The sequence below is a fragment of the Mustela erminea genome, chromosome 15 (genome assembly GCF_009829155.1).
Source record: "Mustela erminea isolate mMusErm1 chromosome 15, mMusErm1.Pri, whole genome shotgun sequence".
In the NCBI taxonomy this organism is placed as follows: domain Eukaryota; kingdom Metazoa; phylum Chordata; class Mammalia; order Carnivora; family Mustelidae; genus Mustela; species Mustela erminea.
The window spans coordinates 385,418-487,456 of NC_045628.1; the positions used below are offsets into that span (position 1 = coordinate 385,418).

Below are 102,039 nucleotides of genomic sequence, written 5' to 3' on the forward strand. Positions count from 1 at the left end.
CCAGTGGGTCCACTGGCAAATTGTGCCGAATGTTTAAGGAAGAAATGATACCGATACTTTGCAATCCCAGAAACTAGGAGCAGAGTACATTCGGACTCATTCAAATATCAGGCAAACTTTACCCTGATATAAACTAAGAAAAGGAAAAGTACACACCACCATCTCTCAGGAACATAGGTGCAAAAATCCGCAAGAAAATAGTAGCGAATTGAATTCAACAATGCGCACACGGACCGCACACCAGGACCGAGTGGGATTTACCTGCGTGTGCTGAGCAGGAAAAAAATCGTACGATCGTAACCACAGTGACATAAGGCATTTCACAAAAATCCAACTCTCATTTATGAGAAAAAGCCTCAGCAAACCAGGAATAGAAGAGAAATTTTTTTTAAAAAGATTTTATTTATTTATTTGACAGAAACACAGCGAGAGAGGGAACACAAGCAGGGGGAGTTGGCGAGGGAGAAGCAGGCTTCCCGACGAGCAGGGAGCCCGATGCGGGGCATGATCCCGGGGCCCTGGGATCACCACCTGAGCCAGAGGCGGGCGCTTAACGACTGAGCCACCCAGGCGTCCCCAGAGGAGAACTTTTCAACTTGATGAAGGCGGCCTGCAGAACCGTTAGCTAACATCACGCTTCATGCTGGGAAACCAGAGCTTCAGTCCTAAGGTCAGGAACAAGGCAAGGAGGTCCCCATCTCCACTCCTAGTTAACGTGGCACCGGAGGTCCGAGGGGTTGCAATTAAGACAAGGAAAGTAAGTAAAAATTATACAAACTGGGAAGGAAGAAGTGAGACTATCTCTGTTTGCAGATGACGTGATTGGGCAGATGGAAAATCCGAAAACTACTGACAGTGGCTCCGGGTCCTGGATCTGGTGCGAGAGGTCCCCACAGCTGCGGAACGCGAGCTGGGTGAGCCCAGAGGGACCCTGACCCAGGTCCTCGGCTCCCGCAGGATCCTCACTGAGCAGACGGACGACACAGAGAACCCGCAGGGATTTCAGGCTGAGGGCAGGGTCTGCCTGGTCCCAGGGCACGGGGGCGGGGGGTGGTTGTGCAGCCCCCAGTCTCAGGGGTCCGGCGAGCCGGTGGTCCCGGCTCGAGGGCTGAGTGCGGAACAAGGCTGGGCAGCCCCCAGTTCTCCGGGGACCGTGCTGCCCACCCTCAGGGAGAGGCGATATAGCCTCCTTGGGACCCCCGGACCCCGGATTCTGCCTCCCACCCCAGCCTGGAGCCCCAGCAGACAGGCCCTGAGAACCTGGGAACGGAGGCAAGGCTGCTCCCGGCTGGCGCTGCCCTGAGCAGACAGACCACGGACACCGGAAACAGCCCGGCGCCCCGACGGCTGTGTTCTCGCACAGACCCGCGGGGTTACCGTCGTGCACTTTCTGTGCCTGCGTCGAAGGTCCACCTGGGCTCTGTCTGGAAAGGGGCACGGAGAGGCGGAGAGAGAGTGCACAGGTGATGGCCTCTGCGTGGCTTATGTGGTCAGCAGAGCCACACCCCCGAGACCTCCACGCCCTTCCCCACCGCGACGCCCTCCCGCAAGACCGATGCTAAGATGGGCGACACTCCTGGGTGTCTGAGCGGGTCCTTAAGAGGAAGGGAGGGAGGCAGGAGGGTCAGAGAGGCTGCTGGTTGGAGTGAGGGAAGGGGCTGCGGACTGAGGGACACAGGGGCCCCCAGGCTGGAAAAGGCAGGGAACGGGTCTCCGCAGAGCCCCCGAAGGAGGCAGCCGCCCGACACCTTCTCTCAGCCCTCTGGCCTCCAGAGCCACGAGATGACGCGTTTGTGCTGTTCACGCCTTCAGGAGCGCTGGCTGGATGTCCGCCGTGCGCCGAGCCAGTGCCAGAGACGTGAGCCACACCGGGGAGGTCCCTGCACCTGGTCACAGGCAGACGCCTTTCAGTGGGTGCAGGACAGCCTGTCCTGGACTCAATTCCAAGCTGTGTGGTCTTGGGGTTCTGTGGGGGGCTGGGTAGAGGGCCAGAGGCAGGAACACGCAGACCTTGGGAAGAAACCTTCCAGGTAGCGACACCCGGCGGCCCCACGGGCGTCTCCAGACTCTGCACCGTGCACGGGGCTGCCTTGCTCCTCTGCGCACAGACCCCCGGGGTGGGGGGAAGACTTTCCCTTCCTCCTGTTCCTCCTTTCTTTGTCCGATGCCGCCTCATCCGGAGGGCCGGCCGGCCGGCTCTGGTGGCCCCTCCTGTCCTTCTGCCCATGTCCACGGATACCCATCCCGCGGCGCCGGGGAGCCCTCTCCCGCCGCTGCCTCGCTGTGCCCAGGCCTCTGTGGGCAGGACAGGAGGGCCCAGGGAGGGGCCCAGGGATGGGCCGTCCTCTGCCTTGGGGAGCACAGCTCTGAGGGCCTCTTCCCCAGGCGGACGGCCAAGGTCTGTGACGGTAGAGGAAGATGAAGTCGGCAGGCGCCCCCACCTGCCACGAGCTCCCACGGGTGCCACTGGTCCTGAGCGGAGAACAGCTCGACCTCTGACCCTCCGACAGCTCCTGTTGAGGACCCCGGGCAGAGAGACACAGGGGGCGCGGTGGACGCTCGCAGCGGTGGACGCTCGCAGCGGTGGACGCTCGCACAGGAGCCCCACCGCGGTCTGCTCTGGCCTGTGCGACAGGCAGAAGCACATCCCCGTGGTAAAACCCGGATCCCAGTGACGCTCAAAATAACCACCCAAGTCCCCTTGGCAGACGCTAAGACACTCAGCAGCCCCTCTGAAAGCTGGTACAGCATGAGAGCACGGGGATGGAGGGAGCCTGACCCCACGCTTCCCGACGGGCTGACGGGCTGACGGGCTGCCCTCCGGGGCCACACATGGAGGAAGGGCCTCTGTGCTCAGAGAAGTGGTCGGTAATGATGAGACCCGGAGGAAGGCAATTCGGGACGTCCCGTGCAGCCCCTCCAGCGAGATCGGGGGCGCCCCAGGCCAGCCGCTGCAGAGGCCGGAGCCCCAGGTCTGGGAGGGTGGAGGTGGGGGAGTGCCGCGCAGGGGGAGGGCGAGGAGAGGCCTGCAGCCTGGGCCCAGCGGGGAGGGGGTGGGGGTGCCAAGCCGGGGGAGGGCCTGCTCCCACCCGACCCCACCCACCGCAGACAAAGAAATCACAAAGAATGGGCGGGGAAGGGAGCCCCAGCCGAGATCAACCAGACTGGGAGGCCGTGGAATCCCAGCCACTTACAGCGGAGCGTGACCTCGAGGGGGCACTGACCGTTCCTCCAGGCACAAATACGGAGCTGTGCTGCTTTTCTTTTATGAAGACTTTCTGAAGTGTTCGGGATAAAACAATATCATGTCTGGGACTGCCTTAAAATACGCAGTGAGGACATGGGTGGGGTGTAGACAAACCGGGCCGGTGCGGGCTGGCATCACCGCCAGGGTCCCGGGACGACAGGACTCGCTCTACCTCGCTGCTCCCTGCGGACTTGAAGGCTCCCTGAGAACCTCACAGACGCGGGGACCCCGGGCGCTCCGTGAGTTCCCTGCGGAGGTCTCTCGGGGGCCACGGCTGAGCCGGGCGTCCGGGGCTCAGCCTCCATCCCCAGGAAGGGCAGGGAGGTCACAGAAGGGACTGCCACGGTCTAGACCACAGGCCTTCGGGGGACGCAAGCGTTCGACGGTGTCCATTGCTCTGTGTGACTCTCCTCCCTGCTGTGCTAGAGGCCGATCACTCTTCAGGCTGCCATCCGGGGGGCCAGCTCCAGAGGGAACGCAGGAGGACACCATGCACTTCAAACGACCTTGAGGGAAAGGCTGGAGAGAATCGCAGGTTCCAGAACGACACAGGACCCGGCGCCTGCCAGCTGGCGGAGTCCTCCCCCGAGCAGAGAGGGTCCTCTTCCGCAGACCCCCGGGGAAGGAGCCCCCACCATGTTTGCGAACACACCTGCCTGTTTGACAGGGGAAGCGACTTGTTATCGTGGGACCCGCTGCTGAGATCAGATAAGTGAGGCTGGACAGAAGCGTTTCCTTGGCCGGCAATCCCCTGTGAGGCTTGGCCTGGGCGACCTGGGGACTCCAGGACTATCAGCAGACAGGAGACTCAGGGCAGCACCTGCAGGCCTTAGAACAGGGGTGTGGCCTTTGTCCCGGGCGCCCTGCGAGTGTCAGCCAGGCAGTGGGACCCCATTCACTGCCTTCTGCTGCATTTGGACCGATCTCAGGACCAGGCCAGGGAAGCCTCAGACACAGTCTCACCCAGGATGTGGCCCAGAGTTCGCAGCCTGGGTGGGCAGGCCTGACCTCAAGTGACCCCACAGCAGCTTCCCTGGCAAGGCCTCTGCACTGTGCACCTGGGCAGAGGCCACAAGCCTAAGGGAGAGGCCTAGGGGCTGCCCGGAGGTCCCCATGGCCCAGAGGAAAGACCCTGTGCCTTGCCGTCAAAGATGCCCCACCTCCCCCACCGCTGGGTGGGCTTAGGGCCAAGTCTAGAGAGGTCAGAACCCCGGGAACCAGCCCTCTGCCCCTCCTCCCTGCGGCTGCTCAGGGCCCGGGACCCAGGGTGAGTCAAGAGCCCCCACGTCCCCACCCCAGACCTGCTCTGACGACAGAGTTCTGAGCACCTGGGAGGGAGGGAGGAAGGTCCGCAGGGGAGGCCACAGCCGTGCGCGGTCAGCCTGGAGCACGCGGTCCGCTCCATCCTGGTCAGATAAATACAGGAGCAAAGTGTCCTTAGGACTGTCCATCACGACTCCTTACGGAGCGCTGAGAAAACATCCGCCATCCTTAGCAGACAGCATTATCACCACCATCGCTACGATGGTGGTGACTTTTCACTGCAGGGGGGTCCACCGGACACCCCCCACCCTGGGGTCCCGACACCCAGCCCTGACCAGTGCCGGCCAGGCCATGCTGGGACCTGAGACCAAAGGAAAAGCGTGCACCCGTATGGACACCGTGATGCACGTTTTCGGTCATTTTTCTGGGACACTGAAGTATTTGAGAAGATACTGAATGACTTAAAAGGAGATTAAGTTTAAATGTTTTACTTATACCAAAAAGAAAATTTTTTATCGTTTAACTTTATCAGATTTAATGGAGTGGAAATCCATAATATTTTCAAAATGAGCCTCTGGAAAGAAATTGAAAACAAGACATGAAAACGAGCACACGGGGGCGTGGAACACGGGAAGGCGCGTGGGCGGGCGTGGGAAGTCGCGGCCGCGCGTCTCTCTCAGGACCCCCGACCGCACCTCCACAGCCTTGACCCACCCGCAGGAGGGCAGCGCCGCGCCCGGACGAGGGAGGCTGGCGTTCGCTCCTGGGCTCCGGCCTCTGCTGTCCTCACACGCACCGAGCGGCTCAAAGGTCACAGACGGGCCTGGCACTGGGGCCCGAAGTCCCTGACGTCGTTAGCTGACTCGGCGGTGCGGCCCCCAGGGCCCCCCAACTCTGTCCTCTGGCCACTCAGGGCTTGGCAGCTCTGCCCGACTCTGACTCACCGGCCGTGTCCCCTTCAGCTGTGACAGGGTCAGGGGTCACAGGGACGGCTCTCACGGTAAATTCTAAGAACCAGACCAGACTCTTTGGTCGCATCTGGCGCTGTTTCCCAGACACCGCCGTCTGCGTGTCTGTTCTCGGCTGCCAAAGGGAAACGCCAAGAACCCCTGTCTCCTTCTGTTAAGCCTCCAATAAACAGACCCTCTGTGGAAGTGAGGGCTCCCTGGGCCTCCCCAGCTCACATTCGGATGAGCCGGACCGACTTCCGGATGCCCACATTAATGAGTTAATAGATCTTTGACACTGTTCATTCCACATTTGTGGGATCATCAGGTTTGGACACTTGGAAGGCGATATTTTGGCCCCAAGATGCTGGCAGGTCAGTGTGCACGACCTTTCAGAGCCCGGACGGCCCCGTGGAGAGGGGTGCAGGTCACCGAGCAGCCCGGAACGTCCCTGCTACGTGGCCGGCCTCAGAGACGAGCGGGGACAGCCGGGTCCACGTCGACGCCTCCTACGGCTGCTCCGCGTGTTTGGTGCTCTCTAAAGTGATACTTTGAGATCTTTTCAAGCCCGATGTCAGAGGAGTTTTTAAATTAAAGCTCATCAGGCTCTGGAGTGTCAGCCCCTGTGTGGACCCGTACCTCGGTTCGCCCGGTCTCTGCTGAAGCGAAGTAACCAGCTTCTGTCCCAAGGGTCCTCAAATCTGAGGTTACGGCACTGCTCTGACCCTCCCGGGCAGCGTGCTCTCCACTGTGTGCTGGTCTGAAGCCAGGGGGGCACGGCTGCTGCCCCTGCAGAGCTGTGCCAGTCTCTTCCCCCTGGAGGGACGGGCCGGGGAGACGGGCAGAGGGAGGCCCAAGCTGATTTCAGTCCCCCGGACACCGGCACCTCCTTCCCAGACGGGCCTGACCCCTTCCCGCCACAGGCCCGCCTACTTGGTTCCCCTCCCTCATCAAAGAAAGCAAGCTCTGGGGGTGCCTGGGGGGCTCTGTCGGGGATCGTCTGCCTTCAGCTCAGGTCATGATCTCAGGGTCCTGGGATCGAGTCCCGTGTCAGCTCCCTGCTCCGTGGGGAGCCTGCTTCCTCCTCTCTCTGCCCCTCTCCCCAGTTTATGCTCGCGAGCTCTCTCTCTCTCCGCCAAATACATAAGTAAAATCTTTTTGAAAAAGACAACAATGAAGAAGAAGGCTTTTGAGAGTATCGGGGACTTGGTAAGTCTCTGGTGGTCGCGCTCTCTCTCATTTCTACTGGGGAAACTGGGAGAGAGAGCGCTTCGCGGCCCCTGACTCTCCCAGGGTAAGCAGCCAGCCCCCTCCCCCAAGCCCCCTCCCCAGAGATGCTGGAGGCTGATAGCGCCCCAGCCACCCAGGCCACCTCCCGCCCTGGGCTTGGCCTCCGAACTCCCTGCGGTGCTTTCTGCAGAAAAGTCGGAAATCAGCCCGATGCTGTGACAGTCAATGAACGGTCCGTGTCGTTAGAGGCTCTCTGCGTACCGTACCGGCAGGACTTCCTAGAGGACTAAAGTAGGTCACGTGACTCTCAAAGCTCCTGATGGCCAAACATGGGAAAGGAGTCAGTGATTCTCCCGGCAAAGAAAACGCTCCTGATCACCTTTGCAATTAGGCCTTTTTAGCCTGAGACGCCCACCACGTCACCAGTGCCGCACACGGGACGGGCACGCAGCTTCCCTTCCAGGGACCTCAGGAGGGACCGCCCAGGGCAGACGCGCCGTGGGGCCCCCGCAGCGCTCAGGGGACGGGGCCTCCTCACGGCTGTGCCTTGCCCACGTCCCTCTGCATGCCACAGCCCGTGCTCAGCCTCGGAGGGCTGGCGGACGCTCGCACGCCAGGCTTGGGATGGCCGTGACATGTGCGCGCAGCGCAGCAGGTGCAGCCTGTGAGCAGGCCCCGGGGACCATGGTCCCCACGCTCGGGGCTCACGTGTGCGTCCCGAGACTCCGGCTCTTACTGCTCTGCCCTGGCCCTGCATTCTGAGGCCACAGTCCGGACTCCCTGCCACAAACACCTGCTCAGGGCCAACTGCCAGGAGGGTCTTTCCCTGCAATACAGCGTCTCTCTCAGGCCTGCGAGCCCAAGTCCCCACAGGAGTCCAGGCATGTCCTGCCCTGGCCCGTCTGGGTGGACTGCACAAGCCCTCACAGCCCCCTCGGGCTGGTTCCAGCACTCTCCACAGGCTGTCCCACCTGGGCGGGGAGGTGGTCTGTCTCCTTCCTCGTGGCGCCTCGAAGAAACGTGAACGGTAAATTCCTGCGGGGACGACACCTGTGTTTTGCACATGGAGAGCTCTGCCACAGTGGGGCTGGGGCTGGAAGGATCTTCCGTCCAAACCAAAACAGTCCCCACAGTGCTTCCGGTCCCCACGGTGGGCTGGGGGGCCCCACATGCCCCCCAAAAGGCCCAAACACCCCCACTGGGAACATGACCCCTCGGCGTTCCGTCCCTGCTTCTCCTCGTCGGAGCTCAGCTGCAAACACAGGTGGGCCGGCTTGTGAGTGTCAGGCGGGGTGTGTCGTGTCCTGCCTCTGTCCTCCGAGTATCGAATCACAGCCACAGGGAAGTGACGCCCCTGGGGTCCCTCTGGGTGTCTCCACAAGGCCTCTGTCCGCACACATGCCCTTCCTCTCTCCCCGATCGTGCCCCGACCCCCAGAGGAAAACTATGTGGAATGGGAAGGGGGACCTGGGGAGGCAGGGCGGGCAGTCGGAGGGGTGGGGAAGAGGGGGCTTCAGGGGTTGGGGGCTGCAGGTCCTGCAAACCTCGGCTTAAGACAAATCCAGCGTGTGTGTGTGTGTGTGTGTGTGTGTGTTCCGGTCTGCCCAGCCTGGGAGATCCGGGTCGCAGGCCACGCGCCCAAACACTAACGGAGCACGGGCTCAGAGTCCATCCCCGGGGGCTGCAGACTTGGGTAAGCAGTGATCCGACTTTCGTCTGGGGCATCCCGAGGTCATCATCCCCAGGATCCACAGGAGCGTCTGGTCCTCAGGGTGTTATCAGGAAGCCCCCGTGTGCTGTCTACACCCAGCAGGACGGCGCGTGGCCTCTTCGGGGGACAAGCACTGTCCTCTTCCCAGCACCCGGGCCAGGAGGACTCGGGCAAAGCCGTCCTGAGCCCACCCATGAGCACAGACTCCAAGTCCTCTGGGTCACCCGGGCGTGTGGCTGGCAGCGCTCTGGGCTTCCTGCCCTGACCCCTGATTCTCCGATGTTCCTCGGCTCCCACATCCCAGCCGTGACCCGGCCAGGACGCATCTCCGGTCTCGGGACGGCCCTGGCGTGCGGCTGGCCCGGGAGAAGCAAGGCAGGCAGGTAGCCAGTGCGCCCCCATCTGTGGGTGGGGAGGCCCCGGGGGGCCCCACAGAGTTCTCTTGGCCTCAGAGCCCTTCCTGCTGCATTGTACCTGCCAGCACGTCCTTGCTGGAGCGGACACATCCGGGGGGGAGATGCAGGCCCGTCCGCGCCCGAGTGCGGCACGGAGAGAGGTATGGACTCCCGCTGCGCACAGGGAAAAGGCAGGTGGGGGGGACGCACTCCTGACAGACGTCGGCCCGTCCCTCGCGAGAAGACCCCGCACGGCGGGTGAGCAGAGGCCGTCACGGACACGCGCGGAAACTAAGGTAGAAATTAAACAGAACGGGGCCCACAGGGACACGGGGAAGTGGCCCTGCCCCCTGCGCCCACAGCCCCTTCACCTCTAAGACAAGGCTGGGATTCCAAGCCAGGGTCCCCAATGCCACGGTCCGAGCGCGGCCCCACAGGGTCGTCCTCCTCTGCAGGGAGGAATCTGGTCCCAGCGTCTCAGGACACGGCACACCCCTCAGCCACAGTTCCCAGTAATGGGGGCCTCCATGGCCCTGTGTGGACGGGCCGCTGGGGCCTCCTCCAGAAGCCGGGGGCCAGACTGCTCGCCCCCACCCACACCCGGCCTGGTGCCGGGCCATCCGCTGGGGTGGGCCCTCCCAGGGGCTAGAGGGTGCGGAGCGTATCCTGCCCACCCCCAGCTTGAGGAGCACGACACTCAGAGCCCCTGCAGACACCCCGTGCGGCCCCCAGGCTCCCCACCGAGATCCCTGCACCCACACTGCAGAGAACAGGGGTGGGGCGGGGAGAGGGCTGTTGCCCCCAGGGCCCCGCCCTGTGCTGCAGGACCGGTCCGGCCCCCGGGGGCTCCGCCGCAGACTCCCGACTCCCGCTTCTAGCCTCCGCGGTGATCTCGGTGATCTCGGGGTGGTGAATCCGGCCCTGGGTGGGCCTGGGCACGGAGCCGGGAGCCTGCCTGGGATTCCCTCCCTCCCTCCCTGCCCCACCCCTGCCCGCCTCTTCTCAAAACAAAACAAAACAAAACAAAAAGTCTTTCTTCGGAGCCAGAGACTGAGGTTTACTCTGGAAACCGGGCATTGGATTATCTTCCCCATTATTTGCCTTATGATCGCTGTGGCCAGAATCCCTAAAACTCTCCCTTTCAACCAGCCTGCACAGCAGGTCAGTGCGACAATAACGGTCAGAACAGTGGTCACCGGAACGGGTGGTGTGGTGAGTGCGGAACCCAGGCCCTCTGCCACGGGCTCCGTCTGCACTCACTGTTGCCGTTCCCAGCACAGCACTGTTGGCCCCTTTCACAGCCCGAGACACCGAGCTGGGGAGAGGCGGGTCCCACAGACACAGGACCTGGTCCCACCTGCCCACCGGCACACAGGCCTTTGACGAGGCAGAAGGAGTCTGGCCGTGCATCACGGGACCATGAGGTAAAACAACACACACGGCAGAAGGCTGTCCCGGTCACTGCACAAAGAGTAGGGTCGCTGGAGGTCAAGAAGTCAGTGTGCCCCAGAGCTCCGGGTTGCTAATGACACAGGGAAGTGTGGTGTGTGGCCCCGGGGCCCCGGGTCTCTCATCCGTCCGCTGGGGAGAATCCCACATCCTCCTGCCTCCTGTCCACGGAGCCACGGCCAACAGCAGGATCTGTCGGTCTTGGGGATGTGGAGACGGGACTGCATGTAAGCCGCCACTTCTCTGCTGGGGGCCCAACCACTCCCGGGGCTGAGGGGCCCTGCCACGCTGTAGCCCAGCATCTGCTAAGTTACTTGCTAACGGGGCGCCTGGGTGGCTCAGTTGGTTGGGCAACTGCCTTCGGCTCAGGTCACGGTCCCGGAGTCCCAGGATCAAGTCGGAGTCCCCGCATCGGGCTCCCAGCTCCGTGAGGAGTCTGCTTCTCCCTCTGACCTTCTCGCCTCTCGTGCTCTCTCCCACTGTCTCTCTCTCAAATAAATAAATTAAATCTTTAAAAAAAAAAGTTACTTGCTAACGTAGTTGTTGCAGATGCTAACTGGGTATAAAAAGATGAACGTTTTCGACGGGGCTTTGCAAATGTGTATCTTTGTCACGATAAAAACACGGGAAGCACATGCATAGTGTGTGGGGCAGGGCAGAAGCCGGGCGAGGAAGTTGTATAAACTGTCATGCTGTCGGACGGTCTCTGCCGGAAAGAGCAACAGAAACCCCACAAAATGCCCACATTTCCGGTCATTACACCAACTTCTGCACTTCTCAAAAAATATTTATATCAGCAGCGGGGAGAAATTCTTCTGAAAAAATTATCGTTCTGGAAGCTCTAAAAACACCAGCTTTCCTATTACAATGCACTGACACACACCTCCAACACCAAACGCTCGTCTTCTAGATGAGGGGCGCCACTGCATGCTGCCTGCCTCGCACTTTCCCTTTCCGGAGCTCCGTCCCGCCCTGAAGGACGGTCCCAGCCGGAGGTGTGTGCTCACGGGGCCAGGCTGGGAGTGGGGACTCCGCCGCCATCGCAGCCCGAGGCCTGCCCGAGGAGCCGCTGGGCACGAGGACGTTGCCAGCCTTGGCGGCTGCACCGTCCCTGCTGCTCACACGGGCAACGTGACCCGCAGGATGGCGAGAGGCTGGGGCCTGGTGTAGCCAGAACCCTGAGGTCAGTGCAGGCCGGGATGGCCAGTGACCCAAACAGCACGTCCCCACCCGCAGCACACCTGTGCCGGGTCTGTGTAAGGCGGCACACGTCCCTGCGAGGCACAGTCTCTGCGCAGCTCTGGGCCGTGACAAGAGAAGGCAGTGCGTCGGGGTGACGGAGGCAAGACAGGCAGGCTCTGCGATGCTTTCTCCCAGGGTCTGCAGGTCCCGGAGGTGACCCCACCCGACTGTCTTGGGCACAGCAGCCCTGTCTGCCCGGCAGCACCCGCGCCCTCGCCCTGGTCCTCAGCCTCCACGAGGCTCCCCTGTCCCGGCTGCTCATGTGGCAGTTCTGTGACGGCCTGAAGGCAGGAGCTTCTTGGGACAGGTTAGTGGGAGCCCTCCAGCTCCCTGCTCCTTTGTCAGACAGGCCAGCAGAGACATCGCCGCTGGGCTCTTCTCTCCTAAGACCACAGGGAGTCCGGAGTGGGAGCTGCGCGGCCACAAGCTAGGCCAGGGAGCTGTCGTGGGAAGGACCAGGACTCAGGAAGCTATTTCGTGAATAAGGAAATCTTTTTCAGTCATCTGTCCACACAGTATGGGGCTCAAACTCATGACCCTGAGATCAAGAGTCATGTGCTCTACCAGGCGTGCCCCAGGTAAGGAAATTTGGGGTGAAGAAGAGAAGTGGCTTGTCCAAGATCTCTCTTCATGGAAGAGGTCAGTGTATCTGTTGGGCCCAAGGTCCCTCTCCCTTCCGCACGCACCTCCTCCCGGCCCGGCCAGCTGCACACGCACCAGCACCAGGCCTGGGTCTCAGGCGAGCCCGACGCTGTATGTTTCCGACGAAGGAGCTGACCGGGCTGGAACAGGCAACCTTACCTGGACACACGCTGTTTCTGTGGCATTCCATAAAACAACTTCTGTGGGAACACTTGGCACAAAACCCCTTGTAAGTCACAGGCTGCAAAGGGACCCCAAGGAGGCAGTAACCATGCTGGGATGCCCCGGGCTGACGCGGTCTGGGACCTAGGACTTTTGATTTTAAAACTGGGAACATCCCTGAAAAACTGGAACCAGTTGGTCCCCCTCAAGGAAGAGCCCAGACGACTTATCCACGAAAGGACTTTCACCTTAATGAGGGCTGCTCACCTTCATCCGCCTCGGGAAGGAGTGTTCTCCAAACGTCTGACCACAGTCCACAGTAATAAGTACACTTTACATGGTGATGCGGTCCACACTCACAAAACCAGCTGTGGCAGAGATCAAGAGCTCACAGCCGGTGAAACTCGGAGAGCCTCTGTGCTCTTCTGGCTCATTAAAAACCACTGGTTAACAAGACACTAAGTTCTGTTAAGTTAAAAACCCACCAGGGGTGCCACTAGGGGTGGCTGAGTCCGCCGGGGCATCCAACTCTATTTCCGCTTGGGTTGTGGTCTCAGGGTCATGGGATCGAGTCCCGCGCTGGGCTCGACGCTCCGTGGACGGTCTGCTGGGGGCCTCTCTCCCTCCCTCTCCGCCTCCCCCCGACCCTCGCAGGCTCCATAAATAAATAAATAAATAGCATCTGTGAAAACAAAAGACCACTAAACCAGTGGCTTGCAAAACATGATTTTTTTTTAAACCCTTCATTAAAATATGCCTGGGGACTTCTGTCCTGGACAAGATAGCGTCAGAGAGACTCGAGTGCGCCCTGCCCGCGACAGCTGGGAATCAGACAAGGAGGAGGGACAGGAAGGAAGTGAGGTCGCCCTGGGATCGCCGAGGTCACGCGGGACAGACAGGGGAGACGGCTGGGTGCGGCAAGACCACCTTGTGGGCCCCCCGGAGAAGGAGCCGGCCGAGCCCCGGCCTGCGCAGACCCGGCCCCCAGGTCCTCCGGGGGTCCTCACAAGGAGACGACGGAGGGCCAGACTCAGCTACAGCTACGAGGGCCAGTAGCTGAGGTGTATTACGAGCATTTTTAACTTATGGTATCTCTAGTGTATGCTGGGTTTATCGGGGCAAAACCCCACTGTAAACTGAAGAAGATTTGTATTAGGAAAGAGATAGGGTTTCAAATCGATGACCTCAGCTTCCATCTTAAGAAACTCGATAAAGAAAAGAAAATGAAATGCGGTGTAAACAGAAGAAAAAATATAAAAATGAGATTGGATAATGATAAAATAGAAAACAGAAAAATAATAGAGAAATAACATTAAACCAAAAGCTGGTTATTTGAGATCAATACACCTGTCGAATCTCTAGCCAGAATGATGCAGACAAAAAGAGAGAAGACACAGATTATCATTACTGAGAACGAGAGAGACGTCATCACGGCAGCTCTACGAATACACCGACTATCACCAGTAACTTGATGCCGGTGCAGTCAACAACCTGGGCGAGCAGCAAGTGTCCGCACAAACCCCATCGTGAAGAAACAGGTAACCCAAACACCCGTTAGTCTGCGAGAGAAGCTTAATTTGTACCTTCCCACAAAGAAAGTTCCAGGTCTGCATGGCATTCCGGATGAATTTCGTCCGTCATTTAAGGAATAAATAACACAATTCCACAAAACTCTTCCCCTTAAACGGAGGAGGAGGAAGCACTTAACTTGTCCTGTTGGGCCAGAACTTCTCGGGTGTCAAACCAGATAAAGACCGCCCAGGAAAAGAAAATATGCTCATAGACGCTCCTCTATTAGCAAAACAATACACCATGACACTTAACATTCGAAAATCAATCAAGGTGACTCACATATTAATGAGTGGAAAAAGAAAAAAAATATGATCGTTTCAACAGATGCAGAAAAACCATTTGCCAGAACCCAATATCTATTTCTAATGAAAAAAACTCAGAAAATTACAGATAGACCCTCATCTCAATGAAAAGCATCTATAAAAAGCTATAGCGAACGTCACACTCAACGGTCAAAGACTGAATTGTTTGCATCAGGGTCCTCTGCCACCATTTCTAGTCAACACCGCGGAGGTCGCTAGACAGTCAGTAAGACAAGAAAAGACGAAAGCGGTGCCCGGATTGGAAGTCGACTTGCTATATTTACAGACAACGTGATCGTCTATGTGAAAAATTCTAGTGAATCTACCAAAAAACACTGAAACTAGTAGTTTAATTAAGCAAAGTTGTGGGACAAAAGATACGTATTGAAAAAGCAAATATTTAAACAATCAGAAATGGAAACTGTAAAAGTCCATTTATAATAGGATGTAAAATATGAAATATGTCGGAGTGAATTCAAAGTGGATCACAGTTCTAAATGTAAAATATAAATCTATAAAACTTCTGGAAGAAAATATTTGTGACCTGGGGTTAAGCAAATATAATTTGAAGAGCAGACTCATTAAAAATAATAAAAATTATAATAAACTTTACTTCAAAATTAAGAAGAGAACGCGCAGAGCTTGATTGTTTAATAGAATGAAAAACCAAGTCACAGTCTGGAACAAATACTTGCAACCCACAACCTGACCCAGGACTTATGTCTAGAAGATTTAAAGAACTCTTAAAACTCAGAAAATAAGTCAATAATTGGAAAAGCAAAGAGCCCAAGTAAAAGACAAAAGATCATGAAATAAAAATGGACATTTCACCAAAAATATTTGGATGGCAGTAAGTACGTTAAAATTTGGTCATAATTAGTTATTAGAAAAATGCAAATTCACGTCACAAGGGAATCCCACAGCAGACCGGCTAGGACGGCTAAAATAAAAAAGACCAACCGTGGCAAGTGCGGCTGAGATGTCCTGAAACCCCAGAGACTCTGGTGGAAACACAAAATGGTAATTCGCTTTGAAAAAGTTTGTCAGTTTCTTAAAAAGTCAAGTACCTACGGTACAGTCCGATGTTCCGTGCTCGGTATTTCCGCCAGAGAAATTAGAGCTTATGCGCCCATGACAGCTTACACACGCACGCTCGCAGCCGCTCTGTCGGTAACAACTGGAAAAGAGCCGGAGGCCAGCAGTGCGCGGGCGCTTACCCACCCGACCCACGGAACACTACCGACCAAGGAAGGAAAGAGAGTGTGCACCTGATGCGGCCTGCTGCAGGGGAGTCTGCGAGTGAGTACGCCCCGTGCAAGACAAAAAAGCACGTTCTGTCCAATTCCTGTTGAGCGAGAGTCCAGAGACGGCGAGGTGCTCTGTAGCGCCAGGAAGTGGGTCGGTGATTGTGCCCGAACAGGGTGAGGTAGGGCCGCGACGCTTGGCTCGGAGGAACTGGGAAAGGTTCTGAGGTGACGGCTCTGTTCTCACCTCGATCGTGGGGGTGTTTTACAGGTGTGCGTGTTCACCACAGATGTCAAAACTTACTATGCAGCTTAGTATACTTCTGTACGCCTCAGTAAGGCTGATTGAGAAGCCACGAAAACCCAGTCTGATTGGTTTGGTCATCGGCCAGCTCGCTGCCTTTTAAGACAAAATGGCAGGGACTCAACTCGATTCATTGATGGATATGTAAGTGAATGGTCTTAGTGCCCTGAAGTCATCGCCACCCACAGATGTGATGGTGGAAAGGGGAGGGAGGAACTTTTATTTCCCAAAAATACGTCGTTTCCTAAACCCCCACTTTGACCCCACTCAATCCCTGCCTAGAGGACCACTGGCTTTCCATCTCTGACCACAGACCGGCCGATGGTCCATATGGAAGGTCTGTTGCCAGGTGTGTCACCTGCCCCTTGGGGAGGCCAGCTGGCCACAGCATCTTTGTTATTTCAGGCTATGTGACAGAGTGCCTGACAGCTCTTTCCAGTTTTGGAAGTCATTATCCAAGTTGATTCTTACCTATTTTCTATTTCTGCCTTAGAGCGAATTTTCTACATTAGTAACAGGGTTAGCTTGGGTCAGACACTCTTCCCTTGTTCCCTGCATTTGCTTTCTGCTGTGACCAAAATGGGTGACTGTGAAGGCATTTTATTAAACCCAGTCTCTGCCTAACGGGAGGTGTCAGCGTTGGAGATACCAACTTGGTACAAGGGGTGAACAGGAAGGGGCAGGAGGGGCTTGAGGTCCAGGCCAACAGGTAAAGGCCCCTTCCCATAGATACCACGCTAATGCGTGGTCACCTGAAGCCGTGAGTCCACACCCAGTGTCCCTCCCAGAAGGACACAGAGAGGCCATGACACTCCCTCTCATTGGGATCTGACTCAGAATTGCAAGAACTCTACAAACTCTCTTCACCAAACACACACCAGTAAGAAGTAATCTATTCATGGGCCGGAGGCCTGGAACTCTGGGAAGTAACAGATGTGCGATTAACTAACCAAAGATCTGCGGAAATACGCACTGGAGAATGTACGGCCTCACCCTGATTCCCGAAACCAGCGCTTCTCAAGAACAAGAGGCCGGAAAACTAACGCACTGTTCTTTCTCGGCCGAGGCTCCGCAAACCCTTTCATCAGCCGCGGGCGAGGAGGGAGAGCTTTGTAGCTGGGATCACAGGCGCCCACGACCTACCTATTAAATTGTTAATGCGCTTTGGAGAGCCTCTCATCAAAGTTCGCCTCCCGGAATTTAACATACTAATGCTCATTAACCCCACCTCCAGACCTTGACCTCAAAGCCTCCAGAGCGATGACCTTTCGTTCCCCCATTACAGAAGGTGAGGAGAAACTGAGGTCTGGACTCTCAGTGTTGAGCCCTCGAGTACAATGACCCGCATGGGGGGGTGGGCAGGTGCGCTGCGGGGCCCTGGGAGGGCGGTGTCCAGGCCTCTGCTCCCGCGCGCTGGGTCCCCGACCCCGTGTGCGCGCGTGTGTCGCCCTTGACGCGGCGGAGTCCGGGCACCGCGCTGCTCTCGGCTGAGCTGCGTACTGGGAAGCCGCGAGGTTTTCGGTGTCGTCGCTATGGGAAACAGATCCCAAAGGGGCTCCTTCCGTCTCACGCCCGACCTCGCGGGGATTCGGCGTGACCTCAGCTTCTCTCTTCTTCGGAGGTTTTCAGTCTCGAGACCCCAGAAACGATGCGGGGCATTCGCGCTGCGCCGGCGAGGGCTGGGGGCGAGGGCGGCCGGTCCCCCCCGCACTTCGCTCTTACTTCGCCCCGTGCGCCCCCGCCCCGAGCCAATGACCTGCGCCGCGATCTGGGGGCAGCTCTGTCCCCGGGACGCCCCGCTCGAAGCAGCCCCGTCCGGGGGCTCCCGGGGTCTCCGCCGCGAAAACCCGCTCCCGCGCCCGGCGCGGGTGGAAACCGGCGCGCCCCGCCCCCGCGCGGCCCCGAGGCCGGTCCTGCCCGCGCGCCCCGCCCCAGCCCCGGCCGCGAGCGCAGAGGTGCCGCCGCCGCCGCCGCCGCGATGTGACCTTCAGAGCCGCCCGCACGGGATGACCGGAGCCTCCGCCCCGCGGCGCCCGCGGCTCGCCACGGCCTCCCGGGTGCTCTGAGCGCGCGCTCCCGGCCCGGCCCTCGTCCCCCGCGGCCCTCGCCCCGCGCTCGCCCCGGCCCGGCCCGGCCCAGCCATGCCGCCGCCGCCCGGGCCCGCCGCCGCCCTGGGCACCGCGCTGCTGCTGCTCCTGCTGGCCTCCGAGTCCGCGCACAGTGAGTTCCCAGCGGGGCCGCGGCGCCGGCCGGCCCGGGAGTCCCCTTCCCTGCCCGCCAAGGACCCGCCGCCCCCCGGGCCCGGGCAGCGCGGGTGCCCGCTCCCCGCGCCCTCCGGCCCCCCGCGTCCCGGCCCCGCGCCCCCCGCACCCCGGGCCCGCGCGCTGCAGCTGCATCCCCGGGGCAGGCGGCCGGGAGGGAGGCCGGCGCGTGCGGGCGGGCTTGACCGCGTGTCCCCCGTTCCGTCCCCCGCTCTCTCCCGGCGCCGTCCTCCCGCCCGCGTCCCGGCAGCCGTGATGCTGCGGGCGCGCGAGGCGGCGCAGTTCCTGCGGCCCCGGCAGCGACGCGCCTACCAGGTCTTCGAGGAGGCCAAGCAGGGCCACCTGGAGAGGGAGTGCGTCGAGGAGCTGTGCAGCCAGGAGGAGGCCCGCGAGGTGTTCGAGAACGACCCCGAGACGGTGAGTGCGCGGGCGCCTGGGGGTCGGTTCGGTTTGGGCCCCGCCGCGCCGCCCCGGGGAACGCAGGGACCGTGCGCGCAGCCGGGGAGCCTCGGGGCCGCTCCCCACGCAGGCTTCGCTTCCCCGACTGCGCGGGGAGCCGTTTAGGTCGGGGTGGGGGGACCGCGCCGCAGGAAAGGCTCCCTCCCAGGAGCCTTCAGGAATGGTGGGCGCGCAGGGTCAGAGGCAGAGGGGTCCCCCAGCCCCACCCTCCAGCCTCCTCCTCGGCTTCTGAGCCTCAGGCCTCCTGGTGACTCCGGCGCTCCCACAGCTGTTGGCGGGTGTGTAAGTGGGTCCTCAGTTATCTCCCCCAGCAGGCCTCTGGAGGCAGCCACTTTATTTATTCAAAGATTTTCTTATTTGAGCGAGAAAGAGAGAAAAAGAATGTCAAGCAGACTCCGGCTGTGCCCGGGGCCCTGCTGGGGCTTGATCTCAGGACCCTGAAGTCACCACCCTAACAGAAACAAGAGGCCGATCACAGCTGCTCTGCCCCAGCACCCCTGAAGGCAGCCCTTTGAGGGAAAGAGAGGCACACAGCCCCTCTGGGTTTTAAGACGTGAAACAGCTGCGATGTTTAAAAACCCAAACCCTAACCCTATTCCTACTCCTGCGCCCCAGCTGGACTGGAAGTGAGGTGTGGGCTGCCCACAGTCCCCAGCCGCCTGGGGCGGGGGACGGAGTGTGTGTTTGAAAGGGGAACTGAGAGATACGGAATCTGGAACTGCTTGCTACAGCAGGTCCCAAAATACCCCGACAGGAATAGGACCAGAACATATGTGGGAGGGCTGGGCAGGAGGGCTGGGGTCAGGGGGCCCGGGCAGGGCGACCCGCGTGGGACACCTCTCAGCGAGGTGCTCTCTCGAAGCAGCCGGTGACTCCAGGAGCTGGACTGTGCTGGCTCAGGACACATTTCTATTAATAATGTCCTTGGGGACTGTGGGGCGGCAAGCAGCCGGCTACTGGGAACCGCCCGAGTGTGGACTGGGCATCGGCTTAGGAGTCTGCCGTCTTGCCGGAGGGGACCCACGGGACCCTGCGTGCGTATCTGTTCCGGGGCAAATGCCTTTGGAAGCTGGGAGTGTGGAAACTGATGCATCTTGTACCGTGATGTCAGGGTGATGGCGAGATTTGGTTCTCCCGGAATGGTTCTTCTAAGGAATTCTGGGATTGAAGGAAACCTTGCGATACATGGACGGCGTGTGTGGCCTGTACAGGTTTCTAGTTTCACTTGTATTTCTCATCCACTGGCATGACAACCCCTTTGCAGCCCCTTCTGAAGACAGCCTTCCCAGGATGGCCAGCCACCGACGGGTCTCCTTGGGCCAGTCCTTTCCGTGGGGCCGCTCTGGGAAGGCTGCTTTCCTCAGGGCCACTGCCCGCGCACAGCAGCGCAGTTTCACTGTGGCTGTAAGGAACAGGGTTGCTGATCTTCTCTGGCCTGTCTTCCGGTTTCTGGACTGATGAATCCTGGTGGCCCCATGAGTCATTCCCGGCAGAGGCTTGCTGAGGGCCCGGAGGCAGGGCCGTGAGGCTGGCCACCAGGCGGCTGCAGAATTGTGTGACAGGTGCTGGGGTCCCCAGACCATGGGATAGGGCGTCCAGGTGACAGGAGTTCGGGGAGACAGGGCTACCCCACCCCCAACCAGTCCCTGCCCAGTCAGGTTGCACTCGCCAAGGCCCTGGCCTGGCTTTTCCTTGTTGCCTGGACACACTGTGCTTCAACCATAGTGTCCTCCTCCCCAGAGCTTTCATCTCCTCCCTGGTTTTAATGGCTTTTATGTTTTAATTATAACTTTATTTACAAATGTCTGCTACAAAGGCAAGAAAAGGAAAGCCTGCTTAAGATCCCCTGATTTTAATGCAAAGCAGTGCCCTCTGGGTGCGTTCCTGCCCAGGAGGTCCTGGCCACCCCTGCCTGTATCCCTAGTGGGGATTTGTCACTCGCTCCTAGCAGAGCCGCCCCTCCTTACCAGCCCCAGCGGCAGGAGCCCGTCCTTCCCTTCAGTTACCCGCTTCCCAGGTTCGACCCCTCCGTGTCTTCTGTCGAGGTCAGCTGGGTTGCAGACCCCTCATTTTAACCTCGTGTGGATGTTTGCTCTGTGGTCTGGACTTGGCCTTTGGCATGTGGAAGGCAGGAGCAGCCAGGCTAGGGACGGCGGTCACCCTCCCCACCATCGGGGGGACTCTGGAAGCGGCCTGTCTCCCGTGGCTCGGCGGGAGCCCCACACGACCTCCAGCCTGGCTCCAGCTCTGGCTCCAGCTCTGGCTTCGGTGGAGTTTCCAAGGCTGCTCTTTCCTGCTGATTTCTTGCTGACGCAGAAGGCAGTGCTGCCCTCCTGGCCCATTCCTGGGTTCTGGGGGCTCCCTGCCGAGCGAGCCCGTGGGAGAGCTGGGCCTGCCCCCAGGCTGGATGGGCAGGAGCACCGGGAGCCGCCCCCCGCCCCCCCCCCCCGAGTCCTTTCTGGTGTTCAGAGGCTTCTGCGGGAGCTGGGATTGCGGGCCTAGCGTTCCTGCTTGGTCTGGCTTTTTCCAGAACGGGCTCTCTTCTCTTGGGGAGGGGACGTGACCTTCACAGCAGGTAGCTACCGGCACAGCCGCTCCTTCCTGGTTCCAGGGGTCATCACACACCTATGCCGGAAAGGAAGGGGACCTGGGGGTCCTTCCTGACTCCCCAGCATCCTGGCCACCCACCTGCTTCCCTCTTGGGGGCAGACGGCCTTCCCCCGACACTCCCCTGGGCCAGGCTCCCCATTGTTGCCACCACAAAGCCTCCTCTGCAGGGCTCGGGCGGTTTGATTCTCTCCTTATCTGCTTCCTCTCACGCGGTTACTCCCCCTGCCTGGCATTTCCCTCTCCTTGGCTTGTCTTCGGTGCGGCGTCCCACACGGTCCCCGGCTGTCTGTGCTGCGATTCTCCTAAGCTCCCGGAGGCCAGCCCAGTGGAGTCACCTTCCACTTAAATCCTTTAAGGCAGGCGGGTTCCAGACGCCGGATGCCATCTCGGTAATCAGGCTTTGCTTCCGGAAAGGGTTCTGGACAAAAGACGTAGCCCGCCCGGCCCGGCCTGGCCTGCTGCGCAGAGCCGCGTCTCCGCTTCCCAGCGCCGGGGTGTCTGGCCCTCACGGCCAGCTGCAGCCTGCGGTGCAGGGAAGGTTCCAGGCACGGTTCTTCACAAAGCACCTGACTCACTGGGGCTGCAGACAGCACTCACAGCTCTCAGGGCACAGGACAGAGGCACACTTGGAGGGCCTCACGGTGTAGGTGTGCGACCCCTGGGCTGTGCTTGTGCTCACAGGGGCCCACCCTGCCCAGTCTCCCTCCATCTCTGTCCTCAGGTATGGGGCGACCCAGTGGTGGCAGGGGGGCCTTTCGGGGTCCAGTCAGCTTCGGAGTGCTGCACACCGGCCTCCAACACACCTGTCTTCCTGAAACCCCCTCTTCCCTGGGACAGGTTGGGGACAGGCATCCCTGTGGAGATGAAAGCCTCTCCTGCAGGTCGTCTCTTGTTAGGGTGGCCCCAAGGGGTCTCAGGAGGGCCCCGGCAAGAGGGCGGAGAGGACGGACGGAGACCTGGTTACCCCCAGTGACTTGCCTCTGGGATGCAGGTGCCTTGGCTGGGGAGGTGACACCCTGGCTGTGACTTCCAGGAGAGCCTCTAGCTGCCTCCTTGCACCCCACGCCCCCCCCCCAACTGCCCTGAGTGCAGCCACACACACTCTTCCTGTGCGACCTTGGGGTACGGGCATACCCCACCCTGCACAGGCGCAGCCCCTCTCCTTCCTCGGGTTCTCAGGGAAGCAGCTCCTGCCCCGCTGATCCCTGTGGACGGAGGCCCCCCTCCTGGACCCTCTGCTTCGTGGGCTTTCGCTCCCGGAAGACCACGCCCATCCCAGGGGCCGGTTTTGCTTTGCCTGAGTGGGCTCCCGATTGGCTCCGAGGCCTGTCGCCGGGCTGGTGAGAGCGGGACCGGCCCCAGCAGGCCTCCTGCCCCACTTTGTTGCCCCCACACTTGTTCTCTCCCAGGAGTCTGTAGGGACCCTGGGGTCTTCACCCTGCAGGGCCTGTGGATGGCACGTCACCCTTGCCAGCAGGCCCGGCATCTGCAGGAGGGCAATTACAGACGGTCTTGGAAAACACCGAGCGTCTGCCCTTGTTATTTAGGAACAAAACAGCCTTTGAAGAATCGGAGGCTTACGGCCCGTTTCTTGAGATCGTGGGTAGCTGGGGCCAGGCCATTCCGAACGCTCCCCGGCCGTCCCTTTGCTGTGGCACCGCGGGCAGGCGCCCCCTCTCTGCTCGTCCCTGGGGCTGGAGGTGGGACGCTGTTTCTGTGCGCAGCAGGCACCGGGCTCAGGTGTGCTGTAGGACATCCGCAGCGCTTGGGGCCTCCACAGCGTGCATCCGGGAGCCCCCTGCAAACCTGGGGCGTGTGCATCTAAGTTTCGACCCCTACAGGGTGCAGCTTGTTACAAGTTTTAGGACTTTTCGGGAGCAGTTGGAAGCGGAGGAATCTGGGAACCACATCAGGCTTCAAGCGACCCACCAAGTGCAAGCGCGTGGTCCGGATGAGGCTGATGTGCTCGTGGCTTTCCAGACTCGGTCTCGCGGACTCCCGGTGTTCGTGCCCGTGCTAATGACACACGTCTGTCCACCTGTGTCCCCCCAAACCTACCATCTAGACCCGGTTGGTGAGGGCCCCTTCTCGGGACACTGAGCTCCATGGGGAAATCACGCAGCTGAACTCAGGCAGCCCCTGGGGACGGGCCCACGGGGGTCGCCGCTGCAGCTGGGTGCGTCCACATGGGGGCCGCTGAGGCTGGGCGGGCGCGTCCCTCCGTCGCGGTGGGCGTGGCTGGCGGCTGCAGGTGTGGCCCCTCGGCAGCCGTCGGATTTGGACGTGCGTCTCTGGGGCGCGATGCTTCCGGCCGAGAGGGAGGAACCCGTTAGGACGTTGCTGTTGGCGGTTGTCAGGGGCCAGGGTGTGAGTTTGTGTCCCGCCCCCCATGCCATCATGTGGCGGACCCCAGGACTGTCTTGGGTCTGCGCCGCGTGCCCACACAGTCGCGTTCCCCAGATGCTGGCCTTGGGGACGGAGCCTCTGTGCAGGCTGAGGGGCCAGAGCTCGCCCGCCCAGATAGGGACTCTCCCGGAGAGCCATTGTAGGAACAGTGAGACCTTGGCCGTGAGTTCCTCCAGTCAGGGCAGGAGCTGGAAGCAAAAGCCTCTGGACGAGCAGCTCAAGTTGTCAGTGGGTTTGACAAGAAAGACATCGTGTTCACCAACGGGCAGCACTAAGGCCAAAGGTTATTCAGGGTTTTTTGACTCTTTCTCATGGAAAATGCCTTCTATTTGTGTCATGTAAATAAGCAGAGTTACTGTGACACACAAGTCCCAGCCGGCTTTGTTAAATAGTTTGAAATTTGGGGAAGCGAAATTTCAGGCTGTTACTTATTAAAGGACGTGACACAGTCTTAATTTACTGAGAAACAGTGGCCCGTGTCAGGCCACAGCGTGTAATTGCAGTGACACACGCAGAAGACCTCGGTGTGTGTGATGCACGGCTGAGGGGACGCGTCTCAGCCAGGCTGGCCGTGAGCGTCCCGTGAGTCCCCAGATGTGTCAGGGGAGGACTCTCGGACAGCGGCGTCCACGGGGAGACATACCCTCAATGCTAGATGCTGCCTGGGTTCCCCTGGTTCACTGCGTCCCTGCAAGGACCTCACTGGCCTCTGAGGAGCTCAGAGGGTTAAAGGAGGTTTGGACAGGAAGGTCCTTACGAGCTGTCCCTTCCTGGTCCCGTTTCTAACCTGCACCGGGGTGGCCGTGCTCTGTCCACACGCTGAGGCCAGGTCATGCTTCTGTCTTGATAATGCGCATGTGGGCCGACGAGGCTGCTGTGGTTCCCGACCATTTTTGGAAGGCAGATCTGCTTGCACAGTCCAGCTGGGGGGAGACGACCACAGACCCTACCCAGCCTTGGAGGAGGCCCAGGGGAAGAAGTGTGCAGGGTGACCCCTGGAGGGGATCCCGGAGCGATGGGCTGGGCGAGCGAGCTGGCCTAGGTCACCGGTGCCGCTTCGGCTGGAATTGCGGAAGGGACCGTCTGAGGTGGAGATGGAGGCGGGTGGCAGGTTGGCCGCACACAGGCGACTGCCCTGTGGGGAGGGTGGGCAGCTCCCTGCTGCTCTTGACTTTGGCCCCATGGGGGGCCCTGGGGGCGCAGACCGCAGGGCAGACTGGGGACACAGCAGTCGTGCAGGGCAGAGGCTGACGGGATTTTCTATCCACAAACGGGAATTCTCAAGGATTTCACCAGCCACCTGCTGGCCCTCTCCTGTGGTCCCTTTCTTAGTGAAGGGGCGATCTGGTGACAGCATAATTAGGGAGCAGAGACGGGGAGGTCCCATCACAGAAACACTGTGGTTTCAGCTCACAGCAGACGGAAGTGGGCAGAGGCTGTCCATGGGCACAAGCTCCTGTGTTGGTGAGCCCCCAGGGACCAGGAGCAGGGGAGAGGGGCGTCTGCCAGGAAGGCTGGGTTCGTTGGAGCGTTTGGCTCTGTGCACACGGGGATGAGCTCTGGCAGGTGGCTTTTGGCCAAAACCAACGCGCTGAGCCTCCTGGAACCAGCCCTCTCCCCGGATGGGGTGTGAGCTCCCCACACGGCTGCTCCGCCCAGGGGCCGTCCGGCCAGGAGTGGGGACAGCTCAGCTGTTGAGTCTCACAGGCACGTTGGCTCGTCTCCCCCTGGGAGGGTGCCTTTGGAGGGACCGGCGGAAGGAAAGCTAGGCAAATGGCTGTTAATCTAAGGCTCTGAGTATAAAAAACATACTGGCAGTTCAGAAGCCGGAGGAATGATGGTACGGCTACTTCCAAGTGTGGACAGAGACAAGCTAAGAGCATTGATTAAGATGTTTCCCCCAGTGTGCTTATTGATGTTATCAATAAAATTAAGAATTCGGTGCTTTGTTCAAGTCAGGGAAAAGTGTAGGACTCTGGTTGCCTGTTCATTCATCCTCCCCCCCACCCGTCCGTCCGCCCACCATCCATCTGTCCGTCCGTCCACCGATCCATCCATCCATTGACCCACTTACCCACCCATCCATCTGTCCATCCGTCCATCCGTCCGTCCGTCCATCCGTCCGTCCGTCCGTCCGTCCGTCCGTTCACTCACCCTTCCATTCGTGTATCATTCCATTCGTGAATGATACACGACCGAGCCACTGTTGGGCAGTGGCTCCTGAGGGCCTTCAGCACCAGGCCAGGCACTGGGCACACACATGTCCTTCCCCTCTGCAGCTTCAGCTTAGAGTTCAGCGGCCTACAGTTTTGCTCACTCCCTTCTTCTATCTTTAGTTGCTTAAAGCAGAAGCAAACCCATGAGAAAAATGATTGCCAGATGACAAAGGCCCCATTTCCAAGCCCGGTGGTCCTGGCTACTCCCTGCTCCTGGCCCCACCCCAGCCCACACGCAGCCCCACACCAGGCCTTGCTCCTCGTGTGGTCAGAAAGAAAGAGGGTAAGTTTGTAGGCCACTGATCCCTGGTTTCGAATCTGGCTCTCTGAACTGTGGCCGGGCCCTGTGGCTCCCTGTGGGGGACGCTCCTGAGAGCCAGCCCAGCTCCTGAACCTCAGGCTGTGGCTTCTGGGGCTGGTTTGTGGTGCAGGTGGGACCCGCTGCGCATTCTGTGTTTGGGACGTGGAGATTTCCTCCTCTCTGGTGAGAACGTCAAAGGACAGCTGGAAATGTCTCTTTCTCCAGGGGGAGTGCACGGGGGTTTTAGGTCGTCCGTCCTGTCCCCAGACGGGCAGTCGGATCAGCATTCTCCCCACCCCAAGTAAATCAAGCACACAAAGTAGGATAAACTCACCAGGTTACGGCCCGTGGTCTCAGAACCCGCGTTCCCGCGGATGTGGTTGCCTGCAGGGGATGCGCACGGTGTTCCGGTCAGTGATGCTTTTCACCATAGACCTCGTTATCAAAACATACAACATGTAACTAGTAGCAGTCATGGTTTGGAAACTATGATAGAGCTTTCTGGAAAACTGTGATAATGCCACCATTTACGAAGACTTGGGGTACTCTGTCCATGGTTCTGTGTTGTTTCCAGTCTGATTCTTGGTCTCCTGAGTGGGTGTGTCATGCTTCCACCCTAAATCTTTCCTTCAGAACCAGAGCCTTTCCCTTTGTGACAGAGTCTGTGGCCTGAGTTATCCCTCAAGACCCAGAAGATGTCACGGCTCGCGTGACCTCAGCTCTTGGGTCTTTGTCAGAGTACCCCTCCTCGCCTGGCCTTCCTGTCTGGGAGCTGCCAGTCCATAACTAAAAGCAGCACAAAGAAGTGAGGCCAGGAGGTCGGGGCCTCCAAACACTGGTGTTTGGGGACGTCCCTGCCTGGCCAGTCCTGGCCTCCATCACAACTGCCTGAACGGCCCCTTCACTGTCACACAGGCTGAAAAACAAACTTGCTCTGACCATTACTTCTCTCTTAAAGCAGTTATGTGTCTGTTTAAACCACATCTTTACTAAAACTTGACTTTTTGAAAACAGTGTGCCTGGCACCTTGGCCCAGGCTGCGGTAACTGGTGGGGGAGGGGACACGTGGGGTTGAGCTGGGCCAGCGCGTGGGCAGCCCCGGGATCCCCTCTGCCTGTCACTGCAAACACAAGCCAGCTCTCGTCAGCATGGTTTCGGGGGACCGTGTGCTGTCCAGAGCTCGTCCTGGCTTCCTGACCTCGGGCACAGGCCACAGCATGTCGTGAACGGCCGTCTCCTCCCGCTAGCAGGGCTCATTTAACCGACCTCACCGTGGTGGCACAGGTTGGACAGATCGGCGGACACTCACGTGCAGCCGACCGAGCAGCTGGTGGGGGCTGCTCCCGCGTCACTCGGTTCCATGGGGGGGGGGGGGTCGTCTAGGGCCAAGCCGCTCCACAACGGGCCCTGCATGGGAGACCACAGTGGACGGGTGGGGGCTGCCTTGAGTGGCCCGTGGCCTGGCATCTGTGGCTGGGGCCATGGGCCCTGGCCCGGACTGGCCAGCGAGGGCCAGGTGGTCCCAGCGCTGGACAGCCAGCTTGCGCCCGCAGACAGGACTCCGTTTACACCCTCCGTGCCTCATCCAGCGCCCATTTCTTTTACAAATAGAGCGGATGCAAATCAGAGCCGTGCAGCGACTGTCCCATCGAGGTCTGCTCAGCTCTGGGAGGGGCCTGGGTCAGGGAGGGTCTGGATGACGGTACCTGGGACGCGCCTTGTCCTGTGAGACGCGTTACACGGCTCCACCGAGGTCCCGTAAATGACGTCACTGTGCTGCTTCCAGAAGGTCCGATCACGTCTGCGGTCATATGCAGAATGTCCTGTAGAGGCCGCGTGAGCAGCCTGGGCCCTGCCACTTGGCCTCCTCACGCTGTGGTCTTCTGGCAGAGAGTGGCTTTCTGGGTGGTTCTCACCGGCTGTTACGGGGCCAGCTGTGGGGATTTCCCACCTTCCTCAGATACCTGCCTCTGCAGGCGTCTGTTCCCACCTGCTGGGGAGGAAGGCGAGGTCCCTGGCCAGCTGCGCGGTGGCTGTTTGGGGAGTCTCGTACTGTGCCAGTAAACTGTTGCCCCTTCTTCTTCTTCTGCAGGACTATTTTTATCCAAGATACTTAGGTAAGTTGAGTCCCTGCCTCTACGGTCGTCGTAAGGGAATAGAGGGGGACACGCGTCCTGCGTCGGCTCCCGGAGCTCACCTACTGGACCTGTGTGTGCCTCTCACGCCCCAGGGTCCGTGTTAGCCTCCGTCCAGCGCCATTGTTGGCAAACGGCTTCTCTGCTCGGACTCCAGGCTTCACTTCCTGTTTGGGACTGGGATTGACTTAGTGGGTCTGTGACATTTTGGTCTCCGGGTCTTGGCACTCCCAGAATGACTGAAGATCCCAGAGAACTTCTGTCCGTGGGGGCTGCACGCGTTGGTACCGGCCATGTCGCCAGTCAGAACTGAGAACAGTAAACAACGTTGTTGTTTCATTGGAACAAGAGGAGTGTATGAACGGACACCCCCGGCCACCGAGTAGGGACGTCCCCGTGCGGGTGGCCCCTGTGCACTTGCGGGGAGAAGGTGAAGGGACAAATGGCAATCGGAAAGAGGCCCTGACCTTCATTTTAAGAAATCTTGGGATGCATATCGCTTGTAACAAGATACATCTAATCCAGGGTCGCCCTTTTTAATTTTGTGAAGTGCATTTTGGTAAATTTTCCATTGGCCTTATATCCTCTTAGGGTTCCTTCTCGGGGTTGGTATCTGGCAAGAAGCCAGGTAGACCTGTAATTGGCCCTAAAAAGCCAGGAACCTGCTGGCTCCCGGGTTCCCTGTCGGCCTCAGAGGCCTGGCTCCCGGGTACTGGGGTTTGCTTCTAGAGGCGAAGGGTGACCAGCTACCCCAGGGCCCCCTCCAGGCGGCCCCGGCCCTTGTCCGCCTGGGCGTGATGTAGTCCCGGGGACCCTGCTGAAGGCGGGACGTGGCTCAACACTGTTGTGCTCAGGTTCGAGTTTCCAGGCACCTTCCCCTGCTCCCGTGTGTACGCAGCTCGTCAGGTGCGTGGGGCTTCGGGGCGACGCTCCCGAAGCAGAATGACTTTCGGATCAAGGGCAGTGTTTCCAAATGGGGGTCCACTTGAAACTGAAGTTTAACCCTCTGGCTGTGGTCAGGAAACTCCCTGAATGTGAGCAGTGATCCTTCGGGGCCGTAGCCGAAGGCGTCTGTGAAGAGGCGCACCTGGGCACACAGAGTACCGCCCTTCCGGGGAAGACATTTTTTGGCTTGCCAGTGTACAAGGGATCTGGACTGTGTTGTTGCTTCAGCCCCAGGAAGCGTGAATATTACCCTTTTCCAGAGGGTCTCCGACCCGACGTGCGAGTTCTAAGGTCTGTCCTGTCTCTGACGACAAGAATAACGGGCTTCCTCTCTCTTGCAGACTGCATTAGTAAATACGGATCTCCGTACACAAAGAGCCCCGACTTCGTTTCGTGCGTTCAAAGTAAGTGTGTCCTTCCTGTCCCCCAAAGCCCTGTGGGTCGGGGTAACCTCAGGCTCTGCTGTGGGGTCTTGGGTGTGGCTGTCCCCCCAAGGGGGTGGAACACTGGCCTGAGCGCTGCTCCCTTTCCACTGGACTTTCTCCCTTAAGCAAGTGAGGTTTGGTTTTTTAAATAGGCAGAAACGCAAGCCCTGTGACGGCTAACGCTTTCAGGGCTGTGGGGCCAAGCACACCTCTGGGTCTGCCTCCTAGTCCAGCAGCCGGGCTCCCGGAATAGTCCTAGACCTGTCACCTCACACGCACAGTCTCTTGGTTTTGCACAAACACCAGCTAACCGCAGATGAGCTCCGACCCCACTCTGCCGCCCCCCGAGCAGGACGTCCCCCCCTCGGTGCGTTCAGAGCGCCTGCCGGTTCCCGGCGCATCCGCAGGAGCCGGCGTGCGCCTTCCAGGCTCCTCCTGGTTTCTTATTTTCACAAACAAATCTCACGCGGTGGAGGGTGTCTGCGGGACGGGCCCTGGCCTGCACCGTCCCTCACGTCCATGCAGACCGGTCACGGCTGGGTGACCAGCCTCGCCCCCATGTCTGCCGGGCCTGCGTGTGTTTCTGCGTTTTGGTCTCCTTCAGTGTCAACGGTGAGGCGTGAAGCTGGCCTTTCTGCTTGTTCTTCTCACTGGCGAGTGAGGCGGACAGTCACATGCTTAGAACCTTGTGTTCTTTCCCCGCAAGGGACCCGTGTCTGGCTCCGCCGGTTTCTCTCGGTTTGCAGGAGTTCTGGATTCGCCGTCTGTCCTAAAAGTAGCGCGGCCCTCCCTCGGCTCCTCACGCATCTTTCGTGCTGCTGGTAGCGTCACGTCACGTGTCCCGCAGGAGAGCGGACTCTCTGACTGTGGGCCTGGCTGGGGTCTGAGCGCCGAGCTGCCCGCGGCCCCGAGCCAGGTGTCCGCGTGCTCCGCCCCTGTCGCAGGCAGGCTCCGAGCACACGGTCCCGCCGCGGGGTGGGCCCTTCCTGCATTTCACGTGGGACCTGCCCCCTCTGGGGTTGCCCAGAAGTCAGGAGCACCCGGTGCTGCTCATGGGGCCCGGCTGGCCTGGCTGGACGCGCCCCTGCGTCCGGACACCCACCCATCCACCCGCCGGTCACAGGCCCGAGTCCCGGCCCGGACGAGCAGAGGAAATGATCGATTTAACGCAGGAAGAGGAGGGGAAAGTGGTGCCGCCATTCAGGCCCCTGCTCCGCTCTGACCCAGGGCAGCCCCACACAGGTACAGAGCAGACCGGCCTCTCTGATTTGGGTTAGAAGCACCTCTTGACTCAGGGTGGCCAGAACCCTGCCCGTGCTTCGTGGGCAAACCGGAGCAGGCCCCTCCCTCGGCCTCCCTGGGGTCGGCTTGTGACCTTGTTCTCTCCAAGGGCCTGGTGACCTCACTGGGGCCTGAGGCAGACATTAGGGGGTGGGGTCGTAGCAGTTTAGGTTCGTATCATTTCGGTTTTTTGTTTTTAGCAATTTTTTAAAGGATGTCAGTTTGCTAAACCGGTTTCTTCTTTTACACCATGTGGCCTCGTCGCTTAGACTGTTCTAGCTGCTGGGTTTGAGTTGTGCTTTCCAAAGGTCATACAAAGCTACGTGGTGCTTCACGCCTCCGGACAGCGCCTGCTCCGGACAGCAGCCCCTGTTGTAACGGCGCTCCCGCAGAACCATCGAGGTCTGGCTCCGAGGGAGGCTGCAGCGGTCCTGGCCCACATTGTGCCACGAGACAGATCGTGTGGCCTTAGAGGGGTTCCGATGGTGTGACCAGCGAGGACTGGCTCTGAATGAGTTCAAGCTGTCTGCTTGGGGGGCGGGCACGTGCTCCCGCACCGCTGTCTGTGCCGGTCAGTTCTCCGGAGCCTGAGGCACCCCCCCCATGCAGCGCCACCCTCACGGGGGCCCAGGGCCTGAGGCCCGTGGCTCAGGAAGGATGCACACCCTGCCCACCCCCTGCCCCCGGAGCCAGACCCCCGGCCTCGGTGCACGCAGGACAGCGCTGGCAACGTCACGCTGTTTTCATCACTTCTGTCCTGAAAACCCTCTGATTTGGGGGCCACAAGACAGCGCGGCGCACCTGAGTGCTTGACTGTCGGTTACCGTCCGATCGACGCCACGGCCTCTCGGTGCTCACCCCGCTGGGCTCCAGGCCCGGGGCTCTCTTCCCATTACCATCTCACCTTTGCTGGCAGACATCAGGGCGCTGGCCCCGTCCCCGTGGCCCCCTGGGCGCCACCTGGAGCCTGTCATCCAGGTTAGAACGGGTTGTCACCCTCGGACTTTGAGGCTGGGGATCAGCAGCCGCTGAGAGAGGCTCCCTGTGGGGTCTACGGGCCCGCGACGGGCAGCACGGCCGCCTCAGGATGAGGGGAGCCCCGTGTCCTCCGGGCAGGGAGCGGGTGCCCTCGGCTACAGAGGTCTGTTCTCATCCGTACCCGCCGAGGGTGTCAGCTCTTTCTGTCGGAGTTTGCGGGACCCCTGCCGAGGGCCAGATACCCCGATGCAGCTCGTCCCCTCCTCCGGTGCCAGAGGTGAAGCCTGGGCAGGACACGGGGTCCAGCCACAGTGGATTATTCTGGGCTGGGTGTTCTGCGGGAGCCCATGGGAGTGCCGCCCGCGGGAGCTGGTCGCGGCCCCTGAACGCGGGGATCTGAGGTTTTACTGAGAGGGTTGGGCGTTCGAGGCAGATTCTAGAGTTAACCAGCCCTTATGCCGAATGCACGGTTTTGCGCTTCTGAAACAACCAGCTTTTGAACCAAATACGGCCAGTGGAGACGCAGGCCCTTCCCTGGGGGCCCCCTGGGCTCCTGCTGGGAGTCGGCGGCCGCCCCCGCCCCCACACTACCCCTCCTGCCCTCAGGGCCCCTCATCTGTGGTGTCGACCTGACCCTCCCTGGCCCTTCTGCGCCCCTGAGTGCACTGTGGGCAGCCAGTCCGGCGGCATGGGAGACCACAGGGCTGACCCGCTGGCCCCCGGCAGCTGGGGGACGCGTGGTTCCCAGACCCGGTTTCCTCATTCCTGCGCCCAGTTCCTCCACGCTTACGGGCAGAAGGCATTTCCCTCGCCCTGCCAAAGCAACCATGTGGGTGTCACACAGCCCTCGGGGACACTGTGTGTGCTCAGCCCCAGCCGCAGGAGAAGCCGTGGACGGACATGGTCTGGTTCTTCGAACGCAGGCCGTCATGCAGGTCCCTGACATCGGGACCCTCAGTGACAGGTCCCAGAGCCCCGTGGGGCCAAGGGTCATAGCCCGGCGGAATGGAGACCACAGGAGCCCCGGGGGGCGGCAGGGCCAGTGAGGCGGAGACCCGGCTCAGCTGGGGATGTGCGGCCACGGGCCGGGAGCAAGCCCTGGGGCCGCAGTGTGGAGCCCAAACTGGCATTAGCCTGGCAACGTCGGTCATTTTAAGAGAGAAGAGATGAGTCGGTGGCGTGTGCCTGCCTGGCCAGCGGGATGGACACAGGCCTGAGCGCTGGGCTCTCGGTGGCCCTGTAGGTTCGGGCAGAGAGAAAAGCCGGCTGCTGTCACGTCCTGGGTCACCTGGGAACCCGACGGGCGAGTCACTTCATAAATACAACGGGAGCGATTGTGCCAGACGAGGGGCCCAAGGAGAAGGGGACACGGGGTGAGACTGTCCTGTGGCTGGTCCAGGCCAGGTCATGGGTGGCAGGCCAGGCATCACCTGCCCTCCGCAGGTGGGCCCTCGCCGAGTCTGGGGACGGACCTCAGCCAGGCAGCCTGGGAGCCCACAATCCACCACGCTGCTGGGAAACGTCCTCGTCGCCCTCGGGTGACAATGACCCAGAGCAGCCGGATCGGCCACGATTGTCACTGCCACTGAAGAGCACCTGCCTCGGGGATTGCGAGGCGGCCCTGGGCCCTCAGGTGCCGCCTTACCCTTCGTGCTGGCCCTCGACTCGGACCCCAGCCACAGCCCCTTGCCGCCCAGGGTCTGGACAGGCATGTGTATGCTGGTGCCCAGGACAGAACCGGAGCCTGCGGAGCCCCCAGGAGCTGTTCACGGTCCGCACGGGCCTTGCAGAGAGGCTGCCACAGCTTGTCAAGCAACAGAGGCACGAGCACATCCACACGAGGGCTGGAGGGACAGCTGGCCGGCTGATCGGAGCCGCGGTTCTGCCACGTGACGGGCACGGTGGACGAGGCAGAGGACCGTCTGCTGGTGTCAGGCATCCGCTCCTCTCTGAGGTTCCCCGGAGCCCTGGGGGGTGAGCCCCAGAGAGCCAGGGCCGGCCCTCTCCCGACGACCTGCGGCTCCAGTGCCCACCCTGCCAGCCCGCCTGGGTTCTCTGCCCGAGCGGCTCCAGGACAGAGGCGTCCCTTCCTGCCCAGTCCACCCAGCACAGCTGTAGCCTGAGAGGGTTCTCGGAGCTCTGCTCTCCTGCCGGCACCCTGGAGCTCGCTGCTGCCCGTGGTCAGGCTCTGCAGTCAGGGACCGTCCCTAGGATCAGGAGCCTCGGCGGCCCACGAGCAGCTCTTCCCGCACCCAGCCCCCGGGAAGGCTCCCTGGGACGGTGTCCACCATCGTCCCTAAATTGCCTGGTGATCAACACTCTGGGCCGGGTAGACAGCCCCCCCGCCCCCGCCGAGCAAGGAGGTCCCAGCCAGCGGGCAGGTGCCCCTCCCTGGAAGGGCCAGGGCAGCCCCCCACGCAGTGATGCTGTGGCGATGTCTCTGCAGCAGGGAGGGTATTGGCGAAGGTCGGTGGTAGGGTTTGAGGGGACAGGGCGCCCAGCCCCGAGGCTGGGGGCGTGTACCTCATGCAACCCCTCGGGCCAGCCAGGGGTCTGGGTCCACTCCCTGAGCGGCCAGGCCCCTCCCTCCTCAGCTGCCTCAGACCCGGTGGGCAGGAGGCCACTCCGTCCGAGCCGGCCGGGGTTTCCCGGCCCGAGAGGAGGGTCTGGCCAGACTGTTCATAATGGCCCTCCCACCTGGAGCTGCCGTCTGCGCTGCTGGCCTGGGCCGGGCCCCTCGTGCGCACCCCGAACTGCTCCCTCGCAGCTGACCCTCTTCCCTTTTTTCGGCACAGACCTGCCTGACCAGTGCTCCCCGAACCCCTGCGACAAGGAGGGGACCCAGGTCTGCCAGGACCTCATGGGCAACTTCTACTGCCAGTGCCGGGCTGGCTGGGGCGGGCGGCTCTGTGACAGAGGTGAGGGGGCCCTGCTGCTGCGGGATGTGGGCAGGGGGTGCTCCTGGGGCAGTGGTTATGGCCCATCCCTCTTCCAGCCCACCCCACCCCGGGGGATACAGGGACTGTCCGGCGACCTGACCGCTCAGGTGGGGGGGGGGGAGGGGCAGGCAGGCCCCTGGGCCCCTCCAGGCCCTGCGCCTGAGCACGGGGTGCTGGCCGTTTGGGGGAGCCCTCGGGTGCCAGTGGCCTGGCTCCTGCAGGACTGGAAGGAAGGAGCCAGTGTAGGGCCACCCCTGGGGCTCGGCCTGTGGGGACGGCAGAGTTTCAGGGCCAGCCTCCGTGTCTGCAGTGGGGGGGCGGGGGGGGGTCAGGAAAAATGCCCCAGGCCCCAGTTACCTCGGGCGGCCCCTTCTCCGTGGTGCCAAGCCACTCCGGGGCAGGGGGGCTGCGCATGTGGGGCTTGGCCTGGCTGCGCCTGCCCAGGTCTGCCCCCGTCAGCCCTCAGCCTCTCCCGGGTGCGCTGGCAGCCACGGAGCTGGCACCACGGACCGTCACCGCCCGCAGTGCCTTGAGGTCTGCCCTTCTCCCCCATGCGCTTGCGGGGGGTCCTGTGTCGGCTCCAGGCACTCCCCAAGGTCTCTGTATCCTGTGCCCAGATGTCAACGAGTGCAGCCAGCAGAACGGGGGCTGCGGCCAGATCTGCTCCAACAAGCCGGGCAGCTTCTACTGCGCCTGCTACAGCGGCTACGCGCTCGCCCCCGACGGCAGGACCTGCCACGGTAAGGCCCTTCCTGCTCCGCACTCTCCCCTCTGCTCCTCCCCCTGTGTTTGTGCAGCTGTCAGAGTAGGCCCGATGGCCAGATTGCTGAGGTCGGCAGTCGGCTGTTCCTCTGCAGAGGCTCTGGGGGGGGTGGGAAGAGGGCGGAGGGACGCCGAGCCAAGCACATGTCCGGGCATGTCAGCGGCCGCGGGGAGCTGCCCCAGCCCCCGGCCCAGGATGATTCACCGGGATCTGTGGACCGGCCAGCCCCGCTGAGGGGACCTCCCCCGCCGCCCCGGGGGGGGGGGGGGGCGGGCAGCTCCACAAGTCTGTGTGACCACAGCCCGGGACGGGGCTTGGACAGTGGGGCTGGGCCAGAAGCAGACGAGGCCTCTGACGCCCACCCCGCACACTTCCCCGGGGCCCCACGCCCTGACCTCCCCAGAAAGTCTGCAGGCTGTGGCCAGCCCGGCTGCAGAGGACGAGCTGCCCACCTGCCGGGGGATGGGACAGAGGTGCTGAGCAGTTGAGGTTGCCTGTGGGGGCCTGGCCTGAGACGCCCTGACGGGGGAGAAGCAGGCAAGGACAGGCGGCCTGCCCCGGTGACGCCGCGGGCCCTCTCGCGGGGCCCGGATCTGGGGAGACGCGGGTTCTCGGGTCCTGGCCATGCTGTCCCTCGGCCATCGCGAGTGCCACGGGGCTTCGATGAGCTGCGGGCGGCCTGCTGTCATGGCTGTGCCCCGAAGGCTGTGCTTTGCACCAAAAAAAAAAAAAAAGCTTTGCCCCAATGAGGCATCCTTTGTGTGGGGCGGTGTCCCCACGGTGTGGCCAGTGCTGTCCTGGGCCCCCCAGCACCCCACTGCTGAGGGAGAAGCAGCCTCGGGAGCAAGGGCGCACAGTGGCCGGAGCCCCAGGTGAACCTCTGAGTTGGACAGAACAAGGGGTCCCTTTCCCAGACCCTGCACAGCCACGGCCCGAGGAAAGGACGTGTTGAGAGCAGCCGAGGGGACCCCACGTCGGGTGCGAGCGCTGAGCAGAGCGCGTAGCCGCACCAGGACCGCCCCCCCGCCCCCCATTCTCTTAGCCCTTGGCGTGGGTGCCTGTGGCTGCTGGGAAAGGCCTCGGGGCCACGCAGGAAGGTCTGCTTAGCCTCCCTGCGAGCCGAGTGACGGGAGCCCACCTCCCGCCCACTCACCGAGTCGTGGGGTGTGAGACAGCCAGAGGGCTCCCTGCGTCCGGCTGCCCTTGCCCTCAGCACCGTGTGCCGGACGACGGGGCAGGGCTATGCACCCACGGCTTCGGGGAGCCATGGGCCGCTGCTCCCGTAGCATGGCTGACACCCCGTGAGCACGATGGGTGGTGCCCCACGTGCGCTGCCGGGAGTCGGGCTGTTCCTGCCTGTACCAGCGCACACACACCCTCTCTCTTAACTGTCCGCTCTTTCTCTGGGGACCCCTGACCCAGCCGAGGGAGGCTGTGGGGCACGAGGTCTGTCACTATGGTACGGAAGAGACCGGCCTTTCTGTTCGTTGAGATGCTGGGAAGGAGGGAGTGGGGTCGTGCCGCACCCCTGCACCCCAGCATCTGGGCCTCCGTCATCTCTGCGTGGCTGCAGGGGGAGCTCCACACCACGTGGCAGAAAGGTGGGCCCGGTGGGCCCTCTCCTAGGAGGAGAGCCGATGAGGGCCCCAGGGTGGGTGGGGGACAGGGCCTCGTGGCCACAGTGTACCCAGTAGGATTGGGTGTGGACTCCCTGGGCCCCGTGGCCGGCACCACAGCCCGCTGCAGCGTGGGCCGTCCCGTCTCCGTGCTCTGTGACGAGCAGCCGGACAGCTGCGTTTCCAGTTGGCGAGGTGCTGGCTGGGGTCACAGACCCTCGGACGGCGCTTGGCTATACGGAACCCCAGCCCCACCCCCGTGGCTCTACGGCCGTGGCTGGTGTGAGAGAAGGCAAGGTGGCCTGGGGCCGCGTGTGAGGGGGGTCCGGAGCCCAGTGCACCGTTGCCTGTGGGGGCCTGGCCTGAGACGCCCTGACGGGGGAGAAGCAGGCAAGGACAGGCGGCCTGCCCCGGTGACGCCGCGGGCCCTCTCGCGGGGCCCGGATCTGGGGAGACGCGGGTTCTCGGGTCCTGGCCATGCTGTCCCTCGGCCATCGCGAGTGCCACGGGGCTTCGATGAGCTGCGGGCGGCCTGCTGTCATGGCTGTGCCCCGAAGGCTGTGCTGAGACAGCTTTGCACCAAAAAAAAAAAAAAAGCTTTGCCCCAATGAGGCATCCTTTGTGTGGGGCGGTGTCCCCACGGTGTGGCCAGTGCTGTCCTGGGCCCCCCAGCACCCCACTGCCAAGGGGAGTAAAGTTCCTGAGCTCCTGGACTTGGGGCAGGCTCACGGGCTGGACTGTGGGGTCGGAAGCACTCACGCAGAGGCCGACGGATCCGTGAACCCCGTGGCATTCACACTGCCTCTGGAGGACGCGTGTGGTACCCTGGCTTTTTCCCACGGTCATGAGGGGCGCCTTATGGTTTCCGTGTTCGAGGGCCTGTGTGCTGCCGTCATCACAAGTTGGGGGCAGTTGTGAGGCCCCGTGAGGAACCCCTGATGTTGGACATCATCAATGCACGTGCCAGACGCCCCTTCTGTCCCTTGAGGAGACGGGGTCGTAACCGCAGAGGTTGGGCTGCCCGCTTGCCGAGGGGAGAGGGTGCTTGGCACCTCAGGAAGAGCCTCGACAGTGAACCCCTGTGGCGTCTGATTGTCGTCGGGGAGACCCGGTGTGAGTGCGGTGCAAGCGGAGCCCGGGCAGCCGTCGGCACGGGGCATCTCCGTCTGGAAGGCTCCCAGGGCTCCTCCTCCACCTTCCTGTGCACCCGTGCTCACCCTTGGACACACACGGCTCTGTCCAGGGCTCAGAGATCACCCTTGTCACCTGGGACCCCGGTCAGAAATGCGCCTGCCCCCACGCCTGAACCTGGGGCTGAGGAGCAAGGCGGGGGGGGGGGGGGGGGGGGGACAGCAGCCCGGGAGCCACGCTCAGCGCCGCCCAGAGCAGTGGCTCGGGCTGCTGCTGCTCCGTGACCGACCATGGGCTGGCGACCAGCGACGCGGCCCTAGTCAAGGGCTTTGCTCTTTCTCACAGACGTGGATGAGTGTGCGGAGGGGGGCGCCTGCGGGGAGGCCCACTGCAAGAACCTGCCGGGCTCCTACTCCTGCGTGTGCGACGAGGGTTACGTGTTCAGCTCCTCGGACAAGGCCTGCCGAGGTACCCGCCCCCGCTGCCCACTGTCCCCAGCACGTGCACCGTGAGCAGCACCCACAGCTGCGCACACGGCACGCGTGGGTAACAAGCACACACCCTTGTGAACGCACGTGTTCGTGTGAACGTCCGTGCATGTGCCACACACGTGGGTGACGCACGTGCACACAGCCGTGGGCACATTCAGGAGCGCGTGTCCGTTCGTGTGTGTGCGTACCGCGCTCGCGCATGCCAGGTGTCTCTTCACGCAGCAGGGCCACTTCCCCCAACTGCCGAGGACACAGCAGAGGTTTGGGGGGCCCTCCATGCCACAGGCACAGGGACCTCTAGCCCATCTTCAGGTCAACCTGCTGTGCGTGGGGGCAGGTGACGAGCACGCCCTGTGTCGGGGGGGCACAGAGGGCGGGTTTTCTTCTCAGCCTTCCTGCCCCGCACTTCTCTGGGAAGCCGGGTGGCCCCCGCCTGCACACCCTCCATGCCCTCCTCCGTACCCCCGGGGGGTGTCTCTTGGGCCCCCGAAGCAGCCCCAGGGACACCTGCCAATGGCCGCAGACCCTTCAGACCCTCATAGACGGGCTTTGTGCCCTGACCTAGTGGCTACTCCCACCACCTCCTCTAACCCAAGAAGGAGTTGAGGGAGAGACCGCTGACCGGCCCTGCAGGGAGCACGGAGCGTGGGGTGCGGCCTGGGCTGGGTGCCTCCTGGTCACATGCTCTGGAGCTCGTTCTCACGGTGAGCGACTGTGCTCGGAGAGATGCTGAACTTTGCCGTCTCCCCCGTGGCGACAGATGTGGACGAGTGTGCCGAGGGCCGCTGTGAGCAGGCCTGCGTCAACTCCCCGGGGGGCTACACCTGCCACTGTGACGGACGCGGAGGCCTCAAGCTGTCCCCGGACATGAACACCTGTGAGGTGTGACCACAGAGCAGCGGTCCCTCTCGGGGCTGCGAGAGGGCCCAGTGTCCCCGGGGCTGGTGGGAATGCAGGACAGGAGGCGTGTGTCCCCTGCGCGACATCTCGAGGGCAGCTCCGCACCCACGGCGGAGCGGGTGGCCTGCGCCCGCAGAACGTGCTGCCCTCCCTGTCGGCTGGCTTAGGCTCCGGGACACGTGTGGGGTCCAAGCCTCCCGACTGGCTGGCCCGACCCCGGCTTGGCACACTACTGTGGTCTCCGAGCTGTAACAGCCTAGGGTTTCGGTCAGAGCCTGGCAGGCGAGCGGGGAGGGAGGCTCCCCGTGTCCTGACGCAGTGTGCCGAGGGGGCTACACCCAGGTGTGCCCTGCCTGACAGCCCTCGCTCCCTTTCCACAGGACATTTTGCCCTGCGTGCCTTTCAATGTGGCCAAAAGCGTGAAGTCTTTGTACCTGGGCCGCATGTTCAGTGGGACGCCCGTGATCAGGCTGCGCTTCAAAAGGCTACAGCCCACCAGGTAAGGGCCGGGAGCGAAGGCGGGTGCACAGGGGCCCAAGGGCCAGCCTGAAGCTCCCCGGGATTGCAGATTCCCGGCCCTGCACCGGGTAGCCCCCCACCGGCCCGGCGGCCAGCCCCGTCCCTGCCCAGCGACGGCAGCCGGGCTCTGGCTCTGGGCCTCCGCAGGTTGCTGCCTCCGGCATCCAGGACAGAGTCCCAGGCTGTCCGTGCACCTGCTGCCCTGGGTACTCTGGGGCGGGAGGCCACGAGCCACCTGCCCGTGTGTCACCTGTTTGTTTCTCGTGCTGGCACTTAGGCTGGTCGCCGAATTCGACTTCAGGACCTTTGACCCTGAAGGCGTCCTTTTCTTCGCTGGAGGCCGTCAGGACAGCGCCTGGATCGTGCTGGGCCTGCGGGCCGGCCGGCTGGAGCTGCAGCTCCGCTACCATGGTGTCGGCCGCGTCACCAGCAGTGGGCCTGTCATCAACCACGGCATGTGGCAGACGGTGAGCGTGGCCCCCACTGACCCCCAGGCCGGCAGGGTTGGCGTCTCCTGGGCGGGGGGGCCTGGCATTTCCCCGTGCGTTTGCACACGCAGCTGTGAGTGGCCACCACACGAGGCCCTGCTCTGGGACATTCACAGTCGATGGGGCAAGGGCTGCGGTCTGTCCCGAAACGGTTGTTGGTCACAGCTGCCTGGAGCTGTGGGGGCTGCTGGTCACCCTGGAGCACATAGGATGGCCTGCCGCAGAAACTGTCCAGTTCAGAATGTCCATGATGGGGCTGGGGCCCCTGGGCTGAGGTCTGGGCCAGGCTCCCGTCTCCGTGTGTCCGCACCATCCCGGGACCCGGCTCCTGGGGCTGGCGCCGTTCCCACAGACGTGTTCCCATGCGGGCGTCTCCTTTGGGAGAACTCCCTAGTCACCCAGAGCCTGACCTGTCGGTTCTGATGAGACCTGTACCCCAGTGCCCAGAACACGGCAGCTTGGGGCACACAGGAACCTTCCAGAAGCTCAGGGGCTCCTGGTAGGAAGTGGGCTTTCAGAAGTAAGCAGTTGAGAGAAAAGCATTCTTTTTCCTTCTGGAAGTTCAGAGAAGATGGGAAACTCGGAATGAAAACAGCATGGACGTTTGCTAATCTCCCTCCTGTGAACTCAGGCCCGCTGCTTTCCTCAGCCCCTAAAGCACGAATATTCCCAGAGTGGCCGTGCTCACGGTCCGGGGCAGGCGCTCTGCACCCGCAGCAGGAGCGGTCCCGGGCGGGGCGGGGGGCAGTGTCCAGGTGAGGAACCCTGGGACCCGGGACCTGCGTCCGCACAGCTGCCCACCCAAGGCATGAACTGGCGGCCCAAGGCAGGGTCAGCCCAGAGGCAGCCCCTCTGTCCTCCCCTCCTGACCCCTCCTTCTCTTGCTCCTGTCCACACTCTGACCCGAGCACCTCCATGTTTCCCACGTGAACCGGAAGGGAAACCGATGGCCTTCCGGAGGGCTAGCAGGACGCACAGAGGGCAGAGAGATGGGTTTTTTAATTCTCCTGCGTGGAGAGGAGGGAAGAGCGCAGAGCTCCGGAGTCCGTGCGTGCAGCGTCCCGTCTGTGCCAGGCACCTGGTGACCGCGCGCCCTCCTGCCTTGGCAGGGGCGCGGCTGTGCTTGGGGAAGTGGGGCACGCAGTGGGAGGTGGTGACGTCCGTGGGATTCCCGGCCCCTGGACGCAGCTCCTGGCGGCTCAGAGAAGCTCCAGGATGGGGCCAGAGTCGTGGCCCCAAGTGGCCCCATTTGGAGGAGGCAGAATGAAGGGAGAAGCCCGTGCGGGGGGGACCGTCAGGGCCTGGAGGGAGGTTGTGTCACAGCGGGGACCGCGAGGTGTGTAGGGCACGAACGCTCCCCGCGCTCGGGGGTGGCTTGGCCCGCGGGGGCGACGGGGTCCTTTCGGAAAGGCCTCCCCCTCACGGCACTGGTCGCCTCCAGATCTCTGTAGAGGAGCTGGACCGGAATCTGGTCGTCAAGGTGAACAAAGATGCGGTCATGAAGATCGCGGTGGCCGGGGATCTGTTTCAGCTGGACAGGGGGCTGTACCACTTGAACCTGACCGTGGGAGGCATTCCCTTCAAGGAGAGAGACCTGGTACAGCCTGTGAGTACCTTCGGAGCCCGGGCTCCTGCAGGGGACAGGCCTGGCCGCCAGCCGCCGTGCTGAGCACTCGCCGCGGGTCGGTGGCCGTTTCCCCAACACACCATCTCCCTGGGAGGCTCGCTTGAGTTTTCATCGGAAGCGATAACAAAAGTGCCTGTTTTGCAGTGGAGATAAAACACAATGAAATTATTCTTTAACAAAAGGAACAGTCGAGTTTTTTGGACCATTCCCAAGAACATTTGGGTGGTTAACCCTGCCGGGAATGCCACAGGGGAGAAAGACTAACGGGGAGGTCAGTACTCGCCGTCCCTCGAAGCCCTGCGTGGCCTCGGCCCTGCCCTCCGTCATCCGCGTGTGATGGCCAGGCCGAGCCCTGCACCTGCGGGGACTCCCACACGAGTGGGAGAAGAGGGTCCTGGGCTTGTGGAGGTCCCGGTGGGAGGTGTTGGCCCGGTCCTCCTGCAGGGGTGGAGGATGGTGTCTTGCAGATGACCTGAGGCATCAGACTCCATGGGTCCCACAGGGGCTGTTCACACCTCCCCATTTTATAAATCCAGGCAGGGGAGACCTGGTTTGCTGCAGAGCAGGGCATGGTGCTGGGGTCTGCCGCCCGCCCCCAGACTCACATTTCGGGGGGTCCCAGGCACCATGTGCGCCTTTGTCCATGTCCTTCCGGTGTACGGTCCACTTTCCGCTCTGGGCGTGAGTGGGCAGACCCAGTGTGGCCACTGGGGACCCTGTGAGCATGCGTTCTGTCCCTGAGGAGCCCTTTCGGGAAACAGCCTCCACGACTTGACCCTTTCCCAGGAGATTTCCACCACCTGAGCCACACGTCCCTTCCTCTGACCAGCGTGGCAGCAGCCACGGAGCCTCCCGCCGTGCTGTGTGGGAGCCCATGACGTGGCCGTGTGGTCTCCAGAAGCCACTGGGATTTCTCTGTCTTCCCAGATAAACCCCCGTCTGGACGGCTGCGTGAGGAGCTGGAACTGGCTCAACGGTGAAGACACCACCATCCAGGAGACGGTGAAGGCCAGCCCCAAGATGCAGTGCTTCTCTGCCACCACGCGAGGGTCCTTCTACCCTGGGACCGGGTTTGCCTTCTACAGCCTGGACTTCGGTGAGTCTCAGCCCCGGCGTGGGCACGGCCGTGGCCGCACTTGTGGACAGAGCAGGAAGCCGCTTCCTCGGACGGCGGTGTCCGGGATAAGCCGAGGACCCCACAGCCCTGGGGCCGCCTCGCGGGGTGAGCCAGCAAGGAAATGTCCACCGTGTCTGCGCCGGGACGGCGGGGGAGGGGGGAGCAGGAGCTACGGGGAGGGTTTGCGGGGACACCTGCGGGTCGTCCTCGGACAGGACGAGCGGTCGGCGGAGCAGCCGCGGAGAACCAGCGCGACGCTGCTTTCCCGGAGCCTGGCGAGGTGTGGAGCGGGGCGGCGTCCAGAGAGGGCGGGTGGCCGGCTCCAGGGCTGCAGAGCTCACGGTTGGCGGGAAGAGAAGACCCAGAGGAGCAGGACGGGGTGTGGCCGGCCGCATTGCCGGGGCGCGGGGCTCTCCACAGAGCTGGGTCCGGCCACAGCAGGGCTGACGGCCGCGCAGGAGGAAGAAGCCAGGCCTGTGGGACCAGCCCTTCCCGAAGCTCCCGTGACGTCCACGCGCGGCAGATGTCCGACCCTCAGCGTAGCGAGGGGAGTCACAGGGTACAGGGGCGGCCTCCCGACCCTGAAGCACAGGGCCCGCCTTCCCTTCACACAGAGTGCACGTCTCTTTCTTATCAAATTCACTTCACAGTAAAAACAAAGAGCCCTGATACGCTGGTCAAGCAGCGGTCACTGAGACACCCTTCACGTGACACGCGTTCACGTCCGAAACTGCCGGGTTGTGGGAGCACCGCTCTGGGACGCCGGTGTGAGCGGCGCGGGTCATGGTGATGGCTCAGTGGTTCTGGTGTTCGACTCTGGGCTCCGCCGGTTTCCCTCATCCTCCCTTGCCCCGGAGCCCTTACTGGCCACTCTGCCTGCAGTCCAGGGCGGGCCGGTACCTGGCCCAGCCAAGCGCCCAGGCACACGGCCTGGCAGGGTCTCGGAGGGCTGTGCGGGCCCAGGCGCCTGCCTGTGTGCTGGCTTCCGGGGGCCTCCCTGCCCCCTCCTCTGGCCAGCACCCTGCTGCAGGTAGGCCCGGGGGGGCTGCCGCGGCCCCCCCGGACCGTCTCTGGCTCGGTCTGTCTCCAGGTGACGCTCGCAGCCCCTCTCTTCCAGATGGCGGGCTGGTTAAGCACCCACACTCCCTCTCCTTGGGCTCGTCGGCCGTGAGGGCTGGGGCCACACCCCCTGCCACGGGCCCCACAGCCACGTATCCTCCAGCCCATATGGGCCCCCCACGCGGAGGACACGGGGCCCGCTCCTCCTCCCTTGTGCGGCGGCTGTCCTCTCAAGCCCTGGGATCACCGTCCCTTCTATCTTTGCTTTAACTGTCAAAGCGTTCCTGTGCCACGAGAGGGATTTCTCGGAGGAGCACCACCGGTGTGACACACGTGTTACTTCTTCAGTCTTCACGGTTACACAGGAAAGTCCAAACGTCATCATGATGTTTCCTATAAAGTCTCGTCGTAAAAAATACTTCCTGACCTTTCCTTCCAACAGCATCCACACTTCCTGTGTGGGGACACAGGCCTGGGCAGAAGCCACGGTGGCCCTGTCTCCTCCTGCACCCTCCACGGTCCGCGAACGTGTCTGTGGGCTGCCTCGGTCATGAAGCCCACTGGGTGTTTAGAAGTCGCTGCGTTTCTCACAGAGCTCCGACGACACCGTTCCCTAAGAGGAGCGTCTTCGGGACGTCCCCGAGTCAGCCCCCAGCAGCATCTGGAGCTGGGAGACCCGTCCCTGCTGACGGGTCACCCAGCACAGCCGGGGCCGAAGGTCCTGTCACAGGAAAACTCAGGAGACACGGAGGCCGCGCTGGCCGCGGTTTTTTTGCTTTTATTTTTGGCTTTTGGGCTGCTTTTTCCAGTTTCAACGTGCATTCGAGTCCTTGGACAGCTATTGGAAATGGACTGTAGGAGACCCTCTTAGGTCCGGGGGCCCCCACAGATGATTCCAATGCTGACGGTCCACTGGAAACCATCAGGAACCCAGGCCGTGGCTCACCTCGGCGCTGACCCCCCTGCCGCGAGGGCGTCTGAGCTCCCGTGGATGCGGCTCCTGCTCTGGCATCACCGGCCCGGTGGGCTTCTTCACCAGGACTCGACGGTCTTTGAGACAGAAGCCCCTGGGCTGTGGGGCAGAGGGAGTCCTCGGGCATCACCGTCAGCAGACGATTCACGTGTCCAGAAGAAATGGGTGTTGTAGCAACCCCCAGAGAACCGCCATCCAGCCGTTCCCACACAGTGTGCTTTCTGGACCTGCCGTGCAGGAGCTGCAGGGGAAGCCTGCGTGTCTGTCCCTCGGACGTCCACGTCACATGCGTAGACGAGGCGCCTAAGCACGAAGCCGCTCAGTGGGGCATGGAGCCGAGCGGTCAGAGAAGGGCGTGTTCTGAGGGCTTCCAACCACGTGTGACTTGGTCGAGCTGTCCGAAGGGCGCCGGGGAAACGTGGCGGGGCAGGGGGCCGGGCGCTCCAGCGTGTCCTGCGGGAGAGGAAGAGGGGTTGCCAGGGAAGGGTGCCCGCGGCCCACGGGACACGCCTGCCTTCATCCCGGCAGGCCTGTGTGGCCCGGCGGCCGTGCCAGGAGCTCGTGGCAGGGCTGCCGTCCCCGGGGCCCGCATGTTCCCCCACGATCCGCTCCCTGGGGACAGGCCCCTGGCACTCCGACGTGGTCCTCCCAGGGGCTGTCTCCCCACTCACCATGGCCAGCCCCGCCTCCTGACGTGCGGCCCTCACTGCAGCTCGGACCCCCGCGGACGCCGGCACGGACACAACCTGGCAGATAGAGGTCAAGGCTCGGATCCGCCCTGCCACGGACACAGGTGTGCTGCTCGCGCTGGTGGGCGGTGACCACGTGGTGGCCCTGTCCGTGGCCCTGGTTGACTACCACTCCACCAAGAAGCTCAAAAAGCAGGTAGCCGTCCCGGGCGGGTCCCCGCTCCTACCTCGGGAAGCTCTGTCCCCTCGTGGCGCGGCCCTCACGGGTCCCACAGCCACATGGCTGAGGACACCATTGGCCCGAGGTCACCTGACAGCCTGGGGCAGAGCTGTGTGGATGGTGCCCTGGGAGCCGTTCCAAGGAGGGGTCCCACTGGACAGTTTAGAACCACGTGTGTCAGACTGTCTCCCCAGCAAACGCTCCGGTTTCTCCTGCGCCCAGATGTGCCCGCCTGGCCCGCGCCCCTGGGAGATTCAGGCTGAGCCCTGAGGCAGGGGCCCGCAGACCCCCGGCCCCGCACAGCCAGCCAAGCCAACACCCGCTGTGTGGAACCCACAGTTTGCTCAGGGACAGCCAAGGGGCAGAGGAAGGAGCTTGTACGCACCAGCCTCTGTCCGAAGTGGGCAGGCCTGCTGGCCAGGAGTGTGTGTGGACAGCGGCCGGCCTGCCCCCGCTGGTGCTGCGCGAGGCTCCCCAGACTGGTCTGGTCCCCAAGACCGCAGCAGACGCCCCTCCACGGAGCACCGGTCCACACACGATGTGCACCTGTGGTCAAACGGAGCTCCCGAAGGGCGCTGCCGACCCTCCCAGGGCACGGAGAGTGAACGGCGCTGGGCCAGCTGCCCTGCTGTGTCCGTCTCCTGCTGTCTGGCTGTGTGTCTGTCCCCTGCTGTGTGTCCGTCCCCTGCTGTGTGTCCGTCCCCTGCTATCGGGCTGTGTGTCTGTCCCCTGCTGTGTGTCTGTCCCCTGCTGTGTGTCCGTCCCCTGCTGTGTGTCCGTCCCCTGCTGTCGGGCTGCGTGTCCGTCCTGTGTTTCTGGCCCCCGTTATCAGAGGTGAGTTCTGTATGGCATGAACACCCAGTGCGTGTGGCCGTCTGTCTCCTGGGATGTTGGCCTTTCTGGCCCCGCACTGCCAGCCCCTCTGTTCTGGCTTGGTAGCATTTTGACGTGCAGTGGCCGCGTCCCGTGTTCCGGATCACAGATGAGTGGGCGGCACGGCCCCTGAGACGGCCGCAGAGCCAGTGCCCCGGCGCCTGGGATGACACTGCCGTCCCCGCTGTTCGCTGTCTACCTTGCACACGTGGAAACTGAGCCCCACCCCCATGCACACGGGACGCAGAGACCCGGCCCTAGGAGGCCCTGTCCCCACGGAGGGCTCAGGGGGCAGGGGGACGGGGCAGGAGGCCCTCGTGCTCAGGTGCGCGTCTCCCCGCAGCTGGTCATCCTGGCCGTGGAGAGCGTCACCCTGGCCCTGATGGAGATCAAGGTCTGTGACGGCCAGGAGCACCGTGTGGCCGTCTCCGTGCGCAAGCATGAGGCCACCCTGGAGGTCGATGGCACCAAGGGCCGGAGCGAAGTGAGTGCGGCGCGCCTGCAGGAGCTCCTGGCCACGCTCGCGACGCACCTGCAGGGCTCGGTGCTCACCTTCGTGGGCGGACTGCCAGGTAGGGCTCCCGCGCCTGTGCCCTCGGGGTGGGATGTCCGCAGCTCTGACCGTGCGGGTGCTCGCCCCCTCACGGAGCCTGGGCGGTCCCTGTAGGCTGGACTTCCGGCTGGCCTGGTGCCACCTTAGTGCCCGCCGTGCCCGCCTAGCAGTTCCAGGCTTGAGGCTGAGACCACGCCTGCCACGGACAGGCCTCGGCCCGAAGCTGCTGTCCCTGCGCCCTCCAAGAGCTCCCCCGAGCGTGCCTCAGGCAGAGGCTCCGCTGAGCCGGTGGGGCAGGGCTGGCCACCAGGGGCCGTGCCAGGGTCTGGGTGCCCTGGTCTCGATGTTCAGCCTGTGAGGCCAGAGTCCCTCCAGCCTCCGTGCTGCCCAGGAAGGGGCAGCGGACAGCTGCCTCCTACAGACTGGGGACTCGTGTCTGACTGCGGGAGGGGAGCTGGCCAGTGGCCATGAGTGATCAGGGCAGAGCGGCTGAAAGGGGTCCGGGGCAGCTGCCGTTGTGAGCCCTCCCGACCCCACGGCCCCCAGGGCTCAGTGCAGGTCTGGCCTTGCCACCCGGACGCCTGCCTTGGCCAGCAGACACACACTCCGTTTAGTTTTCACAGACAAACCTTTGAGGAGGGGGGTCTGGGGTGTGGGGAGCCCTGCAGCGTGAGTGACTCCTCTGGGCCAAGAAGGAGATCAGGGCGATTTAACTGATCTAACGATCCAAGTGCACTTCCTGGGGGCAGGCAGGTGTCCCTGCAGCGGAACTGCTGCTGGTCTGGGCACACAGGGACCCGTGCCCCTGAGGAGAAAGGCCGGGCACCGGGGGGGCCCTCGGGTGCCCAGGAGCACAGTGCCGGGGCACGCGAGCAGCCTGTGAACCGTGGTGTTCTCTCCCCACTGGCCCAGATGTGCCCGTGACCGCAGCACCAGTCACGGCCTTTTACCGTGGCTGCATGACGCTGGAGGTCAACCGGAAGGTGCTGGACCTGGACGAGGCCGCCTACAAGCACAGCGACATCACGTCCCACTCCTGCCCCCCCGTCGAGCAGGCCACCCCCTAGGCCGGCAGGAGGAGGGACGGCCGGTCCCCCCACCCCCAGCGAGAGCAGCTGTGGACATTGTGCCCCCCGCGGGCCGAGGTTCCTCCGAGACTGTTCTGTGCCTGTAACATACGTGTACATAGCTGAGGAGCTGATGTCGGCCGCATGAAGCCACGGCCCCGGCCCCAGTGGAGACCGGGGCTGCACACGCCGGAGCGGACCCAGGAAAATAATTCTCTTATTTTATTACCAAAGCTGCTTTCTGGCCTAAAAGTATGGAAAAATAAAATATTTAGAGAACCCTTCTTAACTGTGCTGCGGGCTCTGCTCCTTGCTCGTTCGTGCCCGGCGGCGGGGCGGCCCCTCCAGCCCCTCCCCTGCAACCCTTCCCAGCTCCGGCTCTGGGCGCTGCTGCCCTGCTCTCTGTGCCGTGGACACAACTCTGATGGAGGCGAGGGCCCTGCCGCCCCTCCTGACACAGGGCCGGTTCGCACCTGTCTCCCTACACAAACCCATCCCCTCTGTCTCCCGTCCACTCTCCTCGGAGCGGCTCTTCCGGCTGGAGCGGCAGGACTCTGGTTACGCGGGTACACGTGCCGCTTTGCGAGGTGGGGGGTGCAGACGCCGCTCTGACCCCAAGAGGACACAAAAGGAAAACGCTCTGGGGCCCCAGGGCCAGCAGCACACACAGGCTGCAGAGGCCCGGGGGCGGGTTGGCGGGGAGGCCAGTGTTGAGGTCGGAGCTCCGGCAGGGCAGGTCTGTCTGCCTGATGTGACGGTCACGGAACAGCCGGCTGTCAGGGTCGGGGCGGCGATGGTCACAGGATGGCCGGCGGTCACCGTCACGGTCATGTGCAATGCACCAGGCAAGTTTCTGGTACCCGCTGGAGACCGCGCTTGATGGCCGGAAAGCTCCTCCAAGACTGAGCTGTTCTTAGATCCCAAACCTCGAATGTCCTGAGGCCGTGGGGTAGGTCTGGGTTGCGGCAAAGCATCCCACAGCCCTGTCCTTTCTCAGTGCACAGTGAGCTGTGAAGGCAGCACCAGCCAGGCACGGGGCAGCGTGGGTCTTGGTGCCTGGCAGCAGACTGTGAGCCCAGAAGCCTCGAACTGACCCGCAGGTGAGCAGAAGGACGGTCAGAGCCCGAGGAGCCCACCCACAGCTACGGGGCGAGAGGCAGAGTGAGCCGGGCAGCACAGAGAAGGGGAGGTCCCCTTCAGGTTTCTAGACAGCAGCCTGTGGCTTCAAGGACGTGGGCCCCCGGTGTGCCCCGGTGGGAGCAGATGGGTATCCCTCCTCAGCCACGGCTGGCCCGTCCTTGAAGGGGTCTCTAGGATTCTGGAGGGGCCGCCCATCACAGGCCCCCACCAGGAGGGACCCCTCCCCGGCCTGCTCACCATGGGGATGACGTCTGCAGGGGGCAGATGCCGGGGCATGGACACAGGAAGGCCCACAGGCTCTCGTGGGCCTGGCCGTTGAGGCCGACCAGAGGTCCCTGGCACATTCACCAGGCCCTCAGCACTCCCTGGCCTGCCCACAGATGCTACCACCGCCTGCCCGGCTGTGTCCTGTCCACCATCTTCCGAGATGTGTGGAGGTTCTATTGACTTGGGCCTTGAGAAAACTAGTCTAAGAGGTTCTTCAGGTGGTTTTCCAGGCTGGTGCATGAGAAGCAGGGCACGCAGGGACGCCATGTGTCCCGAGAGCACGTGCTGGGCTGTCCCTGGGCAGCTCTGACCGACTACATCTTCATGAGCCGTCCATCTCCAGCCAAGGTCCCAGGGGAAGGGCCTTCTCCTACAACACCGTGGGCGTCCCCACTCTCAGTCTGCAGCCAGGTGGATGCAAGTATCTGCTTGTAGCATAAGGGGACCCCCAAACCCGGGCACCCTCTGCTGGCTCCCAGGCAGCTGGGACTTGGGGCTGCAGGACACAGCCTCATTGTCCATCGGGGCAGTGAAACCTCAGTTCCTGGGGCCTTTCATGTTGACCAGGAGGACCACAGCCTGGACTCTGTCTGCCCAATAAACAGGAAGCCTCACCCCAACCCAGACCACCTCCAGCACTCCTGAGCACAGCTCTGAGAAATGTGGGAGGTGAGGCCAGCCTGTAGCCCCTGGGAGAACGGCAGGCCCCCCCCTCCGCAGCTGGCCTCAGGAACATCAGGAACCCAAAGCAGCTTTAGGGCCTGATCCGTTTCTCAACGTGTCGCTGCACCATTCCCCGTGGTGTTATCTGCTTTCCCTCTCTGTGGAGGCAGCTCTGGAATGTTCCTGTGTAATGTTCCCCTGGCCAGCCCCAGTCTCTCGAGAAGGCCGGGACAGCCGGAGCAGAGAGCACACACACAGCTACGGGACCCCACGGGCACACACAGCCCTGGCTTAGGGGCCTTCTGACGATCCCACGCCATCCTCTGTGCAGGGAGCTGGGCACAAATCTGTTTCCTGCTGTGGTTTCCTTTTATTTCCACTGGGCACCAGGGTACCACCAACTACGGCCAAGAAAAAGCTCAAACTCTGTAAGGGCTGAATACAGCTGGACAGTCCCCACTGGTGCCAGGCAGGGCGGCACCCTCACCACTGTCCAGCCGGGGGTGCTGGCAGCAGAGGAGTCAGAGACAGGCGAAGCCCCATCATCTGACTGTGCGCTCCGCTGGAGGCCCTGGACGAGACTGATTCAGTCTGGTGGAGGAGGACAGTGGTGACAGACAGGAGACTTTGTGCTATGGGGACGGCACGGGGAACAGAACACGCCGTGTACCGAGTTATGGTCTAATTTGCTTTTGGCTTTTCAAGAGAAGAGCTGCAATAATTTTGTTTGTTTGCTGTTTTGGGGTTTTCTTTTTAGGATGCTGTTGGTCGTGAGTGTGTGTTTTATGAAGAGGGTTCTTCCGGGTCATTGGGAAGAACCCTGCCATCCAGGAACTACTGTGCCCACAGTTCCCACTGTGCCCATGCCCCAGCCTCCACAGCACTCATGGCAGTCAAAAATGTCTCCAGACATTGCCAAATGTCCCCCAGGTGCAAAACCAGCCCTGTTGAATGCCCCTGCATTAAAGAGAAAGGAAATCTGACCTCACCACCCATGACACAAGGTAGAATATATCATTAAATCTAAAAATAATCTATAAAGTCCCAGACAAGCATGTGAGACTACGCCCCAAGGGCCTGTGGCTCCACCCCCCTTGTTAGCAAAGCTCACTGGCACACAGCCACACCCATTGACGTGCGATCGTCGACAGCTGGACGTCGACAGCTGGACCGGTCCACGTGTCGGAGCTGAGTCGTCACACACATTAACACACATTAACTGACGCTGTAAGCCAACAATATTTACCTTCTGACCCTTTATGTACAGACTCTGCTATCCCCTGTGACAGAAGAAAGTATTAGCATGACCTAAGGTAGAGAACTATTTCTTAAAAGAACCCAAAATGCTCTAACAGTAAAGGAAAGATTTAAATACTGAGCGACGTTAAAGTCAAGAACAGAGCTAAAAGACTGACACTCTCTGACTCCAAGTCCTACTGCAAAGTTGCCACGGTCAGTCCAGGCTGGTGTTGTTGGATGAGCAGATCCATGGCACAAGCAGCCCCGAACCAGATCCACACAAATGCGGTCACCGGTGTTGGACAAAGGAGCAGAGGCAGCACAACGGAGCGGAGACTGTCTCTTCAGCAAATGGTGCTGAAGCAAGTAGACATCCACATGCTGAGAAATGACTCCAGCCACACACTTCACCCCTTCACAAATAACCGCAAACAGGTCACGTATCTACAGGGAAAGGGGGAAACTACCAAATTCTGAGACTGTGGGTGGTGGTGACATGGCAGACATGGTACCAGAGGCATCATTCGTGAGGGACGGGATGGACAAGCTGGACTTCAGCAAGCCTAAACCTCTGCTGCCCAGAAGACAACGTTGAAAGAAGATGGGGAGAAAGTATTTGCAAAAACACATCTGACAAGGGACTGGTACCCAAAATATACGAAGAGCTCTTGAAACTCAACAAGAAAACAAGCAACCCAAATAAAAATGGGCAAAAGACCTGAACAGACAACGTTCCCAAAGCAGGGGCCCAGCTGGCTAGTAAGCACCTGAGCGGGGTTCCTCAGCACTGTCCCCACAGAATGACAAACAAACGTGACAATGAGACACGGCTGCCCTCCTACCAGGGCGGCCATGGTCTGGGTCACGCCCAGCCCAAGTGCTGGCCCTCTGGCGGCCAGGCCCTCACGCTACGGGCAGTGCAGGACAGCGTGGCCGCCTGGAAGGCTGTCTGCCAAACCCACGCCTGCCGTCCGACCCAGCAACCACGCTCTCCGGTACTGACCCGAAGGAGGTGAGAACACGTCCGCACAAACCCTGCGCTGGGCAGGGCAGGGAGGGCGCCTCGTCCCGGCCGCGCTTGTCTTTGCCTCTCTGCCAGTCGCACCGCCTTGTGCCGCGCTCTACGCGTTCTTTCTGCGTGTGTATGTATTCGTCTTCATCGTTAAATCACCTTCGGACACGAAGAATGGAAAGACGCGCATCTCTAACTGTTGCCACCCACGAAGCCACGAGCTGCGTAAGGGCTGTTGCCACACACGAAGCCACAAGCTGCATAAGGGCCTTGCCTCCTGGACATTTTCTTCTTCCTGTAGGTCAGACGACGTTTCCCCGAAGGTTCCGAGGGCTTCTCTGCTCAGCGAGGGGTCGGGCTTCGTGGCAATGATGACTGTCTTCTTGTCCACTGGACACGTGCTCTACTCCTGGTCCGGCTTCACACACGCTGATACGGCCTCCTGCCCTCTTTTCACTGAGGTACAAGTCACAAACCATAACATTCACCCTTTAACAACGTACAGTTCAGTGGGTTTTATACATAATGACGCTGTGCAGCCACATCTACTGTCCCGTGCTGGAACATTTCCCGCCCCCCAACAGGGAGCCCCGCACCCGTGAGCAGCCCCCGGTCCGGGTCCCCTGAGTGCCAACCCCAGTCAGTGGTCGGGAAGAGGGGGGTAGCTCAGCCAAGGACGGGGGCTGAGGGAGAGGCCCCACCGAGACCCACTCATCATGGTGCCCATCAGGGTTGCCAGGCCAGGACCCTCGACGCACCGACACTCAGGCACAGACTGGCCAGTGACTATCACTGTGACGGCAAAGGCTTTGGCAGAGACTTTTTTCCCTCAGGGAATGGTACCTACAACACACTGCGGGCCTGGCGTGAACAGGCACCACATGCCAGGGGTGGGGGAGCCGTCCTGGGGACTGCAAGGGGCCGGAGCCGTCACCAGGAGGGAGTTGAATTGTTGGCATTCTTTGTGGCTGGGACAGGGGATAAGGACATTCTTGTGGCCAAGAGCAGAATTGTTGGCCTGGGAGTCTAATATCTTTATCAGTTCTGGGCTCTCAGGGCAGATAGAAGTGCCTTTGGGTGACGTTGGTGTCAACAATCTTGGGAAACACGGACACTGCTATGTGCCTCTGACCCTGGGGTGGGTGCCGAGGTCAAAGCTGTCCCCGTGTCTTGGCATCTGGCTGCCTTCGGCGATCGGTGGCGCGGTTCCCAGCACCGGCTGCACTGCTGTCAGCAGCTCTCCATCAGGCTGGGCCCTGTGAGGGACAGCCCCAAGCCTGGGAGGAAGCAGGTTGCTCCCTGCGGGCTGGCGGGGGTCTGGGGCACAGCCTGGAGGCCCCAGAGCTGGCCCCTCTTCCCCGTCCAGACCCCATGGGACAGCGAGCTCAGCAGCCCCTCAGCTTGGCAGGACCACCGGCCTCAGCCACGCTGTGCTGATTCCTTAGCTTCAGGCCCCTGAGGGGGTTGTGGGGTCCCCGAAGCGGGAGCCGCACACGGAGGTGCCCCAGGCCCCTCACCGCAGCGTGGCCTCCTCAGAGGCCTCCATGTCCCCTGTTCGCAGCCCTGTACGATAGGAGGGATTTCCTCCGGACAAACATGCCATTGCTTCCCGGCTGCAAACCTGGAGTCTGTGGAGAGGAAGCCACGCGCGGGCCCGGGCTGGGCGGCCGGACTGTCTGGGCTCAGAGTGTGAATTCAGCTCGACGCCCCTGCCGGGATGGAAGGCATCTGCTAGACCAGTGGCTTTCTCGTCTGTGACAAAGGGCCTTCCTGGGGTCGGTTAGCTGGACCCGCGGCCTCCTGTGTCCTGTATTCCAGCGACGGCCCCCACAGGGGAACGCGCTCACCCTCTGCAGAGAGAGCGTTCGTGGTGCCCAGAAAACTGAGGCCTTCCAGCGCCCGAGAGCGGGGCCTGTTGGACCTGCGTCCGCGCCAGCAGAGGGAGCAGGAGGCTGAGTCTGCTTGCCTGCCTTCTTATCTTCGCCTCCCCGCCCCCCACCCCCACCCCACCTTATCTCTACCCCCAACCATGATCCGGGACTAGTTTAGGACTCTGGCCTGTCACTCAACCAGGACTGATCACTGCCCAGGTGGGTGCCCACCCGGGGCTCCAGGTGTGCCTGGGTCAGTGGCGGTGGGTCTGCGGGAGGCCGAGCTGCCTCCCAGGCTCTAGCTGAATCCTCAGAAGCCACCCACTTGCAGCAGAGAGACGGGGTCTAGCGATCTGCCCTGCGGCGGAGGGGGGGGGCCTATGGAGCTCCCTGCGGAACAGACCGGGCCGCCTCTAGAACCATCCGTGAGAGACGACCACCGGCAGCCCTGGATAGGAAGCCCGCAGCCTCAGGTAGCAAGTGTTTTTGCAGGTGTGACGGCAGGTTAGGAAGGGGGCAGACCTCGGGGATCGCACGCACCTCGCGAGCAGCGTCTGATGTCAGAGCCAAAGCGTCGCTTCATCCCCAGCAAGTAGCCGCCGAGAGAGGGCACTGAGCAGGGCTGCGCGTCCTGGGGTCACGGGTGTACGTACATACACATACAGCACCTCTCCTTAAAACATGACCCTTGCAGGGGGCACACGGGGCCATAGTCCCCTTGCAGAATAGTAAGAACAGGCTCACGCGGGAGATGGCGAGAGAGTGACTTTTGTTCAGGAAGTGACGGCAGACCGAGGGGCTCCGGCCAAGAGCGCTGGATCTGTTCGGTGTCTGGCGTCCGCTTTGGGCGAGGCAGCCGAGCAGAGGTGCTGCCTGGGGCCTTGGGCGCCTGGGGCTCTGTCCCGCCACTGGTCTTGGCCTCTCTGCCCACATATGTGCCCAGGAGGGAAAGAAGGCGCAGACCTCAGAACATTCCCCTGACGTCTCTGGGATTTTGGCCACAGAAGCAGGGTTTGCAGAGGCTGCTTTGTTTTTTAAGAAACCGAAACTAAGTTAATTTTCCATCTACCCCCATGTGTCAGGGAGCGCAGGCGGAGGCTTCACCCCCGGGAGGAAGCGGACTGGCACTCGGAGAGGCGGGGCATTGGGAGGCTGCGCGTCCTCGGACACAGGGGCGTCCCTGGGAGTCGAGGCGGGGAAGCGGCCGCAGAGCTGCAAGGGACAGAGTGTGTTCTGGGTCAGCGGAGGGTCCAGCCCTGCACAGTCCACGCGAGCACGACAGCACCCCAGGGAGAGCCCTCCTGGGGCCCGGGCTCCCCTGCACCGGGGCCACCCACCTGACCCAGACTCCTCGATCAGACCACACCAGCGTGGCCGGAGCGGGGCCCGCTTGGTCTGCGGGGGCCTCCCCTGCACACCTGTGGCACGCGTGGCGCCTGCCGAGACTCCCACCCTCGGAAACCCAGCTTCTCACCGTGTGCCTGCTGTGCGCGAGTCCGGCCCCAAAGTGCAGACATGTCCAAGGAAGAGGCCACCCAGAGCATCGGGGGTGGGGGACCTCTGGGTTCCCCCAGCATTTCATAGTTTCAGGGAAAATTAAGACATCAGCATTTTCAATACAGCTCAGTGGTTAGTCTCATGTGTCCACTCGGACAGGCCTTGGTGTCCAGAGGCTCTAACACCAGCCTGCGTGTGGATATGAAGGTGTTTTCTAGATGCGACTGACACACACACCAGCCCCGTCCCTGAAGGGCTTGCGAGGAAAAGACCGAGTGCCCAGGGCAGGGGGCTCAGCCTCGAGACCGACTGGGCCCTCAAGAGCCGTTCTTCCCGGGTCCGCAGCCTCACCTGTGCTGCCTGGAGGCTCCGGGATCCATCCGTCCTCCTGTCTCTCCGTCTCTCTGCCTCTATCTCTGTCTCTCTCTCCATATCTCTCCTCTGTCTCTCTGTCTCTGTCTCTCTCTGTGTCTCTCTGTCTCCGTCTCTCTCTGTGTCTCCGTGTCTGTGTCTCGGTCTCTGCATCGTGGCACGCGTGCACACGTCCCGTGGGATCTGTTACCCTGGGAGACACTGACACACGCAGACTCGAGTAAAAGTGATTCTGAGAAGGAAAATGCTGGTTTTGGCGCAGATTTTAAATCAACCAATTTCCAGTCTTTCTCCACCTGCCAACAACCTCTTAAACTCCTTCCCCACACGTTCGAACGGTTAAAAACGCCTCCTTTAACGCGGTATCTAAGCGCGTGACGGTCCCGCCGGGAGGTGCGCTGTGTTTGGGGGCTCCGGGCTCCTGCCGGTGCCGCGGTCCCTTCGCTCTGCCCCCGCCAGGCGTCCGGGGCCCTGAGAGGCTGGCACGACCCTCCTGGGCGCCGGGTACCCTCCCCACCGAGCAGGCCGGGGGGCCTCAGCGCTCTCAAAGGGGAACTTCCTCACAAGCTGCGGCCGAACCCGAGGGCCCGGCCGCGGGGAGCCACCAGCACGGGCTTCGGAGTCCGATGGCCGGAGCCCTGCCCACCCGTTTCTCCCTTCTGACCTTGGGGGACAAACCAGACTTCCAGAGAACATTGTCTCCGGTCCGTGGGGAGCTCCCGTCGCCGCGCGTGTCCGCCGGCTCTCCCCCCAAAGTCAGAGGCCGAGAGGCCACGGAGTGGACCCCCATGAGCTGCAGGTTAAACCACCACAGGCCATGAGGAAAACTGCCGTGAATCAGGAGGGAAACCTCTGGTGACCAGGCTGTCCCCGGCACAGCGCTGCTCCCACAGGTGGCCCCACAGGGAAAGGACACGAGACACCGCTCGCTCTTGGGCTGCAGCCGGACTTCTGCTTCCATCCGTTCGCGCCTGTCAGGACGCCGAGCCCCTCCTGCGTGTCCTGACCGAGCGGCCACTGGGAGCAGGGAAGCTGGGTCCCCTTTAAGATCTGTCTTTCAGCGAACGGCTCAAACAGCCCCCGCCTGCGATCCGCTCTCCGCTCTCCGGGGGTAATTTGCTGCCAGTGGCAGCACTTCAAACCACCCCCTTCCCGCTCTGTTGGTCAGGGAAGCACAGCCCCAGTTCCAAGTCTCTCGCAGGAGACGCAGGGCTCCCCCCCAGTCATCGCGATCCGACGGTCCGTGCGTCGCTGATGCTGCTCCTGCACACGCCGGTCAGAGCGGCCGAGGAGGCCCAGGGAGGAAAGCCCAGGCCCGCCCTGGGGGCCTAAGAGGGGGCATCTGTGTTCAGACAAGCCAGAGGCCGCAGCGGTGGCCGTGGACGGAATGGGGTGGACACGCGGGTCACCACCTTGCCGGGCCCTACGGGGATCGCATCTCCCGAGGAGACGCACTGTGACCCCGGACATCCGCCCAGGGCCCCGGGCTCAGGACCCAGACTCCGAAGAGCCCCCAGCAACGCCCACCTCCGAGGACCGGCGGGTGCCCAGGACGAGTCAGGGACGGCCCTTGGGGCGCACCCGTCCGCGTGGCCAAGCTTGTGCGAGGCGTCAGATGGGAGCAGGCGCCCTGACGGGATGCGGGGCCCAGCCCTGGGGGGCATGCCTCCCCCGACCCAGAGCGGATGAGTGAGTGACCACCGGGCCCATCTGGGCCGTCAGCTCCACGTGCCTGCACCAGGGTCTGTCCCGAAGGCGGCCCACGAGCTACGGAGGCAGGCTCCCTGTAGCGGTGGGTGTCGGTCTGGGCCGGCCAACTGAAGGGTTGAGAAGCACAGCACGGCCCTTAGGACGCAGGCCACGGGCAAGGGATGTCGCCCTCCCCGTGGCGGGGACTGAGAGGGACGCCTGGAGGCGGACGTGGTGCCGCTCTAGGGAAGGCGAGGCTGCGGGGCTGGTGGGGAGGCTGTGCCCAGGGACGTGGGATGCGCCCGCCCTTGGGGCTGAGCGGTGCGGGGGATCGCCCCTCCCCTGTCACGGAGGTGGACAAGACACTCTCGAGCCAGGCCTCCCCCGCTTGGGGACTGGCTGCTCGAAGGAGCCTCACACCCATGGACCCCACGGGACCAGGAGCCGGTGCCCACGCAGGGGCCTGGTCCACGCTTCCCGGGAAGGGGGAGACCTCCCTTGGCACAGCCCCACGGAGACGTGGGGTCGACGTCTGTGGCGGGTCCCCTCCGGGAACTGGAGGCCCGCCCACCCCAGGGAGCTCCGCCGCTAGCCTCACTTTCCAGGCGAGAGGAGGCGGCACCGGGCCAGGACGCCTGAGCACACTCCGCGCACACCCAGCTGCCCTCCCCTGGCCGACTGCGGGCGACAGCCTTCCCCGGCATGCCGCGCCCCGTGTCCTGGGCTCCCCAGTGCCTCCCGCACCTGCTCCCAGCCCCTCGTGCTGCTGTACTGGGGAGGCCCCTCTGCACCTCACGGACACGCCCGGGCACCAGCCAGGGTGGTGTGTGGCTCCCCCAGGCCCTAGACGGAGCTGTGCTGACACGGAGAAGCTGAAGCCAGGACTGGGGGCCGGCGCCACTCCAGGAGCGAGGTCTCAGCCCCACCAGACAACCCAAAGGGTCCCCAGGCCCATGTGTCCTACTGCGCGGGCCCTATGAGGTGGCCGCTGCCGTGGGCAGGGCATGACTGAGGGCAAGCTCTGCGGTTTCCCCGGAAGAGCAGCTCACAGGCCCCAGGCTCCCGGCCGGGCCTCCGAGGCGAACTTCCGAGGGACCCAGACCCGGGTCAGAAAAGGCTCCCGGTCTGGACAACAGCACACACCAGGGCCACAGGCAGCAAAGGCCTGGTATGTGGAGAGGTCTGGAGATGTCTGCCACGTGTCCCTCCGTCGTCCCCAAGCCCCTCGCTCTGCTACCCTGTAACCAGACTGGGGGAGGGGAGGCCGTGGGGCCCCTCTTCCCCCCCTGAGCTCCCATTCGTGTCCCATCTGACCAGGGCTGTTGGGGGCGACTGCCGCCCATGATGGGAGCGCCCCGGCTTCCCCTGGGCGACGCTGGGCCTACCTGGAGAGGCAGAGGGTAGGTCGAGCAGGTGGGGAGGGCCACAGGTGCCGGGCAGAAGCCCGCGTAGGCCAGGATCTGCTGGGCAGGGTCATAGAGGGTCTGAGGTGGAGCAGACGGGCCGTAAGCCAGCTGGGACAGGGGGACCTGCCAGAACAGACATGTGTCAGCCCGGCCACCCTGGGCTCCGAGCCAACGGCCTGCAGAGCCCTGTCCTCTGCTACGCTCCTCTGACGCCTGCAAGGGAGAAGTCACTCTCGAGCCAGAACTAAACCCCTCAGAGCAGGGCTTATTGTTGCTTTTTATTTTCTGTTTGTCTCAGGGACCTGCTGACACGCCAGGCTGGGCCATGTGTCAGTTAGTGTCCCACTCTGGAGGTCAACTCAGGTCATGATCTCGGGGTGGTGGGATGAGCCCCGCGTCAGGCTCCGCACTCAGTGAGGAGTCTGCTGGGGATTCTCTCCCTCTGCCCCTCCCCATGTGCACACTCTCGCCCCCACAAAAATAATAAATCTTAAAACCCCTGCGGCAGAGACCACAGCCCCCGGTTGCAGGGATTTCTGGAAAAGGGCAAAGAACACCAAAGCCCTTCCAGGACCTGCTCCTGTGAGCTCGCCAGGTGACTCCACCTCTCCAAAGGAAAACAGGACTTGGGCCACCCATCTGTCACCCCGCGAGGGGCCGCGGGATGGAGCCCTCCCCAGAGGGGGGTTCCAGACTAGAGGGCCCTCCCTCTCTACGAGGACAGACCTGGATTCCCCCAAGGACACCACAGGGCAGGCCCTGCCATGTCGGGGAGGGGCCTCGGCGGCAGAGAGGGAGGGTCTGAAGACGCGTGGCTGCCCCCTGAAGGGAAGGGGAGACGGATCCTGAGCAGTGGGGAGTGGGGCAGCAGCAGAGGGGGAGGCAACGCGGGAAGCCACGAGCACACTCACGTCTGCCTGCACGGGCATGTCCTCGGAAGAAGGACCCACCTGTCACCTCCTGGCCCCCTGCCCCGGGCGGCCTCTGGGCACTCCGAGGGGCAACCAAGGGTGCTGGGAGAGAGGACGGGGAGCTGCAGGGGAGGCCACGGTCACGGCCCACAGCTCCCCGGCCACGGTCACGGCCATACCCGCTGAGCATCTCCTGCGGGTGCGGGGCTGAGCTCCCCGCCATCCTGGGGGACTGGAGCCAGGTTCACGCAGGCACCTCAAGACGTGAGACCTGGTGTGGGGGGGAGCCACCCGGCCGGAGGGAACAGCTACATCCCGCGGCCTGGGGGCCTTACCGCAGGGCCCGACTCTGTGCTTGCACCATTTTGGGGTTTGGAGGGACGAGCAGGCTTGGGGTCTCCCACGAAGGAGCGAAACATGTCGCCTTGGGCAGCTCCGCTCTGCTGGGGACCCCAGGAGCCCCATCTGGCTCAGGCCTCTCTCCCTGCAACTGCCCATCGGCGTCGGGTCACCGGGGCCCAGCCGCCAGCGTGAGGACTCGCGGGCCGCATTTCTCCACCTATCTTCCTCATGTGGAGTGGTTTAGATGAGGCTTCCCTGCCCCGGGGACCCTCCCGCAGCCCCGAGTCTCACCCCTGCCTCCCTGCGCCCGGGCCGAGCGTCTGGCGGTCTAAGGAAGTGGCTTTATTCCTAAAGATGATCTTTAAATTAAAAAATCCATTAAGTGTACAAGGTACTCAGTAGGTGTGAACGGTTAGGAATCACTTTCCTTCTCTCTTAAAAGACCCGAGACTTTGGGTCTGAGAGAGAAAACCGTCCGGCGTGAGGCTGCGACCGGCCCTGTGGCCTTCACCGATGTTCCCTCCGGGAGAACAGTCCGGCAATTTCACCGAGGACTCGGCCCCTGAAAATGGCCATGACCGAATCCCCAGAGCCCTTGGGAGGCGCCGGCTGTGGACGCTCGCGTGGGGGGCCTGTGGGGGCTGGAGTGTGTGCTCACACTTGCCTCCCCAACTTAAGTGGGGGCCGGGAGCTCTCTGGAGTCCGCGACCGGCTTCAGGAAGGGGTTGCGCGGCTGCTCTCGGGGGTAAGGCAGGGCGAGGGCCAGCTGCTGCCCCGCGCAGAGAAAAGCAGGGCAGGGTGCTGCCCGAGGGGAGGCTCGGCGGGGCGGCTCGGTCGGGGCCGGCCGGGGTGCCCAGTCCTAAAGCCCCATCCACCTGGGCAAGTACGGACCCAAGCCCTGGGTACGAGGCAGGAGGCTCGGGGCTCCCTGTGCAGGGGTGCGGGATGAACTGACCAGGGCAGGTCCGGTGGCCCCTCCCTCTCGCGCGGTTTGGGGTAGCCCACACCTCAGAGGACCCACTTCTCTGAACGGCTGGAAGGCTTGCCCTGGGGCTAACACCAGCTTCTGTTTTCCCATGTGGAGGTGGAGACAAGGAGGCGCACTCAGCCCAGCTCAGCGGACACGGCCTCCAGCCCCAAGCTGTCCAGAGCGCCAGCGCTGGGGCCCGACTCACCATGTCCTTGAAGGCCCCCAGGACAGCTGCCGTGAGGACACCCAGGAGCGCACCCAGCACGTTCAGCACCGCGGAGGCCCAGAGCAGCCGGTACAGGTGCAGCGCGTCCTGGCAGGAGCGCACGCCCACGAACTCGTAGTAGATGGGAGGGTGCTCTGTGCTGCCCAAAGAGAAGGAAGTGTCACCCACCCCGGCATGGGGGGGACAGGCCAGCTGGGCGGGGCACAGTGTGCCACGGCGTGAGCTCCGAATCCGGCAAGCTGAGCTCTCGGCCATGAAGACCCCGCAGGCCGGGCTGTGGTGGGGGGACCACATCCCAGGAACCAACCCAGATGCTCCCTGGGGCTGTGGGGGCAAGGCTGTCCCCCAGAGCGTCCAGAAATCCCTCCGGGGAAAGGTCCCAGGCCTCTGAGCAGGAAGGAGCAGCCAAGCCCACTCCCCAAATGCAGACCCAGGCAGAAGGGTGATGACCGGGTCTCCTCAGGGCACCAGGTCTCATGGCTGAGCCATGAACACAGGAGGGCCGTTTGTCCGGGCCCTCCCAGCACCGGCCTGCGGGGCTCCGTGCATGGGGTCATGTGGGGAGGCCGGCGACCGTGCCCCACGCCGGTGCACCTTCTCCCGATGGAGCTTGGAAAAGGGATGAGACTCTCATTTGGGGGAAGAGGCTTCCTGCTTAAAGCCGTGGGGTTTTCAACCATTCTGGGGAGGGGTCCCCAAGAAGCAATCCCTGAGGTCCCCACTGGTTGGAATGTAGGTCTGCCAGCTGTGAACCCTAATTGGTGCCCAGGGCCCGTCCCGGGGAGGCCCCCACAGTGCGGGGAGGCCGCCGGCAGCCCGGCAGGCTCTCGCAGCCCCTGTCAGAGCAGCGTGCCCTCCGCTGCGCATAGAGGACGGGCAGCATCTAGAGCCGGCCAGAGGGCCGTGTTCTTGCCAGCCAGCCCAGCCCAAGGGAAGGGAGCCTTGGCCGCAGCTACCAGGCCAGGCCCCAGCCAACTCGGGAGGGATCCCCGAGAAACTCCGGGGCCCTGGCTCCCACAGAGCCACGACCCTGGGACAGGAGGCCACGGTCCTCCCTGCACCCCTACACAACCTTGCGAGCCTCCGCTTCTCATCTGTGAGATGGAATCAACTCCCCTTCCTCTCCGAGGAGGTGGTGGACTGCAGGGCCGGGGCCGGGGCGGGGGCAGGGGGATGGGGGCTGGGGGCTGGGGGCAGGGACCCCGCCCCTCACCTCTGGCACCTATAGAGCTCGCAGCAGTAGCACGAGCTGCTCTTCACCTTCAGGGGGCACGCGCCGCTCGAGGAGTGACAGGTGACCTACAGGTGGAGAGAGACCTTGTCAGGCCCCACCTTCCCCCACCCTAGAGTGGGTAGGGCTGCCGCCCTGGGAGCCAGGCCACGGCGCCCAGGTCAGCCAGGCAGCCGCACTTCCTGAGCCTTGTCTCCGGACCTCCCCTCCCCGCACCCATTCCAGGCGTGGTGGTTTGGGGGGGCGGCCGACCCCTCATGTTGGGAGAGTTCGAGGAGCCTGCTCGGCCAAGCTGGGCAGTCCAGGCAGCCATCGTTTGGTGGACAGTGATCGGGGTCAGACGGGGTCGTGAGCACAGAGAGCAGAGCCGCACCCAACCCGCTGGTGGGCAGTGGGACCGCCGTGTCACCGCCGTGTCACCGGGGGCAGCCGGCAGCCACAGGGCCACAGGCGCAATGTGTCCCACAGGTCAGGAAGCACGTGAGAGGCAAACCCTTCTGATTCTGATTCTGATGGGGGCACAGAGAGCCTGTGGGGTCCACCAGGCCGGCACGCCCTACGTACCTCCGTCTGGTGGGCGTCGGGCACATACCCCACCTCGCTGGCAAAGAACTGGCATCTTCCCGCGGTGAGGGGCCTGGGCTCCTAGGGACCAAGACACATGCGTGGAATACAGTCGCGTCCCCCCGTCAGGAGGGGCCGGGGTGACGTCAGACCCATCTGTCCCGGTTTCGGAGCCTCAAGGAGGGGCACCAAAGCCTGCTGCAGTCGGCCGGGAGGGGGACATGGGGCAGGACACACTGGGGCTCCTCCCAGAGCAGCCGGGCCAGCGTGCAGGGGGTGGGAAGCAGCAGGACGCCAGGGAGCACCTGCCTGCAGGCTGCCGTGCCCTCCCCGCCCCCCATAACAAAACAGGTGTCCACGGGGAAGGACAAGGGCTCATTTACTCATGGGCCGGCCAACCCTCCCCCACCATGCCCGCCCGGCCGCCCACCAACCACCCAACAGACGCCCGCCGCCTCCGGCCCTGTTCCGCGCTCCCTCCACTAGTCTGTGCCCGGCCTCCACGGAGAATCAGAGCATCGCAGTGCCAGCAAGGAAGGCGCCCGGGTTAGACACGGTGCCTGCCCCCGGGGACACAGCAGGGCCAAGGGTCGGGCCGTCACTTTGATTATCCATGGCTCCCATTTCCCAGCGCGATGCGATCCTGGCCGGGCCCTAAGCAGAGCACAGGAAACCACCTGTGACCGCACCTGCCAGACCAGCTCCGGGCAGAGCTGAGCCACCTTCCTGTGGGACACGGCCCGCAGCCCGTGAGGACGGACGGAGGACGGCCAACAGGGCTGTGCGGGGCCGGGCGCCGGGAGGCTGGTGCTGCCGCCGTGTGCAGGTTCCCTGAGGCCCCGTGGTGACCGCCCTGAGCCCTCGCCGCCCGCCTGCCGATTCCGCTCCGCCTCTCCCTCCGGGGATCCAGTCAGTGTCCACCTGGTCACGGGCGGAACCCACGCTGCTGACATCAAGTTTCTCGTCCCGCTGCGCTGGTGCCCTTCCTCACACCCATAACCACGTGGAGACACCTCTTCTGACTGGGCGTCGCGCCCCCCTGTCCTGGGCGGAGGCTAGCCCCGTGGGAGCGCCCACCGCCTCGTCTGGGACGTCTCGCCACTGCGTCTTCATTGGCCTGATGGCCGCCGTAACACGTGCCACGGGGGAGCCTGAACCACGGACACCCGTCACCACAGCCCAAGCAGCGGCCTGAGACAGGGTGCCGACCTCGTCCTGCCCTTCTGTCCACGGCAGACCGCGGGCTCTGGCTCCCTCTGTCCGGACATAATCCGACCACAGCGGCCTCCGTCCTCGTCACCCGTCTGACCCTGACCACGTCCCAGGGGCCGGCCCGCCTCTTGGTGCCACGGCAGGGCAGAGTGGCCACCACACACGCGTTCTGGGGACACAGACATTCTGCCCGCTGGGCGCCGTCTGCCATGACAGACGAAGAATTGGTGTCAGACTTGAACTTTTCAGTAAATCCTCTCCTGACACAGAAGCGCTGGTGACTTGGTTTCATTTTCTGTCTGACCCTCAGTGTCCAGTCAGGATGAACTACTTCTTAATAGTCTGAATTACATAGAACAGGCATCAGTCGCACCCACAACCTGGGTTTCCGATGACCCTGGAGATGGCGTCTCTCAGGGGCAGCTGTGAATGGGGAGCTGTGGCCCCCAGGAGGGAGAGGGACCATGCCACCCACCGTCTGTGCAGCGTGGTCAGTCCCAACCACAAAGCAGCTCTATTAGCCACAAGTCCACCCCGACCCCATTGCTCCCGTGTCTCTCGTGATAAACCAGAACCACGAATCCCACAGCCCAGAGGATCCGCCTGAAGGCCCCGCAGGGTAGAAATCAGGCTTTCTGACCATCTCCTGCCGGGAACGACCTTCTGAGTCCCAGGAGCTGGTGCTCTGTGTCGCCAGCCGCCCAGCCAGCCGGGAAGCAGGGAGCCTGCAGTGACCACGGGGGACCGTCCCGCCTCCCCTGCAAAGACAAACCCCGGCCACAGATCCCCTCGTCTGAGCAAGGAAACAGGCGTGGAGGGAGGCCTCACCTCCCCTTGAGGCTCCTGCAGCGTGGGATGGAGGGGACCCCCCCTTCAGAACAAGTGGCTTTGAAGGAAATTTCTCTCCGATGTGCTGAGCAACACCCACTGACAGGGCAAACCGCGAAGCCAGGGGTTCCGAGGCTGCCCGCCCGACCCAAGCCCTTCGGCGTCTGCTCAGAAGCCAGAGCGAGCGCAGCCGGCGGCCGGGAGAGGGGAGCCGGAGCCGAGGCCAGGAGCCGCAGACACAGGACTGAAGGCTCGAGGCCGGGCTGGCCGGGGAAGGGAGCCAGTGCCTGGTGGGCCCTGGCACAGCCCTCGAGGTCCTGCCACGCTGCCCCCGTCCCGAGGGATTTTTCGGGCCCAGAGGGGCCAGGGCGCAGGAAGGGGCGTCCAGCCTGCAGGCCCGGTGGTCCAGAGGCCAGGATGAGACCTGCCTGAGCCCCGCCGGCCGGGATGCAGCTGGGCCTCGGCTCCGTGTCTGGCTCCACACCCTGCATCCTGGGGCCTGTGCTCCCGCAGCCTGGGGTCCCACATTTTGTCCCCCGGTTGTTGACATCTTAAAATCATGACTTTGGGAAGTGCTAACAGCCGGTGACAAGTTTGTGGTCAGTTGATTCTTTGGTCAGTTGATTCTATCGTCTGTTGGACAGTCACCCTGGCCCCCGAGTGAACACGTGCAAACCCCGCGGCTTCGGACCCACGTCTGCGACCCCTGCCCCTGCCATGCACATGCCCCGCATGGGGCAGATGGGCCTGCCCCGAGGACACTGGCCACCTGCAGCCAGAGGACAGCCAAAACCAAGCCAAGGACGGAAGGAGAGTTCAAGGACGTGCACGCAGGCCGGCGCGGCAGGACCCCTCGGTGTCTGGGGGGACCTGAGCTCCGGAGGCAGCAGAACCCAGGGGCTGGGCCCACAGCGCTGCCAGCACTCACTGCGAACCCCTGATCAGGGAGAGTGAAGCCATGCGCTTGATCCTAGCATTTTAAACCTTTTATTCAGAAATAATTGCAAACTTACGGAAAAGTGGAAAGAACAGGCAAACTCGACAGCCTCAGATTAACACCAGGTGTCGGCCCTTTTTAAAGACCTAAGAAGCATTCAAGTTTATGCAGGACGTGTTGGAGCCTTAGGGACGCGCTGATGGCTTTGCCTTCTCAGGGCAGAAATGGGCACCAGGCTCCTGCTCCCCCACTGGTTCCACCCCTGGCGGCTGGGCCTCCGGCTGGGAACCCAGAGCCTCTGTGCCTCTCTTGGAACGCCCTTCGGGACGAACAAGGGGAGGTGTGTCGCCCACGCCCGACCCCGTCCACGCGCCCACGCCCGACCCCGTCCACGCTCCCACGCCCGACCCCGTCCACGCTCCCCCAGCCCCTACCTGTCCCCTGTCACCAGCCAGGCAGGATCTGGGGCCCAGTGAAGAGACCCTGTCTTCAAACACCATGTCACTACGTCTCGGGAGACCCTGCTGTTGCTGGCTCTGTCGGGCCCGGGAAGCCCTCTGACCAGACTCCCTACGGTCGCCAAAAGTCCACATCCCATTTCAACGTCAAGAACAGGATCTGCCCAGGGCAGGGTGGGTTTCCCTGACTTGACAGACCCTAAAAGGCCTGCGTGAGTCCAGGCCACCCCACCCCAGGGAAGGAGCGTCGCCCACTGCAAGCAGGAAACCGGCCCAAGCGCGCACTCTGCGCCTGGGTTCCTCTGACCGAAAAGCCCGCACCGCTCCCTTCGAACTTCCCCGGACTCCCAGACTCCCCGGCCGTGGGCCCTCGCATGGGCTCCAGGCAACTGTCTGCGGCTTGCCTACTGGCCGCCCAGAGGTGCGCGGCTCCGACCCAAGACCTTCCCCTTCCCGAGTCCAGGCCGCCTCTTCCGACGGCGCTGTGCCGAGGCAGGAAGGCTGAAGCCCCGCAGGTCCTTGGCGCCGGAAAACGGTCCCAGGGATCGGACGCCCTCGGGTGTCCTGTCAACTAAGGACGCGCTGGAGTCGAAGAAAGTCCCCAGCACTCGACCTCCGGTGGGGACGTGCCACCTGTCCCCCGCGTCAGCGCCTGAAGAGCGTCTTCCTCGGGACGGGGGCGAGTCCTGCGAGGTGGGTGGGTTCAGGAGAACCAGCAGGTCCCCCCGCGGGAGCACGGCCCCGACGACTCACTCCTAAACTTCTGCTTTCTTCACCTTTATTGGTAAGCCCTGCCTCAGCGCCTCCGTGCCGTGTACAGACGCGCTCGGCGCCTCCGTGTAGGTCGGTGACGCCGACAACACTTGCGCGTCGTCCCTCGGGCCGGTGACTCAAGTCACTGCTCGGACGTCTCACCGCCGTCACCTCCTTTCGCCCGTGGGACTCTGGGCGTGTCCCCACCGGGGCTGACTGCGGGTCTCCTTCTGCCGGCAGCTTGGGTCACAGGGCGAGGTGACGGCCTCCAGGGATTGCCTGTCCTTCCCGGCACGGCGGGAGCCCCCCGTATGCAGACCTTCCCGGCACGGCGGGAGCCCCCAAACCACAGGGGGAATCATCCTGTTTTCTTCTCAAAGTATGCCAGGTGTGCATCTTTAGAGGAAAAGGGCACTTAGAACCTTCCGCATATAGGCTCTGAGGCCTCGAGCATGGTGGTGTTCGGCTCAGTGGGCAGAGAGGCCCCGCAGAGCCACGAAGGCCTGCGGACCAGATTGCTGGGCTCTGGTGGGAAGGGTGGCCTCTGCCACCCCAGGCTCTGCTCAAAGCCCCCTCAGAAGAGCCGGCCTGCCCTCTCCCCACAAGGGACACTGTTCTCTGCCCTCGGGGCCTGAGGGGAACAGACGCCCCTCCCCGCGCCCCTGGCGCACAAGGGAAAACCACCGCTCACCCTCTTTGCAACAGGATGATGTTCTGAAGAAGGCTCGTTAGTCTGGGAGACGCTTCCCTGGAAGAGAGGGACCCGCTGGCCCCAGTGTGCGGCCAGGCCAGTGCCGCTCCCCACTCTGCCCCCGGCGGACGCCCCGCGTGAGGCGTGCAGGCTCCTCGACATTCCTAAACTCTCTGACCAGCTCGTCCCTGAGCGGGCAGGAGCCTGAGGGACTTAACTTCTGAGAAGCTGTTTTCTGTGCGCTGGGAGCTGCCTCCACTCGGTTTGGGGCGGGGGAGGGAAGAGTCAGCTGACCTTGACGGCTGTGCTCAGGACCTCACTGACCGGCGGGTCGCGCTCCACCTCTGCTCGAGAGGAATGGGCCTGTGCGGCAGACACGCGGCCCAGAGTTGCCCGGTGCTGCTCCCACCGGCCAGCCCCTCCAGCCCCGCACCCAGCTTTAGGTGGGGCCTCGAGGGGTCACACATGCGTCCCGTCCACTGACCTCCGGGTCAGTCTGCTGACGCTGCCCCCCACGCACACCCGTCCTCACAGTGGCATCCTGGGGGCGCACGGCTGGGGGGCTCCTCCGGAGAAGGACTCGGAATAAGCACCCCAGCGGCATGTTCTGAGCCCCGACTCGCAGGCCCTTCCCCCACCTCGGTGCCCGGCCCGGGGAGACCCGGCTGGGAGCTCCGCCAAGTGCTGCTGGCCGCTGACAGAAGCCACAGACTTGGGGTGGGAATCAGATCCGGATTACGCGAGGAAAGTGCCCCACAACCATGGCAGCAACCCCGGCCGGGCCTCGCAGCTCAAGTGATCTCCCCAGGAACAGACACTGAGAAGCAGAAGTCTGGGGCAGAGTAGACAGAAACACCTAAAGCTGTCAGCACCCAGCAAGCGGGAACACGGAGGGACAACTCTGGGGCTGCGGCCGGGTTCTGGCCTCACCCCTGCCAGACACCGGCAGCACCCCCCCCCCTGGCCCGGGGCCGCGGGTGAGCCCTGCAGGCACCCAGCCTCGTCTGCAGGCCTGGGCTCTCCTGGGAGGCCCCTCCCCCGCCCACACCCGTTGGCAGAGGCACAAGCCCCAGGGCGCCGAAGCGGAGGACGGGCGCCTCCCCCACCCCCCAGGGGCCTTGCTCGGCCAGAGGACCCCAGGCAGCACCCCACTCTCCATCAATGCGGCCTGCTGCCACGAGATCGCCTAAGCTGGGGGTTAGTGGGCGCCACACATGGGGTCCTCACACTCTGGCGGCTGGAAGTCCAAGGTCAGGGGCCACCCGATCTGGGTTCAGGGACAGCAGGGCTCACCCTCGAGGAGGAGGAAGTCCCTTCACGGGGGCCCCACCCCGTGACCTCCCAAAGGCTGTGCCCCACTGTCGCCTGGGGGCCAGGTTTCCACATGAGGATTTGTGGGGACAGAGCCCTCCATGGGGGCACAGTCCCAGCGCCGCAGCCGAGTGGAGTCCTCACTGGTGAGCTCGGAGCCGGGGGAGCAGGCACGCGATGTCTGTCTGCTCCCCGCCCAGTGCTCCTCAGGCTGTAGGCGTCTGTCACAGGGTCTCAGGGAGCGGCCGGTAGTTTGTTGTTCTTTAGCAGGACACGACACTGGGAGATCGACACGGCTCGCCTGGTGGACTGTAGGGGCCAAGCCACACCAGCCCCACCGGCTCCCGTGTCCAGCAGCCAAGGTCAAAGCAGCCACACATGACCGGCCTCTTGTTTCAGAAGAAATGTGGGCTGAGGACAGGTCGGTTTGAAGCAAGAGCCGTTTCCGGACATTACAGCAAAGCTCTCGTAAACCGGCAGGCAGGTCTCGGAAGGATCCTACCTACCCTGACAGCAGCTGTCCCGTGGGCCTTCGCCAGGTCCCCCTGCCGACTCTAGTGGCTCTAACACTGTCACACTCATCGTCCTCGTGGCTCTGACTTCTCTTTCCCTTGGAACCTGATCGTCACCAACAGAGTGAGCCGGGCTCCGAGCCACGGCCACGTGAGAGCCACAGCTCCACGGCAAGCACCCGGGCTTCTGTGCCTTAAGGGACACTGACGGACACTTCAGCTTGGGCCTCCCACTGTGACAGGAAGCGGAGGGAACGGGTCTCACAGCCACCGCACCAGCGACAAAATGCTCCACGATCGCTGGAGACACGAATGAGACCTACGTGCTCGGCAGAGGCGTCAGAGCTGTGAGCTGCAGACGGGGACCCCAGCGGAGATGCCGAGGCCTGTCAGTGAGCGTGTGTGCACGCGTGTGCGCCAGGGTGTCCGTACGCACGCGTGTGTCAGTGTGGACACACGCACGTGAGCATGTGTGCCTGAGTGTGTGCCTGAATGTACACTTGCCCAGTAGCACGTGAGTGTGCCGGTGTATACGTATGCGTGCGTGGTGTGAGCGTGCACGGCACACAGATGAGTGTGTGCCTGTGTCTGTGTGCGCACGTGTGCGTGCGTGTGAGTGTGCGTACGAGCCCGTGTGCGTGGGAAACACACAAGGGCGTGATGCACTGTGTGTGCCCGTGAGTCGTGTGCATGTGTGTGCGCACCATGTGCTCCCTCCCGGGCACGTGCACACGCGTGCTGGGTCCGCTTTGCAGGGAACGAGGAAATGCCGGTGCAGGAGACCCGGCATCGGCAGGCCGTGGAGGGAGGCGCCACAAGGCCCGCGGCCGGGGCTGCGATTCTGCGGGTGTGTCTGAGCCCCGACAGCCACGGAGAGCAAAAGGAGGGAGACTCACTATGTGCCGGGCCGCGAACACGCCGTCCACGAGGGCACAGCAGAAGGCCGCCACCACGCCGAAGCTGACAAACACGATGGCCGCGACCAGCTGGGGCAGAGGGCAGAGAAGCGAGTTGGCGTCACACGGCCCCGACAGCCACGCTGCCCGCACACGGTCCAACGCCCCTGCCACCGCCTCCGGCCTCTCCCCGCCTGCACCGCCCCGACTCGGCCGCCCCGGGGGCTCGGGGCCTCTCTCCCCTACACACACCCCTGCCCCAACTCGGCGGCCCCGGGGGCTCGGGGCCTCTCTCCCCCACACACACCCCTGCCCCGACTCGGCCGCCCCGGGGCTCGGGGCCTCTCTCCCCTACACACCCCTGCCCTGACTCGGCCGACCCGGGGCTCGGGGCCTCTCTCCCCTACACACCCCTGCCCTGACTCGGCCGACCCGGGGCTCGGGGCCTCTCTCCCCCACACACCCCTGCCCCGACTCAGCCAACTCGAGGGGCTCGGGGCCTCTCTCCAACACACACCCCTGCCCCAACTCTGCTGACCCAGGGGGCTCGGGGCCTCTCTCCCATACACACCCCTGCCCTGACTCGGCCGACCCGGGGCTTGTGGCCTCTCTCCCCCACACACCCCTGCCCCGACTCAGCCAACATGAGGGGCTCGGGGCCTCTCTCCCCCACACACCCCTGCCCCAACTCTGCCGACCCAGGGGGCTCAGGACCTCTCTCCCCCACACACCCCTGCCCCGACTCAGCCGACCCAGGGGGCTCAGGACCTCTCTCCCCCACACACCCCTGCCCCGACTCGGCTGACCCAGGGGGCTGCATTCTTTCCAGTTCTTCCACATTGTAGACAGGGACCTTCTAGCCCCGGGTCCTCTGCACACACCCCATGAATACGCAGATTATTAAATGGTCTGCAATTTCGTGCAATTACAAACTCTGTGACAAAGACCCTGAGTACGTTCTGCGTCCAAAGCTGGTTTTCCGTGAGGGACTCTCCACAGGACGGACCCTGAGCCCACAAGACCCCACCCGTTCAGGGAGGACGCACCGGTCTCTTGCACCTCGGCGTCAGAGAAGGGGCGCTTGTCCATGAAAGAGGCTTTGCCAGTGTTTACTCCCACCGTCTAGCACGGGTGTCCCCAAACCCGAAAGATGCTTCCTCTTAGTACCCGTTCAGATGCTGCCGTCTGAGGGGCGAACAGGTCGCCAGTATTTCCACTTGCATTTCCATGCTGCTAAGAACCTTTTCTTGCATTTGTTGGACATTTCTTTAAACTTTTAGAATGTTTTGTGGAATAATTTTAAATGGACTGAAGCAAGGAACACAAACGGTGTGAAGAGCCCCCGGTCGCGCCTGCAGCTCCCCAGGACTCACGTCACCGGCACCGCAGCCCAGCCCTGGCCGGTCACCTCTCCCCGAGCACGGCTCCTGCACCAGCCAGCGGGTGTGTGCGTGGACTGGCTCCGGGGCTCCGCCTCAAGGGAGCGGGAACAGCAGAGCTGGGATTGGCGTTGGCGGGACCAGGCCGCAGCGTTGGGGGGACCAGGCTGCAGTGTTGGCGAGCGGCTCTCTGGCTCTCAGCCCGGACGTGGGCTTGGGGCTTCTTCCCCAGGTTGTCCGTGCATTTGCCCCCCTGTGGCGCGAATGGCTTCAGGCAGGAGTCAGGCCACCGGCCGTTGCTGCATGGGGTCCGCGGCCTCTTCACCCTCATCAGCCTGAATTATTTATTTGTCCAACAAAGCCCAGGCAGCTGGTATGAAATGCCACCTGCCTGACACTCCAGGGCACAGAGCGGGGGCGGGAAGGCCACTCAGGGGCCGGGGCGAGGGCCAGCTCTGTGGCTCACCCTGGATCCCAGCCCCGCCAGCACCCAGGGGAAGTGGTTCCCTGACTTCACGAGGGCCGGTGAGCTGGTGACTGTCTGGTCCTCAGTTTCCCCATCTGGAGACAGAGGTGCTGGCCCCGACTCACTCTTGCCTGAACAGACCCTTCCGGAGCGTGTCCTTGGACTCTGTCAAAGACGTGACGAAGCCGAGGTTGCCGGCTCATCCCCACAGTCCGACGTTGCTGACGGTCCGTGACGAACTCATTGAAGGCCGGGCCCGTGGCGGGGGGCCGTGGGGGGGCGCGGGGAGGGGGCTCGCAGAAAGCGCGGCCCACTGTTCCTCCAAACAACAAAGAACTGTGACACCGTGGCCCGGGGCGGCGCCTAAACCAGCTCTCCTGCAAACAGCTTCGTCACGACGACCAGGCCATCTGCGCGCACGAGGGCCGCCCAGCCCAGCGGGGGCCCATGAGGACCGTGGCACCGGGCAGGGCTGCGCCGTCGCCCCGCTGACCCTGCAAGGTGGCCAGAGGCAAGAGTGCCTCCTTCGCCCCGGTGGGACCGGGAAGCCCCATGGCTTCATCCTCGGGAAACTCCTGCGCACAGTGGTCAGGACGGGAAGGTCCCTGCACGTCGTCTGCAGAAGTTTCCTGGCACCAGACTTCTCTGCGTTCATACTGCTGTTGGAAAAGTGCATTAAAACATCTAAAAAGATACAGCCGGCAGTTTCCAAGTTTCCTGGAAGGGAGGCCAGGCACCTCGTTTCCCAAAATACATAAATGAATGAACAAGAAGCACCTACTTTGACAGCTGGCCCTCGAGCTTCCTGCTTTGCCTGCCCGGCTGGTCCCTGAGCAACGTGGCCTGGCCTTGCCCAGCTCGGGCCTTCAGGAAGGACAGGCTTATCCGCTCCTACTGGCCCGAAACCCGAGGCGGCCCAGCCCCGTTCAGCATCGGGCCCCATCCCTGGCTCCTGCTCCGGGGGCAGCCTTGCGGCTCTCAGGGACAGACCCTTTCAGAAAGGGCCCACCATGTCCCTTGGGGCTGGTCCCCGACCAGGGGCCTGAGCATGAACAGTGTCACCTTCGAGCTCACAGGCCGTGAGCGCGTGTGTCCATCACGTCCTGACAGCTATGACCTTATGGTCATCTGCAGGGTAGGCCAACCTGCCTGCAATTTCAGGAGCTTGGGACGCAGCCCTGTGCCCTCCACTGGGTCTCCCAAGCCCTGTGGTCTCAGGAAGGGGGGCAGATGCCCTGACACAAACCCAAAGCCCACTCCCCAGTGAGAACGCCTCCAAGCACCCCTGAGCACATGGCCCATGATGCTCTAGACTGCAGGGCACCCTGGACTACACAGGCCACACAGCCATGGCATCAACTCTCTTTCCGTGGCACCCTCCCCGCTTCTGCGTCTGTATCCCTCAGCCCCAACCATCCCCCCAGGCCACTCTGGGGTCCTCAAGGAGCTGGACTGTACCCAGTGACAACACTCCTAGAGTCCGGTGGGGCCTGGGGACAACCTGGCTGCTGGGTTCTCGTCGGAAGTGGGTACCCCCACCTCGTGCTCCCACACTGGGCTCGGGTGCCGGCTAGTACATCCACCAAGCACTGGCCACTTGTCTGAGAAGCTTCCAGAAGCAGCTCCGCGCCTGACCGCTGGCAGCCGCTATGTCTCACCGCAGGCGTCACCAACTGCCCAGCGAGTTCCTCTTGCACGGACTCGGCAGCCCCCGGAGGAGGCCACACTCCACGTCCTGCCATGGGACCGGCTCTGACCCCACGGTGGCCCAGTGACCTCCCACGACATCTCTGCCCAGTTCCATTGAGAACATGCAAGACGCCCTTGGCCGCTGCCTGGCTGCCCTTGGCCGTCCACCAGCAGACACGTCTGGTCAGCTCTCCCACAAACTGCCCCGTCCCTTGAAGGCTCTCATCAGCGTCGACCGGCCCAGCCTCTCTGCCCACCGCCCTCACAAGGTCACTGCCCCAGCCAGCATCGCGCTCCACACCACATGGGGCCACGGCACAAGCACTCGGCACGGGGGCCCTGAGCCCACAAGGACAGAGGTAAACCCTCAGCACAGGGCCATGAGCCCGCGAGGACAGGGGAGACCGGCCTCCGCGCCCCGGTCCCCCCACCTGGAGAAGAGGAAGGGCACCTCTGGGCTTGCAGAGTTACACGGCAATAGGGAAGCCAGATGAAAAACCGGACACCAGTGGATAAAGTCGTGTTGATAATGCGGGAGAAAGAGAAAAAAGTGGGTGAGAGCTTGTCAACCTGTCGTGGACAGACCTCTCGACGGGGCACGAGACACACCCAGGGACTACTCAGGGCTGCCGTGGGGTCAGGTCTTGCTGGGCCAGCGGCGCACTCAGGAGGGTCTGTGAAGGCTGGCCTTGGGGCCTAAGAGCCCCCTGTTTGCAGGGGTGGAAGGGGGCAGGTGGGGAGGGGACGGCGGACTCCCGGGGACGATGACCCCAGCACGTGAAGACCAGGCTGGGAACTTGTGCGGAGCAAGGGCTGGTCTGTGGGTGACACCTGTAGGGGACACAGGCCTGGCAGAGTGGTCAGGCCACGGGGCTCAGGGAGACATCCGTGCCGACAGAAGGGGGTTAATCAGAAGGGGCAGATGGCCCCCGGTGCAGGTGCAGGGGCTCCCTCCGCCGCCCAGGGGCACTAGGTGGACGAGGCTGGCGAGGACGTGGTCTGCCACGGAGGACGTCACCAGGCCCTCACCAGGGAGCCCGCGGGCCGTCCTAACACCCCAAAGCAGGGGCCAGGATTCCTGGGCCGTCCCTCCCCAGGGGTCCCTTGTCCCCGTGCGTCCCTCGTAGCCTCTGTACTATCTACCCCCGCTGCCGCGACCCTGGGGCCCTGAGCCTCGCCCTGGTGCGCGTCGCCACACAGACCCCCGCCTCCCCCGTGCCCCCCAGGCTGCAGGCCATCCACACCCCGCCGTCCACGTCTTCCTGTTTCCAACCACAAGGACGGGGCTGGAAATCAACCACAGGTGGAAAAACGGAAAATCCGCACATGCGTGGAAACCAAACATCACAACCTTACACAACCGTGGGCCAAAGAAGACGTCGGCAGGGAGGCCAGACCCAGGTTGAGGTGAACGGATTGAAATCGAGAGCTCGGGGAGCAGCCGCAGGTCGGCGGGACTCTGGGCTGCAAACACACGGACGGAGCAGGCGGCTCTGGTCAGGCCCCGGACGCCAGCTCCCAGCCAGCCGCGGGAAGGGCAGAGGTCAGCGCGGAGAGGAAGCCCAGGGAGGGAAAGCCACGACAACCAGCGTTCCCGGAAGTCGGCTCTTTGAACACATCAACAAAGCTGCCACGTCCGTAGCTGAACTCAGAGGACAGGAACCAAAAACCAGATGACTAAAATCAGAAGTGAACTTGGGAACATTGTTATCAACTTTACGGAAATTACAGGGATTATAAGAAGAGCCGGAGAACTACTGTGCCAACAACTGTGGCCACGGAGACGATCCGATTCCTGGAAGCAGAAATCACCCGCACGGGGTGAGAGGAAACCGCGGATCTCACACCAAGTGAGACAGAGTCGGCCACGGGAACCACAGGGGAGATGCCAGCGGGTCTGCAGACGGGGCCGAGGTAAGACCGATGGGACCCGCGCCGGGGGCAGAGCCCAGGCACACGCCGCCCCAGGGGCCTAGTCCACACGGCGAGCTCACCTTCCGGCTCCAGCCCACTTGGTACTTCCAACCCCCAGTCCCAGCCTCGGGACCAGCCCTTCTGAGCCTCCTCAGCCTCCACCGCGACTCCCAGCGCGGCCCCCAGCGGGCACCCTATCTGCCATGGGGACCGGAGCCCGTCCCGGTGCCCAGCCCGCTGTGCGCAGGGCTAGAAACAGAAGACCCCGCACAGGACAGAGGACGCACGAGGGAGACCCGTGCCCTCTAAGCAGCAGTGGCCGTTCCTGCCGGTGTGACTGCTTTGAGGTGAAATCAGTCATGCCTGTTCCCTTGCTCTCTGTGGCTCTCCAGCAGAAGGTTCCCAGGCCCTTTCTAGACGGGGACATATCTGCACCCGTCCAGAAACTACTCAGATCTCCCAGGCAGGCGTCGTGGGGACACGTGGCAGCGGACACAAATCCCAGCCCCTTTGTGAGCACGAACCCGTGGAAGCGGACACCCAGGAGCACCCGGTCTGGACGGCGGGATGAGCGACCCCGGATGTTGGCTCGCAGGACCAGCGAGGGGGAGTCCCGGAGGACGCAGGAAAGCTAAGGGTCGCGGGATGCTCCCTCTAGAGCGGCAAGTGCCGTCCAGCCCACGACGCACGCGGCCCCTGCGTGGCTCTCCGCATCCTACCCCTGCCGCCGGTGCTGCGCAGGAAGAAGGAGGCCGTGCAGGCGGCACAGAGGTGGGTGACCGGGCGGGGCTGGCAGGCGGCCCCGGCGGAGCCCCAAACGGGCAGCTCCGCCCAGAACAGTCCTCACGTGATCACGGCTGCTGTGAAGCAGGTCCCGACGGTCCCAGGCCTCAGCTCCCGGGCTTCAAAACCGGAGCTGGACCCACTGTCCCATCACAAGCCCCCGTGGGGCCCGTGGTGGGGGTCGGGGCAGCTCCAGCAGCTTCCCCCCGCTGGCCTGCCCTTCTCCCAACACGAACCAGACTTCTGGAGGGTGTAGGTGGTGGCGTCTCTGCCGGAAGAAGTGGTCACCCTTGTCCTTCAACCACCCCCCCACACGGCCCACGGCGTCGGACAGGAGAAGGGTGAAAGAGCCGCGCGTTCCCATGCCGGGAGGGGCCGGTCAGACGCTGCAGGGAGGGTCCACCCTGCACCGCCCCCGGGGCACCTTCCCGTGTCCATGTTCGGGCTCCTCGGTGCCGCAAAGGGCATCCCAGGCGGGTCCTGGCGACCCGCTGCCTTGGCTTCTGTGTGCGGAGCTAAGGAGCTAGACGCCCCCCAGTAAGGCTGGCGAGGGTCTCGCGTTGTCCAGATCCGAAGCAGAAGAGGTGAGGGGCGGAGCCGGGGCCCCATCACACGACACCGGCTCCCCTGGACCGGACGAAGGCCGCCTCGCGGCAGGAGACATTTCTCTGCGCGTCGACTCCCAGCAGCCTGATGGGTTCCATGGACTTTACACCAGGTCCCAGGAGGGCTGCCATGTCTGTGTGTGTGTCTACGTGTGTCTGTGTGTCTGTGCGGGTCTCACACGTACAGGGGCAGATGAGGTGGTTCACACGCGCTCTTGGTCCCTGGAGTGTCCTCCTGGCTCTGGTGCCGTGTGGATGGCAGAGCGGGCAGTGAAATCGATGACTCGTGTATCCATCCAGGGCAGGAGAAGGCAGTAACTCACCATTAATAGAAAAATGTGAAAAGTTGGCTCATTCTGGGCATTCTTAAGACATCGCAGGAGACTCACTAGAGGCGGGCGGAGGTGATGGCAAGGCCACGCTCACAGGTTCTACCCTGAACCTTCCGACAGGGTAAACTATTTATAGAAGAAACAGTACTATGTCTGGTATTTGCTCCAAACAAAATGGGAAGAACGGGGTGGGGGCCAAGATGACCACGAGGTTCACTTACTTCCTCTGCCTACTTTTGCAGACGCTTAAAATGTCTATCGGAGGAAAGTGAAAAGAAATCAGGAAAGAAGAAAGCACCCTTACCTACCCGGGCGCACGAGAAGGGTGTTCTCTCGGCCATTTACTGGCTCGGGGACCCAAACGCCCTGAAGGCCTGGGTGCTTGCGAATGGGGTCTGACCGTGGCCACCATGGCGAGACACCTGCTCTGGGCCAGCGCTGCGCTGGGTGCTCCCAGCAGCCCCGGGAATGAGGAGGCCGGGGCCCAAAAAGGTCCAGTCAGCGCCCCCAGGTCACACGGCTCCTAGTGCTGGACACAGGTTGCAGTCGGCATCAGCAGGAAGCACAGAGTTCGTGGGTACTCACGTCCTGCAAAGTCAGCCTGGAGGGCGTCTTCCTGACGAGGAGAACCGAGACAGTGCCGGCGTCACAGACAGTCCTCGGAGGGTTCGGGTGCGCAGGGACGCCCGCAGGCAGGAGGGCCCCTCACTGCTGTCCTCGGACTGGAGCCCCGAAACGGGCCTCCAGCATCCAGACCGGAAACAGGAAGCAAAACGACCCCTACTTCCAGGTGACACGGTCTGGTGGACGCAGAGTCCCGAGGAAGCCCCTAGAATCTGTCAGAACGAGAGAATGAGTCCAACAAGCTGCAGGATACAAGAGCGACATGGAGGATCTACCGCATTTTCACACGCGCCATCGGAGCATGACATCAGGGAGAAAGTTCCGTTCGTGATAACCTCCGAGGGAACGAAACAGCGAAAGAAGCACAAAACCGACTCTTAACACCACAGAGCACTGCTGAGGGAAATGAAAGGATCTAGAAGACACAGGAACGCGTCCCACGTTCACGGGTCAGGACGCGTAGCGTCGGTACGCGGCGACGCCCTGTAAACTGACCCGTAGATCGGGACACGATCCCCGTCAGATCCCCAGCCAACCTCGCTGCGGGAATGGGCACGCTGCTTGGAAAACTCACACGAAATTGCACAGAGAATGACCAGAATTATCCTGAAAAAGAGAAACAGAGCAGGAAGATGCGTGTTCTGACTTCAAGACCCGCTACAAAGCAGCAGTAAGTGAGACACTGCGCTCGGACAGAGATACTGCGCGTGGACGGACAGACCGACCTGCGCACGGACGGACGGAAAGGACGGAACCGGGAGCCCAAACGCAGACACACACACACGTGTGGCCAACAGGCAACTACCAAGCGCGTCGAGACCCACTCAGTGGGGAGAAGCCAGACTTCCCCCCGAGGGAGCGGCCCGCGAAGGTGGGGCGCGGACCCCCACCTCACAGCATATGCAAACGTTCACTCAACACGGACCACAGACTTACATGCACGCGACGAAACTCAGGAAGCGTGGGGTGAGTCTTCATGATCTTAGAGCTGCCGCGGGATTCTTAGAAGTGGCACCAACGGGGGCACCGGGGCGACGGAGTCAGCGAAGTGTCTGACTCTTGGTTTGGGCTCGGGTCACGATCTTCCCAGCTGGGCGGAGGAGCCCTGCTCTGGGCTCTGTGCCCAGCCCCCAGTCTGCTGGAGACTCTCCCTCCGTCTCTGCCCCTCCCCCCCATGCTCGCTCAATAAATGAGACTTTAAGAGGAAGAGAGAAATGGCACCGAGAGCACCAACAGCAGAAGAGAGACGCTCAAACTGGGCGGCACCGAAACCGCAAACTCCTGTGTCTCCGAGGCGACCGTCGTGAAGGGGAAGAGAGCCCACAGACAGGAGCGAATGTTTGCAGGTCACGCATCTTTCAAGGGTGACGAGGGCCTTGGCTGGGGAACATGTGAAGGACTCTGACAAGTCCGTGATGCAAAGACAAGTCACAACTTCAAAATCAGCCGAGGATGTGCACGGCCATTTGCCTGCACAGAGAAAAGGCCAGGGAGCCCAGGAAGGAAGCCACAGGTCACCAGTGGAACCTCCGAGACCCCATGTCATGCCCACCAGACAGCTGAGCCCGCGTGTCGGCCGGCTTGAGGAGCCCAGAGCCCTCGTGCGCGGCAGCTGGGGACATGGGGTGACACAGCCGCTCTGGGAAACGGGCTGGTGGTTCTGTCAATGACTGCCATGGACTCGGCCGTCCCACTCCTAGCCACGAAAACATGGGTCTTTGAACGTCCACAGCGGCCTGTTCACCAGCGCCCCAGGCGGCAATGGCCACCGAGCCCATCACTGATGACGGTGCACACGGTGGCCACCCGTTTGCCGGAACGTGACTCAGCCACGAAGCCACATTGTCCTGACACGGCCACAGAGCAGCTGAGCCTGCGTGACAGGAACCGGGCACAGTGTGGTCCAGACCTAAAGCTGGTTGCGGGCGCCTGAGGCTGCAGATGGGGGATGGCCGCGCAGGTTTCTGGCTGACAGGGCGGAACGTCCTCCCGTTGGCTCTGGCTAACAGTCACGGAGTTTAGCACATTAAATGTGTGAATTATGTCTCGGTAACGCTCTCCTAAATGGGGGAGGAAACAGGCGCCCATGAACAGGTTGGGTCCGCTCCGCCCACGAGGCTGCCGCCGCTCACCGCGTCACAGCCAGCCCCGCCCATCGGGGAAATGGTGCAGAGAAGCGGTCAGGGGCTGCCCACGCCAGCCACCTCGGCAGGAAGGTAGAGCTGGGCAGGGCGGAGGACGGCCCCCCAGGGGACGGCAACCCCAGACAGCGGACACCAGGGCTGCAGCTTCTCCCTGCGTGGCCGTGGCCGGGAGCCTCTTTCCAAGCCCTGCGCCTACGCCCTTCGTGCAGCTGTGAGCCTCTGACCTCCCCAGGGACGGTCACGTGTTAGTGGGGTTCAGCATGCAAGGAAATCTGTTTCTCCTGCTAAAGGTTCTTAAACATCGCTTCGGGGAGGACACGGAAAGGGTCTCATGGGAATCTCTAGGGGACCCCTCCAGGGTGTCCTTGGGCAGACCCAGGAGCCACGGTGCTTCTGTTTCTTGGGTCCCGCCTCTCCCCCCGACCTGCGAGAGACTCCGGGCAGAGGGGGCCTGCGCAAGGCAAGCAGGGTGGGGTCTCATGCCCCCCAGACGTGTGGCAGAAGCCCCGGGGCCCCCTGTCCACTGCTGTGCAGCCAGCGGCCCAGAGCAGGTGCCGCCCACCCCAATACTAAGGATAAAACTCTTGTTTTTGCCAGAACCCAGACCTCTCTGACCTGCTTGCTCCCCAGCCCCATCCCAGGACCTGCCCCTCACCCCTTCTGCCCCAGGGGCCGTTCCCTCGGTGTGGGTGATGACAGTGGCCACCACGGCTCAGCCACAGACCTTCGCCGTCAGCCAGGAGCAGGGACATGTAGGGTCCTCTGCCGCAGCTGTCGCACGCCGTGAGAGCCCGAGAGGCTGTGGCTGGAGAGCAGACACAGCCACGTGGCCCCAAACCTCTCTGAAAACCTCTCAAAATGCAACACTCGCTGCCACCGTGGACTAGGAAAGTGACCGACTATTCTTGGAGCTCCGGCCCTGAACAGCACATCAGCAAACAGACACGACACTGAAATCATGAATCGAGGTACAGTGTTCGGAAAACTGATCGAGGTTGGCATTCATACGCCCCGTATCTCTCCTCCTCTGTAAAGCCCGTCCCAGCCCTGGGCCCCTCTGCTTGTCCAGCGACTCCCTGTCTCTCCTCAGCTGGGGAGAGCCCATTCCCAACACACCCCACACCCTGAACTTTTCTTCCTGGGCCTCAACATCAGCAGCTAGGTTGTCGGAGGCACCCAGGATCCTGGAAGCCCGCTCACTCAGACTAACTGTGAAGGGCACCCACTCATCCCTGAGTCCAGACTTGTGCAGTGCACAGCCTGGGGAACGTGAGCCCAGATCCTAGGTTGCTGGACTGGGGTGGGCGGCTTTCCTAGGACGCCCAGCTATAGCCGTAACACACTCTGGTCAGAGCACACCCTTATGACCCCGCATTCAAAAGAAACCATGTACATTCTTACCATTTGCCTTCTATTCTCCACCAGGTTGAGGCCAGTAATTCCTAAGAAAGCTCCGAAGCCGAGCTGCCCAGAAAGAACGGGGGAAAAGCCTCTGGTTAGCGCCCGAGCCGCCGGCCGGCCCTCACGCAAGCAACGCCCAGGACATTGCCACCCTTAGAAGGCTTTCGGCCAAGGGACAAGGCCACTGGTCCCGCCCCCCTGACACCCTGACCACCGAGAAGCAGACAGGCCCCTGCCCACTGCGGTGGGCTTCTCGGGCTCAGGCTATGCCGGTGACTGGAATCGAGGTTGCCGAAACCTGACGCGTCTCAACTTCCATGTTCAACTGCTTCAAGTCCTGATCGCAGAAAGGAGCGTCGCATGGGCTCCCTCAGCCGGCATGGGGGGACAGCCCCGTGTCCGGGGTCCCCTCGCCCCCCACCCCCGGCAGAAAGGTGGGGCCCCCGGAATACAGGCAGCTCTGAAGCCTTCACTGGTGAGACTTTCTCTGCACAAACACTCCGTGTATGTGGCCTCAAACACCGCACGGGCAGATCCCGCAGATCGTAAATAAAATAAAGGAGGTGCGGTGGGGACCCTGGAGCGGAGTCTGCTGCGGCAGCGGTGCGCGTGAATGCACAACCCTCGACCATCCTGAGCTGGGGAGCACTTCCTGCGGGATCTCAGTCGCTGTCCTGTCTGCGGCGCGTTCCTGCCCGCAGCCTAAGTGCGGCGTGGATGGCGGCCCTCCTGCTGCCCCAGGAGAGGGACTGACCGGCACAACCACAGCTGGGGCTCCTCGGCCGGCCTCCCCTAAGACGCGTGTCTGTTCTCCCAGACGGGGTGCGGTCAGCTGTTTTGGGGTGGGTTCGATCCGGAGGTCCTGGGCTAAGTCCAGGCCAGGGTCTGTCCTGCTCTAGCGCCTGGGCCATGACCAGCTTGGGCATCCTCCACCACCAGCACCTCCCCCCTCTCCAGCTCCGACCGTGCACCTGCCCGCCTGCACTCGCATGGGCCCCCCGTGCTCACGCCACCCCGGCCACACGAGGCAGGATGACGGTGTCTCTTGGGGCTGGCCAGCCAGCAGCCAGCACAGCCACAGGGCCCAGTGAGGATACAGGTGCCTCCGGGGGCAGATTCTGCTGACCACGACCACCCACAGTGGCTTCCCCGCCTTACGCTCCAACCCCATGAGCTGGAGTGGAGACTGTCACCCCCCGTGGCCCTCCCAACAGGACCCAGGGGCAGCAGCACTCACGATGACCCCTGGGTAGTAGCCTCCCACGGTCACGTTCTCCGTCCTAGTGGTGGCGGCGAGGCCGACGGTCAGAATGGCGGCAGAGACCACGAGCAGAGACCCCACAAACCAAAGGGCGTCCTTCTTTCTCCTTGCAAACCCTTCTAGAAGGAGTACAAACGAGGAACCATCAGCAACAGGTTGGGTTCAGAGCGGGGTCCCCCCAGACCCACTTTCTGCCCAGGCCACTCCCTCCTCAGGTGACCGAAGTGGCCTCTGGAAGGCCCCAGCCCACCCACAGGCACGGATGCCTCTTTCCAGGGCAGGAAATCAGGGCGCCCCTCCCCACGCACCCCACATGAGAGGTCCCCACCAGGCTCCTGGATGTCTCTCCTAAGGACACACGTGGGCACCACGCAGCCTCACTCGCAGTTCCGTGTTCCCACAGCGGGAAGCGGGAGCCGCCGGCCACGGACTTCCCCGTTGCTCCAGGGTTCAACACCCGGTATCGGACCCCCCAGTGCTGACCCCTATGAGGGTGAGCGGGGACGTTCTCTCCCTGCCCTGCCCTCTTGCCTGAGATTCAGTGCCCCCAGGGCTCACCCCCAAACCAATGCCCACCCTGGTCTGTATGTCCCCCAGAGCCTTCATCCTGGCAGCCCTCAGCAGAGGTCATGCCTGACCATTTATCATCCCGCGAAACAAAGAGTGTTCATTAGGACCTGCGGGAGACCTCTCAGAGGAGCCTGTCCCTCGGCCTTTCTCCCGGTCAGCCTTTCTGCGGCCTGGAATAGGGGCATAAAGCCCCAGAGGTCATTCTGGGCCCGGAGGGCACCTGGCCAATGGAGGCCGCACTTGCAGGATGGCGGAGCTGCAAGACAGGCCTGGGCTGTCTACCTCCAAACTCACGTAAGCAGAATAAGGCCTCGGACTACAGCCGCCACTTTGGGAGTCCCAGGATCTTGGGCAAACATCATTCTAGTTGTCATGGAACTCTGGAAAGCAGCCATAAAGGAGACCTTCTGCCTCGAGTCTTGACGTCTGGGTTTCTCATTCATCTAACGTTCTTCCCTGGGGTGTGTCTCGGGGAAGGCAGGGAGGCCTCCCTTCCAGGCACCGTTCACACACAGGCACCCACGGCAAGCGCAGCAGCGGGGGCAGCCCAGCCGAGGCAGCCGGCCAGGAGAGAATCCACGCCGAGTGCAGACACGCTGTTGGGGTTTCGCTTTTTCAAAGCTTAACTATCTCCCTGTGATTCCAAAATGAAATCAGGCTGAAAGAAAAACGGGGTGGCAGGGGCAGGAGACCGAGACGACATCAGCTCGCAGCCGGTCAGCTGGACAGTTATCAGACCATTCCGAACACCGACACACTCAACAGGAGATCGAAGAGAAGAAGAGCCGCGATTCTAGGAACAGAAAATCGACCACCTTCTGTAAGGTAGGACGTGCGGAGACGTGAATCCAACGTGATGGGAAGATAGACTGTGGGGGAGGGGCCAGCTCCCGGCAAGTGGCGGAGCAGCGGAGCACAAAATCTGAACTTCTAGAAGTCGACTCCATGGAGGGACGTCACTCCAGAGGCTAAGAGGGGGGTGGAGCCCTCGCGGGGACAGCGTGGTCTCAGGTCCCACAGGGTCACCAGAGGATCAGGGGTGCCTGAGTGAGGCAGAGCTCGCAGGTATCAGAGTAGGAAAGCCGGCTGCAGAGAGGGAGCCAAGGAGTCGGTTCTCAGGTCAGGGTCACCTTAAACCGTGACCCGAGGCACAGTCGGGCCACTGCCCTTTAAGCAGGGACCCCACAGGTGGCAGATCTCCCAGGGGGAGTGGCTCAGGAGCCTGCGGCCGGAATGTGCTGGGTTTGGAGACTCCAAACGGGACTGCGCGCCAGAGACAGAGACGCTCGGTCACAAACCAGGGGAGTTCAGAGCGCAGCCAGAGACCAGGGAGACGGGAGGGACTGACGGCTTCTCTCGGCAGGGGCACAGAGGAGGGCCCCCAGCTCTCACCTCCTCCTGGCTGGAGATAGGGAGTCCACCATTTCCATTCCCAGAATGAAATTCTATGGAAATTGTTCGGGGAACAAAAGCTCCGAGAGCGAACCCGAGCAGGTGGCTTAGCCCGACCCCTGGCAAGAGCGGTGCAATTCCGCCTCAGGCAAAGACACTTGAGAATCAGAGCAACGGGCCCCTCCCCAAGATCAGCAAGAACATCCAGCTACGGCCAAGCTCACCAATCAAGGAGAACTGCAAACTCCAGAGCTGGGGGAAGCAATGCAGAGAATTCATGGCTTTTCCCATGATCCATTAGTATTGCACAGTTAAATTTTTTAAAATTTTATTTCTGCTTACTCTATTTTTTAACTTTTCCTCTTTCCTATTTTAACCTTTCAAATTATTTTATCTTTAGAAATCTTTTTAACTTTCCATTGTTATAGGCATATTCTATCCCTTCATTGTATTTAAACTTATTTTAGTATACATATAGGTTCTTTTTCTTTAAAAATTTAGGATACAATTTCTTCTAATAGATCAAAATATACTTTAAATGTAGCACAAGGCTTTGTTCTAGTCTCCAGTCTGATCACATACTTTCCTCTTTTTCTGTTTTCTTTGTTCATTTTTAAAGAAGATTTTTACTTATTTATTGACAGAGAGAGAGACCGCGAGCGAGGGAGCACAAGCAAGGGGAGCGTGAGTGGGAGAAACAGGCCTCCGGTGGAGCTGGGAGCCCAAAGCGGGGCTCGATCCCAAGACCCTGGGATTATGATCTGAGCCAAAGGCAGAGGCTTAACAGTTGACCCACCCAGACACCCGTCTTCTTACTCCTTTTTCAACCAACTTCATATATATAAATTCCTTTTTTAGAATCTTTTTAAATTTTCATCTTTACAGTCAGATTCCATCCCTTCATCGTGTTCACCCTTGTTCTTCTGCATACACATAAGTTTTTCTTTCTTTAAAATTTTGGGAGGTAGTTTCTTCTAACAGACCAAAATACCCAAAACCAAGTGTTTGGCTATGTTCTACTCACCAATCTAATATATATATATTTTTTTTCTTTTTTCCCAGTTTTTTTCACCCCCCAGTTTTGGGTCTCTTCTGATCTGGTTAGTGTATATTTTTCTGGGGTCATTGCTTCGCTTTTAGTATTTTGTTCTCTCATCCATCTATTCTTATGTGGATAAAATGATAAGGCAGAAAAACCACACAAAAAATAATAAATAAAAGAACAAGAAGCAGTACCGAAGTCTAGGGACCTAATCAATACGGACATGAGTAATATGTCAGAACCAGAGTTCAGAATGATGATTCTCAAGGAACTTGCTGGGCTCGAGAAAAGCTTGGAAGATACTAGAGAAGCCCTTTCTGGAGAAATAAAAGAACTAAAATCTAACCAAGTTGTAATTTAAAAAGCTATTAATGAGATGCAATAAAAATGGAGGCTCTCACTGCTAGGATGAATGAGGCAGAAGAGAGAATTGGTGATACAGAAGACCAAATGACAGAAAATTAAGAAGCTGAGCAAAAGACAGACAAACAACTACTGGACCACGAGGGGAGAATTCGAGACATAAATGATACCATAAGACAAAACAACATTACAATAATTGGGATTCCAGAAGAAGAAGAAAGAGGTGGGGGGCAGAAGGTATATTGGAGCAAATTATAGCAGAGGATTTCCCTAATTTGGTGACAGGAACAAGCACCAAGTTCTAGGATGCACAGAGAACCCCGCTCAACTCAATAAAAATAGGTCCACACTCCATCATCTAATAGTAAAACTTACAAGTCTCAGTGACAAAGAAAAAATCCTGAAAGCAGCTCGGGACAAGAGTCTGTAACATACAATGGTAAGAATATTAGATTGTCAGCATACCTATCCACAGGGAGCTGGCAGGCCAGAAAGAGCTGGCATGATGTGCTCAGAGCACTAAATGAGAAAAACATGCAGCCAAGAATACTATATCCAGCTAGACTGTCACCGAATAGAGAAGGAGAGATAAAAACCTTCTAGGACAAACAAAAATTGAGAGAACTTGCAAACACCAAACCAGCTCTATAGGAAATATTGAAAGGGCTCCTCTAAACAAAGAGAGAGCCTAAAATTAGTAGACCAGAAAGGAACAGAGAATATGCAGTAACAGGCAATACAATGGCACTAAATTCATCTCTCAATAGTTACTCTGAATGTGAATGGGCTAAATGCCCCAATCAAAGGACACAAGGTGTCAGAATGGATAAAAAAAAAAAAACCATCAATATGCCAACTGCAAGAAACTCACTTTAAACCCAAAGACACCTCCAGATTTAAAGTGAGGGGATAGGAAACAATTTGCCAGGCTAATGGACATTAAAAGAAAGCTGGGGTGGCAATCCTTATTTCAGATAATTTAGATTTTAAGCCAAAGGCTATAAAAAGAGATGAGAAAGGACACTATATCATACATAAAGGGTCTGTCCAACAAGAAGATTTAACAATTTCAAATATCTGTGCCTTTAACGTGGGAGCAGCCAATTATATAAACCAATTAATAACAAAATCAAAGAAACACATTGACAATAATACAGTAATAGTAGGGGACTTTAACACCTCCCTCACTGAAATGGACAGAGCATCCAAGCAAAAGAAACAGTCAATAAAACCAAAAGACAACTAAGATATTTGTAAACGACATATCAGATAAAGGGCTAGTATCCAAAATCTACAAAGAACTTATCAAACTCAACACCCAAAGAACAAATAATCCAATCAAGAAATGGGCAGAGGACATGAACAGACATTTCTGCAGAGAAGACATCCAGATGGCCAGCAGACACATGAAAAAGTGCTCCATATCACTCGGCATCAGGGAAACACAAATCCAAACCACATTGAGATACCACCTCACACCAGTCCGAACGGCTAAAATTAACAAGTCAGGAGACAACAGATGCTGGCGAGGATGCGGAGAAAGAGGAACCCTCCTGCACTGTTGGTGGGAATGCAAGCTGGTGCAGCCATGGAGGTCCCTCAAAAAGTTGAAAATAGAGCTACCCTATGACCCAGCGATCACACTACTAGGTATTTACCCTAAAGATAACAAATGCAGTGATCCGAAGGGGCACATGCACCTGAATGTTCATAACAGCCATGTCCACAATAGCCAAACTATGGAGAGAGCCTAGATGTCCATCAACAGATGAATAGATAGAGAAGATGTGGTATATATGCACAATGGAATACTATGCAGCCATCAAAAAAAATGAAATCTCGCCATTTGCGATGACGTGGATGGAACTAGAGGGTATTAAGCTGAGCGAAATGAGTCCATCAGAGAAAGACAATGATCATATGATCTCTCTGATATGAGGAAGTTGAGAGGCAACGTGGGGGGTTTGTGGGGGGAAGGAGGGAAAAATGAAGCAAGATGGGATCGGGAGGCAGACAAACTGTAAGAGACTCTTCATCTCACAGAACAAACTGAGGGTTGCAGGGAGGAGGGGCCCGGGGAGAGGGGGTGGGGTTATGGACACTGGGGAGGGTGTGTGCTATGCTGAGTGCTGTGAAGTGTGTAAACCTGGCGATTCACAGACCTGTACCCCTGGGGCTAATGCTACATTGTATGTTAATAAAAAAGGAAAAGACAAAATCAGGTGTTTCATTGCACACCCAGTTCTTCAGTCACATCGTGTGTGTTTGGGGGGGAGCAGCCGCGGATCTGAGCCCAACCTCCGGGCCGGCCGCTGCACGCACTCACGTGACGCCCCCGACGGTTTGGGTGCGACTGTGCACACCTCTGGTGGCTCAGCGAAGCTCAATGGCAAGTCCAGGTGCGGCCCCCGCGACAGGGACTCTTACACACGCAGAAGCGAGTCGTCCCGTGAGCTCACACGCACGTCCTCCTCCTCAAAGCACTTTCGGGTGCTTTTTCCTCAGTTCGTGTATCGCACACGTTAGGCCCAAGGCGTCAGACGGTCCGGCGTCCGCTCCCTGCGGCGCACCTGCCGCGGCCTCGCAGCGCCTCGCACACCCGCCTGGCAGCACGTCCCGGTCCGAGCCCGCAGGGACGCTCCCGTGGCCGCTCACGGAGCCAGAAGCCAAGCACGGCTCCCCAGGCCTTCCCGCGTCCTCCGCTTTGTCCCGGGTCTGACCTTCCCTCCGAGGCTGCGGCTCCAGGAGGCGCCGCCGCTCCGGCATCGCTCCCGGACAGTCCCCAGGTGAACCGGGGGCCGGAAGGACAGCGGCGGGGCCCACGCGGGGCGCGGGAAGCTTGGCGCCGGCCAGCGGCGGTGTCCTGACCCCACGCACGACACAGGTAGCGAGGAGAAGACTCCTGCCCGTACACACTGTTTCTCAACACAGGACATGACATAAAAATAAGGGAACGAGAAAGAAACTCAAGGAAGGAAGGTAGGACATCTTTATAATTAGCCTGAGACATGCAAAAACGATCTGGTTTTGGAGACAAAATGGTCCTGCACTGGAGGAAGACCGCAGAGCCCCCGGACCGGCCCCTGAGTCCTCCTGCCCGTCTGCAGACTGTCAGCATGTGCGCTGCTACGAGCGATGGGTCCCACCTCAACCAAGATCTCTCCTGTCTGCTTTCTACCCCGCGGACAGCTGCCCAGACCGGCCGGGTGGCCTCCAGCCGCCTGGAGGGGAGGCCCGTGAAGCAGGATCTGTCTGCCCTGTTTGCTGCTGGAGCCCACACCCGGCTCAGACCGACAGGCAGCTTTCTGAGTGTGGCCTGGAGGCCCTGACCTCGGTTTCCTGCCCTGGACAGGAGAGGCAGTGACAGCCGGCAGCTTTACCCGGCCTCAACGCTGCAAGTGGCAGAGAGAGCACGAGAGAGCCGGGGTGCAGGGAGGTCGGGAAAGGCTCATCGCGGGCGGAGGGCACATCGCGGCAGGTAGCGGGTGCTGTTAACCCGCTTTCCTCCCTCTGGGAGAGGCGTTTGAGGGACGACGCTGAAGGCCGCCAGCGGCATCTCCCCGTTACCCCTGCCCGAGCCCTCTCCCTGCCACGGCTCCTGGGGAAGCCTGGCCGCATCCAGGCGGAGCAGATCCTGTCCCGGAGACCGGGGGCTGCAGCTGGGAAGCGTCCCGGGTCACGGTCTCCCTGAAACAGGGCCTCGGCCTCCCGGAGAGAAGCCACATGGGGACACCTGGTCCCAGAGGCAAAGTGACGTCCCCTGGGGAAAGAGACCCGTGCAGAACCCTGCGACTCAGCCATCTGCTTCCTGTTTCCTGATCTTATGGGGGACAGGGGCAGCGTGCTGACCGCAGAAACATCGAGGGACAGGACTCAGAAGGCCAGCCAGCTGCCCCAGTGTCTGTGCTTTAGGTAAGAGCCCAATCCTGGTAGAACTCCTCATCAGAGGGCAAACGAAGTGCTCTTCGAACCAGCCGTCACTGCAGGGTGATGACATAGTAACAAGCAGTGACAGCCCTCATTGTCACCAACACTGGTAAGGAAGCGCCCTGGGAGTAAGCCGGGTCTGGAGGAGAAAACAGGCTCACGGAGCACCGAGCGTGGAGGGTGGGGTGCGTCTGTTTCTTTCAACCAAGAAGCCAGATTCTTTTGTCATTCATTATTTAACAATCAAACAACATCAACCCCTCTGGCTTTTAATAAGAGACGCCCCAAAGGTGCCACAGGCAGCCGGGCACGTCCAGTGGGACACCCCCCCACCCCCCGCAGGGAGCCTAGGAGGCGCACAGGGCCTGTCCTGCAGGTCTGCACTGGGAAGCAAGTCTCGCTGCCCCTTTCAGAGTCTGCCCGGACCCCCCTGAGGAAAACACACCCTCTCTTCTGGCCCCTGAGCCTCCTCCAGGCTGCGGCAGGTCTGGCCAAAGAACAGGGTTCCAGGAACTTGTGGGGCAGAAGGCTGTGGGGGGTCGGAACAGAGCTACGGCCAAACTAGGGCAGCCGCCACCATCCCTTGAACCAAGGTCTAGTAACGCCTGGGCTAGGGCCGGGGAGGCGGAGGGCAGGATCCCTGGTAACAGACTGGGTGACAGGGAGGTCCCTCCGCCCTGCCCTCGGCCCCCCCCGCAGCCTGTCCCAGCACAGCCAGGATGCCAGCGGCTCTCTCACCTGTTGTGTCCAGCAGGGCCAGGGGCCCAGGCGCCGGCGGCTGCATCCCGGGGGAGGGCCTGCCGTCCGGGTGCCCAGGGCACGGAGGCTGTCTGGGCTGGCAGGGATCCCCCAGGATCGGAGGATCTGTGGCCCTGAGCCCCGCCCCTTCTCTGTTCGGACCGCCTCCTTCCCACCTGCACTCCCTCCCTCCCCCGGCCGCCGCAGGTCCGGATCCGGGGGGGGGGGGGGCGGGGGCGGGCCAGGAAGTGGAGGGCCTAGAGGGAGACCAGCTGGGGACTCCTGCAGGATCTCTGGTCAGGGCTGCGGGGCTGCGGGGCTGCGGGGCTGCGGGGTGTGCCTTGTTAGGGACGGACGCCTGGGGGCCGGCCCACCTGCCCTCACGGGCTGCCGCAGCTGCCCCTGCCCCTGTCCAGAGGGGTTAGGGTTAGGGCCACTCCCCTTGGACAAAGGAATGCAGGCCCCGTCACACCCCTCCCCTGCTCGCCTTCACCCCGTCACACCCCCCACCCACACACCTTCACCCCCGTCAGGCTGGCACTGAGTAAAACCCCCGGTTAGGATGGGAGGAGCCAGAGAATGGGGTCCCAGGACCCATTGCCTCGCTTGGCGGCAAGGAGAGGGTCTTGCAAAGACCGTAGGTGCCATGACCGTTGGTGTCAGAGCCGGCCCCTGAGGCAGAGCTCCTGGCCTCCCTGGGAATCAGGGGAGTGTCGTGGGAAGCAGCACTGTGCCCCCACGGGGTTGGCCGGTCCGTGGCGAGGCAGGGACTTGGACTTGGACTAGGTCCCAGCCCTTCCTCCCCAAGGACGCGCCCACGAGCCCAGGCTACCCACTGCTATCGTCGAAAACCTGTGTCTTACGGAACTGGGACCCTGAGCTTGACCTTGACCCCCAACCCCGACTCTGTGGATGCAGCATTTGTGACGAAGGCCACCACTCTCTGGGGCCAACGCTGTGCCCGCCGCTAACACAGACACACAGCTCGGCCCCACCTGCGGCCACAGCACAACAGGCACAGCCAGCCGCTCCCATCGGCATGGGGGCTCCGACAAAATAGGGACATAGTGGCGGCAGGAGGGGTCACCACATGGGTCTCCCTGTGAAGGTGACGCTTGCGAGCAGGCCACCATTCGGACGCTGTGCCAGGGAGGCAGACCCAGCCTGGGGAGCCAGCGAGGGGGTCAGAGGGCCCCCCGGGCGCCTGGCGGGGAGCAGTAGCCCACACAGCCCATCCCATCCATACTGTGGTGGCCTCAGGCAATCCCAACGCTGATCCCTTGCACAGATGGGGAAACCGAGGCCCCAAGAGGCTAAGTGCATAACGAAGGGCAGATCTAGAATTCTTCCAAACCCTGCACCTGTCACTGCGGGGAGGGACCCTACAAGCCACTCCTTGGACCTCCTCCCCACCCGGTGTGACTCAGCTCCTGTGCCCTGGTGCCCACTGACCACAGGTTGGCCCACCTCGAGGGGACACTGCGGCCCGTAGCAAGCTGACCTCAGCAGATAGCAAGGGCCTGGGATCAGGGTTTTTTTAAATGTCATTTAAATTAGCTCTTGCTAAGACAATTAAGAGGAAATCGGCCCTCTTCCAGTCTGAAGATAATCAGGGGACTGGACAAATCCATATTGACGTTAAGAAGATCACGTAGACACAGACTCAGCCAGCGGGGCTCTGAGTCCTGCCACACGGGCGCACCCTCCACGGCAGACCTGCTGGGACGTCCAGGGCAGCTGGGGTGGTGACCGCAAGGACAGGAAGGCGACAGGCATGAGGGGCCGGGCCCTGCATCAGCAAAGATGTATTTGCCGCCAGCAATGCGCCTTCTGGGAGACTTGCGGGGAACGGGTCCTGGAGACAGATGCACGGTCTGGAAAGTCACTGGAGGACAAACCACACAACAGGGAAGGCGCCCAGGGTTGGCCTCCGCGGTCCCAGATGCGCGGATTTCACTGCAAGTGGAAGACAGATCACCTTCGCTGACGGGCGCGCCACAGCGGAGCAAAGCACGAAAGAAGGGAGGTGGGGTCGCTGTGGGGGGCTCATGGCAGTGTTGGGGTCCCAGGGAGTGGGGGCAGGGGGGCACTGGATCTGGGGGTTGGTCATGGGAGACACACAGGGTCCCGGGGGTGGTCGTGCAGGGCATGTGGGGACGCCGAAGGCCATGCAGGACGTTGTATCTCCCTCTGTCTTCTCTGCTGCCCACGCCCCCGAGACAGGTGTCACAGCTTCCTTGCCTGCCACTTCCGTGTCTTCGTGTAGGACCGAAGCGGACACGGAGCTGGCGTGTGAGTAACGTTAAGAGTGGCACCGCCCAGGGCGCCGGCGGCTCGGTCGTTGAGCGTCTGCCTTCACTCGGGTTGTGATCTCGGGGTCCTGGGATCGAGCCCCGCATCAGGCTCCCTGCTGGGTGGGGAGCCTCTTCTCCCTCTGCCCCTCCCCTGCTTGCGCTCAGTCTCTCTCTCTGTCTCTGTCAAATAAGTAAATGAAATATTTAAAAACAAAAACAGAAAAGATCGGGAACCTCCATGCCCCCAGTGAGAGTTTCGACGCTCGAAGCCGCTCACATGACTGCTGGCGCTGGGTGGGAGCGAGGTCGCACGTGGCGCAGACGGTCGTCCCCCGCCGCGCTCCCTCGTCAAGGGCCAGGGCGCGCACCCCGGGGGGACCGCCTCATCCCTCGGTCACGTGAGGACGTTCGACCCTCGGCGAGGAGGACCCCGTGCAGAAGGTCCGGCGGCAGGAGGGACGAGCCTGGGGTTCGATCGTGAAAGATGAGCCCCTCAGACGCGGGAGCCAGGGAGAGGCGCCCTGCTGGCGGCAGCCCCAGCGTGGGCTCGGGTTTGGGGGCGTCCGATGGACTTGTCCGCGGTCAGGGAAGCGCCCTGGGGGTGTCCCGGCCCCGAGGAAGGGTCTCCTTGGTGCTCTGGAACGTTTGGTATCTCCCTTCGCTGGCGAACGAGCCCCCGTGTTCCGTTAGTGACGATGGCACCGGCGAGGCTTTCTGAGCCGCTGATTTCATCAGTCCCTGTTGTGAGGGAAAACACGCCGCGTACGAAGGCGCCTGTGACAGCGGCTGCAGCTGACGCGCCCTCGGCGCGCCCGCCGCGACCTCCCCCTGCGCGAGCACGGGTCCCAGTGCACCCCCGGAAACACCCGAGTCCCCCCACCTGAGCGGCTCTCCCGGAGCCACCGCGGCCCTCTGAGCCCGTGTCCCTTCAGACCGCGAGCAAGCTGGGCGGCAGCTCTCCCTGTCTGAGCCCGGGCCACGCGCACCCCTGCCACGCCCCCCGCCCCTGTGGTCACAGCTTCTCCCTGAGGCCTTATTTAATCTCCATAATATCATTTCACAAATGAAGAAACAGGCCCCGAGAACTTAAATAATTTTTCCAAAGTCAAGGATCTGTTCAATGGCAGAAACCAGATCTGAGCCAGGTCAGCCGGATCTCAGCCTCCACGAGGGAAAGGGCGTATTGACCTGACTGCAGACATTTAATTTAATCTTTCATTCCCACGACCAGCAAAGGTCTCTTGGGGTCCATCTGTGCACAAGACAGGAGGAGAGCCGCGCAGAAGGGCCGTGCAGACCGGCGCGTTCCGACCACGGCAGCCTCGCGGAGAAAGCAGGACTAGAGCAGGCCGTCCGCTGGATGGTCCGAGCGCTGGCCAGGTCGCCATGCTAACAGGGGTCCGTGGACGGGTCCAGCGAGGGACACCCCGGCGCCCCAGCGGCAGACCCACCCCGGCCCCCGCAGGAACCCAGACCCGGGACACCGAGCTTCCCGGGCAGGCCTGCATCCCGGACAGAGAGGAGGCCGGTGGTTCCAGGGGTCCACGTGGTGCCAGGAGGCGGCCGGCTGTGTGTCAGGCCTGAGGACCCAGCCAGGAAGGGGAGAGCTCCAGAGGCTCAGGGGTGAGGCCGTGCTGGAGGGCGGGAGGCTGTCGCGCCACGATTCCGGACCCCGGACACCTCCCCTCCATCCCCTGACTTCCCAGCAGGGGGTCTCGTCGTCGGGGCCCCGCGTGCACACACGCGCATGGACACACGCACACGTACGTGTGCACACTCGCACACATGGGCACACGTGTGTACACGCCGACGCGTGCGGATGGGAGACAGCGTGTGGCGGGGGGCATCTGGTCACCCCCCTCGTGACTGTCCCCAAGACCCACCTCCTCCCTGCCGGGTGGGGGGAGGGCACTGGTGGGCTGTGTGGGTCCTGCTGGGGCCGGCTGACCCCCCCCACGCCTCTCTTACTGCCTCTCCGTTTCCTGCGGGAGCCCCTGCAGGAGCAAACACGGAAAAGGCCTGGGGGTCTCTGCCCGCCCCTCCCGCCACAGGCCCCTCCCTGAGGCCGCTGATACTGACCAAAGAAGGAGTAGAAGAAGAAAACAGAATTTCGTATCTTGAATTACAGTGTCAGTGAGTTAAAAATACATGAGCAGGCCACCCGAGGAGGAGAAGCCTGGGGGCCCCGCATGGCAGTGGAGCCCGGCTGGGTAGCCGGGGCACAGAACCCAGCAACCAGCCTTCCAAAGGCACCAAGAACCAAAAGCTTTGCCTCTTTTGGACAAAAGCAGGGTGGGCAGCCCTGGGGCGCAGGGTGACCGCAGCACATGGTGGCTTTCCTGGGAAATCCGTTCACACGGGACAGTCGTGGGCTCAGAGCAGCATCCATCTCGAGGCAGGCAGTCCGAGGGCACCCGCGGAGGGAAGCCTGCAGAAACGTGACTTCCACACAGCACTTAGCCCTGCTTCCTGCCAGGTCGGGGTGCGTGCTCGTCACATAATCCCCCCCTCGCTGGGCCCCCTGCCAGGCCGTCTTCTGCAGTAGGACTCGCTGGAGACCTCGCATGAGTCTGATTGGCAGGAAAAGCAGTTTATTGGAGCAGACGGGGCCGGCGGGCCGGGAGGACGTGAGGATGGGGTGGGGCATTCCCAGCTTAAATAGAGAAGAGACAGAAATTAGCCCGGAGCCGCCTTTCTCATCCACAGACAGTCTGGTCCTCCCGTTGGCTCTAGAACCACGGGCCTGGGCCTGGGCCGCGTGTGGACACAGCCTGGCTCCCATCTCCCGGGAGCGGAGTGCACACAGCAAAACCCGACTCCCTCCTGTAACCGAATGACCCTGAAACGAAGCTCAGGGAATGAATAATGTAGACCGGCAAGCCGAGCGAGGGTGTCAGTCCCTGTCTGTCCTCACGGGGGAGGTCGGACAGGACAGGAGACCTTCTCAGGGACATGAATTTTTTAAATTAAAAACACTCTCCGGGCTTTGCCAGGAGGGCCTGGGAGCGCGATCTCTCTAACGAGCCTGGGCAGGAAGGCTCCCTGCGTCCCCAGGAGTTCCCGTCTCCTGGTCCCTGCGCTCACACGCCACCCACCCCAGAAGCCTAAGGCCCACCCACGAGTCCGGGGAGCAGGAACGGCCTTCCCGCCGCAGATTCGGCAAACACAGGCTCACCCAGTGTCCCCTGTTTCGGGGAGACGACCTGCAAAGTGCACGTGCCCGCGGCAGTCTCCCGGCACAGTTGTGGCGCTCCGGGAAGGACGGCGCACCCCCGGCTTCCCCAGCCTGGAGGCCGCGCCCAGGGAACCGCACGGCGAGCGGGGACCTGGCCGGGGCGTTGGAAGGTGGGCAGCAGCACCCACGCGGCTCCTCTCATCACTCCGGGGTCACAGCCTGGCCCCCGACGGCCTCCGAGGTCCCCGCTGACCCTGGAGGAAGAAGCCTGACCGTAGAAACACCTTTTCTCCACGTAACTGGGGGTGAGGTTCGGTTTTCACAAACCCAAAGCAAGCCCCTTGTCTGCGTCTTACGTGGTCTGGGGAGCGCCTGAGCCCACCTCAGGCTTGCGTTTAATTCCGCACTTTCAGGTTGAGGTCTGCCTTGTGAGCCGCCTGCTGTCCGCTGGCCTGGCCTGGGCTCGGCCCCGCTCTCCCGGGCCAGGCGGCCCGAGCGAGCTCCCTGGCGGCAAGGAGGGAGCCCTGGAGGCTGGGGCGTCGGTGGGGCACCCGGGATCGAGGGAGCTAATCTAGGGAGACCGCAAACAAGTGGCCGCCCGCTGGCCGTGAGGGGGGCCTGGGAAGCCCGGCACGGGTGTTGGCCGGACATGCGAGGCCACCAGCTGCCCGCAGACACTCTCGGCTGTGCTGGGTGGTCCCAGCATCCACGCCACGCGATGGCCGTTCCAGACGTCCGTCCGCGTCATGGTGTGCAAGGAACTGTCCGCTGCACCCTGGGCCTCCGGTGCCATGTTAGGAACACTGGGTCTCCCTGCAGGAAGGTATCTGTGCTGCTGTGCTCCAACACAGTGCCCACGGGGGCGGCCACCGGCTCTCTGCTCCTCTCACTGTCCGCACCAGGGGGACACAGGAGGAGGGGTGGGGAGGGTCTCACTCCCGCGGGGTGCGGGACTCAGAGCCTTGTCACGGACGAGGGAGGGTGGAGGTCCAGGGTGCACTCAGCTGTGCGGGTGCACGGGGCCGGGGCCGTGCATGTCCCTCGTGGGCCCGGCCTCACTGGGCCGGTTCCCTCAGGGCCCTCTGGCTGGAGAGCCACGCCCCCCGGGGCTGCTTTCCTTTGTGCCTATGGCGGCCTCGCCTGTGCCTGGCATAGGTCCCGGGAGGCACGAGTGTCCTCCTCAGTCAGGCCCAGCCAGCCGCTTCCTTCTCCCCACACTCGGCCTTCCTAGGGGTGTCCTGCGCTGGTGCGGCCCCAGCTGCCCTCCCGGGCTGGGGGGGAAGACAAGAACCCACCATGCCCAGAACCAGAGCTGACGTCACACTTGGCTCTGGGGAGCTACGGCGGGAGTGGCTTGTGCTCCCAGCCCTCTGGGTGACAGCAGTCCCACTCCGGGCTGCCCCGCAAGGGCTTGGGCAGAGTGACTGTCAAGAAAGCCGTTGCCTGTGGGACCCACGGAGTCAGGACAGCCGGACCTGCTGCTGTGAGCCCCGTGAAACCCAGCAACCCCGTCCTCTGCACTGACCGATTCCCTGTCCATCCCGGGCTCCCAGGGTCCTGCCTGGGGTCAAGCAGAGGAAGGGTCGAACTGAGCTTACAACAGGGGCTGGGCCACCCACAGCCACGGAGGAAGCCTCTGTGCACCCACGCGGACGGGCGTCTCAGCACCTGCCTTACACGTGGGCACGGTGGGGCATGGGAGGGGCGTGCACCAGGTGACAGCAGAGCACGGAGAGGAGACAGCGCGGCCCCCGTGCTTCGCCCAGCGTCTGCTACGACGCTCACACCTGCCTTTCCTGGCACATGCAGCGGCTCATCCTGCCCGTCAGCCAGCGGGTCCGTCAGCACCGGCCCACGTGCCCTTTGGTCCACCTCTGTCCACGGCGGCCACTCCATTAAGCAGTGTCTCCGCCAGCTGTGTGGAAAGGAAGGGAACCACACCTGCAAACACCTCTAACCTCCACGAGGAGCAGAATAAACCCCCTGGAGGCACGGTGGAGGGAGCCAGGTGGAGGTGTGCAGATCCAAGTGCCTTGGGATTCGAAGTCCGGGGAGGAGCGGTCCCGCAAGCACTTTGCTTACGTCCGACAGTCGCGAGAGACGAAAGCGGCTGTGCGCGTGCATCTGCGTGTGTGTGTGCCTGCGTGTGTGTCCACGTGTGTGCGTGTCTGCAGGTGTGTACACGTGAGTGAGTGTGTGCACGTGTGTACGCGTGTCTGCGGGTGTGCGCCAGCGTATAAGCGTGCGTCTGCCTGTGCACATGTACGTGCGTGTGTGTGCACAGGCGTGTGTGACTTTGAAGGAAAGATCACAAGCACCATTCATCATCCGGAATCTGTTTTATTTTTGCCTTTTTCTGCTTGAACAGAAACTGCATTTTGTTTTTCACAAAATTTCACAAAATTTCACGCAATTTTTTGTGACCCCAGTGTTTCCAGGGTCCATCTGCTGCCTGCCTCCCCGGGGAGAAATCCCATGGGTGCTTTCCCCACCGTGGTGCATGTCGGGGAACCCCAGACACGTGGGGGTGATTGTTGCCGGGCTGTGGCCCGTGCCGTAGCTGTGCGAGAGGCCGAGGCCCCCCGAGGGGGAATGGAGGCCGGTTTGGAAGACCGTCGGTGGCTGTGGTATGCAGGACCGTAGGGGCAGTGATGGTCAGGGGATCCCCCCCTTAGGCCTGGCGTGGGCAGCCCCCGAGCCAGAGACAAGCCCGCAGATGCCCAAAGGCCCTGACAGCCACCAAGGCTGAGCGTCCAGGCAGGCAGTGTGTCCCCTAGACCCAGCCCACAGCTGAGGAAAGGACCCTCATACGTGTGGGCCAGCCAGAGCCCTGGGACTGAAAGACACCCACAGCAGGGACCTCCTGAGCCAGTGACGGAAGTCCCGAGCACCAGCACCCCCACGGGACTGCCAGGAGCGCTCAGAGGAGGGGCGTCCCACAGGAGCGGCCGTGTCCACACACCCTGGACGTCGCACAGCAGTGCCTGGAGCCTGCTATTAGAGTGTGCGCACGGTCGCCTCCAGATGGGGGAGCCAGGGGTCGGGGTGCTGCGGCAAAGCCCCATTCCCGACAGCTGGAGAGACAGCTGAAGTCATGGACACGCCCACCAGACCCGCCAGTCCAGTGCAGGGCCTAGCCACTGACTGACCCGTGCTGGCGGCCCGGCAAACCACACCGGGTGACTGGAGTGTCAGGACAGCCCCCGCGGCACCCAGGACGCACCGAGGACAGTACTTGTTGTTCCCCTGAAATTCAGCCCAGGCAGAGGGGGCCCCACTGGCCGCCGGTGCTACAGGGGGCCTGGCTCCAGGCCCCTCCCACAAATGCAGAGAAGTGACCCGTCGGCCATCGCCCAGACAGTGTGCTCTGTCCCGCTTTGGGGAGGGCACAGCAGTGTGTCCTGGGGCTGAGCTGCCTGCAGGGACATGCCAGGCACTTCTACTCACCTGCTAGAAAGCCCTGGATGCCCCTCCAGGCCCACCCGGAGCATTCGTTGCCTCTGGTGGGCCACGCGCACAGCCAGGGGACAAGGCTCTGGTCCAAGGGCATGCTCAGAGGCTCTGTGTGCATAACGTCTTCTCAAGAACTCACGTGATTTTCTCCACCACCTACGGGCCTCTGCACCCCGGACTACTGTGTGCCACACGTGAGTGCAGGGGACACGGCACCTGCAGAGCCCTGCACCAGACAGGAGCCCTGCACCAGACCCAGCAGAGTTGTGGGCTGCAGAACCCCTGTTCCCTGAGGGTGGGGTGAGTGACCACGTGTCGACATCTGCGGGCAACAGACAGCCCAGCCCTCGGGGCTGACAGCGTGAGGACGGGGACGGCCAGCCCTCGGGGGGACGGCTGCTGGGAGGAGGCAGTCGGCCCAGCACTGGTGCTAACACGAGGAAAGACGCTGTCTTTTGGGCTCCCTCATGGGTCCTCACACCAGCCCCCCGAAAGCTAAACGCCAGGGTATCTTCTGACACCCATGGGGGGCATCTGCCTGGACCAGCACGTGACACGGCCGGTGAGGTGCAGGGACTCTGATGTTCTTCCCTAGGAGAGGAAGAGACCCTTCTGGAAGGTGCCCCAGTGCCCCAAACCACAGCTCCTCCCCAGGGGTGGGCCCCACCGAGGGAGTCCCAGCCCGATGCCAGCAAAGCCTGACCAGGAGCAAACGTGGTCTCTCGGAGGCCGCCGCC

General features: G+C 62.1%; 3 protein-coding genes across 15 annotated transcripts; 1 reads left to right on the plus strand and 2 right to left on the minus strand.

Moving 5' to 3' along the window:
* Nucleotides 1-1,810: 1,810 nt before the first annotated feature.
* LOC116574568 lies at nucleotides 1,811-11,283 on the minus strand. The gene is made up of 6 exons (XM_032315367.1): nucleotides 11,188-11,283; nucleotides 6,097-6,273; nucleotides 5,455-5,593; nucleotides 3,362-3,457; nucleotides 3,195-3,278; nucleotides 1,811-2,624 (listed from the first exon to the last, which is right to left on the minus strand). Exons 1-6 carry the CDS (start codon nucleotides 11,281-11,283, stop codon nucleotides 2,173-2,175), a joined length of 1,044 nt encoding a protein of 347 aa, XP_032171258.1. The 3' UTR covers nucleotides 1,811-2,172.
* Nucleotides 11,284-17,685: 6,402 nt separating this feature from the next.
* On the plus strand, nucleotides 17,686-49,041 carry GAS6 (growth arrest specific 6). Of its 4 annotated transcripts, XM_032314238.1 has the most exons (15): nucleotides 17,697-17,930; nucleotides 18,222-18,388; nucleotides 28,056-28,080; nucleotides 29,385-29,447; nucleotides 34,523-34,645; nucleotides 35,284-35,406; nucleotides 38,522-38,644; nucleotides 39,428-39,549; nucleotides 39,948-40,066; nucleotides 40,364-40,553; nucleotides 42,016-42,180; nucleotides 43,129-43,297; nucleotides 46,063-46,235; nucleotides 47,476-47,704; nucleotides 48,598-49,041. In XM_032314238.1, the coding sequence occupies exons 1-15, from the start codon at nucleotides 17,852-17,854 to the stop codon at nucleotides 48,750-48,752; spliced, it is 2,025 nt and encodes a 674-aa protein (XP_032170129.1). In that variant the 5' UTR covers nucleotides 17,697-17,851; the 3' UTR covers nucleotides 48,753-49,041. The 4 variants fall into 4 exon arrangements, with proteins under 4 accessions (XP_032170130.1, XP_032170132.1, XP_032170129.1 ...); XM_032314241.1 differs by lacking the exons at nucleotides 47,476-47,704; nucleotides 48,598-49,041 and adding an exon at nucleotides 46,482-46,971 and having other exon boundaries at nucleotides 17,696-17,930; XM_032314239.1 differs by lacking the exons at nucleotides 46,063-46,235; nucleotides 47,476-47,704; nucleotides 48,598-49,041 and adding an exon at nucleotides 44,820-45,261 and having other exon boundaries at nucleotides 17,686-17,930.
* TMEM255B (transmembrane protein 255B) lies at nucleotides 42,132-92,789 on the minus strand. 10 transcript variants are annotated; one of them, XR_004279048.1, is made up of 11 exons: nucleotides 92,381-92,784; nucleotides 84,325-84,467; nucleotides 83,088-83,150; nucleotides 71,751-71,840; nucleotides 69,032-69,088; nucleotides 64,153-64,233; nucleotides 63,571-63,656; nucleotides 62,337-62,496; nucleotides 59,888-60,031; nucleotides 55,485-56,156; nucleotides 49,097-53,529 (listed from the first exon to the last, which is right to left on the minus strand). XR_004279048.1 is itself a non-coding variant. In XM_032314263.1 (10 exons), exons 1-10 carry the CDS (start codon nucleotides 92,424-92,426, stop codon nucleotides 42,155-42,157), a joined length of 1,050 nt encoding a protein of 349 aa, XP_032170154.1. In that variant the 5' UTR covers nucleotides 92,427-92,784; the 3' UTR covers nucleotides 42,132-42,154. The 10 variants fall into 10 exon arrangements, 9 of the variants coding, with proteins under 9 accessions (XP_032170154.1, XP_032170155.1, XP_032170156.1 ...); XM_032314263.1 differs by lacking the exons at nucleotides 49,097-53,529; nucleotides 55,485-56,156 and adding an exon at nucleotides 42,132-42,334; XM_032314264.1 differs by lacking the exons at nucleotides 49,097-53,529; nucleotides 55,485-56,156 and adding an exon at nucleotides 45,136-45,803 and having other exon boundaries at nucleotides 92,381-92,783.
* Nucleotides 92,790-102,039: the final 9,250 nt, after the last annotated feature.

Excerpts from the sequence above, each read along its gene's own strand:
- TMEM255B (XM_032314258.1), bottom strand. The coding sequence starts at position 92,426 with ATGCAGCCGCCGGCGCCTGGGCCCCTGGCCCTGCTGGACACAACAG. Across the intron at positions 63,657-64,152 it reads CCGACGCCCACCAGACGGAG|GTCACCTGTCACTCCTCGAG; the intron begins GTACGTAGGGCG and ends CTCCACCTGTAG. Across the intron at positions 60,032-62,336 it reads TGGGGGCCTTCAAGGACATG|GTCCCCCTGTCCCAGCTGGC; the intron begins GTGAGTCGGGCC and ends CTGTTCTGGCAG.
- LOC116574568 (XM_032315367.1), bottom strand. The coding sequence starts at position 11,283 with ATGGCGGCGGAGTCCCCACTCCCAGCCTGGCCCCGTGAGCACACACCT. Across the intron at positions 6,274-11,187 it reads CGGAGCTCCGGAAAGGGAAA|GGGGAAGAGACTGGCACAGC; the intron begins GTGCGAGGCAGG and ends CCGTCCCTCCAG. Across the intron at positions 2,625-3,194 it reads CCTCGAGGTCACGCTCCGCT|GCCAGAGCAGACCGCGGTGG; the intron begins GTAAGTGGCTGG and ends CCTGTCGCACAG.
- GAS6 (XM_032314238.1), top strand. The coding sequence starts at position 17,852 with ATGCCGCCGCCGCCCGGGCCCGCCGCCGCCCTGGGCACCGCGCTGCTG. Across the intron at positions 38,645-39,427 it reads CTCGGACAAGGCCTGCCGAG|ATGTGGACGAGTGTGCCGAG; the intron begins GTACCCGCCCCC and ends CCGTGGCGACAG. Across the intron at positions 42,181-43,128 it reads AGAGAGACCTGGTACAGCCT|ATAAACCCCCGTCTGGACGG; the intron begins GTGAGTACCTTC and ends CTGTCTTCCCAG.